At 50.4% G+C, this 107,766-nt stretch overlaps 3 protein-coding genes across 3 annotated transcripts; 1 reads left to right on the forward strand and 2 right to left on the reverse strand.

Moving 5' to 3' along the window:
- Window positions 1-500: 500 nt before the first annotated feature.
- Window positions 501-14,294, forward strand: CLU (clusterin). Its single transcript, XM_036889123.2, has 9 exons — window positions 501-639; window positions 4,021-4,149; window positions 5,389-5,537; window positions 7,043-7,213; window positions 8,670-9,066; window positions 10,129-10,233; window positions 12,744-12,973; window positions 13,657-13,832; window positions 14,078-14,294. The coding sequence occupies exons 2-9, from the start codon at window positions 4,059-4,061 to the stop codon at window positions 14,085-14,087; spliced, it is 1,329 nt and encodes a 442-aa protein (XP_036745018.2). The 5' UTR covers window positions 501-639; window positions 4,021-4,058; the 3' UTR covers window positions 14,088-14,294.
- Window positions 14,295-20,043: 5,749 nt separating this feature from the next.
- LOC118914365 (L-gulonolactone oxidase) lies at window positions 20,044-53,054 on the reverse strand. The gene is made up of 12 exons (XM_057507279.1): window positions 48,259-53,054; window positions 47,270-47,371; window positions 44,430-44,555; window positions 42,401-42,495; window positions 39,085-39,175; window positions 35,671-35,856; window positions 28,777-28,884; window positions 27,950-28,026; window positions 23,816-23,965; window positions 22,759-22,923; window positions 21,360-21,450; window positions 20,044-20,832 (listed from the first exon to the last, which is right to left on the reverse strand). The coding sequence occupies exons 1-12, from the start codon at window positions 48,259-48,261 to the stop codon at window positions 20,704-20,706; spliced, it is 1,323 nt and encodes a 440-aa protein (XP_057363262.1). The 5' UTR covers window positions 48,262-53,054; the 3' UTR covers window positions 20,044-20,703.
- Window positions 53,055-55,089: 2,035 nt separating this feature from the next.
- On the reverse strand, window positions 55,090-106,902 carry EPHX2 (epoxide hydrolase 2). Its single transcript, XM_036888938.2, has 19 exons — window positions 106,704-106,902; window positions 97,050-97,134; window positions 91,536-91,695; window positions 90,087-90,277; window positions 88,842-88,964; window positions 86,986-87,060; window positions 86,381-86,476; window positions 85,791-85,869; window positions 83,175-83,209; window positions 80,844-80,870; window positions 79,443-79,528; window positions 75,039-75,150; window positions 65,974-66,045; window positions 64,165-64,198; window positions 62,236-62,338; window positions 60,550-60,619; window positions 57,381-57,461; window positions 55,686-55,744; window positions 55,090-55,543 (listed from the first exon to the last, which is right to left on the reverse strand). The coding sequence occupies exons 1-19, from the start codon at window positions 106,802-106,804 to the stop codon at window positions 55,465-55,467; spliced, it is 1,668 nt and encodes a 555-aa protein (XP_036744833.2). The 5' UTR covers window positions 106,805-106,902; the 3' UTR covers window positions 55,090-55,464.
- Window positions 106,903-107,766: the final 864 nt, after the last annotated feature.

Below are 107,766 nucleotides of genomic sequence, written 5' to 3' on the forward strand. Positions count from 1 at the left end.
CATTTCTGTGTCGTTCTGACTCCCAGGTATGCCAAGGGACCCCCCCCCACCCGGTCATTGCGATGGTCCAGGGAATGGTCGTTTTGTCCGTGCTACGTTTTCTTCTCCAGCACACTTCTCTCCATCTCACCCTCATCCTCCCTGATGCTTTTTAACTTACGTGGAATGGGCGGAGGGGCGCAGGTGTGCAGTGAAAGATTAGCGTTCAGTAGGGCAGGGGAACTGTTCTCCCTGGAGCCCCGGGGAGAGGGGCGCCCAGCTGTGCACGCTGGCAGGGGTGTCCGCTTGCAGAGGCGCCATCCCCCAGCTCTTAGCCCCCGGGCAGCACCCGGGTACATCCGTCAGGAGCCGCACGGCCTTGACTGGGGGCTCTGCCCCGCGGCCCCCACCCCGAGGCCCCCCCGCCGGGGTCTGGGCTGCCAGCCCCCCCCCCCCACCCGCCCCTCCGCACCCTTTCCCGCGCCGGCTTCCAGAAAGCTCCCGGTGATCCCGCAGCATTCTTTGGGCCTGAGTCATGCAGGTTTGCAGCCAGCCCCCAAGGGGGTGTGTACGAGGCCGAGCTCTATAAATACGGGCGCCTCACCGTGCTCACCAGGCTGCGTAGCCGGGAGGAGCGCACGGCGCGGCCGCTGCTAACCGGTGAGATGTCCCCGCCTCTCCTCTCCGGCGCACGGCCCCACCGGCGCCGAGGGTCGGGCTGGGTGGCCGCCCGGCAAGGAGAGGACATCGCTGGTAGTCACGGGGTTGTCAGAGCTGCGCTTTGGATGGAGTCGGAGGGGCCAGGGAAGGGGGGTGGCCCAGGGCCCTGCACCGGGCAGCCGGGCGGGAGGCCGGATTGCGGGGGGCGCTGCGCCCAGGAGCCTTTGTACTCTTTAGCTCCAACCACAATTCTGTGGGCGTTAATAAGACAGGTGTAACGATCTTCCTTTTGCAAAGATGGGGAAACAGACTTGGAAAGAGGCAGATGCCCATTGCCGACGTCCCAGCCTAGTGAATGGCTGAGCTGGCCTTCTTGCAGCATCTACCCGGTAAACGTGCTGCTGATCTCCAAGGGTGGTTGTTTGCGCGCATGAGTCATCTTGTTTGGTTTGCTCCTGAATTCGCTAGTTCTCTTGGCTACTGTGTTTGTGAGTATGATGTCTGGATATAAGTGTATGTTGTAACCACTGAAATCCTGCGCTTTCTGTTTCCTACTGCACTGCAGTCCATCAGAGAAAGTCACGCGACCTCCATCAGACCTCCGACATCTGATCCAACTCACTCATCCTATAGATGATCATCTGAGGCCTGGAGAGGTTTAGGACCCTCTGCCAAGATAAACAGCAAATAGCTGTCGGCATTGGGATTAGAATAGAAACCTTGACCTTCCAGAATTTCTGGACCTAAAAAAAAAAAAAAAAAGAGGCTTATTATTACTACTTTTTTTAAAGAAAGAGGCTAGGAATCTAAGAGTAAGCAGATACTATAAAAGGGTGCTCATTATAATAGTGGGAAATTACAGACAATTTAAAGGCCCAAACTTGTGGTATGGCAAAATAGAGAACGTTAAAAAAATGTGCTCTTATACAGTCATCGAAATGTGCTTTTAAAGAGTATTTGAAGACAGTGGATGTAAAGGATCTGAGTGTATATAGGTACATAGAAAATAGATGGCAATATACCCCAGTGCTAATATTTACCTCTGTATCTTGTGAATTGCTGGTGAATTATTTTCTCATTTTCCTTTTTGGTTTAGTTTCTACATTTGGGGAGGCAGGTAGGAGCTTGGCTCGGGCTTTAAAAACCCTGCTGCTGACGAGGTTAGTGGCTTGTCCAGTCAGAGCTGTTGGCAGCCAGGTGCCCAGGCCAGGAGATGAGAGGGGAGGAGTCGGTGCAAACGGAGAGCAGTCGGGCCCCGCAGTGGCTGTTCTATTGTTGGCCTTGGACCAGCCGCATGGACGTCACTGGCAAGCTTGTGAGAAAAGCAGAGTCTGAATCAGAGGTAGCATCATATCAAGACCCCCAGCTGATCCGAAGGTGCTTTGAAGTAGCTGATCATTGCGCTGAGGCAAAGCCGCACAGTCAGGGTGGGACCACAGGGGGCCTCTGTGTGCCCGTCAGGTCCTCTGTCCTCCTCCAAGCATGCCATCTTCTGCATCCCCAGTAGATGTTGCCAATGCCCACGCTTGCTCCTCAGTCCAGTTTTGAAGTAGTCAGAATTTATCATGATTGTGGAAGACCCCTGTGTTTACAGAACCCATTCATACCCCTGAGGTCCATGTCAGCGCCACTTTACAGGTGAAGAAACAGGCTCAGAGATTTGAGTGACTTGGTGTCAAGGGAAGGACGCTGGCTGGGGGTTGGGAGGGCTGGGTGCTCATCCCAGGGATGCCCCAGCACGCTGCATGCTTGGGGAGCCCAACCTGACTCTGGGTTTGTCCTCCCCTCTGAGGTGGAGAGGTTGGGCAGGAGGCTGATCTGTTCTCCAGCTCTGGGACTGAAGGCTCCTCGGGGCCCCAGGGCCCCCCGTGGGAGACCTGCTACTGGCTGCTGCCTTTCCAGACTCCTCATCCAGAGCTCTTGCCTTTGGCCTCCCTGCCTCCCTTTCCCCCACCGGACCCCACGCCCCGTCTTCTGGTCTGACCGAACCTATTTCAGAGGCTGCTGTATGGACTTCTCACAAGCACGCAGGGACCTCTCTGGGAGAGTTGCTCCTTCCGGGCTCTATGCCTCTGGCGTGACAAGGCTCTGTCCCTGCTCGAGGCATGTCAGGCCTCAGTGAGCAGCCAGGGCACAGCCCGGGGTGCCTTCTGGCTCAGCCACCCACCCCGCCTGTGGGGAGGCGGTGCTCCTCTCCCACGCTGCTCCTTTGCTCCGTGTGGCTGATTCGGGGACCACAGCTCGGCTGCCTCACTGACGGCTTTTCAGGAGAGGCTGGCTTTATGGCTGTTCCACCAATGCCCAGACGGGCCTGCTGCGCTGAGCGCAGTTTGGGATGTACATAATTTCCGGAAGGGGGACCCCACCTCCTGGCTTTGTTTCGGGAAATGGGTGAGTCAGATAAGCAGCTGGTGGGGTGAGGGTGGGGGGGAGGTCGCAGGGGCGGGCTTTCTGTTTTATGCAACTTTAGCTTCTGGGAAAGGGTCCATTGTGTAAGACTGGGCTGGTCCGGGCTCAGGGCAGCTGGCCGAGTGGTGGCAGGACACGCTGCTGTGGGTTGAGGGAATGGGCCATGTGAAAGGGACCTGGCAGAACAGAGGGGCACGTCCTCCGGAGGGACTTCTCCTGGGGACACATGGGGCCCAGTACGTTGCCTAGCCCCCTCCTCCCTGAAGACCATTGCCTTCCTCTCCTGGCTTTTCTCTTTAGTTATACCCCAACCCATGCAACCTGGCTTCAAGTTTCATGCTAGGGATGGCAAATGGATTGGTTTTCCTGTGCTGATCCAGTGATTGCTGTCACTGCCTCAGTCCCTTGAGAAGCAGTTTTAGATGGTGTTGAGGCTCCGTGAGGAAAAAGGCTGATTGATTGGTAATGCCTGCTGTGGCCAGAATTAGTGAGGCATGCACAGGGGGGCTGTGGGCCCTGGGGATGCCCTCCCCACCTTAGGATGAGAACAGGAGTGATCCAAGAGAGATATTTGCAGGGTTTGTTTGAATAGAGCAGGTGTCATCAGACAGACGCCCTTTCTGGACGCAGACAGCACGCACACCCAGCTCTGGCGTGTTCAGCTGTTATGGGGGATGAGGAGGAAGAGGGCTTGGACCCGAGCCCCGTGGCTCTGACTCCAGATTCGTCATTTCTTCTGAATTAAGCTGCTGTGGTAGGGATCCTCCCTGTCTCGCCACCTCCACTTTGTTTTGAAGGTGTCCAGTGGCAAGTTTGACCCTTTCTCCCAATTTCCCCTGGGAAAAAAACGCAGTGATGCCAGCCGAGGGCAGAGCCTCCGCAGGAGCCAGAGCTGCCGCAGTGGCAGCCTGGGCCGGAAACCAGCGGGCTGGCTGACTGTTACCATGACAGTCTCCTGTTCTCTGCAAACAGAGGCGTGCTAGGATTCCAGAGTTGGAGAAGGAGGCAAGATGAAGGCTCTGCTCCTGCTGGTGGGGCTGCTGCTGACCTGGGAGAACGGACGGACGCTGGGGGACACCACGTCAGGCAAGGAGCTGCAGGGTAAGCCGCCCACGTGCCCCATGCGCACTTCCTCTCTGCAGGCCCCACACGTTGAAGACCACTCACCACCTGCATGGGACCTGATGAGCTCCTCCTGGACCCCTCCCCAGCCTCCTCTCCCGGCCTCCCGGCCTCCCAGCCTGGGGTCTCTGTGATCAGAGTGACTTCTCAGCATTTTCAGGTGTACCCCAAGCCGTTTCTGGCGGCTGCATCCCGCCGCTGTCCCTGTCCCAGGCCTCTCAGCCTGACATCCACACCCTGGTGGAGGTCTGTGAAGCCTGGACACCTCCCATTTTGGAGTTTCCACAGACTTACTACCTGTATCCTGCAGCTTTGCACCTAGAAAACCAATGCTTCGTGTTCAGGAGAGGGGAACAGTCATTCAGCTGAGGGCTTGCCATCTGCCAGAGCCCAGCCGGCGGGCCCTCTTCTGCCAGGCTCTCCTGAGGATTGTCCCCGCTCTGCGTTACTCTTGCCCTGCTCACCAACCAGTTCTCTGGGGCAGTAGTTAAAAAAACAGGCTTTGAGCTCAGACCTGCATGTGAGTCTGTCTCTCCCCCTCCCTAGCTGTACAACTCCGGCCACGCATCCCCCCACTGCGCTACGGTGCAGTGGGGATGGTGCTGGGATAAAGTGTTGAATAAAAGGCACGGGAAGCGTCCGGCTCAGTGCTTGGCCCAGGACAAGCACCAGAGAAGTGTATTTCAGGGACACTGTCTCATTACATTTGTCACACGGTGCTGGGTCTTGATCACAGTCATCTTGAAGAATGGGGCTATTAATTCATCTTTGTTTCCCTGTCACCAGATATTGTACATTTGAACAAAGAAGTTGTTCAAATGTTTGTTTAAACCAGGTTCTGGAAAGGCTTGCATCCAAAATAATAATGTATATTTTGATGCTTAAATGCTTGCACTTCCGAGATTTTTTTTTTTCCTTGGAAATGTCCTTTTGCAGCTGGGCAGGCTTGTTCTCCAGAGCTGGGGTGTGCCCTCTCCATGGTTTGCATTTCTCAGCAGCGGGGTGTAGTGGGTTCTTGTACGCAATGAGACCTGCAAAGGGAACGTGTGTCAGGCAAAGCTGGGGCTCAAGGGTTGCCCGCCAGGGTGCTTCCAGCTTCCACAGCCCCCAGACAAACTGGCCTTTCTGGCCATTCTCGCTAGCTAGCATTCCAGGACTGTATGCCCAGCACTGCCTCTTCCTTTTGTCTCATTCTACCTCCCTGTACTTCTCTTGCAGAAATGTCCATCCAGGGAAGTAAGTACGTTAACAAGGAAATTAAAAATGCCCTCAAGGAGGTGAAACAGATAAAGTCCCTAATAGAACAAACAAATGAAGAGCGCAAGTCACTGCTGGACAGCCTGGAGGAAGCCAAGAAGAAGAAAGAGGTGAGGAGAAGCCGGGTGACCCCGCCCCGCCTTGGCTGGCGGGGAGGGGGCGACCATCACTGCCAGGGCCCTGCTCCATGGCTGTGGCCACCCATAGTCCTTCCAGGGCTGTGTCAGCTGATGCGGGGGATGCTGTTAAGAAATAAGAGAAGGTTTATTTGCTTTTGAAAGCTTCAAAGGAGGGAATCTTGGGTCTGGCTTTGTTACAAGGCTGGCCCAGGGCCTGAGGCCCAGATTCACTTAAACAGATTTTTCTAAACCCTGACTATGTGCAAGCCCCAAGGTGGGCTTTGGATAGGGTCTCCCGTAGGTGAGGAGGCGGATGGCGCCCTGCCCTCAGGAAGTGTCTAGTAGGGGTGATCCCTTTGGGGTTAGGGCAAGCACACACTTTATTGCTCCATGTTACTCTAGAATTCTGGAGTACTTCATACAGACACACCCAAGTTGGGTGCCTTAGCCTGTGCTTAATGATTCAACAAAGCTAAAACATAAAAAACAACAAAGCTAAAATTCAATAAACAACTTATTTAAAAAATCAATAGTTTCCTTAAAGGTATCCTAAAAACCTACTCCCATTGCCACCCTAATGAAAAGGATGCTAAAATGGGGCCATCTGCCACCTTCATGATTCAGAATGCATAGTGAAAGCATTTTAAAGGCCCTGACAAGTTCTGCAGTAAAGAAAGTCAAGTTACTTCATTACTTCATTTAACCCAGTGTTTTCCACATCAAATTGACTGGGGAATCCTGTTTTTTTTTTTTTTAAGAATCAAGCATTTGCATTTTTAATGTGAAAAATTCTTACTATATTTAAAACTTACTAACTTACAACAACCCTTGTAATGCTGTACTTATCTCCCCTTTTTATGTCCCAAAATTCGCTTCTCTTCTAGTTTTGAGAGTGTAGTTGATTCCAGTATTTTTTTTTCTTTTGCCATAAATGAACATTCTAACAAGTATGTATAGGCTTATGGATTTTTCCTTTATTGCAGGAATTCACTGGGATAGGTGCTTATAATGACTGGGTCACATGACATGGAGTATTAGAGTTTTCCTAGTTGTTGGGACTTTGATTTCAAAACTTGCCTATTGCCATGTGTGCCAGCAACCATGGTTGCAATAGAAAAATGAGATTGAGGGAGCCTCTGGAAGCCTTGGAAAATGACATTTAGACATCAGAGCTGAGAATAAAAACCAAGGTGTAAGTGAGGAAAATGCAGGGGTAAAGACTAAGTGCAGTCAGAGAAAGATACCTGCATGCATTCTGATGGCCAGGAAGACTGGAAGAGAGGGATAGCTGGGTCTTGAAGATGAGAGGGCTTAAAGCTAGATGGGAGGGAATTCCATGGAGGCCAATAAGGGAACGGGTGGGCCAGAGCAGGGGTGGAAATGAGCAACTGTGTGAGCAGACGTGGGAAGATGGTGGAAGACCAGGCCCCTCGTGCATGGACAGGGTGAGGCCTGTGGCTGTTGTGTGACTAACCTGGCCTTGTGTGCTCCCGTAGGATGCTCTGAACGATACCAAGGACTCTGAAATGAAGCTGAAGGCATCCCAGGGGGTGTGCAATGACACCATGATGGCCCTCTGGGAGGAGTGCAAGCCCTGCCTGAAGCAGACCTGCATGAAGTTTTACGCACGTGTCTGCAGAAGTGGCTCTGGGCTCGTTGGCCACCAGGTGAGACAGGGAGACACTCCTTGAGACAGCCTAGGCTCTGAGTGGGGAAAGAGCAGACGTGAGTCTCTGAAATACGCATCTTTGTTCTGCACCCAGTTCCAGTGCAAAGGGGGCTTCCCACACCAAAAAATTCTGGCGCCAGCTGGGTGTCCTACAGTTCAACTCAATTCTGACCCTGTCTGCTGGAGATAGTGTCCAGTCCCAAGGTTAAGTGCTCAGTCCTACAAGACTGCCCACCCCCAACTTCAAGTCCAGGGGTTGTTATCTGTGCTTTTGAACCCCTGGCTACAGATTGGTGGCTTCCACAACCCCTTCTTTGGGTTCAATTAATTTGCTAAAGCAGCTCACAGAAATTGTAGAAACATTTTAATTACTAGAACACTAATTTATCATAAAAGGGTGTAATCCAGGAGTGGCTAGGTTGGGGAGACACATGCTTAGGATGAGGGATGGGGAAGGGGTGGGGAGCTTCATTGCTCTTGCCAAGCACACCACTCCTGCATGTCCCTATGTCCCAGAAGCTCCCATTACTAGGCTTGATTGGCTAAATCATTGGCCATTAGTAAATGATTCAACCTCTTGTCTCTCAGCCTCCCCTGGAAATCACAGGGAAGGACTTAGAGTTCCAACACTCTGATGGTGGTTGGTTCCCTTGGCAACAAGCCCCCAATCTTAGGTGCTTTCCAAATGTCAGCTCAGTAACAACAAAAGACATCTTTATTACTCTCATCAGGAAATTCCAGGGGTTTTAAGAACTGTTTGTCAGGAACAAGACAAGACCAAACATGTCTTTTATTAGAAATCACAGTATCAGAATTTAATTTCACATGCCAGATTCAACTGATTAGTTCTGGCTGCATTTGGGCTCAGAGGTGCCATGATCAATTGGTAATGTCTGCCATGAGTGCACAAACTTAGAGTCATAAAAACACCTGTGCCAGGTATTTGCCACCTCTTACAAGACTCTCATCAGCAATAATTAGCTGGACAACGTAACAAATGGCTTTGTGGTCTGGCAGAACCCTGTGTCCCCTTGGGCAGAAGGAATTCAGAATTGTTCACACATTAAAATTGACCTGTCCAGCCCTGCAGGCCTTGTTCTGTTGGGACTCATGCACTTGGAGACCAAAGGCTCATCATTTGGCTCCTGGCTGAGCAGGGGTGGGGAGGGACCCAGCAGTGGTCAAAGGGGAAGGCAGACTAGCTCAAGTGATGGGCCTTGTGAAACTCTTTGTGTCACAGGTCTTCCTAAACTCTCCCGTTGGGGTGGGTGACATGAAAGGGTGTTGGCCTGAGTTCACAGAGACTGGGGAGCCTTGGGTCATGTGCTAGGTGAATCTGAGGACACCAGGGTGCAGTGAGGGGCCATGCCTGGCCCGTCTCCACAGGAGGGAGGGGCAGGAGCCTGGAGCCTTAGCGAGCTTCTGCCAACTGTTCTCTGCTCCGCCTGCCCCAGCTCGAGGAGTTCCTGAACCAGAGCTCCCCCTTCTACTTCTGGGTCAACGGGGACCGCATCGACTCCCTGGTGGAGAATGACCGGCAGCAGACCCACGCGCTGGACCTCATGCAGGACAGCTTCGACCACGCATCCAGGATTATGGACGAGCTTTTCCAGGACAGATTCTTCACCCGGGAGCTCCAGGACACTTACCACTACCCGTTCTTCTTCTCATCCCCAAGGAGGTCTTTCTACTTTAATCCCAAGTCCCGCTTCGCCCGGAGCATAATGCGTTTCCCTGTGTACGAGCCGCCACGCTTCCAGGACATGTTCCAGCCCTTCTTTGACATGATACACCAGGCTCAGCAGGCCATGGATGTCCACCTCCATAGGGAGCCCTACCAGTTCCCAGGAGGTCAGAAAGAGGTCTCATTCTTCCTACAAAGGGATGGGGACCACCCGTTTCTTGGGAAGCCCATTGGATGCTAAGAACCATGCCAGGGGCTTGGTGTGTGTCATCTCATGTCACCCCAGCAAACCTGTGAGGGTGGTATTATCCCCATTTAAGGAGGAGAAAACATGACAGAGAGGTAAAGGAGTGTGTCCAAGGTTTCACAGCCGACCAAGTGGCACCCAGTCAAGTCTCACCCTGTAGGACTTGGACCCCTTTCAGCAACTGGTGGGCATGACTTTGACTCTTTAGAGTATCAGACCCTCTTGTCTTGGGAACTCAGGTGGCTTTATGTGGATGCTGTGCATATATATTGGCAACAAATTATACAATCAGTCCATAGTACAGTTAAGAAGGCTGCTCATGGCTGTAACCTTAGGGCCTGGTAGAATGTGGGCACATAATGAATATTTTTTTTGAATGAATGAAGTCTAGTAGGGATATGAAAAGCCAATACTTTGGGAAGTGATTCCTTCATTGAACCAGTAGATATTTGTTGGTCAACACCATCCCCTAAATGCAACAGTTTGGCACCAGGGTTTCGCTTAAAATGGATTGGAAATCTAGAAGGTTTGAATTGAACAAGCATCTGTGATATATTCGTAGTGGGGGAGCCCTGTGTTAGAAGGAGGCTCAAAGGAGCACCTCATTCCTGCCTTCAAAGGGTTTGCTGATCAAGTAGGGAGAGAAATGAGCCAGATAAAATGCAGAGTGAAACAGGTTAGGATGCCAAAGAAAAGTGCAAATGGTGGAGGGAGTGTGGAACAGAGAGCCCTCATCACGTGGAGAGGGTGGAGGGGGGCGTGCCAGGCTGGGGGTACCTGGGAGGCACCTCCTGTTGCCTCCGTGAGGAGCCCTCATCAGAGGCCTGTGTCTGTAGGCAAACAACTGGTTCTACCTGCCCTGCCCACAGAATCATCTCCAAGGTCCAAACAGTGCGGAAGCGGTCAGAAATCGTGGTGGCTCATGAAGGCACTGCTCTGTATAGTTCCTTAGCCTGACTCCCCCTCCCTCGTGTGTCCCCAGAAGACAATCACAATCGCTCCGTGTGCAAGGAGATCCGCCACAACTCCACGGGATGCCTGAAGATGAAGGACCAGTGCGACAAGTGCCAGGAGATCTTGTCAGTGGGTGAGTCTGGGAGCCCTGGGTCCCTGGTCCCTTCCCGGGGTCAGACAGGTGGCACTTCGAACTGAGCTTCTGCTGCTTGCTAACTGTGGCCCGCTCTGCCTGGGCCCCTCATCTACAAGCGAGGGTTAAGATGTAAGGCTGTCCCTGAAGTGGGGAGATAGTACACAAGGCCAGCACGTGGCCTGCAGGCAGGCAGAGGGAGGGCCCTCTGTGCTTGTTTAAAAGGCCATCAGCCTTTGATTTCCCCTACTTACTCTTTTCCCAATGGCCAAGCACAGTAGATAGATATCCTCATTTTTCCCTGCAGGTGATGAAATTTAAATGGTATGTGTGCTGTCCAACATTCGGTTACTGCATGCCAGGCACTGTTCTAGACACTTTGCAAACATCTACTTATTTTGCTGGTAAGACTCCCAAGTGGGGTCCAGTTACTGGTCTACCTCACAGAGGTGGAGAGTCGGCTGTGGACAGGTCAGGTGACTTCCCAAGGTCACGGACATCTCTGTGTTGGGGAGCTGGATGCTGGGGATGTGCTCTTAACTACAGTTTTGCCTTCTCTCCCCCAGAACACGAGGGCTGCTGGGAGTTTCCCAACAAATGCTCTCTTAGGCCAGCCGGTCCTTGAGGCAAAAGAAATACTGCCCTTCAGCTCTTTCCCTACATTTTATCTGATCTAGTCATTGACTAGTCTCTTAATACTTTGAGGTAACAGCCATAAAGGCATCTAGAGTAGTTCCTGGGCCCCAAGAGTCTGTGCTCAGAAAGAGTCCAGTGTTCCCCTTGTACAGTGGATCGACCTTGTGGCTTTGCTTTCTCAGTATGCTTGGGTTTGCCAGGGCAGGCCTCAGAGTCTAGTTCAATATCCCCAGTCTCATTCCTGTAATTTTAGAAGCCACTGCAAAAGGAATACAAGTGCTGTGAGAGGCTGATGTGTGACATGTTGATTAGGACCCCACGAAGCCTCTTGGGCTTTTCCCATAAAATATCACAGTTAGAAGAGCCGTAATTACCTACTGCCTCCGCAAGATGAGGGCCGGAGGATGAGGTGTGCAGACGCCCAGGCTCGGACTGGCAGCCCATTCACTGATCACAGCTACCTAACAGCCGCCTTCTTTTCTGCACTGAGGAAGACTTACAACCTCCTCTTTAAGGTGCTTGCATCCATATGAGCATGTGCTGCCCACGAACCCTAGGCCAGGGCTTCTCAAACTTGGCACTACTGACATTTTCGGCCAGACCATTCTGCATCGTGGGGGGCCGTGCACTGCAGCGTGGTCCCCAGTTGAGATCCACTGCTTTAGACTATATCTCAGTTCTCAACGGCTTTTCTGATTTTTTAAATTATTCGCTGCTGAGAGAGGTAAGGTTATTATTCATTGTATATCTTTTTCAACCTGGCTTCTTATAAGTTACTCTATTTCTTGCCCCACCTAACATTTTATTCTATTTTAATACAAATGATTACATTTAATACAGATGATTTTAGTATGATCATTTAATTTAAATGATCACCATTCTCAGAGTGCAAAGATCTCCTTTCCCTGACTTGCTTGGGTTTGATAACACCCGCCTTGGGGTATTTTTTGAAAGATTTAGGGAGAGAAAAACAGTAGTTTCTAAAGAGACAGTGGGGAGTTTCCAGCTCTTATCAATCTGACAAGCTGTGGTGGGCAGTCAGGGACCTAAAGGAATGAACACTATCTCCCGTGCTGTCCTGGCGAGCGTGGTGACCAGCCACAGTGGACAGGCAGATAGGCCGGGGCCCCCAGCCTCCAGGCTGCTGTGCTTGAGGCCCAGGGGTCCTGGCTAGCTCTGCTACACATGTGTTCTTGGGGCCAGAATTTCCCACTCTGCAGACGTGCTCAAAAGATAAGCTGGGAGAGTTTTCCAGAGACTCAGTCTCAGGAGAAGCTTAGGAGGTAAAGTCCTGGGTGCAATCCTAGCCTCAGGAATGGTTCGCCCCATGACGCTAGGTGAGTGGTTTATGCTGTGGCCCTCCAGTTCATTACTGGTAATCCTGAAGTCTTAGAGATGATGCATCTCCAAAGCCCTTAGGAGAGGTGTGGTACACAGTGGGTGTCACACAAATGGCTGCTGTAAGTAAAATCCCAGAAAGGGTTCATGGGGTCTAGGGTAGCGAGAGGAGCTCCAGGTTTGAGCATAGACTGAGCTCAGCGCCTCGTAACAGGTGGGCAGCACTGCGCATCCCCAGTTTCCAAGGAGACAGGATCTCGGACCTAAAGATCCATCTGCGATGCCACTAAGCACACTGTTTAGTTCCGCCGCCATCGTTTTCCAGCACAAGGCTTTCTCGGTGAAGGGGACCTGTGAATTTACGTTCTGGAGCAAGTGCTGTATTTTTGTCTGAGTGACAAGAAATGGTTTGCGCATCAGCTGTGAGAATGGTTCGGCTTTGGGGCCTGGCTGTGTGACCTGATTTCCTTTCCTGTTGTCATGCTTTTTAGCTTTCCTTTCACATTTCTGCCTTGTTTTTTCTCGTGTCTGGGCAGACTGTTCGTCCAGCAACCCAGCCCAGGTCCAGCTGCGGCAGGAGCTCAACAACTCCCTGCAGATGGCCGAGCGGTTCTCCAAGCTGTATGACGAGCTGCTGCAGTCCTACCAGGAGAAGATGTTCAACACGTCCTCTCTGCTGAAGCAGCTCAACGAGCAGTTCAGCTGGGTGTCCCAGCTGGCCAACCTCACCCAGGGAGAAGAGCCGTTCCAGCTCCAGGTCACCATGGTGAGTCACGTCCTGAAGCTCGGGCCCCGCCATGTGGTCTGGCGGGGCTGTGGTCCTCCAGTGGGGGTGAAGGTATTACAGGGGCACTTAGGCTTTTGCTGAGGGCCATTTGGCCTATGCAGAAACTTGTCACATGGAAGCCTCATCACCTAGTGGGGCCAATTGCCGTGACCCTGTTTACAGATGAGGAAAGTGAGAGAGCTTCAGCGGCTGGCCCAAGCGAACAGGTGGCTCACCCGGGCATTTCAACCTGTTTGCCCGGCTGTGGGGCCTGTTCTTTTCCCTCGAGGCTGCCCTGCTGCCCGCACCTTTTACGATGGCCCATGAACTGGTGCATCACTCTCCACCAGCGATAGAAAGCTTCCCTCTAGCACTGGGCACTTTTTTTTTCTTCTTTCCCTGATTCCTTTCTACCACAGCCTGGCCAGTGGCTGCCCAAGGAAAACATGGTGGCTTGGAAAACAGTTCTTCCCTGTGGGGCTCCCCTGGGCTGGTCATTTGTGGATGGCATTTATACCTGCAGATAAGGTCTGAGTTAGGGCGTTTCTCCTCACCGAGTTACACAGATGTTGAGATTAGTAAAAAGGAAAGCGGCCAACTCTCCAGATTTGAGGCTGACTTTTGAAAAAATGAGTCTGCTTTGGCCCATGTGCCAGCTCTCCACTCACCTCTTGTCTTTCTAGGTGAGCTCCCACACTTCTGACCCCAGCATCCCCTCTGGCCTCACTAAGGTGATGGTGAAGCTCTTTAATTCCAACCCTATCACTGTGACGGTCCCAGAAGTGGTCCCCAGGAACAATCCTAAATTTATGGAGACCGTGGCAGAGAAAGCTCTGCAGGAGTATCGCCAAAATCACTGGTGAGTCTGTGCCCTGGGTGTGGGCCTTCCAAGCCCATCCGGTCCTGGGATGTCAAGAACGGGCAGAGGACCAAGCCAGGGAGTGATGGCTCCTGCAGCCAGAGCCCCGGCAGGAGCCAGGAAATTATGGGTCGTTTTGATTTTCCCTGTGGATGGTGTTTTTTCTTGGTTGTTAAGAATGTGAATGTTGGTTGTCTGCCTCTTGGTGAATTATCAAGGCCTCACCACCCACCCTTTTTTTTCAGGGAGGAGTGAAATGTGAATGGTAGTTTTCCACCTATGGGGGCGTCTGACTCCAGTTGCCCCAAGATGAGCCACGTGCCCTAGAGGCAGCTCTGCATGCCCCCGAGTGACCAGCCCTGAGGCCATCCTGACCCCCACCCAGCCTTTCTTCCTGCAGGACTCTGCACCCTAATTTCCCCCGCATGCCACTAACTCAATAAAACTGCATCATAATCTGAATGCCCTGGACAGTCCTCTTTCTGTGCTGCGGTTTTCAAGCTCCCACATGCCTTCATGTTGATATAGAAAAAGAAAAAAGAAAAAAAAAAAAGCAATGGCTGATGGTGTAGGAAGAATCATACAGTTGATAATGAGAATAATGTGACAATGAAGTTGCCCCACGAAGGATTTCTTGCTTTCAGGAAGGGAAACGTGTTCTTAATGCCGACTAAAAGAAATTTCTGAGAAGTGAATTCTTATCGTTCCATTATAAGACTGTTGACTATTCTGATTGGGGTGAGGGGATTCTCCTGAGGGGATACATTGAAGATCAGGTAATACTAAGGCATACTGCATACTTTAATACATAATTGATATTTTCTTTATGGAAACTATTAAACCCAAAAGACAAAATAAGGCAATTTTCTATTTAGTTGTAAGAGCTCGGAACCCCTGTGGCACCTTCTTGACTGTGGCATTGTTTGTCCACTGTCAATCCATACAACCTCTCTATCTTTACTTCAATCACAGGAATTTCTCCTCTGCTTGGGTTCTTCCTGATGATGAATACACCACGTTCTGAAACTTGGCTGGGCTGCAGTACCCTGTGCTGCCAGCAGGTGGCCCTAACCATGGTACTTAGCTCAACATTGCCGTTAAGTCTTTCCATTTATGAATATTCTCTCACTATAGAATTCTGTTCATTAAATATACTTCAATTGGAAAAAAAAAACTGGATGCATCCCAGGTTTGTAGCTAAGTCCCACATGTAAATTAAGGGCTTAGAATATTCTAGGTCATAGACCCTTTTCTCTCTCCTTAAATTTGTAAGCATCTCTTCCACACAAAGAACAAACTCTAAGCCTTCGCTTCTGTCCGAAGAAGCTAGTATTTTAGTTTTGCCATCAAGGAAATTTGGAGCAAAGTTAGTAGGATACATTTAATGATAACACATTAATAAGGGTTTTGGGTTCAGAAGGCATTTGCTAAAATGACCATAATTATAACCTATATATTACAGTAATGTCACACATATTATGCTTCAAAAATTATTTTCTGTGTTCCATTATGTTGCTAATTCTGGCAGTCACTACCCAGCTGCTGCTTCTTGTTATGCAACCTGCTTTAAACTGTCCTAGACTCAAAGCCTTAAAAGACAGACTAAAGTTGACTCAGGTTCCCTCCATTCTCTTTCCCCCTTTGCACAGTGGCCTAGTTTGAGCATTCTTGGATATCCTTCCAAACCCCCACAGAAGTTCCCCAAAAAGAGTGAGGCAGGACATGAGCTCACCAAGGTGCAGGCATGAGATGTAGGTGATTCTGTCTGGGGACTGCGGATAATGAGCCCTGGGTTTCTGGCTTCTAGGATTCTTGTGGCAAAGTGGGAGCAGGGCTTGTTCTGAGCAAGAGGGCTTGGCAGATGCCTGGCAAGGGGGTGGTGCCAATCCTGCTGTTAGCCCCTGTGTTGACACTTAACAGCCCTCTGCCAGAAAACTGTAGTAAGATCTAATCTGATGCCTCCAAGGTGAAATGACACTGGACTTGTGCAGTGTGTAGCTTGCGCAACTGTAACCAGCAGCCCTGGGCCAACTGCTCCATATAATCCCACTAGGTTCCCCACAGTTACCCTTAAGGCAGCTTCATTACAAAGGCTTCCAGGAGGAGCCTTCCTTAGAGAAGTGTCACATGGCTGGCAAGGCCTAGATGGGAGAACTCCTAAGCCCTACTTGTGGCCCACAGATGCTAAGCAGGGGACCTCAGATGCCCATCTGCAGTGTTGTCTTTTCCTACATATATATACAAAAGTAGTAGTATAGTACACAGCAGTAATAGTAGGATAACTCCCAGACCCGATTCCAATGTGTGTAAATAAGTGGGAGGGGGCTCTTCCCAGACACCAAGCAGTTCTCGAACACCAGCAGGTTGTTTGAAGACACTGCCTTTCCTAACATGCTGTGTGACATTCGACAACTTCCTTTGTTTCTTTGAGCCTTGGTTTCCTCATCAAGAACTAAATTCTGATGCTCTCTGCCTGGAGACGGCACCAGATTCCCAGGTTAAGGGATCTGTCCTACAAGACTGCCCTCCACCCCACACTCCAGATGCCCGCAAACCCCAGGCGGTTCCTGTGCTTCTGACCCACCAGCTACAGATTGGAGTTTCCCACAACCTCCTCCTTAGGTTTGATTAATTTGCTAGAGCGGCTCACAGAACTCGGAAAAACACTTACATTTACCAATTTAATAAAAGATAACTGTAAAGAATACAAGTTAAGCCAGATGAGGAGACACACAGGGCAAGGTCCCAAATAAAGGAGCTTCTGTCCCCGTGGAGCTTGGGGCCTGGCTTGGGGGCACATGGAGGCATCTGGTTCCCCAAGCTTAGAAGCTTTCTCTGACTGAGAAGCAGGATCCCAGAGAGTGGTAAGCTCTTCTCATGGGTTTTTATGAGGGCTTCATTGCATAGTCATGATTGACTGAATTACTGGCCATTGGCTGATTCCACACCCCCGCCCCCACCCCCTGGGTCAGCCTCTGGGTCCCGCCCACGCAGGTGGCCAGGTTGATCCTGCCAGTTTAGGGTTATCCCCCTGCAGAGACGCTGACAGTAAAGTGAGGGGCAGTCGGTCTGTCTTGGGCCTTTAAATGCCCCACACCTTTGATTTGGGGAGGCTTTCTGGGCAGCAGTGTATCCTTCTGAGCTCACCTGGACCCCCTTCCTTTCTTGGTTCTGAACCTCCAGGCTGGAGGGAAGCAGCCCACAACTCAGCCACAACTCTCCATGTGGGGAGATTTGCAAGTTTCCTTCTGTCTGGAGACCTCTGACCCCACATTCAAATTTGAGAGCCGCTCCTGGCCCGACAGCCCTGAAGCCGTAGGAGGGTTTGGTCTCACCCTGGTGCAGGGAGATCCATCCCTCACCCTTACCTTGTTCCTTCCCAGACACTGTTGGCAGTCAAAGCCCACTCTCAGGGCACCAGGCTCTGGGCCTCAGCATCCACGATTTTCCAGGTCTCCTGAGAGGAGAGTTTGCCTCAGGGACCAAGCTGCTGGGGCTCCCTGGGGCTCCCTGGGGCTCAGGCACTTCGGGCGGCCCTGGGAGAGGGGAAGCCAGCCAGCTGGAGCCTGGAGTGGAATTAACAGCAGGGGAATCGAGGGAGGAGGGAGAAAGTGGGTCCACACTGGCGCTGCCCCAGGAGCCCAATTCATGGCCTCGGGACACACCACTTCCCAACAAAAGGACTCTGCAATGAGGACTTTTTTGGGAGGATGACCTTTAGGCACCAAAAGACCCCAAATCAAAGGAAGAGAAAATTATATTCATCAGAAGCCTAAACCAGAAAGGGCCTCTGGTTTCTCTGATAATTTAGAAAGTCAATTTTCAGAACATTCTCTTGTCCCAGCATTCCAGGAATGGACGTTTTACTGATTCTCAAAGTCTCAGACTTAAACCGTTGTGCTCTATGTCCCTAAATTTCTGTGCTTCTCCCACTGAAGTAGATGTGCGATGCCAGAGGATGACATGGCACTCCTTCCTTAGAGCAGAAATGTCATCAGATTTGGAAAATAAAAGATTCCTCAAAAGATTAAAACACAATTACATAAAGGACTAGAAATGCAAAAACCATAGATTTTAAAAATTAAATTCAAGCTCTTGAAGATATAGGCTGTGAGACATACTTCGGTAGCCTTTCCTAACATGCTGTGTGACATTGGACAACTTCCTTGGCCTCTCTGAGCCTTGGTTTTCTCATCTGTAAAACACGAGAGAGGTTGAACTCTGTGATTTCCAAAGCTTCAGGGTTTAGCTTGCTATACTTTTCATTAATTTCACCCATCAGTGTCTTTCCTTATATACCAGTCAGGGTCCTTTAAAGAAATAGATTCAATTTTTTTTTTTTACTTACTTCAAGAAATTGGCTCAGATGATTTCCCAAGCCTGAAATCTGTGAGGCAGCCCCCTAGGCTGGAAACTGAGTAAGGAGCTCTTGAGGTGGAGTTTATTCTTCTCCCAGAAACCTCAATTTTTGCTTTTAAGGCCTTTTACCTGATTGCACAAGGCCCACCCACATTGTCAAGGATCATTTCTTTCTTTTACTTGAAGTCAAATGTTTGTAGATATTAACCACATGTACATATATCTTCAGAGCCACACCAAATTAAATAACTCGGTCCTTGAATCTATAAGCTGGCATGTAAAACTAGCCACCAAGCCTTACAACACAAACTTTCAAGCAGGGACGTTTCTTGGGGACAGGACCTGTGCAGTCCTCAGGACCCCAAGCCTGGTTTAATGCTCTGCTGTCACCCTCTTGAAATTCCTCATTGTTTTGCTCTGAGGATTGCACAGCTGGTCTTGCAGAGAGGTTCACTCTCTGAACGTGGTCTCCTAGCTGAGCCAGCCTCCCAGAAGAAGGGAGGCCAGGTGGGCTGGCCCGTCTGCATGGCTTAGGTTATGTCCCTGACACTTCATCTTACTCTTCCTGGTATTGTTATTTAACGTCCATGCACATTAATCCTGTTTCTCTAAACTAAAATATTTAACATAAAATTTACCATTTTAGTCATTCTTAAGCATACAGGTCAGTGGCACTAAGTACATCCACATTGTTGTGCAACTATCACCTGACCCCACCCATCTCCAAAGCTTTCATCTTCCCAAACTGAAACTCGGTCCCCATTAAATAATAACTACCTATTCCTTCTTCCCTCAGCCCCTGGCAAACCCCTCTCTATGTCCTGTCTCTGTGAATCTGACTGCTCTAGGGACTCATATTAGTGGAATCACACAATATTTGCCCTTCTGTGAACAGCTGATTTCACTTAGCATAATGTCCCCAAGGTTGTGATCCATGTTGTAGCATGTGTCAAAATTTCCTTCCTTTTTAAGACTGAATAAAATTCCATTGTGTCTCTCTCTCTATATAGATATATGTCTATATATAAATGTCTATATATCTATATTATCTAGTCACCTGTGTATGGACACTTGATTGCATATAATTTTGACTATTGTAAGTAATGCTGCTATGAACATGGGTATATAAATATCTGTTTGAGCCCCTATTTTCATTTCTTCGGGGTGTATACCCAGCACTGGAATTGCTGGATCATGTGGTAGTCCCGTGTTTAATTTTCTGAGGAAACACCACGCCGTTTTCCAGGGTGGTTGCACCATTTTACATTCCCACCAGCAACACACAGCAATCCACTTTCTCAACGTCTGTGACAATACTTGTTATTTTCTGCTTGTTTGCTTTTTTTTAAGGAATAGTGCTGCTAATGGGTATGAAGTGATATCCCATTGTGGTTTTATTTGCATTTCCTTAATGATTGTTGATGTGGAGCATCATTTCATGTGCTTATTGGCCATTTGTATATCTTCTTTGGGGAGATGTGAATTCAAGTCCTTGGTTCATTTTTTGATTGTTTGGTCTTGACTTGACCTGTAGGAGTTCTTTATAGATTATGGATATTAACCTCATAAGATATATGATTAGAATATATACTTCTTGAGGCCAGAAACCTGTCTTAATGTTCTTGTAATTCCCCCAAAGCACTTAGCGCTTAATATTCAATGAATGCTTCATGAAAGAATGGCCACAAAGTGTGGTACGTCAAAGGCAAGTTGAAGCTAAGTTTGCACGAGGAATGTGAAGAGCATTTTGTAGGCAGGCCCCAGACCCACTAGGTCTGGAGGGAAGCCAGGCAATGAGGGAGCCTCCTACTCCCAAAGGATTACCTGGAGATGAAGGGGAGGGAGCAGTGAGTGAATAATTCTTGGTCTTTATTAAAAAGAAGGCAAGGAGAGTCCCACTTGCCAAACATCCCCTGAAGTGGACATGCTGAAAACCAGGCTACGGGAGGTCAAATGGACAGGCAGAAATCTAGAAAGGGCAATCTGAGGGGAGGCGGGCTGTCCCCTGAACATCTGGAAGACCCTCAAGGGTGAGAGAAAGCAGAGCACAGTACACCCAACTTCTGTGCCAAACACATGCTAGTGGGACCCCCTGCCTAGGAGAGCTGGAGAGGGGCCCCAGGGGCTATAGACACCCAGTCAGCAGGCAGAGCCCGGCATGATGGCTGAATCTCTGACCTCCTAAACAAACAAGATTTGGGGGCTTCTCTTTTTCCTGGGGAAACAAGAAGTGGTGATTGGAGGCTCAGGAAAAGGGGGTGCCGTGTGGAGATGTAAATGAAGATTTGGGTGCTCTTTCCTGCATGGGGTGCTGTGAAGATACAAGGTAGGAAAGTCGGAGCCCTGCCCCTATGGGGCTCATTGCCGTGGGGAGGAGGGGCTGGGGGTGCTGCGGCAGACAGCCTGGCAGGAGAGGGCTGTCCCCAGCAGGCCGGGTACCGAGCCTTCAACCCACTGCAGGTGGGCCTGGGGGATGGGAGGGGGTGGGCTGGACTTGTTTTCCATTTCTGCTTCAGTAGAACACCTTCTCCAGATACGTGTTCAGGAACATCCCCGTAGGGTCCAGCTTTTCTCGGATGGCACAGAACTTTGGGAAGGCAGGGTACATTTTCTCAAAGTCCTTTCGGGTACAATTGTGGGCCTGTGGAAGCAACCAGACGCAGCAAGCTTTGTTCCCTGGAGCTGGCACTTCCGTGGGGCTTCAAAGAGGCACCCCTGTGTCTGTGTCCTTGCATGCGTGACACCCCTACCCCTGGGCACATACGTGCACATGCATACATGCACACACACGCACAGGTGTACACACAATGTAGGGACCCAATCCAAAGGGAGCAAGTTCTTGGGAAGTAAAGAAGGAAGGTGTTAAAATAGAGCATTAAATTCCCCATGCCCTTTGCCACCCCACAGTGGAGAGGGCTCCAGCCCCAATTCTACTCCTAGTTAGAAAGTTAAGTCCTGTCACCTCTGAGAGACCCTCAGTCTCCTATCTGTTAAATGGACTCGCTGACTCCTGCCTTATCCTGCTCACAGGGTTTCTACAAGAATCAAGTAAATGAAAGATGAGGAACTCCCTGAAAGCTCAGAGGGAATGACAGTCACGGGGCCGCTGGGACGCGAGTGCAGAGGGAAGCTGGGTCTGGGTGGGGTCGCTCCCACAGCAAATCCTACCTTGGCCCAGTGGGGCCTGCCGCCCACCTTCTTCATGATGGTCTCGTAGGCCAGCCAGTAGTCCAGCCGTGGCACGTCCTTGCCATAGGGCCTGGGGGCACAGGGGTGGGGGAAGGAAGTGAAGCCCTCTCCCACCACAGTAGTCCAGCACTTGGCATGTGGAATGGAGACAAGACGTGGCTCTGCCCACAGGACATGTACAATGACAGCAACCCCAGGGCTTTGCTCATTTCTCATCTCCAGAAAGGTTTGGAAAAAGTTTGCAACCTCTCACATACTTCCAAACTGGCATCTGAAAATTATCATGAATTTAAATGATTTTAAGGATTTGTGTGTATGTGTGTGTATATACACAAATCTTTATATATATAGTATCTTTTTGACAAAGCTTAGTAATTTCGGATTCACCTTATTCAATGTACGGAAGGCACAGTCACAGAAACTAGCTGGACAGTCCTTACCACCAAGTCAGCCTTACCAACAGGAAAAGTCTAAATCAGAACTTTTAAAAATTCATATAGACATATGATGAATCTCTATGGCAACTTGCTCACTTCTGAGTTTGCATTCACAGGTAGGGAAAGGAAGACAGAGATGGCTGGACAGATGAGGTCTGAGCCTTACTTACCACAGGTTGTCCCTCTCTGAAATAAGTTGCCTCCCACCCATTGCACCCTTCACAAACTCTTTTCTGGCTTTCTGGGGTGCCCTCCTAGAATAGTGCATTCTTTCATTGTCCCCTGGACATCCTCTAGGTTTGGGGGCTTTATTTGCTGGAGAAATATACCAGAGGGAGATTCAGGCTGGGTGAGGGTTAGGTTTTTCTTTTGAAAAGTCAGAGAAGGGCTCTTACCAATGAGAGATGGGAAAGAAGAGGCAGAGGAGGTCATCTCAGGCAGGACATTTTAGGGAAGATGCAGTCCCTAAGCCTCATACTGGGGTGTGCTGCATAACTGACTAGGAAAAAGAGAATGTGGACCTGACCACAAGGTCTGGGCACAGCGCCCGGAGCAGCTGATCAGGACGGGCCAGCGCGTCCAGGCAGACACCTTGGTCAGGCACGATCCCCTTTCCTGCTGAGTTTAAACCTGACTTTAGAATCCTTCTCAACACAGCGTTCCAGGCTCAGTAGGCACATGAGCCGGCATATATTTGTCGTTCCATAATATCAGATTCACAAATGATAGCTACTTGTGCTAAGGTTATTTATTAATTAATATATTGTATTAACATAATTCAGGCTAGAAATGGCAGTGGTAGGAACTCCAGGGAGAGAGAGGCTGCTTTCTCCTGCCAGGATCAGAGAAGTCTCGCTGGAGATGCAGCATCTGAACTGGCCACGCAAGATGGGGAAGGAGGGTGGCCTTTCACAGCTGAGGCCCCGCCGTGAGCCGCTCACCTGTACATGATGATGTTCACGTAGCAGCTGTCCCTCTGGAAGCAGGGGCTCAGCAGGATGTCGTCTGCCCGGGCGAAGCGCACCTCCACGGGGTAGTGGGCCACCACCTTGGGCTGGGCCTCCAGCATGGCCTTCAGCTCCATCAGAGCCTCTTTGGTCTTCTCTCTGCACGCAGCACAGAGGGACAGGACCTGGACCTCAGGAAGGGACCCCCCAGGAGCCATCACACAAGGCTCTGCAAAGCCTCCCCACCAAGGGGCCCTCAGCCGTGGCTCCCAGTCCTGAGGAGGACCGTTCCTCGTGGCTGCCCTCAAAGTCCTTGTCAGAGATGCGGAGCCTGGGAATCTGCCCCTGGAGAGCTACTGACGGCTCCTGGTCCAGCCCAGGGACCCCGCCATATCAGGGGCTCCCCTCAGCAATGTGGCCCCAGGTGTCCTACAAGCTGGCCCCCTCTTCTTCAGACAGAGCAAAGTCACTCTGATTCTAATACTTGCACTCATTCTAATATTCCCGCCTGCAGGTCTGATGCCCCAGCTGGGGACACAGGGACAGAGGCATCCCCTAAACGCAGGCACCACCCCCTCCCTTTCCTGGAAGGAGACAAAGACAGGGGACAATTTAGAGAGAAAGCCTGTGGTGTTGGGCTACAGGCCTCACTGAGGTCCGGGCCAGGGTTTCCCCCAATACAGGGTCCTGGCTCCCCACACATCAGGTGCAGGTAGGCTCTGCCATCCAGGAGCTGAATGCAGGGGACAGTCTTCCAGAAAAACAAGAAAACAAGAAGCTGGGCAGGCAGTGCCAGGCCCCAAGCCCAAGCCTGCCATTACTGTCTCATGGCCAGAGAGACGGGGAGACCCAAGGGGATTCTGTGACAGGCCGGATGGCTCACTGCAAGGGCACCCCGAGGGGCCTCAGAGCCTCCGGCTGCCCCTCCCCACCGACTCCAGCAGCAGCTGGCCCGGGAGCCTGGTGGGCAGCCTGTGCTAGGGCCGTGTGGGGACGCGGGGCCGTCTGTGACACTGGCCCCCCCCCGGCAGCCCGGCCGTGCAGCCCCCACCTGGGGATGGCCCAGTCCTGGACATGCTGCTTGAAGCGACACTCGTAGGTGAAGACCCGGTGGCTGAGGTCGCTGCTCTCCTTCTTCCCGGTGAACAGGAGCCAGAAGAAGAAGCGGTTGATCCAGCCCACGAGGCCCGGCAGGAAGGTGCTGGGGGCAGCGCAGAGGGCGCGTGATCACCACGCTATCCAGCAGCTGGTGAGGGCCCGCGAGGGCCAGCCCTGGCCGAGTTCCTCGCCCACCAGGGCCTCACTCTCCGCATCTTCCACTGCTTATGCTCATCTTAGCTTGGAAGCCCCTCCAGGGAACGTGACTACGATTCTAAACCACCCTCTCCACCGCTACGCAGCCGTGCGGTTACGGAGAGCCCGTGCTTGACCCGCTAGTCCCCTGTTAACGACTGGACTGTCTTCGGTGTGTGCCCTTTCTTCATTCTTCATTGTGGTGCAAACACATAACGTAAAATTTACCATCTTACCCATTTTTAAGTGTACATTTCAGCAGCGTTACGTACATTCACATTGTGCACCCCATCTCCGTGGTCCTGCAAAACCGAGACTGTCCCCTTAAACACTAACTACCCCCCGCTCCCCCAGCCCCTAGTAGCCCCCTGTTCCACTTTCTGCCTGTGAGTGTGACAGCTCTAGGGATGTCATTCAAGTGGCGTCGCCCAGTATTCATCCCTTTGTGACTGGCTTCTTCACTTGGCGTAACGCCCTCTGGGTCCATCCATGTTGCAGCCTGTCGGCGTGTCCCCCCTTCCTAAGGCCGAGGAGCGTTCCCCCATGCGCGGGCACCACACTGTGCCTCTCTGCTCACCCACTGGACACTTGGGTTGCTCCACATTTTGACTATTGTGAATGATGTTGCTATGACATGAATGTGCAAACATCCCTTTAAGACTGTGCTTTCTGTTCTTCTAGATATTCACCCAAAAGGGACCCAGGTCCAGGGGCCCACTGCAGGCTGGGGGACAGAGGCCTGCACACTAGCCCAACTCATGGGCTCAGCTCTTGCCGTCTCGGGGCTCTAGTCACCCCTGTGGCAGCTCACGGCTCTCTTGGAGTCACTAAACTCTTGGTAGCAAAGCTCCGCCTGGCTTCGATGCTTTTCTTAGTCTGGTTCCAATGCAAATGGGCTGACTGCTTGGAGACTGTGGGCCTGGAACCCCAGCACGAGGCAGGCCTCTTCCTCTGCACTGCCTCCCCTTCCCTCCCTGCAGGTGGCTTCTGCCCAGAGGATCAGCAGCCACCTTTGCTCCCACAAGCCTGTCCTTCGTGCCATCCCTGCCATCTCACCATCCACCATTAATCCATCCCAGCTGCTTGGAGCATCTTGCGTGATGTTATAGACAACCCCAGGGGACCCAGGCCTTGCCTTCCCCACTTAGAGGGGGCACGAGGGGTCTTCACGTGCCTTTGGGAGAAGGGAGGGCAGCAATGTCTATGGGACACACATCATGCAGACTTACTATTGGATCCTTCCAACAACCCAACTGTTGCGACCAGCTCTACTTTACATATGGGTCAACTGCAGCTCAGGGAGGCTGAGCGATTTCCCCAGGGTAACACAGAAGATAAGTGAAGGGGTGAGGATCAGAGGCCAGGTCCAGCTGAACCCACAGCTCATGCTTCTTGCATGTTCCCACACTGCCCGGGTTTCCCGGATCTAAGATATGGGCGCATGCAGGTGGGCGGGGAGGAGGGTGCTGTCTCTCGCAAGGCAGAGCTCTCCGGTGTCCGAGAGGCCAGTCTGACTGTGGTGGGGCTTCCACTGGCCCTGGAGAACAGGGCTGTTCTGACCAGGGCTGAGCATGAGCCTGGTCCTGGCTCAGCCTCCAGGGACCCGTTCCCGACAGCCTGCCCACCTGTCCTGGTCAGCTGTGGCTGCCACCATCACCCCTCCAGGTGACCACTCCTGACCTCAAGGACGGGGACCAAGCTTTTCATTTGGCATTTTCTACTCCAATATCTGTGCACCTCCTGCAGGTGCCAGGTGTTTAGGACACACAGGGTCCTGCTCTCACAGGTAACAAAGTCTCATTGCAAAACAGCCACTCAGCCACCAGTTCTCCAAGCAGTTATCCGCTTTCGTTCCTGCACTCAGGCACACAGCTCAGGGTGGCCCAGAGCTGTAGGGATGAGGCTGTTTCCAGGGGATGCCATTGCCAAAGCCACACGGGCTGAGCCCCGCGGCGTGGAGCTCTCCTGGAGCGGCCTGCCGGCCTGGCTGGGGTGTGGCAGCTGGGAGTTAGAGCCTGATTTATTCAGGTGCTCCCTGGGCACTGACTCCTCAGACCCAGGCACTCAGAGCTGCCAAGCGGCTGTGATGGACGCTGGAGGGAAAGCCTGACAGGGCAGCTTCCACCCTCACCCCCCGTCCATACTCTGATGGTGCAAAGACCTCTGGGCTGGGCTCCCTCACTGCTTCTTGTCCCTTCCCTGCCCACGGTAAAAATAATAATAGTCCTGGAAACATCCAGTATGTCATACCCTGTGTCTCACTCTCCTGACTCCTGAGTCATCTTCATAGTCTGCTCTCAGCCCCCAAACATGGGGCCCATCTTATGCCATCTGTGGCTCCCCTGCCCCAGAGAAGGGCTGATACTCTGAAGGCAGAGGCCAACCTTCCCCCAGGTGCCTGGATTCAGACCTGTTCTGCCAAAGGTCTTAGCCAGGTCCAGCTCTGACGTGAACACCAGCCGGATCCCCAGGGCCGACTTTCAGTGCCACCTTTGAAGGGCTATTGTGACCTTACAATAGAAAAGTATTTCTTAATAAGAACAAAAGTCCCGAAGATAAAAGAATGGATAGATACATTTAACTAAATTAGAATTAAAAACATTGGTACGCCAAAAAACATGATAAAAGAGAAAGAAGACTCGAACTGGGAGAAGATGTTACAATACTTATAACCAACAAGGACTGGTGCTCAAAATATATGTGGATAAAACCCTACAAAACAGTACGAAAAAAACAACCCAATTTTTAAGAAGGACAAAATACATAAATAGGCACTTCACAAAAGAGAAAGCTGAAGGATTAGTAAGCTGCAAATCTGTGCAACCTCATTGATAATCAGGGAAATAAGAATTGAAAGCCATAATGACATATCACAATGCATATCGTACAAAAGTTTAAAAGCCTGAATTCCAATTCTGGCCAGGTGTGGAGCACAGAGCGCCTAACAGCTTGGGAGAACTACTTTGGGGAATAATTTGATCTGACAAAGCTGAAGATGCTTGTTCTCAGCAACCCAGAAATTCCACTCATGCCGATATACTCAAGCCACAAAAAAGGAGGAACATTTTTTAACGCTCACAGCAATGTCATTTGTAATATCCAAAAAATAATAATAATCCTGTAAACAGCCAAGGTGTCCATCAACAAGAGTGGGGATACATATACTGGTAAATGCATACAGTGGAAAATGAATAATGGCAGCTCTCCGTATCAACATGGAAAAATATCACTATCAAACCTGAATTACCAAATGTATTATTTCAGGACTCATAAAACTACAGTATAAAGAAAAGGAAGAGAATGATAAGCATAAAGTTTGGGGTGGTGGTTACCACACTGGCAGGAGGCATTGCAATCTGAGAATTCCATAAAGAAGACTCCAATTGTACTAATGTTGTTTCATGTCTTAAGATGGTAGTCACTACATGGATGTTTATTCTATTATTCTTTATACTTTAAATATATGTGGCCTATGTTATTTTGTATGTTGGAAATACTTAATAATTTTTATATGATGCCATCCCTTTCTTGGCTGGATACAGTCACCACTCAAGGCCCCATGAAATCTTTCCCTCATTCATAGTTACATGTCCAGCAGCAGACACGGGGCCTGAGCGTGAACACACATTATAGGCTGGGAAGTAGGTAGAAAACAGGGCACAATGAAAAGATTCACATCACCTGTGGGCCAGAGAGTGGGGCCTGGGCATTGCCATTTTTTAAAACACTCCCCAGGGGACCTGAATGTGCAGGCAGGGTTGAAATCCACTGCTCTGGACCCAGGATACAGATCCAATTTACATGCACAGAGGTCGGGGTGGTATTCTTCTGATGGACCACATCCTCAACAGTCTATGGCAGATGCTGAAGAAAAGTACGTTTGCATTCCTACCTGATCCAGAGCAGGAACTCCAGTAAATAGAATCCAATGGCATAGTCCCAAAACCAGTTGGCGGAAGACGAGGGGATCTAAGGAGCAGAATCTGTGATCAGTTCAGGGACAGAGTTGAGCTGCCTTCTGACCTAGGTGTCTAGTGTCCCCTAGAGGGAGAGGTCCCCGCAGTGGCTGTATGTGTGTGGGTAGAGAGTGACCCACCTTCCAGGACCACTGAAAGACTCACTTCTTGGTGACACAGCCAATTCCCATACTCTACCCTCTTTGGGTAGAGTAAGCTTATTTATTTATTGATGTACATGTGCATGTATTTTGCACAAGATAAAAATGTGTGTCTCTCCCTTCTCTTCAGATTCCACAAGCCAGGTGTCCAGTGGTCGCCCTTTGTGAGCCCCATGCCAGCCCTTTACACACATAAGGTGCCAAGACCTTTGCCTGATGTAGCCCATCAAATTCGTCCTAAGTCACGGCTTTGTTTTCTGCTAGGAAGTAGGCTGTTTGCTAAGGACACGGGGAGGGACAAAGCTATTGGTTTCTTCCCCTGAACAGCTGGGGGTGTGGAGGGGAGGCGGGCTGTGTCACATGGCTTCTGAGGGCTAGCCTGCAGCCTAGGGCTCTGTCTTATCCCTGCCCACACCTCGGTCCTCTCCTGCCTTCCAGGCTGCCCCTTGACCTCACCCCTACACGTCCCTGCTCCTCCTGCTTGGTGACGCATTCCCTCTCTGTCCCTCTCCCATCTCACTGGCCACCGGGACAGTAACAAGTGTCAGCCACCCCGGGAGGGCCGCTGGCTGCGGGTGAAGATGGGATGACACCAGAGCTACCTTGTCTGTGTGGTCCTGGTAGATGATGCTGACATTCTCGCTGTGTGGGAACCAGAGGAAGCGGAAGTATTCAGATTTCTTCAGATGGCTGTCCAGGTTGTCAAGAACCTGGCCTCAGCAGAAGGAAAAAAAGGAAAAATCGTGTTTGTCACAGGGCGATGCCTCAGTTCCACCCCATCAAAAGCAAATATTTAAAATTGTCCTGACATTGCCAAATGGCAAGGAATGTATCTTACAATATGCTGGACCTTGGAATGGTCCACTTACATGTTGACCCCCCTAAATAGCCTAGAGGATAAAAATGATGTCATCTGTCTTGGCAGGAACACTTGCTGGCTATATGAGTTTGGGCAAGTTACCTAATATCTCCGTGCCTCAGGTCCTTCATCTGTAACATGGGATTAATAATAGTACCCATGTCAGGATTGTCACAAAGATTAAATGCACTAATGCCCAGAAAGTGCCTAAAACAGCGTCAGAATTCGGGCAAGCACTGCACAGGTGGAAGCAACCACTGCTGCTGTTATTGCTCTTATGCTGTCTCCGTCTCTATCATCACCCCCTCTCAGCCCCATGATGCCTTGCAAATCCTAGGTCCTTAGTAAAACGAACAAGAGTCCTGACCTAATATGTCTCATTATTGCACACATGGAGCTACCTTGGAGTGAACCACATCTCCCTGAAACCCACGGGCCGATACAGGACAGTTCTGAGCCCAAGCATAGACAGATTTTGGATGTGACAGGCAGCTGGGAGGTTGAAGAAGAGCACCAGTCTTGGAGTAAATTCTAGATTCAAGTCCTGGTTCTACAGCTAATGAGCTGCAGCACTTTGGCAGAGCCATGTGCCCTGGGCCCTGGTTTTCCATCAATAACACATGGGTGCTGTGCAGATGAGCAGATGAAATGAGATCATCTGCACCAAAGCTCCTACGCAGGGTGACTGCCACATGGCATGTGCCCAATAAGGGTTTGGGTTCTGAATGTGAGCAATGCCAGCACTGTCTAGGGCACCAGTCCCACTGCCCACTGAGTTCCCAGCTGTGTCTCAGAAAGCACTCTGAGACCCCCAGTAGCATGTGCTTCATCTGCAGAGTGAAGGCAGTCATACTTCCGTCCCTTCCCTCCAGGGCTGGTGTGCGGAGCAAGGGAGACCACGGGTGGGAAAGCACTTTATAAGCTGCGAGCAAGGGAGGGCGGTTGTGCCAGAAAAGAAGAAGAAAGCTTGCTGATCAAATGCACAGTGGGGAACTGGAGCCCAGTGTAGACGAATGGCTGCATCACACTGTGCATCAGTGCAGTGGTCGAAGAGAATGGTGGGCTTGAGGGAGGGTGACCATTTCCACGTCTGACCAGGGGGGAAAGTGAAGCCAGGATGATCCACGAGGCAAAAACCTTTAGAATGTAGGTTAGGAGGGTCTGAGAGCAGTGGAATTTTAGAATTCTGGATCCTTGTCATAAATGTCAGGGACGAGGGCCCCCCAACTCGTTAACCGATCATGATGGGACCTGGGGGGTACGAGGAATGGGTGGGTAACTGCTGCATTCAAGTGCTCCGGCTAGCGTCCTAACTCCCTCCAGGCTGTCAGCCCCCCAACTGTATCGGCAGCTGTGTCCCCAGCCCCTCCTACAATCCACTCCTGCTCCTGCGGCTGAGCCCACGCCCTTCCTAGTACTCACTCCCGCACTGGCCTCATAATTCATCCCTTTCCCATCTCTCCAGACAACATCTACAGGCGAGCATCCCAAAACCCAGCTCAGAAGTCCCCACTGCTTACAGAAGGAAGCCCACACACATCTCAGCTCGGCCTTCAGGGGCCTCCGCACACAGAAATGTCCAGAGCGGGAGCCGCTGGCCACGAGGGGCTGCTCAGCACTGGTGAAGAGTCTGCTCCGAACTGAGATGCGCTGTGATTTAAATGATCCTCGTAAAGCCCATCTCCTTCCATTCTAAGTCGTTTCTACTTATATTGCATCCATCCCAGAATTATACTGCGGTTACGGAGGCACGAATCTGTCTCTGAAACTCGTCAACAGCTCTTACAGGTCAGGGACTATTCATTCATCTTTAATTTTTTTATTCATTCGTCTTTCATTTCATTCAACCCAGATGTTAGCAAAACTTTTCTGAAAGGGCCAGACAATAAATATTTCAGGCTTGGATGTCATATGGTCTCCGTGGCAAGTATTCGACTCTGTTGTAGCATGAAAACCACCATAGAAAATACATGAACTGTGAGCATGGCTGTGTGTTGATAAGACTACAAAAACAGGCAGCGAGCCAGATGTGGTCCCGACCTTCTGCTCCAGAGCTGTCGGCACGGTGCCTCACACACAGTGAATGCCGGAGGGCCTATCACTCCTTATTGAGGAGAAGGGCCTTTCCTGCTGAACAGGCCACACACAGCACAGGTAGGAGGGGATGGGGAAAATCCCAGAAAAGGGTGGATTTGTAATGAATTCTTGATCAGGCGACCTTGGGTTACTTTGTTGAGCCCTACAATGTATTGGTGGTGCTGCGATGCAGAGCTGGTGACAGTGTTCATGAGTGAATCGGGGTGCCCAGCGCCTCTAGCCTGGAAAGCACAGAACTGAGTCCGATTCCAGAATCCGCCCACAGAGCAGGAGTCGTAGGCAGTGTTCCCTTGGACTGAGGTCGGGGAGAGGCGGCCTTGGGCTTTCTCTTCTCTCTCTGGGACTCTCAGGGAAGCAAGGGCAGAGGGTTCACAAGACGGGTCCTGGAGTCCTGACAACAGTGCTTGGGGACAGGTGTGCACAGTGAGGAGTCCAAGCTCAGAGAGGTGGGGGGACTTGTCCCAAGTCCCAGTGGGTCAATGAAGGGCTTCAAACTGGGGGTCTGCCTTGGAGAAGGGCTCCAACCTCTACCCTGCACCCCTCTCTTCCAAAGTCCAGGGCTGGGAGACTCCTGATAGCTATTCTGTAAACACCCACTGGAAGGAAGGGACGGAAAAGGAAAAGAGAGAAACACAGAGGGAAAAATGGTGGAGAAACTGCATCTTCACATTTCGTTTATATGCAAGCAGCGTGTGTCACAGTCCTCTGGCTTCCTGTCCCTCTCCTCCACGCACGCGCCTCCTGTAGCTCAGGACAGGCCAACAGGGAGGGCCGGCTTCCAGGGAACAGGCCACACCCAGACAGGATGGGACACAACATGGGGAGCTGCGTGCATCTCGGGGCAGCCCTATGTAGGGGCAGACACTCCAGACGGCACCGTTTGCAGCCCCAGGGGAGGTGGGACGGATTCCTCGGAACCTGAGTGGCGAGAAACCAGCAGCAGACGTCAATGCCTGAACAAGAGGGTGGACTGTCCCCCTGCTGGAGCTCAAGGAACCTCATGCCTTCTGGAAGTGAGGTCCAATTCTTGCTCCCTTTAGATCAGAGGGAAACCATCCCAGCTGAGCAAGAGGGAGGAGAAATTGCTCTTATGACACTTTCTGACCTTCCCTCCTCTGTGGGCTTGGGGAGCAAGGCCGCACTGTGGTTGTGTCTCCACCCCAGCTCCCACCCCTAAGAGTTCTCAGGCCCTCCGAGGTGCTCTTTAAAGGCTGTTTGGAGCGGAGAGAGCAAAGAAGATTAACTACGGGGCCGTTTATTACAAACACCCCTTGGAGTAAATCATGGGGCTGAAAACTCCACCCACTCTGGGTGGCAGTCCTTGTTTATGGCCGGGGCTGGAGGTGGAGAAGGGTGTCAGCAGGGTGTGATGGTGACGAGGGGCCTCTCAGAGGCCAGCTGCAGCCCTGCGCGGAAGGGCAGCCCCCACCCCTGGGACAGGGAAAGAGCAGGCAGGACACACCGGCTCCCTGTCAGGTGGGAGCAGCCAGGCTGAGCCGGGTCTAGTGGGAGCCATGGGCCTGTTTCCACGGGGTTCAAGCCTCCCCTCCGAATGACGCCCAAGCGCTTGGCCAGACGCACCAAGGGGAGAGAAAGCAACGCAAGCGGCACCCCTCTGTCTCGATGAGGTGCAGGGACAGTTTTGCATCCCAGCACTGCACTGGCTGACAGAATGTCAGCTGACAAGGGCCTCAAGGGTCGTCTAACCCCACCCCCCTTTTTAAAGATGAAGAAACCAGAAAGTTTGAGGGACTTGCTCAAGGTCACACAGAGTGAGCCACACAGCAGGCCTGGGGGCTCTGCCTCCCTGCCCACAGCCCTTTCATCACACCTTGCGGAGCATTTACTGCTGTGGAATTGTGTGTGTGTGTGCATGTTCTCGTGAGCATGTGTGTCTATTCTGCTTTTTAGAGGAGGAGACTGCAATCGCCGTTTCTCATGTGTCATCACAGCCTTTCAAAGTGAAAGACACTGGAAGCTTTGAGAAGAATGTAGCCCATTGCCTAATTTTAAGCCCCAGGGCAGGCTAGCTAGTCTGCTAGTCCAGAAACCCCTGCTCCAAGGCTGTGGACCTTCACTGGCCATGCCAGTGTACATGCTTAACCTCAGAGAGTGGACCAACATAGACCATCTTTGTAACTTCCCCTTGTATGCATTTCTGAAATTTCTTGCCTGTTAAAAACCCTTTAGCTGAGCAGGGCTGGAGTGCCTGGTTCGGAGGCAGTAAGGAGAGAAGCTGGATGGCCTGCACCTGCCCTGCAGCAAGTCAAGGGCCAGGAGAACCGTGAGGGGCAGAGAGCACAGATGGAGGCAGCTGCTAGGGGGGAGAGGCAGGCTGTCCCAGGGTCTGCTGAAGAGAAGAAAGGGGTACCTGGGCTGCCAGGCTGAGCCTGAGAGGGATGCCTGGTTGTACCTCAGTGGGGGTCCCTGTCACAACCTGCTGCATGGCCAGGAGGGAGTGGTCACCCCTCTATGGAGTCAGAGAGGAAAGGACAAGATCACCAGAGGCATGTGGGCTGAAGGAAAATCCGTCTTTGCAGTGAGTGCTCAGAACATTATTCTGTGGTGTTAGGGGTTATTTAGCCCTTGGCCATGAGTCTCAAAGGCTGACCCCACAGTGGGCCATAATCCGCATGCCTGCCATGGGGCAGAATGCAGAATGCTTTTGTAACCCTGCTTGGTGTGAGAAAGGGGCCTTGGTCAGCCCTTTAGGACTGGTCTGCTGGATCGTGGCTGGTTTGAGGTAGGCTCAGGGGGCCCCAAATTGCTCAGAGTCTGGGGTGGCTCCAGGCAGAGTCATGGAGACTGGCCCCACCCTCATGGAGCTCCCTGGCTTAGCAACATTTTGTCACTGCCAAACAATTCCATGAAACGTCCTTGTCCTGAACACGTCCCACTCCTTGGACCACAGAAGATCCTTGGGCCAAGGAAGATCTGCATCAGGCAGATCCTTTGCCTATACTGGCCTGTGCAGGCCCAGCACGGGGACTCAGGGGTCAACACTGCATCCCCTAGGGCTGCGGAAGCACTTTCTCAGCCACCAACTGGGAGTTCTGGGGGATAAATATCCACCAAACATCACTCATTTAAGACTTTTGCTGTGTGGTCTAATGCATTAGAAATTCCAGTGGTAAGGATTTTAGACCAGGTTCTACATAACAATAGTTTCCATATATGACTGTCTAGGTGCCACGGGATGCATGTTTTCATACAGAACTAGGCACTTCGCATGTGTTATCTGATTTAATCCTCAGATTTAGTCCTTTAAGGTGGACATCATTAATTCTCCTTTTAGATGAGGAAACTAAGGCTCAACAAGGTCAAATGGCTGGTGCAAGGTGACAGCTTGGAAGTGGCAGAGTCAGCATTCAACACCAGGTCACTTTGATCCCAGATCCCACCTCAACTGCGTTGGGTCAGTAGTGCTCACATCACTGTCAACTCCACATCTGTGCAGAGGGTCTACTCACATTGACTGATAAGGTGGCTACAGAACTCAAACTCTAAGGCACTTGGAACCATAGATTTGAACCCTACATTTTAATGATTACCAGGAAGAGATCCAGACCTGCTAGGCATTTCAGGACTATTACATGATACCCATCCATCCATCCACCCATCCATTATCCAACCATCCATCCATCCATCATCCACCCATCCATCCATCCATCCATCCATCCATCATCCACCCATCCATCATCCAACCATCCACCCATCCATCCATCCACCCAACCATCCACCCAACCATCCACCCATCCATCCACCCATCCACCCACCCTTCCATCCATCATCCACCATCCACCCATCCATCACCCATCCACCCATCCATCCATCCATCCATCCCCCATCCATCCATCCATCCATCCACCCAACCATTCACCCATCCATCCACCCTTCCATCCATCATCCACCCATTCACCCATCCATCACCCATCCACCCATCCATCCATCCAACCATCCACCCATCCATCCATCCATCCATCCATCCATTCATCCATCCATCACCCATCCATCCATCTAGTCATCCAGCCAGCCAAGCAGCCACCTAATCAACATGGTCTCTCATTTATTCAAAAAACACTGCTGTCAATCAGAAGCCATTCTTTCTGTCCCTCACCATCCGGATAAATCCCCTGCATGGAACCTTAGGCACCAATCAAGACTGACAGTAAGTCCACCCACTTTGCTGTGAAGAAACCATTATAAAGGGAATCCTGAGCATATCCTACCGGTGCAGTTGAGAATCAACACCGCCCAAGGAGCAGTCAGTTGATGCCAGCACCAAGTCTCCTGCAGCAAGTCTGCCTGACCTCCTTTCATGCCACACTCCCTAGCATTTCCTCTGAGCTTCACTGGCCTCCTCAGGAAGGGTTCTGGCCACAGTATTCCTCAGGCCAAGGAAGGGTTTGGCAAGGTCAGCCCACTCCCTCATTCAGGGGTCCAGCAGAGCCACAGGAGGCTGGCTGCGGGGCATGGCCCAAATGCCAACGTCCTCCATTTGTTGTCTGCGGGTCAACAGTGGCGAGCGGGAGACCAGTACCTCTCTCAGGGTCGAGGCGAAGGTGGTCTCCTGCAGGTGGAACTGGGGCACACACTGTAGGGTGATGGTGAGGATGACTCCGAGGCAGCCCAGGTGCACCCGCGCGGCCTGGAACACGTCTGCGTTGCTGGACTCGGAGCACTCCAGAACGGTCCCGTCGGCCGTCAGCAGGGTCAGCGCCACCACCTGGCAGCGGGGGGAGAGCCGCTCTTCAGAACCTGGGAGGTGTGGGGTGCGGGTAGCCGGCAGGGGGCATTTCCTGTGGGCATCAGGTGACGCCCTCACTTCCCTGTTCATCCTTGGAAGTGAGACCAGGTATTGCCTATTCCTGGAAGATCACTGTCACCTGCAGGGGACTTTCCTGCTGGGTCTACAGTCACAGTTTTGGTCTTGGGGGAGAGAGCAACGGGAAACAGGCAAAGGGGGGCTACGTCTGGATGGCATCAGCCCTCAGCTGGGAGGGGGACCATCCGTCGCCTGAGGTCCCACGGGCCCTGGTGGCTTGCCCGCCTGTCCACTGCTCCCTGCTCATCCTGTGGGCTTCACTGCCGATACGCAGTTAACCTTTCAGCCCATGTCTAAGATGAGACGGGGCTCCGGAGGGCCACGAGGGCCTGGGTGCAGGTCCCTTGGGAAGAAAGCAAAGGGTGGGTGTGCATGCACCTGCCTAGGGCCGGCCCTGCTGCCCCGCACACAGCCCAGGCCAGGGTCCCCCATAGCCCCTCTCTGCCCTTGATCCTCCGGGACAGCATCTCAGCCAGGCTGGGGTCCATCCTCTCACCTGGGGGACCTGCTCCCCTCAGGAACTAGATTCACCTACTTGGCCACACCCACCCAGAAACTTCTGGTTTCTGCAAAGAGGAGGGTGCTCAGTTAGAAACATAATTAACTCCGGTATTTTCCCCTTGGTCTCCGTTTCCAAAGGAATCCTCTTTCATTGCCTGTTTAAGTACTTCTCCATGCTCTGCTACCTGCTAATTTGGATGGAAATTGCTTTTGACGCGTGTAGTTGCTGTCTGGGTGCTTGGGGTGAGAGAGCAGACCAGGCTGAACTAATGCTAGTGAACAGCGATGAAGACCAGAGAGGAGGCACTGGCAGAAATGGGGCAGGTGGCCATCCGCGGGAGTGCGGACGTCGGGATGATTTTTATAGAAACCAGATTTTGTCTAAGATCCAGACTGGTGAATGAGAGTTGGCCAGAGAGACACCTCATCAGGGCCCAGCAAGAAATAAAGGTGGGTGCTGGTTCACTAACTGTGGGACCTTGGCAGGTTACTTAACCTGTCTTCTCATCTGGAAAATTAGGGCAATAACTATCTTAGAGAGAGTACGTGAAGCATCCGGCTGAGGGCCTGGTGCACGGTGGGTATTAAAGATGTCAGTTCCCTCCCCGTGCTCCCTGCAGTGGCATGATGTGTTAAATAAAACAGTGGGGTTCCCCCATTGCCTTCTAGCGGCTGGTCCCACTCAGCTGGGCTTCCTAAGAGGAAGGGCCGGTGAAATGCCATGTGCATTTTGATTTGTGGCCATTCAGAATTCTGTGCCATACTCTGCACTTCAGCGTTTTGTAGCAACCAGCTAGACATCAGCCCCAGAGAGGCTAGGACAGTGGCCCGATCTGACCTAGGGATGGTATGGTGCTGACCTTCACCCACAGGGAGGGCTTCTGGGCAGTGAACCTAGCTCTGTGGGGGCAACAGGGTGTCCACAGAGGGCTCCAAATACCTGGGGATCAGGTCCACAAGGACCTGGTGCTGCAACACAGGTGGGGGTGGGAATGAGCAACACGGCACCTTCAGCCTTCCCCTCTCCTGGCTCACCTGCCCCTCAGGATGCCCTCTCCGGCCTGGTGCTGCTCTGTGGCTCTTGTGGCAGAAAAGAGAGGGAGAGAGGGACAAGAGAAACCAAGGGGTGTGTCCGGCGCTCAGGAGAAGCCCACGGAGGCTTTAAGGGAAAGTGCGGATCAGGTTTTCCTCACGGGTCTGAGACACCAAACACAAAACAAAGGGAACCCCTTAGAAACGGCTTTCAGGCTGTTTTCTTTTGATCTCAGAGCTGCTCTGAGGCTGGAGCACATGAGACCCACCCAGCTCCCAGAAACCACGTTCAGACGCTGCCTGCTCAGAACCGCTGCTGGCGGGAGCCACAGCCCTGGGTGGTGGCCTGGGGACACTAAGGAACAGTGCTTTCCAACCCCTGCACTTGCCAAAAGTTCCTGGACCACATAGAGTGTGGGCTCTGGAAAGGTCCTTGTCTCGCATGCCAAACCCATCCCAAACACTTGCTGAGCACTAACTGTGTGCACTCTTCTAGGCGCCCCACATGCAACTCTGTGATCATCCCCACTTTCCAGGTAAGCAAACTGAGGCAGCAGAGGTAGAGACTTGCCCCAGGCCACACAGACGGTAGTGGTGGCTCTGGGTGCAAAACCCAAGCCCCAGTGCTTAGCTGTGATGCTCCAGGGGCCAGAGGCCACATGGCCCATAGTGTAGACGACTCCTGCAGGTGGAGACACGTAGTGAGCTGTAACATGCTGACCCAGCGCGGGGAGCCCTCCCAACCCTGACGCATGAGCAGCCAGCCTCCACGTACACATCCCAGCAGCCTGCATGGTGGCGGCACAGCCTGGCCCTTAGGAAGCCTCTCCTGACACTGGAAGTTGTTACGGAGTCTGCCCTCTGCAGGGCAGCTCCTGACGCAGGCTTGGACCTTTCAATCATGAACTGTCCTTGGGTCAGCCATGTGTGCAGCACACACTACCTCATTTATTCTTCCTGGGTGGAGGATTATTCTCCCCATTACAAATGAAAAGAGGGATGTCCAGGGGAGTTAAATAACCTACCTACATGTGCATACCCAGTGCATTTTCGAGGCAGATTTTGTACTCCAGTCTCAGTGCAAAATCCATGTTCATAACCAGTTTCTCAAACTGGACTCCCATGAAGTGTAAGAAATGCTTTTCAATGAAAGTCCGAAGGTGATCCCAGCCCCACCTGAGAGGTAGCTCCCCCTAGGCAGCTCTGGCTCCTGTCCTAGATGCTCCCAGACTTGCAAACCTGGAAAGGTTCCTTGACCTTCCTGGCTCCCAGCTTGGACCTTTCAATAGGGATGGAACCCCTTGCTCTGCTAGCCCTTTTCCACAGAGTGGCCAGGAGGCTCCTGAGAGGTGTGGGTGCATCAACATGCACGACAGCTCATTTGTCACTTGTGTCTGTTGGGGACCGATGAGGTTTAGAGGAGGGGGTGTTCCCGATGGGCATCTGCCATGTCTCAGTCAGAGGGGGAGACGAGGGGAAGGTGTGAACCACCACTGCCCGTGGAGCATGTGATTCCCCAGGCGCTGGTGAAGAGGAGCCCCACCAGTCCTCCCTCTCCGAGGCAGTCGCGGAGTGTGGCCAAATGGAAGGACTCACCTGGGTGGCCAGGATGCCGTGCTTGATGCCCGTGTTGTGCGTCCCGGACCCAATGACACCAGCTGCCGTCACGTCCGACACAGCTCCCAGGCTGGGCTCAGCAGGAGGGGGTGAGGGGACACACAAGGGACCGGTTAGGCTTCCTGGGGATGGCGGGCTCCCAGGTGGCAGGGGAGGCCCCTCAGAGGAGAACAGTAGGTTCATCGCATCCCAACTTAGCACGACTTAGCTTGGCTGGCCTGCCAGCCCTGCTCCTCTCTCAGCCTCGGTTTCCTCATCTCAGTGGCCTGTCAGACAAGCTGGCAGGGCCCGGGGAGGTCTGCCTGCCTGGCTCTGGCTCCGGGGTTTCTGCAGCACAGAACATCCTTCTCCTCCATCGCCTAGTAGCGACAAGATCTCACCCACCGAGGGCCCAAACGCTACTGCTAGAGCCGGCCTACCAAAGCCTGAGGGTCCTTCTGAGCGGGCCTGGCTCAAGGGGCTCACGTGGACGTCCTGGGAAGGCCTGAGGGGGCAGGTGCCTCCCTGAGCAGTCAGAGAAGGCGACCATGTCACCCACTGCCCAGAAATCTCCAGGGGCTCCTTGGGGTCTCAGGCTAAAGCCCACATCCCTCGGCCCAGCGTCCCAGCCCCCGGAGTGAATCCAAGAGGGCCACGTGCTCACTAGAGGGCCGGATTCCAAAAGGGAGCCGTGCCCTCCAGAGGCCTCTGGGACGGGAATTAGAGAGATGTGCCCGGGTCTCAGGGTTAAGGGAAAAGAGTGGGTCAGGGGTGTAAAAAGCTTCCGTCTCAGGAGCTTTCTCTCAGGTACCCCTGCCCTGGCTTAAGAAGGAAGTCAGTATTGACTGAAGGCCTGCTAGGTGCCAAGGGGATTGAGCTCTACCCGCCAGACAGTCGTTTCATAATAGCCCAGCCAAGCTCAGTGCCCAGCCGAGAAACGGGCTCAGCAAAGTGACGCAGAAGTGGGAAGGCTGGGATCTGAGGCAGCCCTGGCCTCAGCGCAGCGCGAGGTTCCCCGAGGCAGGCGAGCTGGGCTCCCCATGACCTACGGACACCCCCCGGGGCTGGAGGACGGGTGTCCTGCCCTGCCTGCAAGGCCAGGGGGCAGGAATGATCAAATCCAGCCTCACACCTTCCTGCTGAGCTGACGCGGCCAGGGGGCTGCCCAGGAGCACCAGGAGGAGGGGAAAGAAGCCCAAGCCTTTCCCAACCTTCCCTCCCCTCCCCCCACTCTGTGTCGGCTCTTGTCTGTGTTCACAGTAGTCGGTCACTTGGTGGTATCGCCCCTTCTGAAAATGTCACAATGTTAAGAGAGGGTCACAGGCCGCCTGCCCTAGGGAAAGCCCGCAGCATGCGGAGAGCGTGGGGATGCCCCTCACAGCATCATGAAATCTGAGAAACTGAGCACCCTACACGCCCCCAGAGGCGATGGACACGGAATCGCAGTGCTTTTTCCATCTCCATGAACATTACGAGGGCTAGAGAACCATGGAAAGGTACCTGGGCCCACGTTACAAGTGACAGGCTGGATAGAAGCACAGCCCTCAGGGGGAAGGGTCAGGCCTTGGTCCCAGACAGGGTGGCCACGACAAGCCAGGGGGAAGGTCACTCCCCGCCTGTGGAGAGGCCTGGGCAGAGCCAGGAGCCTGAATGAGAGCTAAGGATCGTGGAGCACTGGATCTGAGGGGCGTCTCTAACTCCAGCCGTCCGAGCTCCCCTATTTTATAGAGCCATTTTCCAGATGAGACCTCTGAGGCCCAGGCAGGTCAAGGAACTCCCCCCACAGCTAGGCCCAGGCAGAGCAGGACCCGTGCACGGGCTGTGTCCGGAGCTGGCCCCGCCCCATCCTGCTGCCCCACCTCTTGGGGAGGCGCCTGGGTCCTTCCTCCTCTGTGCGTAAGAGTTTGCAGCTACGATGTCGGCAAGCACCCTGACCATGGTTTCGTTCCCCCAGCCACAGCCACTCTTCAGTCCCCACAGCATCCTCGTGGCTGAGGACCCAGGTGCCCCTGGGATTCACGGAATGGGACATCCTAACTCCCTTTGAGTGGCAGATGAACCTCATGCAGGCGGCCACCTGGGAAGGACTGGTTGCCCGGGAAGGACAGAGACACGCCATGAACGAGGTACACAGATGCTTTGGAGTGCAGAGGCTCATGCCTGTAGTTAACAGGACACGTCTCCTCCTGGTGTCACTAGTCACAGGCACTATCTGTGGACAGACCCCTGCACACCCCGCACCCCCCGCACCCCCCCACACCTTCCCTCTCCTGTCTTTCGTGCATGCTGTTCCCTTTGCCTGAATCCCTTCTCTCCTCTCTTCTTTTGGTAAATACCCGATCATCCTTTAGGATTCAACACAGAGGCCCCCCCCAAGGAAGCACACCCACCCCAGTTCTCTTCTCTGCACACATCCCCCTGCCTGCCCCTCAGAGCCTGGGGTGCCCTGAGCGTTTCTCTGACATTGCATCTATTGCACTATACTTGTCACCTGGTACATCTGTCCTCCCCTTGCTGGGAGCTCCTTACGGGTGGGGTCTGGGTTTTACTTTTTGCCTTTTCTGGGCCCAAACAAGGCCTGCACATGGTAAACACTCCATAAATGTTTGAGTTGCCACGGCCCTTGGAGAGGCAGAAACAGAATGGTCTCCACAGTGAAACAGTGTAATGATGCCTCAGGGCCTGTGATAAGAAGGCTGGGGTGAACGGATCCCTTAGGCTTGACTACCAATCGCTGACTGCCATGGGTACGACTTCCAGCTGTAAAGAGATTGTTAACTCATAGCCAAAACACCTCTGCCACCTGTTTTTAATGGTTGAAATCACACAGTTAGACGTTCACTCATCCAGCTGTGTTTGACTCCTGGTTCAACGGAATTCCCTTGAGCGTTCACTGACACCATGTTTAGATGGAGAGACAAGTGAAGCCACAGAGAGGTATACCAGCAAGTCCTGTGGCTTAATCAGGTCCTCTGAGAGCTTATTTTGCATATCTGTCTGTTTGGATCCATATCGTTTGTTGCAAGTTTATTAAGAAAGACTTGAGCCATCGCTCCCCGCCCCCCATTACAAGACTGTTATTTAACACTCAGCTCATCTCTGGTCTGTTTCTTCTACTCCCACATAACAGCCCCTAGACCCATGGAAGATGGAGAGATAGGTGCCCTATGGGGGAAGGTTAGGAGCCCGGAGAAGAGGGGTGCACCCCGGGAGGAACCCCCCTCCGGCTCCTGCCAGATCCTTGAGTGTCAGCTGAGGGCAGGGCAGGGAACGGCGGGCAGCTCCGGCCCACTCAGGAAGGGGCATTGGCTCTTACTTGGACAAGGCCAGGCCATGCTTATTCAGCTGTGGGTGCAGGTCAGCCAGGAGGATGCCAGCCTCCACAGTCACCTGCTTCTTCTCTGTGTCCACCTGCAAGAGACCAGCATAAGCTGGGGTGAGCTAGGCCATCACCCGGCCCCCACCTGGCAGCCAGGGTTCCTGTGAGTATGAGCATGTCAGTCCCAGCCTGTGGCCGGCTTGAGCCACCCCCTGAGCAGGCAGCCAAAGGTCTACGGGCAGAGCCCTGGAGTGCTGGAGCCTTGCGAATACAGCACTGCCCCTTCCACAGGGAATGCCTTCTAGGGCCCCCAGGGGATGCCTGAAACCAAGCATAGCACCAAATCCTAAGGTACTGGTTTCCTAATCATGCACATCTGTGATGAAGTTGAATTTACAAACTAGTCATACTAAGGGGCTAACAACAACTAATAATAAAATGGAACAACTGTAACAACATCCTCTACTAAAAATTATGTGAATATGGTCTTTCTCTCTCAAAAGCTTATTGCACTGTGCTCACCCATCTTGTGATGATGTGAGATGATAAAATGCTACATGGTGACATGAAATAAGGTGGATGGCACGGGGACTGTGACCTAGTGTTAGGCTACTGCTGACTTTCTGACCGTATGTCAGCACGATCATCTGCTTCCAGATCACAGCTGACTGCGGGTAACTGAAACCGCAGAAAGTGAAACAGCGAATTCGGGAGGGCTACTGCACTCCGTGTGACCCCGTAAGGAGCAGGGAAGAGAAGGGGTGTGCCCAAGGCCAGGGGCAGAGCTGGAACTAGCGCTCAGGTCTCCAGACTGCCACAACTACGCCGTCCCCCACCCCACCTAGCCTGGGAAGGTAGGATTCCGGGCACAGCTGGGCAGTCACCACGGAGGAGGGCCCATTCCCGTTGGAGCCTGACCTTCCTAGAAGGCTCCACCTGCACTCACCCCGGGAGGACTCAGGCAGCCTCGGAACTGGACGGAGGGATGCGATGTCCTGAGATCCCCACAGCAGCCCTGGGAGGTAGGAACAGTCTCTCTCCATTTCACAGGGAGGAGATCAAACCTCAGGGACTTTAAGTCGCTCACCCAAGGTCACATAAGCATCCGCAGTGGAACTAAGCTGAGAACCCGCATCTGCGTGACTCCAAAGAACAAGCTCATTACACTGAACTCTGAGCACAGAGCTCGGCAAAGTCACTTGCTGTGGCCCGGTCTTCACTCGTTAGCACTCACAGTTCGTTACTGCCCTCACGGATGTCTTGGCTGGAATATTTTCTATGAGGTGGAGGCCATCAGCCTGAGCAAATTAAGAAATACAGAGAAACCCAGAACCTCTGCTGGCTGGGTGGAGGGGAGGTCATCTGGCAAGAATGAGAGATCAGGGCAGCCGGTCCTGTCAGTGAGAATGCAAGTCCTCTTAGTGTGCAGCGCACCTGTCTGGCACTCTGACTCCCTGGCAGCCTGGGAGGCTGGCTGAACTGCATGGACAGAATTCCCAGCCCAGCGCTTTTGTCAGACTCCTGAGTCTATGCCCAGCTCAGCTGCTGACAGGCGGTGTGACCCTAGGAAGCCACTCACTCACCCTGTCTGGTCTTCAGTTTCCCCATATGTAGAACTAGTTAAGTGCAAATCCCTCTGAATTTGTCACTGTGAGTCCACCTTTGGGCACCTGAATCTCTGTCCTTGATCTAGAGAAGTGGGGAGGAGGGCCTGGCAGGAACGGGGACTGGGGGAGATGAGAGGGTGGATGGATGGGAGGGCGGTGGGCATCCTCTTCATCTCTCCATTGCCACAAGGTGCACACAGACTAGACGGGAGGCCTGGGAAAGCCCAGAAGGGCCCCCGAGGAGGGGTGACCTTGGACTGGCCGGGAATTTGGGTGTCACTTGGGACTCAGGGGCAGGGAGGGGGGCAGGCCTGCGGGGAAAGGCTGAAGAGTTTCTGCCTGGGGTCTTGGATGGAAGCCGAAGCTGCCCAGCCCAGCGTGGGGGCTAGCAGAGGTGGGGGGCAGAGGGCTCTGAATACCTGGAGGACCCGGTTCATCTTGCCCATGTGGATCATGAAGCCGTCTGTGCAGGCGATGTCCGAGGGCGAGTGGCCGCCGCCCACCACCTTCACCCTCTTGTTCTGCTGCCTGGCCAGGGCCAGCACCTGCCAACACAGTGCCTGCATCAGCCCAGCCTTCTCTTTCTTTCTCCACGAGGCAGAGAGTTCCCAGGGCCTGCAGGGGCGGGCCACCCAGGCCTCCAAGGCCCCTTTCTGACTGGAGGCTGCTGTGAGGGCCTCTCCAGGAGAAGGCCAGAGTGAGCGGCTAAGCAGATGGGGAACCAGGCGCATCCTAAGGGGACGCCCACACTCCCCGCTGCGGCCGGGGGCTTTCCAGCCAGCAAGCCTGATCACCTCCTTCTCCAGGACAGAACCTCTCAAGGGGCACCCCAGGGCCTTCACATTAAGGTCCCCCGCTTCTCACATTGGCCCATGAGGGCCTCAGTGCCTCCCAGGTTGGAATGTGGGCAGCGACCATGGCTTAATTGGGCTTTGCACCCACCATGCCCACCCAAGGCCTGGCTGAGCAGCCAGTCTCTAGTGATCACTGAGTGAATGAAGAGAGAAAAGCATGGTGTCAGTAAAGGAGTCCTCGCCTTGTGCCCTCCTGTCCCTGCTCAAACATCCTCACCTCTGCCCCCACGGAACACTAGTCTTACAGTTTACACCACGAGGGGTTCCATGAGCACTAAGACCGGGAAGTGCTCTGCGGCCCTGGCCTTCCCACCTCCCTGCTCCCCCCACCCGGCACGGGGCACGTTTAAGGCTCCAGGTTCCACAATTAAGAAATCTGTTCCCCACCACCCTCCTCCAGCTCCCTGGACCACACACACTATCTCTGGTTCCCCCTGACCCTACTGGCCCTCCGGGGAAACACGGGCCTGCCGCAGCCTCAACCTGTGAGTGAAGCAGCCCTGTGGGCTGGCCCAGTTTCGGCCCAGCCCGAGCAAACAGCGTTATCAGCCCACCGAGCTCCTCCCAGGCTCGGAATGCAGCCAGTTGCCTCAGAATCTGCGCGCTCCGCTCCATTCAAGGGTGCTCTGCCTTCCCAGGCAGCCCTCTGCCTCCGCCCCGTTGTATCCTCCCCACAGCCCCGCCCCTACGGCTCTCCAGGCCTCCTCCTCCCCGCCCCTCTCTCACAGCGCCCTCTGCTGAACTCCTATTCATGCTCCAGGGCCCAGCTCATGAAGGCCTTCCCTGTACGTAGCCTTTCCTGCATAAGAAGTTGGGGGCTTTGAAGTCAGACCATCAGTGGTGTGAACCTTGGCTCTAACGCTTACAATACAGGGAAGTTACAAAGCTGAGCCTGTTTGCTCCTCTGTAAAATGGGGATAAAATTACTGCCTCTAGGAGGGTTGTGAGGGTTGATGGGATGATGTATATGAAGCACGTGGGGCCTAGTTAGAGGATCACTTCGTGGTGACTCTGTCGTCCCTACTGCTGTCCTCTGAGTACCCTCACACGCACATATGCACACGCACACGCACTCCCTCCTCTGTGCTCTCCTGGTGCCAGTGAACAACCTCTGCATCCTCTGGAGTTAGTTGTATGCACACCTGTCTTAGGTACAAGCCTTTAAGGGTGGAGCTTGGGTCTTGTTCACTCATTCACTCATTCATTCAACAGATATTTATCAGGAACACATCGAGAATACAGTGGAAAACAAGACAAGCACGGTCTTATGTCATCAAGGGGGAGAGCATGACAATGTTCAAGTGAACAAAAGGACCACACGTTAAGACGATGAGATGAAGGAGACAAGAGGCTGAGACCCAGAAGGAACGGGACATGCTTCGGAGAAGGTGGTCTGAGATCCACTGAGGAGGTGAAGTTTACCCTGGGATCTAGAGGATGAAAAGGAGTGAGTCAGGTGAAAGTGAAGGGACAGGCATTAAAGGCAGAAGGAACAGCAAGTGCAGAGGCCCCGAGGTGTGAAAAAAGCTTGGTTTGTCTTGTGGACAAAGGCAGAACCTGGTGGCTGGGGGATAATGAGCCAGGGAGAGGGGACCTTGGGGAGGCCAAGAGAGATGCCCAGCCAACGCATGGCCCCAGCAGGCCTGGTTTTCTCCCACAAACAGTGGAAAGCATCTGAAGGTATTTTAGCAGGGAGGTAACCCAATCCAACTTACATGTTAAGAAAAATTACTTCTGCTGATTGTGGAAATTGCATTCAAGCGAGGTAAACATTGAAGCAGGGAGACCAGGAATGAGGCCACCATGGGTCACAGCAGATGAGGAAGGGATGGTGGACTGGGCCCAGAGAATGGCAAGGGTGCTGGAGAGGAGATGGATTCTGGAAACTTCTGGGGCAAGACTTGCTAGTGTCAGATAAAGGATAAAGAAGGGACAGTAACTCCAACCAGCTGCCCTGCGCACAGGTGGGAAAGACTGCTGCAGAACAGGATGACGGCGGAAAAAGAAAACATAAAACATTGAAAATGCAGTTTAGGGCACATGGGTTTGTGAATTTTCTCACTGTGTGCAACAGTCTGTAAGTCTGAGAGTCTGTGAGTCTGCGTCTGCACTCAGAGAAGAGACCTGAGCTGAAAATGAAAATCTGGCCATCGCTGGTGGCACTGTATTATGTCACAGTGTGGCTCCTGAGTGGACAGAGGCAGGGAAGGAAGGCCTGGAGTCCGGAACTTACCTGACTTTGTGGAGCCCTCTCCTAGCCAGCAGTTCTGGGGTGGGGTGGGGGGTGGGGGTCTTAGCCAGGGATGCCCCAAATCCGAGCCTCCTCTCAGGGCACAGCCTGGTCTATAGGGCCAGATGGAGCTGGAGGTCCAGGGTCTGCGTGCTTTGCTGCGATGGACACTCACCTCTCTGATCTCCTCCACCGATGTGGGCTGATAGTACATCTCCGGGCAACAGCCGTAAGTCTTCGCCCAGTTTTGGAACTTGACTCCTTTGTACCCATGGACCTGGGACAGGACCAAAGCTGGGTCACCACAGATGGGTGGCAGCAGGCTGCCCTGACGCCTCCCCAGTGTCCTGCCACCGTAGAGGTGGGAGCCAGAGGCTGCGGCCCTGAGCCGCTCAGGCCCACTGGGAGATTAAACCCGTGGCGGAAGCCCCTAAGGCGCCCTGCCCTGAGGAGGCTTCCTGTTAGTGCCTCTTGCTCCCTCAGGGCCAGATGGGCAGATCACACTGAGAACCCCACCCGTTCTTAGAAGGGATGAAGTTGGGGTGCAGTCCGAGGAAGCTGGACAGAGGGCTCCTGCCCCAGGCCAGGGCCCATCTCTAGGGAGCCAGGGAAAGGTGTGCTGCGGCTGAGTGGGGTGACCGAGGTTGGGGCCACATGAGCTGGCCCGGTGGCCCTGGAAGGACTTGGAACTGGCCTTCAGCTTCCCCACCAGGCCTTCCTGCAGAGAGCGGGCCCACCCAGATGACTCTGCAGCAGCCCTTCTGGCCTCCGGCCACTGTCAGGAGGCCTGGGGATAAGCCTCCCGTTTGTTGGACACCCGCTGTGTGCCAAACACTGTGCTCAGATCCCCTATGTATTGTGTCTTATTTAGACTTTACAAAAATGCCATGAAATAGGTAAATATATTCCCATTTTCATTGAGGCTCAGAGAGGTGAAGTAACTTCCCCAGACTCACAGAGCACTAAGTGAAAACACCAGAGTCCAACTGAGGCCTTCCTCGGCACCCTGGTGCCTCTCCAGAGCCTCACGGCCAGTTTAGGAGGGTCCCTCATAGCCTCCCCTTGGCCCCAGGCTTGACCCGATTTTGCCCTCCCATGCCTGGCTCATGAGCCCTGCCTGAACACAGCCCTGCTGGGCTCACCGGCCACGCCACGGGGCCCTACCATGGCTGCAGCGGTGTGTCAGAGGCCTTGGCTGACTCTGGCTTCCTCCGGGAATGGCACTGGCACTGGAAACGGAGACACTGCCGCGGGGCGAGCAGGCAGCACAAGACCTTGGAGCTCAGGGCCGACTCCACAGTTGCTGCGCACAGAGGGGCTTGGCCCCGGCAAAGGTGATTGACAGCATTGCCGACAAGCTCCACCCAGACAAACAGTGGCGCAGGCCTGCCCCCGGCCCCCAGGCCCCTTTCAGGCAGCAAGGTTGGAAGGGCAGAGTTTAAGAGATAGCTGCTGTTTCTGGAAGCTGCTTGAGCTCTGACCCCAAGTCTAGGCATTCTGGAGCCAAGGGACCACCCAGCTTTAACCGGGTCCTTAGGAGCGGTCAGAGGAGGCTGTGACATGGGAGGCTTGTGGGGCTCTTAATGTGGGGGCTCCCGCAGTGCCCAGCTTGGAGGGGGCGTGCGTGGCACAGCTGTGCAGCTGAAATCTGCACCCCTGTGCTAGCTCATCAGTCAGACCCGGGGAGGCACACGCCAAGCCACACACTGCTGCAGGAAGACACAGCAGGATGCTGGCGGCTGCAGCATGGGCTGGGGGAGGGCAACAAGTGACACTCGGCCTAGGCAGAGTCTTCCTGCAGAAGTCTTCCCTTCCCCCGGCTTTAGGGCACAGACCTGGGTTGCTCATCCATGCTTTGCTGATTAACCTCTGCAAACCTCACTTCCCTTCTCAATAGAATAGGGCCATGTTTGCCTAATTCCCTGGGTTGCCACCAAAGTTCCAGGAGACATGTGAGAAGCACCAGGACACACTTGGAGCTTGAAATGGTAGCAAGCTCTGCACATCTGTCCCCAGCTGCGGGTCTGCAGGTGGCAGGATCCTTGGGACACAATTGCCCATACACAACCCCCAGCTCTGTGCCTGGCCCAAGGCCAGAGCCCAGTGCACGCTTGTGCAACAAACAAATTAATAAGTCACCGAGCACCTTGGCTTATCAGATCTCTCCAGGCCAAGAGCTGGAGTCTCGTGGGAAGCGTGAGCAACAGCTCTGGAGCTTCGGAGGAAAGGCGGGGTGGTGCAGAGCTGAGGGTCAGATGTGCACATGGGAAGTCCTGAGACAGGGAAGGGGGGTCTGAGTCATACCTGTGTCCCCCAAACCAGGATTTCTACCAAGTCACACCCTGAGACAGATGCACCTGCCACGAGGCGCACGAGCCGTGGCCACGTGCTCCCCACGGGAAATCTCAGCTAGCACCGGGGCTGCAAGCCGAGGAGAGAGGCCTCAGGGGAAAGCAACCCACTGACAGCTGGTCTCTGCCTCCCAGCCTCCGGAGCTGTGGAAGGATGCATCTCTGCCGCGGAAGCCACCCCTTCTGCGGTACTGTTATGGCCACCCCAGCAAATTAATACAAGGTCCGCAAGGTCCTGAGTTTCACATTTCCACTGAGGCCTTTGTGAGAAAGAAGAGTGAGCCTGGGCCTCTCTCCTGGGCCTCTCGCCTGAGCCTGTTCCCCTGGGGCTGCTCCTGATGGCAGAGGCAGGGCCCGGGCCCCCCACGGCTGCCAGCTCCGTGTCCAAGGGAAGACAGCTGGGAGCCGCCTTGGGGCTGAGGCTGGAGTAGGCCCCCCAAGGGGTTGGCTGCGGGTCCCTGCTCCCCATTCATTGTCCAACACCCTGTAAGGGGTCCCGGGGGCTGTGGCCAACACCTGCGCTCAGCCTGAGGGGCAGAGAGGCCCATGGCAGGGAGGGGAGTGTGAGCCACAGACTGGTGTCCTCCCCGATAATTACATTGTTTCCCTCAAGCCCTATCCCCACAACGTCAGAAGTAGGTCCTGCTCCCACCGACGAATGCCCCTTTCAGCTACAGCTGGACTCAAGTTCCCTCCTGTAAATGCATTCTGCTCTGGGACATTCCAGAAGCCAGGCCCCACGGCTGTGTGGGTGGGCCAGGGCTGTGCCCCAGAACTCCCTGGGGTGGCTCCCTTCCCACCCTGGCTGGGCTTCCCAGCGCCTGCAGTCACAGACCAGGTTTCCTTTCTGTACCCCTTGCAACTGCCCTTGACAGAACGCATCCTCCCCCACCTCCCAATCCAGTCACATCAATTATATAAATGGCATTTACTGAAAAAAATGACACGGAAATATAAAATTCAGCAAAAACGGTGTCTTATCATCAGTTAATTCAATGTGCATTGCAATTATCCCCTGGTTGAGGTCGATAGGTTCTTGTTTATCTCTTCTTGTCTGAAGGACAGCTTGTTCAATAGCTGCTGAGCCTTAACTTTTTCAAACATTTGTCAGCAAGGGAAATTAATATTACCGTTTCAATGGTCACCAAAACTTGCTTTTTTATCTTTTCCCCTCCCATATTTGTTAATCAGTGAGAACAATTGGCTCAATATAAAATCTGTACCTGTGAAGGTAGAGCATGGACGTGGGACAAGCATCACGAGTAACTTTTCTTGCCTATGATGAAAAATGCCAAGATGTAAACAGTGTAGTAAGAACAGGAGGGACTCCATCTTCAGGCTAAGATTCCATTTTAAAAATCCAGGGAGTTAGAAAGTAAGATTCCTTACATATTTTATGGTAATCAGCCAACAACTGACCTTATCTTAAAGCAGGGCAAGTAGTCCTAGATGATGTGTTCCCAGTGCTTGAGGGTCACCACTATCTTGGAGAACAGGATCACTGAATTCCCGTGTTAAGTTTATCTTACAGAGTATCTAGAGGACAGACTGTGGATGGTGACAGAACGTCCCTCACAGGAGAGACACCTGGAGACCACATGCTAAGCCTGCCCCCCACCCTCTGTCCTACTCTTGAAAGCCGTGAAAGACAGAATCCCAAGCCTCCAGGTGCGCCTGCCCTCTGAGGCTACCCTCACGCCCCTTTCCCCATGCGTACTTTTTGCCTTGAAGCAAGCCTTCTCCCTGAGCAGCTTGCTGCGTTTTGTCTCTGAGCTCCTGCAATGGCAGATGTCTTGTCGTTTTGCTATTTCATTCAACTTTCTAGACTTAAGTACAAGTCTTCACTCTCTCTGTCCTACTCCAGACAAGCAGGGAGGGGCTGCTGAGAGCTCCGATTTGGGCTTGTAAGTTCCCGTCTCCTGGGGGACCCAGACAGGACTGTGGCTGGAGGATCATGCTCTTCAGTAGCCTGCCCTAAATTCTTCTTTGTTTTGGGAAGTTCTCAGAACATCATCTCATTCCACCCAGTGCTCTGCAGCTCCCCCAAACTTGGGGTGGCAGGGGCTTAGTTCCCATGCCATGCAGATTCAAGAGGGCACTGGATGCCAGGTGACCTGGCTTCAGGAGTTGGCAAGGGGTCTCTCCTATGCCAAGCAGTTCAATGAGCTTCCCTTTCCTCCCTCTGCACCTCCTTGCTCTAGAGAGCTGCCTGCAAAGCAGCTGCCATTTGCTGCTACTCTCGCTCTAATGAATTCCTTCCTTACCTACACTCATCAGACCTGATGGAGAATTCTTCCTCCTTCAGAGTCAAGAACCCTCCCCCGACCACGCTGAGGTTTCACCCAGTGCCCAGGGAGAGACCTCCCCAGACGCAGCTGCCCGGCAACACCTGGGAACTTAGTGCTTCCTTGAAATCTTGTGACCATTTGGAAATGCTTAACAATTTCTGGTCTGCAGACATCACTTCCTTGTCCCACTCAGCCAGCTGATTCTCTTTAAAATGTGATGTAAGGCATAAAATTCATTCTATGCAGAAGGTTAAGTGGATGGCACTGACGAAAACGTCCCCTGCTGCTGGAAGTTCCTTTTCCATCTGAATCCAGGGTAGCTGATGGAGAGCATGGCCAAAATTTCCATCCTCTCAATCTATTCAGATGGCAACAAAGACCACTGTTTGGGGGCTTTCTTTGCAATTTTCTTACTTTGAGCTACATAAATAAAGAACTATGTTTATCATTGGAATTCTGATGCAGACTAAATAGTCACACCTCCTCCCAACGCTGGTGCACCCTGCTCACCCTTTTCCACTAAGGTGGAAAACAAGGATGAACTGCTTAAGAAACATGCGTTAAGTCCTAACCCAGGGCCTTTTAAACTTCAAGTTTATTTTTTAATTTCTTTTGATTAATTTTTAATTACTTTCGATTAATTTTTTAAAAACTAAAAGTGAGCTTTCAATGCATGGAATGGCAGAGAATATTTGCAAATCCTATTATCTTGTAAAGGGTTAACAACCAGAATACATAAAGAACTCTTACAACTCAATAGCCAAAAAAACCCACACACCTGATTTGAAAATGTGCAAAGAATTTAAACAGACGTCTGTCCAAAGAAGATATACAAATGGCCAATAAGCACCTGAAAAGATGCTCAACAGCACTAACGATATGCAAACCAAAACCATATTAAGATACTACTTCATACCCACTAGGATGGCTATTATCAAAAACTCAGAAAATAACAAGCGTCGGTGATGATGTGGAGACACTGAAGCCCTTTGTGCGGCTGGTGGGAACGTAAACTGGTGCAGCCTTTATGGAAAATGGTGTGGTGGTTGCTCAAAAAATTGAACACAGAATTACCATATGATCCAGCCATTCCACTTCCGGGTACATAACCTGATGCACTGAAGGCAGGGACCCACAGAGGTATCTGAATACCCAGGTTCACAGCAGCATTATTCATCAGAATTAGCCAAAAGGTGAAAGCAACCCAAGTGTCAACCGAAGGGCCACTGGGAGATGATTGGATAAACAGAACGTGACACAGACCGACAATGGATATTCACAGCCTTAAAAAGGAAGGAAATTATAATGCATGAACAAAACCGAAAGCTTCTGTGATGACTGCCCTTGCACTGCTCACCATGTAACTTATTCACTATGTAAGAATTTGTTCTCCATCTAAGAATTTGTTCATTATGCATCAGAAGATTGGAGACTGACGAAAATTAGGCTTGGGGTGGATTAATGATTGTGCATTGAGTATTGACCCCCCTATACAGAAATTTATTGTGGTTAACAACTATTTGATCAATAAATATGAGAGATGCCCTCACAAAATATATATATATATAAACACACTTCCAATTGTAAAATAAATAAGTAACCGGGATGTAATGTATAGCATAAGGAATATAGTCAAAATATTGTAACAACTTGGTATGGTGATAGCTGGTACCTAGAATTATCATGTATATAAATGTTGAATCACTGTGTTGTACACCTGAAACTAATGTAATGTAATACTGTTGTCAATTACCCTTCAATAAAGAAAAAAAAAAAAGGAAGGAAATTCTAACACATACACAACATGAATGAAGCCTGAGGAAGGGATGTAAGTCATTTACAAAAAGACAAAGACGGTATAATTCCACTTATATGAGGTCCCTAGAGCAGTCAGATTCAGTTAGTAAAAATGTGGCTTATATGGTCATTGCCCTGGGTCGCATATTTGCCTTTCAAACAAGTCCTTTAATTTCTCAGGTCCAAAAGGAAGGAGGTGATCGTGGTGTGGCTGGACATTCAAATCCCTCCTAGGCCTTGTCCTGGGAGAAAGTAGAAATTTTAAAGCTAATACTTCTGCAGCACTCCCTCCGAGCCCAGCACCAGTCTAGGGCCCTGCATACAGGATCGTTTGATACTTACAACCACCTGGGAGTTCAGTACTATTCATGTCCCCTTCATAGATGGGGAAACTGAGGCACAGGAAACCCCTCCTCAAGGTTACATAGTGGTAAGTGGCAAAGCAGGAATTGAATCCAGGTAGTCTGCCTCCAGATTTAGAGCGGGAAGGTGTTTGGCAGAAGCTCAGCCCAGCCTTTGGAAACAGCATAAGTCGGAATCATGGCAGTGCCCCCAATTAGCCAGATGACCTTGGGCAAACTACCTGAACCTCAGTCCCCCCCGCTGGTTAGATGGGAAGAATAAGAGATGGTACAGGCTCCAGGCACACAGGAGTACTTATAATGAGAGCTGCCAGCAGTTCTAACCTTTCCCTTGACTTCTACGCTCACGCAAGCACACGTACCTTTTTTGCCTGGTGAATTTATACTCATGGTAATGAAAAATTCAGCTTAGAGAGACCACCTTCTCCCCAAGATGTCCCTGAGGAAAGTGCAGAGAGGGCACGTGTATGTGTGTGAGCTGAGCGCCCCATGCTGGGGGCATAGGCAGGAAGGGCATGTGACCTGCCTGGCCCAGGGACTTGGCGGCCGCTGGAGCACTGCAGGCAAAAGGAGCCGCAAGCTCAGGCAGAGGGTCAGGGAGACTCGGTGGGTTGCATGCAGGGACCCGAGCACCATGACACTGGAGGGCAGTTAAGAATCATGGGGCCAGGCTGGGGCCGAGGGGCCAGGCAACGCATGAGCTTTATTCTGGGGGCAGCGGGGAGACCAGTTAGGAGGCTGCTGGGCAGATGATGAGGGCCTGACGCGAGAAGAGTGACCACTGTGTGAGGCACAGTGAGATGTGGTTTCTGCATGTGGCAAGAGGAAGGTAAGGCCAGAGGGAAGGTCTAGATCTGCCCTGGGGCCACTGGCCAGAATTTAGATTTAAATTCATCAAAATTAAACAAAATTAAAAAGTCACTTAATTCTCATTTGCTACGTTTCAAGTACTGAAAATGTGCATATGTACATGAATGTGCTGTGCTAGGGCGGCAGGGAGGCGGGGCGCGTGGGGATACGTGACCAGTGGCTGCTCTGTCCGACAGCATAGAGCTCTTCTAGCACCTCAGAAAGTTCCACCGGCCTGTGCCGGTCCAGGTTCGGGGGCGCCTGCACACTCAAGAGCAGGGGGAAGTGTGTTCATCCAAATGCAATGGTTCTTCGAACACCTTCCACCCCAGAACACAAACAGCAGGGTCAGGTGCCTTAGTTTTATTGAATCAAGGAGTTCCAATCTCTGCTGAAATGCTTCAAAACTAACTGCTGATTTGGCTGCAAAATTATGAATGGGTTGGTCAGAGAAACCACCCCCAGCCACCCCATCCTATCCCCCCAAAACATATAAACCATTCTTAGAGATAAAGTGATGCATTTATACCTGGAGAGTTAATCACATGTGATTTTTCCTGTATCTAAAATTATGCCAAATTTGACTAACTTCAAAGAAAACCACTGTTGGTTACAAACCGCTTCTGAACAATGCTGCTGTTTATGAGAGATGCAGGCGAGGCCCTATCTTAGGTTCAAGATGAGAGGGCTGAACACCCGCTGGGGGCTGGCACACCACACACCCTAGAGCTTCGAGGCCACCAGTGGGTCCTTGGCATCAGTTTCCAGCCACTCAATGAGGATCTGATTCAACTCGGAGGGCCTGGGAAGAAAATAAAAGACAATTCACACCTGTCTGGATCTCACACTAAGGCAGAGGGGATGAGTGAGGAGCTGACCCTTTTGAAAGTGAACAGGGAGTCGTGATCCCTCCACCCAGGACCCCCTACTCCCTGTCTCCTTACTTCTCCATCTGTGTCCAGTGTCCACAATCCTTAATGTGTCCCCTTTTCAGGTGGGGGATCTGGAAGAAAAATCCCACCCAGAAGAGTAAATGGCAGAACGTAAATGTGTTTGGTTCCAGGTTAGTGTAAGAGGTACTGGGGGCCCCTGCCAGGAGCTACCTTCCTTTCCCCCACCCCAAACCTCTCCCCTGGAAACTGGCATTGGTTAAGACAGGAATGACCATTTAAGCTTCTACTATATGCTGGGTAGTCAGCATATGCTGCCTTATTTAACCTGGACCATAATCCTGTGGGGCAATATGAAGGCTCAGAGAGGTGAAGTAACTTGCCCAAGGCCACACAGCACTGCTGATCTAAGACTCAAATATAGGGCTGACTCGTTCTCATCACAACAAACTGCCTCCCTTCGGAATTGTTAAGACTCAGTTGCTTCACTGCCTGGAAAAGGTTTGGTCATTGTTTGGCTCTTGCCACGCAGACGTGACTGCGTCCCCATCCCAGGCTGTCTCCCTCCTCCCTGGTGGTCAGCATGCAGGGCTGTCTGGCCTCCCTTTGGAAACTGAATCCCCCAGCAGATCACAGTAACAAGCAAAGAGGGCTGAGAGGGAGCAGCCGTGTCGCACTGGGCACATGTGGGTTCTTGCCAGACACAAGCCTTGAACCATAACAGGATACAGAAAATGCTGGGGGGAAAAATGTGGCTTTAGTTCCAGGGGCAGGAGCTGCCCCTTCTCAGCACAGTAAACCTCAGTGAGATTGGCCATCAGCTGCAAGGGCTGGGAAGGGCCAGCTAAGAACTTGAACTTCTACAAAAACCTTCAAGGGTTACTTAGGACAGGAAAGGTAAGTCCCCTGCGGGCTGATAGACTCCATCAGCCTTTCCTGCGGCCCCTCCTCAGCTGGCTGCCGGGCGTCCTTGGCAGCCTCCCTCTAAACACACTCTCTCCGTTAGGCCCTGATGATGCAAACACAGCTGCAGCCAAGTGTGAACTCACAGCTCTCAGCACCTAGGGTACATGAGCCAGCCCACAGTCACCCCACCTGCAGGCCTCCACGATCCCTACCAGCCAGAGTGAGCTCCCCACCCACAGGTTGCACACTTGTCACTCCCCCTCCATGGCTCTCATTCCCCTGGGTCTGCACAGCCAGACTGGCCCAGCAGCGTCATCAAAAACTTGCAGCCTCACCAAGCTCCTGCCATTCTGAGACCAGCATGCCGCTCGCCTCTCAGTGCCCTGTGTCCTGCTCCCCTCACTGCCCAGCAAGCCTTGGTCACCCATCAAGGTCAGATGAGCACCTCTGTGCAGCCCTCATTCCCAGGCGTGCCCTCTGCTTCACACCTCTCCTGCACAAGCGCCCACCCACTGGACGGGGAGCTCCTGGGGGGCGGAGCTGCACCTCACTCGTCTTTACATCCCAGATCCTGCACTGTCTCAACGAAAGCCCATGAAATGAATGGATGAATGATGAATGAGTGATTGAATCAATGAGAGCCTGTATCAGTGCAGGGGGACCGAAGCATCAGTCATGATGGCTGCTCCCAACAGGTAACAGAGATGCTACTGACAAAGCCCCTTGCCAGGCAAGTGATTCAACTGAATATCCCCTGGGCCCCCAGCTGCCAACTTTCTTCTGGGACACCGGTGCCCTCTCCCCAGAAGCACCCATGGCTCCAAGGTGGGATCACGCCCTCACCCAGCTCTCCATATGCTTGGACATCTCCGGAGTGAGCACGAAGTCCTTCTCCGCAGTTACCATGAGGGCCGGAATCAGGATCTGGGAGGGGGAACAGGAGACAGCTGGGCCTGGAGGAGGGCACAGGGCTCCCTTCTCGCACAGCACTCCTCGGTAGCTTAGGTCTACCCCCCTGGGGCAAGACCTGCTTCCTGCTCAGGCCATGTGGTTTCCTCCACTAGTAACTCCCGCAGATGCCCTCGCAGCGCCACTGTGGCCTGGGACACCCTGCAGGAAGGAGGCCTCGCCCGCAGTGGAGATCTAAAATGATGGTGAGGTCACAATATACACTGGTCTCTGCCCCCGGTGTCTGGCACAGGGCCCCTGCAACCCTTGTGATTTCCTGCGTGATAAGAGCACCAGGAGTGTCTTTTGTTCTAATGAGCTGACTCCAGGGGGGCTTCTGGATGGGGGCTGGGCCCCAGAAAGACAAGGCTGTGATTGGAGCTTGGAATTTTCAGCCTTCAGAAGGGGGAGAGGGGCTGGAAATGGAGCTAATAATTGATCATGCCTATGTGAGCCCCAATAGTGTGGGGTCTGGTCTGGGGAGCCTGCACATTGGCAAACACATCCACCCTGAGGGGGACACACCCCAGCTCCTTGGAGACAGAAGCTCCTGCAGTAGGGACCCTCCCAGACCTGTGTATCTCTTCACCTGTCCCTTTTATCACGTCCTTTAATAAACTCCTAAACATTAAGTTTCCCTTAGTTCTGTGAGCTGCTCTAGCAAATAAATTGAACTCCTGAGGAGGAGCTCATGGGAACCTCAGATTTATAGTCGACTGGTCAGAAGCCCAGGTTGACAACCTGGACTTGTGATTGTCACTGAAGTGGGGACAGTCCCGTGGGCCTGAGCCCTTAGCTTGTGGGATCTGCCACTATCTCCAGGTAGATAATCGTGTCAGAATGAGTTAAACCGTAGGACACCCGGCTGGTGTTGCAGAGAATTGCTTGGTGAGGGGAAAACTCTCACACTTCTGGTGACCAGAAGTGTCAGAAGTGAAGTGCCTTGTGTGAAAGTAAGGGAATCATGCAGGGGAGAAGAGTTTTTCTAATATAGTTGGAGTTAGCAGAGCAGTGACCACACGAGCTGTGTGTGCGAGTGCGTGTAAGAACGTGTGCGCCGGCCCACTCTGCGTGACTGACGTTCGTGGAGCTAAGTGGGTGGCCCAGGAAGGAGGAAAGATGCCTCCGAATGGAGATCAGTATTCCTTTTCTTTGAATGTACACTTAAAAGGGAAGCCAGTTCTTTTCTGGTGAGTGAAGGGGTCAGCCACAGCTGTTACCAGCAGGGCATCAGAGGCCGCAGACTGGCGTCACCTTTACGGGGCGCTCTGAGATGTAGAGAGCCGCCCCTTACTCTCTTTGTTCTCACTCTACCACGATCATTTCAGGCAGCCTCAGTTGGTCCCTGATGAAGGAATTCACGCAATTTTTTACGTACATGCAGAACCAAGTGGTTGCATTGCATCCCTCCTCCAAGTGATGAAGAATCGGGGAACGTGCGCATGTGATTTTGTTGCTAAAACTAATCCTGGAGCTGCTGTGGGACTGCGTAAACTCTAGAATAGTCCAAGTCAAGATGTAAACTGGATGTGGGGGCCTGAGAGGAGGTGGGAGAAGATCTGGAAGGCGGCCGCAGAAGAAGGGGTTTCCGGCCTTAAGCAGCACGGGGAGTTCACCTGCCCAAAGACTGTCGTCATCATGTCCCCCCATGCCTGGAGAGCTCACCTATCAAACCACTTCTGTAGTTTTTGTCCGTCACAGATTCGAGTGCAGATGAGGACAACGAGCATTAATTGAACTAGTACTATGTGCTAAGCCCCATTCTAAGCATTTCCGATGCAGTAGCTCAGTTTATCCGGGCACAGGCCTAGGAGGCAGCACCGCTCTCATTCTGTACTAGAGAAGCCCCGGGGGAGAACAGTGGTTAAGTGCCTGGCCCAAGGTCACGCAGGGATCAGATCCCAGGCTGACTGGCTGCCCAGCCTGCTCTGAATTACTGCGCCCTGTGTCTACGCCTCAGGACCCAGCCCCGTGAGGTCAGACCCTCATCCGTTTCATTCACCATGGTACCCCCACCGTGGAGCACAGGGCCCGGCCCCTGGAGGGCACTCATTTGAGTGAATCAACCAGATACCCAGGCTACCGAGTGAGCTCAGGAACTCAGAGATGCAATTTCCTCACGTTTTTAATGTTTTGAATGTAAACTGGGGACCCCATTACAGGTTCCCTCTGCTATCAAAAGTAGAGGGTTCCTCTGAAATCTTTTCTGAACTGAAATGGCATAAAGCAAACAAACAATAGTGTGAGTTTACGTGGAAGAACGTCTGCATGTTCCCAGATGCAAAATACATCCCCTCTTCCCCTCTTAGGTTTTTCTGCTACCTTAGGACAGACACATCTTGTTAACAGACCTACAGCATAAACAGGGACAGAACGCAGATGCTCCCAGACACAGCGCAGAGCTCGGGAGGCGTCGCGTGGCTCCCGGGGGGACCATGGGCAGCCGCTCTTGCTCTCTGGGCTGTGTGCTGCCTCTGCAGGGGGCTCATTGCCAAACCAACGCTGAACGCTTCTTCCGGTTTTCGTCTTTCTCATAAAACCAAAACCCTCTCTAGATCTCTTTCAGTTAATGAAAATACCTATAATGTAGGTCTTTGCAAAAGTGAAGTGGCATATTATGAACTTTCAAAAAGTTGGGGGCTACCTGTACTCCCTTTGCAGACCCAGAGATTGGAAATCATTTTCCACCTGGAAAACGTGGAGACTAAGACTCAGACTGACTTGGTCAAGTTGACATGGCCAGAGGCTAAAGCCCCGTGTCTTTGAGAGCCACCCTGGGTCACCTGATGCCCTGACCTGGGGGGGCCCTCCAGCAGGATGCTCCAGTCCCCTGGACGCACCCCTGCCCTGCCCGCAACGCCACCTGCCACCACTCCCAGGGAAGCACCAGCGGATGGGGTCCCAAGAGGGAACCCCTGAGAGGATGCACTTCCAAAACCCTGGAGTTTGGGAAGGACACAGAGGAGGAAGCCAGCAGGCCGGCCTGCCTAGCGGAGCTCTGAGCTGGGCCAGTGGGAAGCTGCAAGGGCCGTGGGGATGGGGAGCCCTCTGAAGTCACACTCACCTTCCGTCCTGAAGCTCTGCAGCCCCACTGCCAGTTCCTTTCTATGTTCCGATACCAGTTGAGGGGGCCTCTGGGGAGAGCAGATAGGGAATAAAAACAGGAGAGCTTTGAGTAGCTGGCTACACTCAACACCCCCTCCCCAGGGCCAGATCTGCATAGAGTCAATCTTCTCAAGAGGAGCAAAGGTTTCTACAGGGGCGCAGAGAACAGAGTGCTGGCTTCACCCTCGCTGCTCAGCACATCTGGCATGCTCTAAGGGGCAAGGTCTAGTGCAGGAATCCTGGGCTCGGCTGAGAGGACGCTCAGCCTGAGGTGGGCTTCTGGGGACACCTGGAAGCCGGCCCTACAGATCTCTCCACCTCTCGCGTTGCTGCGTTAGAGGATGGGAATGGCTTAGCACACTCACTCTCCGATCCACAGGCCGCTCCCCGGCCCAGGAAACCCCCTGGAAAGGGACTTCGGGAGGCCATGCAAAGGCGCCTCTCCAGACAGGTAGGGGTGGCCGCGGGGCAGAACCTGACTGCTTTCCCCATCTTCAGGCAGCGTTGGGGTGATGCCCTTGGGCCTCCAGGCTCCTCCAGGGAGAAGGAGGGCCCCTAGAAACACCCTGGACAAGCCATGCCCTTTTGGGACTTCTAATCTTCACTCCCTGAAATAGCAAATCTGTCCCCAAGTCTGAGACTCTTAAATCATCAGTATGTACAACCCTCAAACAGGCGGACTGCTTTTAAAAAAAAAAAAGGTTTAGGGAAAAGTTGTTTGAGGTTGTGGTAAGGTTGGGCTGAGGCCTGTTTGGGGGCTGCCACAGGACGAGAAAGGCCAGGCCCCCAGGGGCTGTTTCTACACCCCGAGTTTGAGTAAAGGATGGGCTGAGAGGCATGGCGGCCACAGGATGGAATGTGGTCACCCCAGCGGGAGGTCATGGTGCCCTGAAAGAAACCATGGGCTTCAGAGATTTGCTGCTTCAGGGGTAACGGAAAAGGGGCTGAGGAGTGACTCTCTGTGAAGCCAGAGCAGGGGCCCTGACTTCACCACAAACAGACGTGAGGTGCTGACACCTGCCACACGTGGGCGAGCCCGAGGGCACCAGGCCAGGAGGGGCTGCCGGGTTCGAGGGCCATGCTGGGCTCCGCTTAGGTGGGCCGTCCAGACCCGGCGGGTCCAGAGGCTGAAAGCAGACAGGTGATCACTCGGGACTAGGGGGTGGTGGGCACATGGGGGTGACTGCTGAAGGGGACAGACTTCTTTGGGGGAAATGTTGTAAATGTGGTGATGACTGCGTGGCTCCATGAACAGGCTAAACACGGTGGAATACACACGTCCAATGGGCAACCCCTGTGGTATGTGAACTACAGCTCAATACGGTTGTAATAAAAAAAAAGAATAGACCTGAGAGGGTTATAGTCCCTGGAAATGTTATCATTCCTGAGTTTATGTGGGTTTTGGTGATTTTCTGAAGAAAGAACCCAGAGCTGTCATCCTCATCTCACAGGGACTGTGACAGAGAAAAGGTTACAAATATCTGCTCTGCGGAGGCCCGTAGCTCTCTGGGGAACAGGCTGAGCGCTGTCAGGCAGTGAGCCTCCCAGCCCTGGAGGCATTCAAAGGGCTGTGGGGCGGCACATGGGCTCTGCACCCCAAGAGCAGAAGAGATCTCTCTTCAGCGTGGGGGGTGCTGCTTGCTACCTGAAACCAGACTTCTTGAACTGCTGTGTGTAGAACTGGATGTCTCCCTCGGTGACCATGCGGCTGAGGCTGGGCTCTTCTGGGGTTCTCACCAAGAGTCCTCCTGCAAAAGGCCACTCATTTCCCCTCCCGCCCCTGGGCCAGGCAGCCGAGGGCCGACACTGGCGTTCCCAAGTGAGGACAGCCACCTGACTGCCTTCGTGCCTCACCCTAACTTAAAGTGAAGGGCCTTGTGCACCTGTCTAGCTCCAGCCCATCACCTTTCGAGCTCCAAGCCTGTGTTCTCGCTGTCATTCTGGCTGCCAGCAGGATTACACACACAGGCATCAACTTCCAGGACAAACTCCACAACAGTCTCCCTTCTCCCCTTGGAAAATGCACAGAGCAGTTCCAGGATGACGTCCTTTACTGTTTTCCAGTCCCTGCCAGCCCTCCAACTTCCGTCTCCACTAGACTCAAACCGTTTCCAAACAGCTTCCTAGGTATGCCCTCCTTCAGATGCCTCCCGATTCCTCGCATTTTCACAAGCAGGTGCTCCGATTTTCCTCTTAGCCTGGGAGGAAATCCACGACAGGGAGCATGTGTCCTAGTGCCCTCTGCATGCTCACGATCCCTTGCACAGTGTGGCGCCCTGTCTTGTTTTCAGAGGTGTACACTGTGTCCTGGCAGTCTCTAGTCCCCGTGGAAGTGACCTATGACAAGTGACAGCCCAGGGACCACTGCCATTTCATAGAGGTCAGCCCTAAGGGTTATCGACGCTGGTGCTTGAAAAGGGCTGGCTCACCATTTTCAGGCTCTCAGAGCCTTGGAGGGAGAGGAGCTGAGCAAGGCAGGCTTCCATGAGCCCAAGGGGCCTGTGACCCGGGTGCCTCCCTGCAGGCCGCACTCCTGGCTCGCTGCTGCCTCAGCACTTCTGGGAGCCCCCACCTGCCCGTCTCCCTTTATTCCTGCCAACTGCCTCAAGAGACCAGAGGCTCCACAGCGACTCCGCTCCTGCATCTGGATATCTGCCCCCACCTCGCACCAAGTGAGGGCTCCCAGCACTTCAGAACAAAGGAGCGAGTGACTTTGTGAATGAGCAGAGGAAGGCAGGGAGAAGGCGTGCTCAGCCACCCAGAGGAACTCGGCCTTGAGGGTCAGAGGGGATTAACCTCGGCCTGGCCGCCTTGGACAAGTTCCTTAAGTCTTCTGAGACCCATTTTCCTCACTGTGGAACAGAGATAACCAGAGGACTTTTTATGGAGTCATGGGGACTACAAATGATCTGTCTAAAGGGAGCAGGCCAGTGTTTGATACCCATGGTAGCTGCTCAGGCAAGTGGCAGTGGTCACTGTTATTACTAAAAATACAAGCGAACAATGGCACAGCCCCAGCGCTGGGACCACAGTGAGGTCCCGTGGGGCTCGTGCTGGGTGTAGGAGCCACGGGGATGAGCTCCCATCTACTCTTGGCTCCAACTCCTCAATATCCAACCCAGGAGGGAGAACAGGGTGGTCTTCACGTGCAAGAACTGGAAATGACCAGCACACAGAGCAGGGATGGAGGAAAGGCCAGCTTGGGGTCTAGCCCGACTCCACTCTCTGTGCACCAGGTGGCCCTACAGAGGTCAATTTCTATCTTGGGTCTCGGTCTTTGTCAGCAGAGGGTAGAACTGACCCGATGAGTTCTAAGACTCCTCCCAGCTCTTACTGTTTAAGATCTTGGATCCAAAGCTCCCTGGGGGAAAGGAGCCCAGGGCCAGGATGGGCACTGTTCACTAGCAGGGACCTATGTTAAGCAAGTCGTGGTTCAGGGCGGGCAGTCAGATGGGGGCTGCTGCTGCCTCTGCTTCCGCCCACGGCAGTCAGAAGGAAGACTCACCGAGTGTTTAACACTCATTTAACTGCTGTGGCCCGCCTGCCTCCCTTCCCTCCTAAGAAAGTCTCTTACCGATTTCACAGATTTTGCTCGTGGACAGAAAAGTCTATAGGGAGAAAAATTAGAAATGTCATCATGTGTAAAGGAAATAAGCTGGGAGAGGTCATCCAAAAACCCTGTCACACAACAGAACACCTGTGAGTGCCATCAGGCTATACAAACATGCTGAACTCCTGAGGGAGCTACCGGCACATCCTGGGGGGTCAAGACAGAGGCAGCTAATAGCCGAAGCTCCAGCCCACGGCTGCCCCTGGCGCTGGCCTGTCCTGGTAATGTAAGAACTTTAGTGTATCAACACGTGGAAACAAGCCCTATGGCAGGTGGGAAGTTAAAAATGAGATACTCCTCACCCCTCCACAGGAAATCCAGTAAACCTGCAGTCCTTAGAGGTGGACTAGAGCAAATCCACCCATCAGGACTAAGAGATGCCACAGGAGTTGGTTCATTTCAGTTTGGTGCTAAGTGGAAACCAAAACAGCTCCTCTAGGAATTCAGTTACAAGCCTGCCTTCACAAGCATCTGGGCTTGAACTTACCCTGTGTGATCAGGAAATCCTCAAGATATAAAGTAAGCAATGACAAAAAAAGTGAGCTTGGACTGGTAATGCCACCAGCATGCCTGGCAGAAGAGCAAGTGCTGAACCACAAGATGGTCATTTCTTCAATCTAAAGCAGACTGATGCAGACTAAGCTGCTGAAATGAGCTCACAAACCAAAATTAAGAAACACATTCACTGGTGCATGTGCTGTCTCTCTCTCTCTTCCACACATACATTCATACACCAAGGAACCACTATAAGACACAGCAAACAAACAGTAAAATAAGACTGACAATATCAAACAACAGAACCTGCAGAAAGAGAGTGAATGAAAAATAAGTATGCTTAGATTGATTAAAGACATAAAAGAAGGAAAACAAAGAACAGAGCAAGACTCTATTAAAAGAGATCAGAAAGATTTGAAAAAGAACCAAATACAACTTTCATTTTAAAAAAATTCAAAAAATTAAAAAAACAGTTCATTGAAATTTAAAAAAAACCCCAAAGGTGAGTTAAACTGTAGATCAGACCCCACTGAGACAAGGAACAGTGCAGATCTAAGGCCAGATTCTCATAAGCAATGACAGAGCTTCTAAATGAAAGTAATCATCAACCTAGAATTCTATACTCAGATCAATGGTTCTGCAAGACTGAAGGCAAAATAAAGATATTTTCAGGCCAAAACATTATGAGTTTACTACTAACAGACTCTTATTGAAAGAACTATAAAAGAAGGTACTCCAGGGAAAAAGAAATCGAACTCAATAGAAAGGAGTGAGATGCCAACAGCAATCAGCAGAGAGACCAGCAAACATGGGAAGTTTAAACAGAAATGGCCATATGAAACGATGACAGTAACTCTAACACATAAAACGAGAGGGGAGCATACGGTTAAAGTATATAGGCTCCTTTGGTTGTTCAAGAAAAGGGTTAAAGATATCAGTTAATTTGGGATTTTGATAAACAATTATGCACAGGAAAATAGACATGGCACTAATGACATCATTCTAAACTGTCGCTATCATACTCATTCTTGGATCTTAGTTTCTAAGCCCTACTGGTGCTTGACAGTGAGGATGTGACCTTCCCCCTTAATGAGGGGACTGGCAGAGTGAGGACCCCGATCACCATGACTACAGAAGTCAAAGAACACCCCATACCCTGCCACACCCCACTACTCCCCACCCCCATCCTCCCAGGAGAGCCATCGGACAACTTCCCACCTCTGCAGCTCCTGGTTCCCCCAGACCCAGACCCTCCTGCCCTCTGCGCCCACCCCTCACCTCATCATTTGCTCTGAAGAAGGTTTTGAAAGTCCGATTCAGATTCTGTTCCAATTCCGCCTCAGCCACTCCCTAAAACAATTCAGAAAGCAAAATGAAGGACTCTGCAGAAATCTTGGAAGCTGCATCCCTCCCCAATCTGGTTGAGATCAAGAAGCCCCCAAACTCTGTCCCTGCCAGCTCAGGTTTCATTAGAAGTGTACTTTTTTGAATTTTCACATTAAAACACACTTTTAAAAAAGAAGTTCCAAATAAAATACAAGATACTAACAGTGGTCCCCCTGGGGAGGGGGTGGGTTTATGGAGGTTGCTTTCTGGTATGTTTTTCAAAATTCCTACAGTGAGAATGTCTTACTTATAATAATCCCTTTAGGGGGATTGGGAAGGGCTAGACAGAATAGGCTGGTGGCTGGAGGTGGTGAGACAAAACGGGTTCCAAGGATTCCAGGAAGCCAAGTGAAAAGGCCAGAAACTGTTGCATTCATGTATCTCACTTTGCTGCTGTAACTCCAAACCAAATCCTTTGATTTGGACCTAAATTATTACAGACCATAAGACTGCCCAGGGATTGTCTCCCAAAGGATAGGTTAGGGAGGTTTCCTTTGTTCAAGTGCCTGAACACACGCCCTCTGTGGTGACAAGCTCCCAGGTCTTTCTGCCTCATGGGAACATTGCCACATTCAATGCCTAGTCTATGCGAGGTTCTTCGGCTTCTGTACAATTGCACAGTTCTCTGACCTGAAGTTGCTTCAGCAGATCCACGACTAGTGGCCTCTTCTCTAGCAGTGCACGGAGAGACGCTAACGCACAAGACAGAAGTCCCAAGGGTGGGGCGAGGGCTGGGTGTGGACCTCAGAGGTGCCCGTGTCACTGATCCATCCAGGGCGGCGGGGAAGAGGTTCTTTCTGGGAACTCAGGTCCTTGATGCCCCATCCACCCAGCCTCCTCCCTTCTTACCGAAACCCCCACCCAGGGGCATTTCCCGACACTAAGAACAGTGGGGCGCAGGGAGCAAGGCGCTTTAAGAGCTGTTAGTTTTTAGGACATAAAAGTACATTTTAATGCAACCTTTCTTTTCTGGAAATTGAAAGCCCTTGGACCTGAATGCTGCTACAGGAACCCTGCAAAGAAAGATGCCTGTCCCTGCGGCAGGGATCTACGGGGCAGCTGCTCAGAAATAGTAAAGATCCTTTCCCAACACCGAGGGAACCAGGGCTGTGGGAGGAAGTTGAGAAAGAGTACGGCAGTGTGTCTTAGGCTGTTCATGCTGCTAGAGCAGAATTTTGTATTATATGACGCAAATTCCATAGCTTAAAAACACACACACTTATTTCTCAGTCTGGAGCCTAGAAGCCTGAGACTAAGGCACCAGTGACTGTCTTCTGGGCCGTTTCTCACTGGGTCCTCACATGGCAGAAGGGGTGAGGGAGCCCTCTGGGGTGTCCTTATAAGGGCACTGATCCCCTCCATGTGGGTACCACCCTCATGACCTCATCATCCCCCAAGGACCCACCTCAAATACCATCACTGTGGGGATTAGGATTCCAATAAGAATTTGGGGGGATACATTCAGCCTAAGCACAGTGCCAATCTACTTTTCTCTCCTTTCCAACTGTTCCCCTGATAAATCCAGCTTAACTGGATTGCAGGATATTTTCCAAATGGGCCCCTGACTTCCCTACGTCTCTGGTTTGACAAATTAACTTCTGCCGAAAACCCCTACTTCCCGTAGTCTGGCCTTTAAGAAGCCTGTTCTGAACACTCCCTTCTCCGCGAAGTCCTGCCTTCTCCCAACACAAGAAACTACTCTTCCTGGGTCCCACAGGGCCTGCAGTGTGCCCTCCTCAGGCCACCCTAAGAACAGGGAAGCACCCATTTGCCTTAAACTCAGGAGCTTCTGTGCCTGGTATGGACAGCACAGGGACTGAACGATGTTTACCCTTTCCTCCTCCTGATGTCCCCAGGGAGGTCGGGCCTCTACACCAAGTCTACAAAGCATTCTAGAGGCCAGCAGGCCTCAGTGCTTGCACATCACATCGAGAGGTCCCTTCCTAGCGCACTCAGTTTGTTCTGCACGCTGCGCGTCATATCCCAAGGGCTCTGCATCTAGGAGCACTGCAGGAAGGGAAACATTTCCCACCAGGCAGTGGGGATCTGCCATGTGAGATTTTCTGATGAAAGCGATGCTGGCATGTTAATTACAACCCCCTCACATTTGTAATATTCCACTGAGATGCAGAATCGATTGTGGCCTTGTACTATGTGATGAATGCCAAGGCAGGAAATAGCTGCAGAAGGAAATATATTTCAAGGGATCAACTGATGAAAGCCCTGGTCAGCCTTTCTCATCACCAGGGGTCATCACTCTTATTTATTGAGAATAGTCCTCATCGCAGAAAACAGTTGCTGTTCGTGAGCTCAGAGATGCACTCCAGTGTGCGGAGGAATTTCCACAGGTCCAGAGGTCTGGATAGGACTTTGGGCCTCAAATTGTCCTTTGAAGGGCAAATGGGTGACAGAAGGGTCAATAAAAAAAATCAAAGGCAGCAAAAAGGTAAATACGTCTGTCTGCCCACATGACAGTCCACCAGGTCAACAGGAAGAATGAGGACAAAGGTGAGGGCCACAGAGGGGAGAAGAGAAGAATTATATTCACCAGCAAGGTCCTGGCACCTCCAGCTTGAGCTGGGGCTGAGCAGTGATGTACAGAACAAAGCCGGATGGTGGAATGTGCTCTGCCATTACCCAAAAGCCATCACCTGAGCAGGCAAACCGAAGCCAGCTCTAGGTTCTAAAAGAAGCTTCTAGAACAAAGTCTTTGGAATCTACGAACCCTGGGACTTTGTCTGAGAACTCTGAGGTTTAAGGAGAAAGATTTTCTAAGAGCCAACTTTGACACAGAAAGCAACCTTGGAGAAATCATCAGAATCTCTTGGCCTCTCTGACAACCACCTTCCTCTTCTCTCCCTCTTTATTTTAAACAGGAAGTCACAGAAACTCAATGCCAGAGGAAACTTCTCATTCTGTTCTTGGTTTCCATGGCTTCCAGATCAATATCTCTAACTTTGCCCTTGTTCCTGAAACGTATTTCCACCTGCCTGATAGATGTGTCCTGTGGATAACTTGTCTCACTCTTCAATGTGACCACTAAAATTAACTTCAAACATCAATCCAAGAAATGTTCTTGATGGAGTATATTTTTTATTCATACCCTGTGTTGTCACACTCCACCACAGTAGGTTGAATAGTGGCCCCCAAGTTCAAGACCAAATGCCCAATTCCTGTGAATGTGCCCTCATTTGGAAACAGGATCTCTGCAGATGGAATTTAATCCGGTCTCGAGGTTAGTGAGGGAGCAACAAACCAGGGTGCGCCAAGGGTTTCTGACAACACCAGAAACTCAGAGAGAGGCGTGGAACGGATTCGCCCTCCGCGCCCGCAGAAGGAACCAGTCCTGCCCACACCTTGATTTGGGGCTTCAGCGTCCCGAACTGTGAGACAATAAATATCTACTGCTGTAAGCCACCAAGCTGGTGGTAATCTGTGAAGGTGGCCCTAGGCAAATAATCCACCACCTCAAGAACTCTGATCAGAGGGTGGACGATCAGGGGAAGGTACAAGATCTACATAACCTCCGGGTTCTAAACCGGTCCCCAGAGGGGAGGCGGCAGGGAGACAGGCAAAATGGGTGCAAGGGATCAAGAGGTACAAACTTCCGGTTATAAAATAAGTCAGTCATGGGGATGAAAGCACAGCATAGGGAATATAGTCAATAGTGTAACAGTTTTGTATGGTGACAGATGGTAACTACACTCATTGTGGTGAGCATTTCCTAAGGTACAGAAATGTCGAATCACTGTGTTGTACATCTGAAACTGGTGCACTATTGTATGTCAACTAAATGTCAATGAAAAAAGGAATGTTTAGGAAAAAAACCCAACCCCTCCAGGTCAGGGGGACCACGCACCCCCAAGAGCAACAGGGTGGCAGGTGCTGACCAGAGGGCTGGGGTCTGGAGCTTCCCGGACCTGAACGCTGGCCTCTCTCGGCGCCCCACCCCTGGGTTTACTCCCCCTGTCGGAGGAGCCCCAGAAAGGCCGGATACAACGAAGGCCAGGTTTGGTCTAGACTTTTCACCGGGAGTGCAGTTCTCACCCGACGCATGCGCAGGGCGTCTCTGCAGCGAGGTGGGGGAGGGGGCCCGGGAGGCCACCTTCTGGGCTCAGACTCCTCGCAGGCATCCTGCCTCTTCCCCATCCTACTAGAACTTCGCCTCTTTAATCTTCCCTTTTGTTCTTTCCTAGAGGTGGAGTAGGTCCGCCTCAAGAGAGACATCGAACGGGCTGTATTGTTTCCTTGCTGGTGAAGAGCAGACAGTGGAGGCAGCCGCTTCGGTCCAGGCAGCTGCACAACGCCTCCACCCCCTGCAGCGAAGACCAGACGCCTGCTGAGAAGAGCCGCCCTCTAATCAGTGGGTGGGCAGCACCTCGGCCTGGTTCTACCCTGACAAGTACTTGAATGTCCCTGAAACTCTGGGCCAGAGTTCTCTCAAAATAGGCCAGAAAACATGGCTGGGGGGTTGTCCCTGAGGTCGAGGAAGATAGGGATGGACAGAGGCATCTGCAATCTGGGCAAAAAGAGAAAACTGCTTAGTACTGTCTGCTGTCCAGCCAGACAGGCAGGAGAGGCAGGAGGGCCTCAGAGGGGCGGCGACTACATGAGGCCCTGGGCCCTTCCCCTGCACCCTGCCCTTGCTCTTCCCAGCAGCGCAGGGCTGGTTAGCCATCCTATCAGGGGAGAAGCCGCGGGAAGACGTGCCTCGTTCACAGAGAGCTGGATTGTGCACGGCCAAGCGGAGCGAGAGTTGTGGACTGCAAATCCTCGGTATTTATTGTTCTCACTATAGCACAATGCTAACCACTTAAAACAAAAGTAAAATGCCAAGAGTGTCTTCCATGAAGGCAGAAAAACTAAAACCATGATAGCTGAAGCTTGGTGAATAAGGTGGCACACAGTGGTGGCACTTTCTTTTAAAGTGTTATTATTTAGCTGTGAGAAACAATCAAAATAAAGTCCCTCAGTAGGGGATTGGTTAAATAAATGACGGTCCATCTGTATTTTATAAAGCATCAAGCAGCCATTAAAAAGAATGAAGTAAATCTGTATGGACTGGCAGGAAAACCTGTCCAAGATCTATTAAGTGAGAAAGCGACACAAGTGCACTTATATTAGAAATTATATATGCACTCATGTACACATATGCACACACACACACACACACACACACCACACACACCATACATGGGTGCATTCTACACACTCTCCCCTAAAGAAATGAAAATACATACACAGTTGACTGTTGAATAACTTGGGAGTTAGGGGCAGTGATCCCCCAATGCAGGTGAAAATCTGTGTATAATTTTGACTCCTCAGAACTGAAGTACTAATAGCCTACTGTTGACCAGAAGCCTTACCAATGACATAAACAGTTGAATGACACACGTTTTGTAAGTTATGTGTATTATATACCCTATTCTTACAATAAAGCAACCTACAGAAGTTTAACTGTTGCAAAAGTTCAAAAAATTTTCCCACATATTTATTGCAAAAAATCCACATATAAGTGGACCCGCACAGTTCCAATCCGTGTTGTTCAGGGTTCAATGGTACACTGCTAAAATCTAAAGCGAGACCGGTGTCAGGAGACAGAAGAGGGCATGTGCTAACCATGTCTGATTTACGGGGCAGAGGGGCTACAACATAACCCCAGGAAAAAGAGGGGAACAGGTCGTGCTGAGGTTACCCCACGGACCCTGTGTCTGTGTGCCCAGGGCTACCTCTCCCGCCTCCCTTTCTTCCTATACAAATGCAAGGCCTATTATCCCTCCCCTGAGAAGGAAGGAAAAACACCACTTTTAATTGTAGTTTCCACCAGACTTGGCAAATTCGCAAGACAAGATAGTAAACACGTTGGCTAAGGTAGTTCAAAGAGCCAGAGAACTAATCTGAACCGGGGTTTATCTCAGCTCACCCTGTCATGCTCAGCAAACAGGGGCAAGCGGTGGGATGGAGGGGCACCCTGGGCACTGGCCAGAGCCCTCCGGAGGCTGGCTGAGCAAGGCGCCAGCCTGCAGGCTCACGATGGCCCTCCTGGTGGGACAGCAGAGGGGCTCAGGGTTGGGAGCAGAGAAGCAGGAAGGAGGGGCACCCAGCACCCACCCTGAATTAAAGAGTCCCTCGACATGCTACGCTTTATCTACTGGCCTGGATTCAGCCTAGGCTCAAAGCTATTAACCTGTTAAAAACCATCCAAGCAGGCCATCCTTTTTCAGATGAGGAAACTGATGGCCAAAGACAGAAGGGATGTGGCCTGTTTCTGAGCTGGTTAACAGCCTTGCTGGCAGGACCCCTGTGAACGGTTTCTCCTTCAGACCCAGCTTGGTGCCTGTCCTGACCAGGCTCGGCTGCTGGCTTCACCCCAAACCCAGTTCCTGGATGCCTTTCAGTAGACAGATCACTAATTTGAGTATCTGACATTTCCCTGCCAAGAGGCTTTGTTCCTAAGAACAAAACCACCCCCCTAACTCTTCATGCAGATTTTAAGCCCAGCTGCTGTCACGGAACAATAGAGATCCTGATTTTTCCGTGATGACTGTAACGGCCTTGGAAACCAGAACTGCAGCACTGGGGCTGTAATTAGTGAGCATGTTTCCCCGGGGGGTCCCTTTAGGGCTCATCCTCGTTTGTTCCCCACCCCCTCACCCCACCTGGAAGTGCAGGGATCACAGAATAAAGTCCAAGTTCCCTCCGAGCATGGCTTAGGAGAGGCATGTGGGCTTTGAAATTAAACAAGGCTAGGTCAGCCTCCTGACCCAGTTGCATACTGGTCTTGGCCAGTTAGCAAAGACCTCAGAACCTCTGCTTGCTCAGCTGGGAAGATGGGTAGAGACTGCCACAGGGTTTGAACAGAACCAGCACCTGGTGGTGGGGAGAGAAACCAAGCTGGTTCTGGTTCTGGTTGAGTGGCAGCTGCTTTGGCCTTTGGGAACTAGGGAGGGAACAGAGTTCCAGGCAAGACTGGGAAACTGGTGTTTGGGTGCCTCTTATCTCTTAACTGACCCTTTCTCAAGCTCTGGCTCTACTTGGCACCTGCCCCAAGTGCCCAACCCGTCCCCCTTCCCTCTGTGTGCGCAGAGTTCACTGGCGGGGGCATGCCCCCTGTGGCCCTTCCATCAAATGCCCATGCACTTCACAAACGGGCTCAGATGGAGCAAACACCCTGGAAAGAGAGACAGGCAGTCCGCCCCACCTTAGGCTGGGATGCTGACTTCAGTGTAGCTGGGAGAATTTTCCTGGGGCCATCCATGCCTGGCTGAGGAGCCCACAGTCATTCTCTACCACTTCTGACTTAACTGCAAACTCGGGCTGACTTTCCAGGCCTTGCATGAGGGTTCTTACCTCCCTCAGACCCACTTGTCCAGGTCTCATTCCAAACAGGTCAGTTTCTCCCAGTCCCCACCCTCCTGCTTCCCTCAGAGGGGCTACCGTCCTTTTTCCCTTTACCCACCTGTTACGGGCTCAAGTGTGTCGCCCAAATTCCTGTGAAGTCCTAACCCCTAGCATCTCAGAATGTAATGGTGTCTAGAGATGAATTCTTTAAAGAGGTAATTAAGATGAGGTCATTAGGATGGGCCCTAACTTACTATGTGTCCTTAGAAGAAGAGGAAATTGGACACAGACACCCACACGCACAGAGGAAATGCCATGTGAGGACACAGCGAGAAGGGGCCATGCACAAACCAAGGAGAGAGGTCTTAGGAGAAGCCGGCCATGTAGACACCTTGACCTTGGACCTCTGGCCTCCAGAACTGTGAGGGTGCATTTTGTTTTGGCCTCTCTTCTTTGCTGTGGCAGCCCTCGCTGACTATTACCATTGACATCATACCCATCCTTCAAGATCAAGCCTACTTCAAACTAAAGGCATTTGATTCACTTCAGGCCAAAGGCTGCCAGCCGCCTCCCACACACCGGGCGCCTCCGAGACGACGTGCGTCTTTTCACAATGTTGCTGCTGGCTTCTGGTGCCCAATTGTCACTATTGATTGAGCCCAGTTATTGTCTGAATCCAAAAGTTCCTTCTCCAAGGCATCATCTTACCAATTAAAATTGTTTTTAGAGAAGAGTTACTCGCCGAAGAGAAACTGGGCTGGTGGGGACGCTTGTCGGGAGCAGCATCCCCTACGACCAGCAGAGGGGCCAGGGCCGGGCAGGACATGCGGAAGGAGTTCTTCGCCCCTCATTCATGAATCTGATCATTTTCTCTCTTTGGAGTGTTAGGGAACTTTGAGCCTCCTTGGACTTATCCAGGTGTGGCTGGACACCGGGGTCCAGGGTTCACACAGAGGTAAGCAGTAGATGCCCCCACAGAGGGCAGCTGCAGCGGCACCCAGGCCAGAGGATGCTCACGGACTCACGGCTCAGTGAACCCCCGTGAAAGGTGACACCCCATTGCTCATATCAGCCAAGCTCCAGGGCACATGTTTGAAAGGCATCTTGGGCTTTATGGCACATGCGGTGACGCCTAAGAACCCCCAAAGCTCTGAAAGCACACTGAGGGCGGGGCGGGGCCACATGCTCTGGGGCTCCCTGTGATCCAAACCTCACTCCTCAGCCAGCACAGGTCCCAGGCCCCGGGGAGGCCAGAAGGTGTCACCAACAAGATTGGGTTTCAGCAGCCCCTCTCCCAGAGGACTACCAGGGGACAGATCCGACCGGGGCTCAGCACCCCACTCCACGATTTCAGAGAAACAGAACCCAGTTTGCTGTCACCTCACTCCTGCCCCCTGCCCCCCCAAACACACACACACACAGATGGGGCATCACCTGGAAAGGACAGCAGGGCTCTGGGGTCAGGTTCATCTGAGCCCATTTGTAAAACCATTCCTGACCAATGGCACAGAATACCAAAGGGGACAGAGATAAACCCAGCCAACGGGGAAGAGAGAGAAAGGGGAAAGAAGAGTGAAAGTTTGCTGGCGTCGCGGCCCCCAGGGCCCTGGACTTACAGGTTTTTGGAAGTAGAGCTGGTAATCAAAAACAGGGTTGGCCTTGATCATCTCCAGCGGGGACACTTCGGGATTTGCAGGCATGAAGGGCGTATTCAGACTGGCCACTGCCCTGTGGAAAGAAGGGGCAGTAAGACAAGGACCCTGTAAGACAGTCTCCAAGAACTAGAAAGGGCCTTACATGCCAAAACTAGAGCTCAGAGCAGGAAGAAACAAGCACAAGATCTCACACCAGCAGTGTGTCGGAGAATGGGATCAGCCCGCGGATTTCCTGACTCCCAGCCCAGTGGTCTTTTCCCACTGAACTGCAGTGTTTCTCACCTACTTACCTTAGACACACACACACACACACACACACACACACACACACACACACACACACACACACACACACAGATTTCATGCAGTATAGAAACCTTGGTTAAACCATATAGACACTACAGTCTTTACCTAGTTTTTTAATTTTTCCATCCTTCCTTCACTCATTGTGTCTCCTCTGTTTTGAGCATAATTTCATGCTATTCACCAGGTGAGGGGAAAAAAGAAAGTCAATATTCAGGGAGCTTATTGTAACTTAATAAGGGAGGCTAGACAAATACATTGCAGTGACTACATTACAAGACAGAACGTGCTATGAGCCATGAGAAGAGCACAGTATACCAGGAGTTCAAGAAGATGGAGAATTTCTGGGTGTGGGCATCATGGAAGACCTTATGGACAAGACGGCATTTGAACTTGGATTTTGATGGTGGAGGAGGGTAGGAAGGGGAAGCAGTATCTGTAAGGGTCAGAGACATCATGAGGTAGCAGGAGCAAATTCCAGAAGGGGGCAGAGCTTGAGGCTGAGTCTGACGAAGAAAGGAGTCCGTGTGGCCAGAGGCCAAGCATTTAATGGGGCCTCTTGGGCAGCAAAGCCAGAGAAGCAACGGGAGCCTGGACATGAAGGGACATGAGTCTGGGCTTGATGCTGCAGAGAACCCAGAACACCAAGAGGGCTTCTGAGGAGACTCAAGAGTGGGTTGGAGTTGCAGTCGCCAAGCGATCTGTGGAGCAGCCATCTATCACACGGCTGCAGAGGGAACCCAGAAGCAGGGAGACGGGCCGGCAAAGGCCTGCATTCATCACCCCAAGCGAACAGGAAGGCAGCAACAGAAGAAAGAGAGGCGCTGGATGTGAGAGGCCGCATGAAGGCTGAGCAGACAGAAGTGAACCAGGCCCACAGTTGGTTGGCTTGTCAGGAAGGCATTCTGTACCTCACTCCTGCTCTATGGAAACTTTTTTCCAGAAGAGAAACAGAGGAGAGTATTTGGGGAGATATACAATAGGAGGAATGGGATAATTAGGGCAAATAAAATAACCAGGGAAAGGGGTGGTGATGTTTAGCCAACTAATGGAGACATGATACATAAGTCGTGTGTATAATTTAAAATTTTCTAGCAGCCAAATTAAAACAAGTAAAAAGAAACATGTGAGGTTAATCTAAAATATGATTTAATATTTAATGTTAATTGGTATGACTGTTAATATAAAATTTAGCATTAATCTAAATATTTTGATATTAAACATAATATACCTAAAATATTAATAATTTCAATGTGTAAGCAATATAAAAATTATGAATATTTTACATTCTCTTTTTGGAACTAAGTCTTTGAAATCTGGAAGGTATTTTCCACTTACAGTAATCCCAGTTTGAAGTGGCCACATTCCCATGCTTAGACAGTACAGGTTAGAGTATAAAATGTTACACCAAAAAACTAAAAATAGGAATATCATGTGATCCAGTTAATTCCACTTCTAGGAATTTATCTGAGGAAAACAAAATCCCTGATTCGAAAAGATGTATGTGCCTGTTTATTGCTGCATTATTTACAATAGCCAAGATATGGAAGCAACCAAAACGTCCATAAATAGATGAATGGATAATGAAGATGTGGTACATGTTCACATTGGAATATTATTCAGCCATAAAAAAGAAAAGAAATCCTGCCATTTGTTACAACATGGATGGACCTATAGGGTATCATGTTAAGTTAAATAAGCCAGGTGGAGAAAGACAAATACCATATGATTTCACTTATTTGTGGAACCTGAGAACAAAATAGCAGTAGACTCACAGACACCGAGAAGCGACTGGTGGTTGCCATGGGGGAGGGGCTGGGGTAGGTGGCTAGAGAGGGTGGGGAAGAAAAAGGGGGCACAAAAGTTCCCAATCATAATGTAAGTTGGTCATGGGGACGGTAGTACAGCCTGGAGAATACAGCCAGTGATTCTGTAACATCGTCCTATGTTGACAGATAGCAACCACACTAGCGGAGGTGAGGATTTAATAATATGGTAGCTGTTGAACCACTGTGTTGTATATTTGAAACCAATATAAGATTGTGTATCAGTATACCTCAATAAGAGAAATTTTAAGAAAAGCTATACTAGCATCTTATTACGCTGATGGACAGAGACTGCAATGGAGTACAGGGGGGGCCTTGATTACATGGGTGAATGTATAACCATCATGTTGCTCATGTGAAACCTTCATAAGATTGTATATCGTGATACCTTAATAAAAAGATTAAATAAATAAATAAAAAGAAAAGCTATACTGATGGCTATAGGTTTCTCATGTTACCATACTAAACTTATTTTAAACATTGCTTAAATCACAAGTCATAAGATTCTAGCTTTTACTAAATATTCTAATCAGAATAGTTTTCTTCTTAATCACCTTGACATATAGCCTTGCTCCATACATAAAACAATTACCATCACTAAATGAAATAGCATACAAATGCTGTTACCAACTGCATTAAGATTAGAGGAAGCTAAACCACAGCCTCATTTTGGAGGAGAATCTCCAAGTGACTGGCAAAGAAAGGATATAAAAGGGTCTTCTTGACCAAACAGGTGAGTAGGTGCTGACATCAAATAGGTCCCTACAGCTTATCTCAGTAGAACACCAAAACTAAGGACTCAAAGAAATATTCACATTAAAGATGGGCTTTTTCCCCCCCTTTCATTCATTATTTGGCTAGAAAGGCACAGATCAACATTGTCAACATATTCTTAAGAAACAGATTTTCCCAGATCCAGATATGCAGTGTCCCATCATAAACAGCCCTGGAAGAGGGTCTCGGCTTCCTCCCACCGTCCCAATGCAGTAACAGGGCTGCTCTTGATGAGAGCAGATGTAAAAGGGGCAACTAATACCAAACTAACAGACATGGTGCAAACAGAACGATGAGGAGACGAACAGGAAACCAGAGCATGCTCATATGTCTTAGGTCTGATGTCATTCTGAGCACAACTTCACTCGGCTCATGTTAAATATTTTTAAATTGTCATAGCAGAGAGAGACTAAGTTTAATAAAAAAAGGTGTTTATCTCCTTCAAGGGAGGAACCACATACTTGTCACTCTATTTCCTTTTGTTACTGTCAAGAAGCATCTAATACAGTCTGTAGAGTAACTTATTGTGAATCCAATTGTTAAGCACTAATTATTTCAACCTTGACAGAGAGAAAAGCTAAAGAGATCAGGAGAACAAGAGTGAGAAAAATTTTTAAACATTTTAGGAAATGTTTGATTCTTTTTAGTCTTGGATACCATCCTACCGCTCGTGCTGCAGTTGAGCTGAACAAAGATCCCCCGTGTTTTTGTTCTTATAAACTCAGCCGAATAAAAAGTAACTTTGAGTAGTTAGAGAAAGAGAAGGCTGCTTGGATGATGTTTATTTGGTTTGCTGAGATCCCAGGCTGATATGGAAAGTCAGACAGGCTCTAATCGCAGTTGCCAGCTCAAATGGGGAGCGGCCACAAAGACCACCTGACCCTGTGCTCAAAACCCATCCTCTGAAAGCTCCTGCTGGTGCCCTGAAATGCCAGTCTAAGAATGACTATGAGGGATGTGATGGTGACCGTGAAATGTCATTCAAACCCGACAACTCCACAGCATTTTGCGGGGTGTATAGTTGGGTAGGAGCTGATGCCATTACCACTTTTTGGTTGAGGAAACCCAGGCCTATGTGTCACACAGCCAGTTCAGGGCAAAACCTAAAACCACATTTTCTGACTCCCAGTCCAGGGCTGAAGTGTCTCCTGGCACTCAGTTCCATGGATCCAACACCCCTGTTGCCTTGTAAGCCCTCCAGGTCGACCACCCCTCCTGCACTCCCACTGGCTACTCAGGCCCAGAATGAATTGTCCCATTACCAGTAATGGGGACAGGCCTCGCTTCCTCGGATATTAGCTCGATAAGCCCCCCTTGTTATATCTCAATGGGCACTAATAAGCTAAGGTGTCAGCTTCCCAACAACCTATTTGTTTTCAAGTTTACTGGGGTACAGGACTGGAAAGTCATAAGGGGAGTCACATCCAGGCTTACCCAAATTTTCACACCCATGGCTGATTACCTCACTCTCTCAGGGTAGAAGAGGGCCATGTTCCACACCAGCATGCCTCCCCAGTCGTGGCCAATGAACACAGCTTGAGGGATGCCCTAGCAAGGGACAAAGAAGGGAGCCGAATGTGGGCAGGCTTCTGGGATGTTTCCGAGAGCCCGAGGTCCCGGGCTCCCCAGGGCCCAGGCCTCAGCCGGCACCATTTCTTTCACCTCGTCCACTGACTGCGCAGAGGGATTCCGACCGCCCACCCTCTGCACGCGTCCCTTCCCAGCACACCGGCCCCATACGCCCTCTAAACACACGGCGGGCCTCTTGCACTTTCCTAGAAGACTGGCCACTGGCCGTGAATTCCCTTTCCCCGTCTACCTTCCCTCAAATCAAAATGTGTTTCACTGCTTCTCCCCTTTTGTTGTGAAGTCAGCCTGACTTACCACCTGGGTGCTGTGTCCTTCTTTCCCTGAGGGATTATGATTCTACTCTCTGCTCTTTCGGGGTCTTCCCTCCCTTAACTCCCCACTGAGACCTCAAAAGCCAGGCTCACAGTGGTTAGGTGGCCAGCCCCAGTCTGCACAGATGGCAAGCGATGGCATCACAGCCCAGGTCTCCCCGGCTTAACAGTGGGCTCTCTCCTCTGCCCGACCCTGCTGGCCCCGTGCAGCCACACTGGGGCCTTTCGGACCCTCCCAAGCCTCAGCCCACCTTGGAAAGCAGCGCCTTCACTCAGCGCCCTGCCGTACTCGGTCCCTTGCTGCCTAGCTTCTCACAGTGTCTCTACCAGTTGCCTCCCTAATGACCTTCTTAAGTCCCTACAGCCCGGCTTCTTTCCTGCTACCCTGAGTCACTGAAACCTCCCTCTTAAGGGCTATTAATCACTAATTGTAGCCTTTTTTCCCCCTTGTTCTCATTCTTCCTACAGTTCCGACTTTTCCATTGAATTTCTGCCCTTGGCTGCTGCGACACTATGCTCTCCACACTCTTTCTGACGTCACCGACTCTCCTGCCTCGTCTACCTCTTCCATGAAAGTATCTCACTGTTGAGCCACCAGCCTGTCATCGGGGAACTGTCTACGCTAATGGCTTCAGCCACCCCTCCCGGCAGCACATGAGCACGTCGCCGGCAGCTGGCCCGGCCCCCTTCCTCGGTGTCCCGGTAATGCCTGGGCCAGGGACAGACCCCTAACTCAGCTGGTCAGCAACCACACACTCTGTCAACGATCAAAATAAAAGGTATTCTCAGCCAGTTGGCAATCTTCTAGACAGAAGGTCGCTACAGAGTCAAAGTGTGCCTTTCCCTGCCCTGGCCACTCCCTCGCCCGGAGTCTCTAGCAGCTGACACCGTCCAAGGGCCCAGGGTTAACAGCGCAGGCCCAAACCATTCTCCAAAGAGATCTCCTCCAAAGAATGACTCACCAGCTTATCCAGGAAGGTCACCATCTCCTAAGAAAGAAAACACACGGAATCAGAAATTGCAACCTCCCACCTCAGGTGCTTCAAGGTTAGATGACTGGGTCTGCCTTAGCTTCCGGCTGAACTGTCTCTCCAGAATTCGTATGTTGAAGCCCTAACACCTGGCATTTTGGAATGTGACTGTTACTGAAGAAAGGGTAATTAAAGAGCTGATTATATTGAAATGAAGTCATACGGGTGGGCCCCTCATCCAATCTGAGGGGAGTCCTTGTAAGAACAGATCTGTATACAGGCACGTACAGAGCAAAGAACACACGAAGACACAGGGACACGAAGCCATCCGCAAGCCTCAGGTGGCACCAGGCTGACACCCTCTCTCTTCCAGATGGTGAGAGAATAACTCCCTGCTGTATAAGCCACCTGGCCTGTGATGTTTTGTTACGGCAGCCCGAGCTGACTCATACACACACCAACACGGATTCTAGCTTAGGGCTTCCCAGAAACCCCAAAACATGTCTAACCGAGTGGGAAGCACACACGAGGCTCTCAGTGAGGACCTGAGAACCAACAACCGTGTGTGGTGAGAGCGAGTCCTCGGGCCTGGGGCTCTCCCTGGGGGCATGTGCAGCCACAGTGACTGCGGCAGGCTGCTTTCAGCAATGTTGTGCTGCTTACAGGCCAACGTGGGAGCAAGGTCAGTAATTCCAGGGCAGCCTGAACCCTGCACTGCACCCAGAGCCACCCACAATTTCATTTCTAACAAAAAGTAGCCACAGTGCCCTGCAAGATCCCTGGTCCGGGAAAAGTCACTTCCAGAAAGAAGGGCCCAGGTCCACAGACATAGTCAGGCGCCCACGCACATAACCATCTGCTGGAATGTCTGCTAAGTGTGCTCTGCTGTGCAAGCCAGGCAAGAAGACTGGACTGTTCCCAGGGCACGTCACTGCCTGCTCCCCCAGCCAGGAAGCGGCTGCCTCTCTACTCCTTCCCTCCCGAGTATGTCCATCACAACACGCAACCTGCTGCGCTCTCACATTGAACGTCCAGGCTCCCGGTTCAAACACACTGAGAGCCTGCTCAAGGCCAGATGCTGCCTAAGCTCTGTGGACACAGCAAGGAACTAACCAGACAGAGCCCCTGCTTGTAGGGAGCTTTAACTTAAGAAGAACAAGGAGCATAGAGGACAGAAGATGCTTTAGATTTTCCTGTGCTTTTCCCCCAACTACAGGGGTTCCTGTCTCCTCAGAACTCTCTGCAAGTTTCTGCTGGGAAGCATGGGGCCTCTGCCAGGAAAATACCCATGGGCGCGTCTGCCCCAAGTCCCGTGTGCACTTTCAGGAGTTCACGGGCCCCTGAGGGCCCGTACGCAGTAGAGGAAGCATCCCTGGTGAGGCATGCAGGCCATTCCTCTCACTTTCCAACTGACCACAGACAGGCTGCAGGTTAGTTCAGCGCTACTGCACATGTCACAAACTGAGACGCACACTCAGGCCAGAGGCCCCCGGCCAGCAGGGCCCTGCTCTCACAGGGTCACTGGCAAGCTCTTGGCAGGATTCCGGGGGAGATATGAGCAAGATTGGGGAAGTGGCAGAGGGGAAGTGGCAAAGACTCGGAGACGGAGGCCAGCGAGACACTAAGTTCTCACCCGTGCTCCCCGTATGAGATGCCAGGGCTGGCAGGGCCTGGAAGGGGGCAGCTCCAAGCAGGGCGGCGACCTCTTGGTGGAGGTTTTTTGTAAGTTTAGCACAATCAGCACATTGCCCGCTTTCTGGCCAACCTGGGGCTGTTTCTTCCCCAGCCTTTGCTTATGCTCTAGGGCTGATGGAGATCTGGGTTACAAACCCTCCTACAATCTCTGCAGACTCCCCCTACAAGCTCTTAGATGAGGCTCCTGCTCCCCTCTGGTGCCCGTCCCAAAACAGAAATGCCATTATACCCACCAATCCACACACTAGCTCCTGAGGTCTGGCTAACATTTTTACCAAATAAAGTGATTTCTAAGCTTCTCCAAATAGAAAGATGGCACAGCGGAAGGGCAAGGGGACGGGCATGGGAGCTGCTGCACGGCTCACATCTATTAGCCTTGGGCAATTACCTCGCCTCCCCAGGACTCAGTTTGTTCTTCCATCAAATGCTGAGAACAAGACTTCACAAACAGTAAATGTCGGCTATCACTTTGAAATAACACCTTAACTTACAGTAAGAATTTATACCCAGATGCTGTGAAATGCTACTTTCTTAGGATTTAAGTGAATACCCACACTTTCGTCTCATATCAGTGAAAACATCAGAATGAAAAAGATGTTACGGATGTTACCCAAAGACCCTTCTTACCTTGCATAATATTTCCATGGAATATTCTTCTATTTCTGCAATTAAAAATACAAGAAATACATTTAATTCGCATGATTAAAAATTACCAATAAATGAAAAGGACCCCTTTGCCAAAAAAGGACTAGCTTAGTAAATTTTTAGATTGATGTAGCCCACTTGTTTATTTCTGTTTTTGTTGCTTGGCTTTTCGTGTCATAGCCAAGAAATCACTGCCAAGACCAAAGACATGAAGTTTTCCTTATAGTTGCAGATCTTACATTTAAGTATTTAAACTATTTTGAGTTGATTTTTGTGTGTGGTCTAAGATAAGGGCCCAGTTTCATTCTTTGGCACGTGGATATCGTTTTCCTAACAGTATTTGTTGAAGAGACCATCTTCCCCCCATTATATGTTCTTGGCATCCTTGTCAAAGATCATTTGACCTTATCTGTGGATTTATTTCTGTCTTCTCTATTCTGTTCCATTGGTCTATGTGTATGTCTTTGTGCTGGTACCATACTGTTTTGATTACTATAGTTGTGTAATATATTTTGAAATCAGGAAGTGGAAGCCCTCCAGCTCTGCTCCTTTTCAAGATTGATTTGACTACTTGAGGTCTTTTGGGGATCAATGTGAATTACAGAATTTTTTTTTCCATTTTTATAAAAAGTGCCACTGGGGTTCTGCATGAATATGTAGATTGTTTTAGGTAGTATGGACATTTTAACAACAATAGCAATTCCAGAAAGCAAAAAAAAGGAAAGAAAAACCCAAGAAAGCAAAAGAAAAAATTATCAAAGAAGTAACTCAAGAAAATTTCTAAGAACTGAAAGATAAATGAACCCAGCAAAGTAGATGAAAAGAAAACCCATATCATAGTACAATATAAAACTTTAGACCACAACAGATAAAGTCCTAAAAGATAAGGAAAAATAAATGGCCACATAGAAATGGTCCAGTGGATCAGAATGGCATGGGATTTCTCAGTAAGGGAAGCTAGAAAGTAGTGGGACAAAGGCTTAAAAATTAAAGGAAAATAATGTTACTTAAAATCTATTGCCAAATGATTCAAAATTTATAAACAAATGATCTGAAATATATGTGTATGCATTTGAAATCATTACACTTGGCTTTAGAATCCATGTTATGTATAATATTCAACAACTGTTAACATGTAAACTGCTTTTCTAAAAAAAAAAAGTTATAATTGGCATATAATTGTAAGTCTCAGTGTGTCCAGGGCAGTTTCAACTTATGTGTGTTATCATTAAAAGTGTCTCTTACTTTTAATAGTGTTTCATTTGAAAGACAAATTATATTAGTGAGTTATGCCTAAAGGATTCAGGGGAAATTATAGCATAGATGAATGAAAATAAACATTTTCATAATGAAATTCAAAAAAAGAAACCCTTGGATTCCTTTCCTGGATGTTTGGCCTGACGTCTTTCCTTTTGTCTGAAGGCTTTCCTATATTTCAGGCAGCAAGTGGCTGCTGAGCAGACACCAGGACAACTGGGGAACAATCACAGGACACGTCCGCCAGACCAGGTTGGTGGCCATCTGAGTGGCCATAACAGCTGCCTTCAAACTCAGCACGACAGGCTTGAAATGAACATGAGGGAGGAAGTTAAGAAAAGGGTGGTGAGTAGCTGGTGAGGCTCACTCAGCCACCACCACTAGTACTCGGAGGGCCCAGGGGTTCTGTGCACGCCTGGCTGCTTCACGCTCCTGCCAGCTCAGGTTCTTAACAATCTGGGGCTGAGGACCTTTTGAAACTGACAAAACAATGGACTCCCCTGAGGAAAGTGCTCATAAACCCTGACATGGTCTCAGGATATCACAGGCCCCCAAAACCCATCCTCGAATAGATTCCTGCTGGGACGCATAGAAGCTGGGTAAGGAATCTAGCCTATGAATCATCATTTGATAAAGCAATTCCACTTTTGGGTACATAATCCCAAGAACTGGAAGGAAGGACTCAAGCAGGTATTTGCACACTATGTGCACAGCAGCATTATTCACATTAGCCAAAAGGTGGAGGCAACCCCAGTGCTTATGACGGATGAATGGATAAACAGTGTGGTCTGGCCATACAAGGGGATGTTTGTTACTCAGCTTTAAGAAGGAAGGGACTTCTGTCACATGCCATAACGTGGATGAACCTTGAGGACATTACGCTAAGGGAGATAAGAGAGTCACAAGGATAAATACTGCTTATATCAAAGGTACCATTTATTTGAGGAATGAGAGCAGTCAATCACAGCAACAAAGAGCAGAAGAGGGGTGTCGGAGGGTGGAGACAGGGGGTGGGGAGTTAGTGTTTAGTGCAGACAGAGTTTCAGTTCTGCAAGATGAAAAAAGTTCTGTGGATGGATGGCAGGTCCTACACCCTACAACCCACTGGCCAGCTCCAGAGCACAGGCGGCAGGGTTCCTGTGATTGCTCAAGCATAGGGAGCAGAGACAGCTGGGGTGCGAAGTGCACAGACAGAGGAGGCTGCAGGAAAGGGAGGGGCTAAGTCAGGCCCCCCTTGAAAAGCTGCCTGCTAGGACCGGGTTGTGGGAGACAGTGCCGCTGGAAAGCTCAGCCAGTCAAAGGTAGGACCCACACAGCACAGCTGAGAGTCGGCTCACCCACCCGGAGGGGCAGACGACTCTCCGTAGCCTTTCATGTCCACAGCCAGCACCCGGAAGCCTGCGTGGGCCAGAGCAGGGATCTAGGAAACAAACGCGCAGGCAACTCCGGTGTGCTCTCGTCAGTCTTGGTAACTGTCTCTTTGCTTCCTTCTATCCCCTGTTCTTATAAATGGCTCAATTCCAAGCACCACATTGTGCCCCTGGCATCCTCACCATGGGGTGGGAATGAACCCACCTGGATAGGGCTGCCATGGACGGTTGGAGGGTTTGTGCACTGTACTTAATGCTATGCCTAAGAGAACACCCTTCCCAGCAAGGACCTTGCAGACTTCCATTTTTATTGCAAAGATTTCCTGCAGGGGGCTTGAAGCGTCTTGAAGAAGTCTGCCCTCTTCTAATCGGCAAAGGTGGCATCTGGACTAGCATAGCTCTGAGGTCTGACATTTCTGGGGTGTCACAGTCACACTATGGAGACAATGCTCCACTGTGAGCTTTCAGCCTCTTCATGACAGTCCAGGCTGGGCCACACCATCCGGGCTTTGGCCTCCTGTCACCCTGATGATGGTGGGCCTCCCTCGCAGTTTCCCTTACCTGGTACCTCCAAGAGAACCAGCTCTCAGGAAATCCATGGCAGAGGCACACGGCGGGGCCAGAGCCCTGCTCCACAAAATGCAGGTGCAGCCCAGGCTGTAGGGAGAGGTGAGTGGGGAGGGAGCGCAGCGCCCAGCCGGGAGGACCTGGGCACCTCTCAGCATATGGCCAGATCTCACACAACCCGGCTTTCTGAGCCCAAGACCCCAGTGCTGGAGGAAGGTATCGAGACACAACGGCCAAGCGTGCAATAAAAACAGGCAGATTTCACTGTAACATAGGAAGTCTGAAAAGAGTTTAATGTTGGGAAAAGAACAAAAGCAAAACAACTTTGCCTCCTTCTGTTGGGAGTTTCTGGTGCTGTCTGACATGCTTCCACATTTTAAACTGGGGGCTCAAAGTGCGCGGAGCACCCTGGGAACCGCTTTGCACACCCTGACGCATGGTCCCTGTCTTCTACTCATTTCTGAGGAGAGAGACGTGTGGGAGATACTATTTCCCCAAGAACAGTGGAGGCCCAAAGACTGTGAGAGTTAAACGTCCCTGCAGACCATCTCAGGAGGCCTGGTTAGAGTGCTCGGTGGGCGGAGGGGACGTTCACTTACCTTTGTGGGCACGTACCCATGGCTCATGTCCCCTGGATCGCACGGGGCCGGCAGAGGGGCCGCAGATGTGAGAAGCTGCAGGTAGGAGAGGCACAGTGAGCCAGGCGGCTGCAGCTCCCCGCCACAGGAAGTTCTGGGTGAGGTCACAAAACCCCGGAGCGCTGGCAGCAGGAAGGAGCTCCCAGGGCACCCGGGCTCAGGATGGACACGGCAGGAGCACAAAGTTCACAGAGCAGCCATCCCATCATCGTGTTCAAGTCAGCCGCAGTCAGGCTCTCTGCGCCTCTGTATTAGTCTGCAGAGCTGCCAGAACAGTTCCACAGACTGGGTGGCTGTTTTCTCATAGAAGCTGGAAGCCCAAGGCCAGGGTGAGGCCTCCCTCCTCGGCATGCAGAAGGCCGTCTTCCCCGTGTGTCGTGCGGCCCTCCCTGTGTGTGTCTGTGTCCTGATCTCCTGCTCTTGGAGGGATGCCACTCATATCACACTAGAGCCCACCACGTGATCTCATTTTCCCTTTGTCACTTCTGTAAGGGCCCCATCTCCAAAACCAGTCACACTCTGAGGTCCTAGGGGTTAAGGCTTCAACACAGGAATCTGGGGACACAAATCAGCTGTTAATAGCCTTCTGGTTGCAGGCCCCAGTTCTGTCCTCTGGAGCCCCACGGGGTCAGATAAGCCATCTTTGCATGACATGTAGGTGGAGAGGAAATTCACGAACAAAGGGTTGTTAAGGGGTTTCTGTAACCTCCTGGCATTGGCTTCCTTGAGACAGAAATGACAATGGGCAGGGTGCTCAGTAAACGCGTGTGTGAGCCCCATCAAATTCATCTTAAAGCCATGAGCCCCAGGACCTTGGAATGTGACTGCATTTGGAAGTAGAGTCTTCAAAGTGTGATTAAGGTTAAATGTGGTCATTAGAGTGGATCCATTAGAGTCACAATCCAATCTGATCAGTGTCCTTAGAAGGAGATTAGGACACATGCAGAGGGAGGGCCAGGTGAGGCCACAGTGGGAAGGTGGCCATCGACAAGCCAAGGAGTGAGGCCTCGGGAGAAACCAGCCCTGCCCACGCCTTCATCCTGGACTTCCAGCCTCTCAGCAACACTGTTGCCCCAGCCACTCGCCTGGGCTCCTCTGCGGCAGCCCTAGGAAACCAATACAGCTCCCTCCGAGAGAACGGTTGTCCAGGGGCTCAGTCAAGCACCTGGACCCCCACCCCTTCCTCCCTGCTACGCCGACACCAGGAAAGCACTGCGTCACTGCCAAGGTTGGCATAACTCCCAGACTCAGGAGGAACAAGGACCTTAGGGAAGCTCAGATGAACAAAAAGTGCCTCAGCTCCGGCAGGCAGGCTAATCCCCACGCAGCTCTGGGGTGTCAGTAAGAAGTCCCAGCCTCCCGTGTGAGGGCCAGGGTCTGCCTGGGAGCTGTCTCCAACTGCCAGAGGTGCACCTGCCAACTCCACCTGAGTGCCAGCAGTACGGCCAGGCAGGCAGGTAGGGATGCGCTGCTATGCCCACTGGGGCAGACCTGGCAGGGGCATTCTCAGTATTCACTCCAAAAAGCAACATCAGGTGACTTTAAAAGCCCCACTCTTGTCTCCCCACCCTGTTCCCTCCACTGTGACCAGAACAGATTCTTGCTCTCAGAGCATTGTTTCTCTGTTCAGGACTGCAGAGAAAGAAGATCTCCCAGGACATCATGCTGATACGGCACGCGGGGTAATGGACTGCCCCCCGCAGTCAGTGCCTGGGAGCTGCACTGGGGCGGTGGACGCCCCATCACCGCTTCTCCTCCCATGGGGTTTGTCTCCCAAAGATGCCGAACAGGAAACCTGACGGTGCAGACGCAGTTACCTGCATTCCGGTCACTCTCTCCAGCTCTCTCAGAGCCCTGTCGGGGTCACGGGCGAGGATGGTGACCATTCCCAAGTCACGCGCCGGCTGCAGATTAGCCCCGATGTCATCCAAGAAAACAACCTGAATCCAAACAGCACGGGTACAAGCGTCACGCGGGCCCAAGCGCAGCTCATGCAGGAGGGACACCACCAGAGAATCACAACGAAATGGGGACAGAGATTGTGTTCTGATGATGAAATTAAGGGTTACTTCTCTCCATGCAATGGTTTACTCTTAAAATGAAAAACAATTAACCTGAGCATCACAGATAAACATGTCCCCACACACCTACTGGTTTCAGCTGGAATCCTGAAACTGTGAGAAGGTTTAGGAAGGATATAAACTTTTCAGGATGACATTAAAATTCATCTTGGAAAATCAACATGCATGAGTAGGCAAAAAAAAAAAAGATGACTGTAAAAGAACTGTAATAAGGGCAGATAATAAAATTATGAAGCTACAGAGGATAAAAAAGAAAAAGTTTGGCACTAGAAAGGAAATAGACACATCAATGAAATAGAAGACAGTTGAAAAACAGCCCTAAATACAAATGACAGGAGAGGAGAGAGGAAGGGTCTCGGAAGGAGACTGGAGCCGGGGCAGGGTTCCTGGTGATGGAGGTTGGGTTGCACCTGATCAGCTTGTGGGTGGGGTGGGGCCGAGAAGAAAGGGTCAGAAACAGCAGGGAAAGGAATTTAATCTTGGACCTTTCTGAAGATGAGAGAGAGTAAGGGGAATACAAAGACTACAGTGTTTCAGAACAGGTAGTCCAGGGACGGCACGAAGACAGAATTCAGGAGTGCCTAGAAAGAGACCGCACCACACCGGAGCCCGTTCCTACTCGCCCCTTCGTGGCGTGATCCTGATTAGCCTTGGGGGTCTTGGGAAAGTCTCCCGAGTCTACACTTCTTTACAGGTAAACCAAGACCGCTGGCCTAGCAGCTTTTATTTGATAATACCTGTTTTGACTAAGGTGCTGTAAGACCCACAGAGAGGGCCAGATGCCCACTCAATAGAACTTTCTAGACTGAAGGAAGGCATGAAAGCCCTTCAGAAGTCCTGGCCTGGGAGAGGCAGAACCTGCCACTAGATTAAGAACTGCCCTGCCAGGCCCCATATGCTCCCACTTGCTTACTTCTCCTCAATTTTTCTTGACTACAATATCTCTAGAACATTCTCTACTGAAAGGAAGTATCTACATACCTCATTGGGGCTGGCCTTCAAGGTGTCTAACAGGAACGTATAGATCTCAGGCTCTGGCTTAGCCATTCCGATCCTGCATGACTCGATCAGGAAGTCAAAATGCGGCCTCAGTTCACACAGCAGCTGGGCCAGGCAAGCCCTGTGGGTGCTGTCATCCAGCCAGTTGTTGGTCAGGATGCAGGTGGTATATCCTGAGTGAGAAGTCACCAGTAAGTGGACCAGCCACAGAATTATGCTCTGAGCAGCTCAGGGTACCCCCCAGGGAGCCCCAAATATGGGGCCAAGTGGGGTTCTGCTCACTTACATTGCTCCTAATGCCTAGCTTCTAAACTGACAAAATGGAAAACCATCATATTTACCCACAAGCACCTCCTGTGACAGAAACACGAGAGTGAGCTGTGTATATTACACGCTTTCAGAAGCCTGGATGGAGACACTACATCCCTTAATTCCTTGGAATTGTAGAGCAAGAGGTTGTGATAATCATTTGATCAGAGAGTTCTGACATCTATCAGCTCACCTGCTCCTTGCCACCTGAGGGTAGGAAGGGCCGATCTTACTATACCAGCTCTGCAGATGAGCAAACAGAAGGGCAGACAAATCAGAGCTGCCCAGAGCAGCACAGCACAGGCAGAGCCGAGCTAGGCCCAGCACCCTGCCTTTGCAGTGGCTGCCACTCCAGTATGCGTCCCAGCTGCGTTACCGCAGACCCTGCTCGACTGTATTTCAAAGCCCCTGCCTTGGCTGTTGGACGCTGCACTCCCATCTCCAAACTACAGCAATGTAAACAGAGAGAGCATGCTCCCCTGGCTTCCTCTGCCTAACCAGGAGGTGCTAGGAACAAGCCACAGATGACTCAAGGGCGAAACTCTTTCCACGGAACATGAGTGAGAAACGTGGGCACAGAACGGCTCAGCCACGACCAGGTAAGTCTCCTGGGAAGTGGATGGAATGAGTTAAAATACGCCTGTGAAGCAGAGCCGGGCTCTGACCCTAAACAAATGCCTACTGAATGAACGTGATTATGTGTCCTAGACCCTGTGACGCCAGCTGACTTCATGTCAGCCAGCTCACAGCTCAGCTACTCTGGTATCAGGAGGGTAAGAAAAATCACAGTTGCTTAAAAGGCCTTGTTTTTTAATTACTGTGACAAAGAGCTGGGTCATTCAGGTCATTACTCGTGTCGCTGGAGGGAAAGAATTTTGCTCACGAGGTAGTCTCTGGCACAAATTGCTTTACTAAATAAAATTCTTTCATTTTTCCAGCTATTCTGATAGTGCTGTTTTTCGTCAGTGGATAAAACTTACTTGGAGGCTTATGTTTTAAGAATGGCTTTTCCTCAAGGCTCAGGAGATTTGTGATCTCAAAACACATTTAGATGTATTCTGACCCAACCCTCCAAAGCTTCTGGTATCACTGACTTAGACAACGGCCAGAATGGATCCTTACCCTTCTTCTTGAGAGCAAGAGCTGCCTGAAGCATGGGGTGGCTGATCTTTCTTGCTGAAACTGCTTTGCCAAAGATCTGATTTAGACAGAAATTCTCAGGGAGGCGGATTCCAGAGTCCTGGGAGCATTTCCTGCAGTCTTCTTCCTGGAGCGGCACCCACTGTAAAAGTGAATGGAGGAGGGGCTCTGTCAACTGGTACAACCACGTGGAAAAGCTCTGGGTGGCATGTGCTACATCTGCACACATGCATGCCCTGTGATCCTGCAACTGCACTCCTGGACATATACCCAGTGGAAACACCTACATATGTTCACCAAAAAACAAGTACAAAAACGTTCATAGCAGCACTATTCCTAGGAGCCCCAAGCTGGAAACTACCCCAGTGCCCCTGTCATGGGATGAATTGTGTCCCTCCAAAACTCATGTTGAGGTCTTAATCCCCAGGACCTCAAAATGTGACTGTCCTTGGAGATAGGGTCTTGAAGGAGATAAATAAGGGAAGATGAGGTCATAGGTGGCCCTAATCCAGTATGACCGCTGTCCTCATAGGAGCAGGGGATTAGGACATAGACACACACAGAGGAAAGACTCTGAAGACACATGGAGGAGGTGGCCGTCTGCAGGCCCAGGAGAGAGGTTTCACAAGAAACCAACCTTACCGACATCCTACTTGGCTTCCAGCCTCCGGAACTGGGACAAAAGAAATTTCTGTTGTAGAAGCCACCCAGACTGTGGTGTTTCGTTAAGGCAGCCCTAGCAAACTGATATACCCGTTAATAGCAGAATGGATTGTGATATATTCACCCAATATCATAGCAGCACTATTTCTATGAGTCCCAAACTGAAAACTAACCCAAATACCCATCAGTAGCAGAATGATAGAGAGCCCAGTAGTAAACCCATGCATATGTGGGCAAGTAATTTACCACAAAAGAGCCAATTTATACAATGGAGAAAGGATGGTCTCTTCAATAAATGATGTCGGGAAAACTGGACAACTATGTGCAAAAGAATGACACTTGACCAGTCTCACTCAAATGGATTAAAGACTTGAATGTAAGACCTTGGAACCATAAAACTGCTAGAAGAAAACGTAGGTGGTCAGCTCCTTGGTATCAGTCTTGGTGATAATTTTTTGAATCTGATGACAAAAGCAAAAGCAACAAAAGGAAAAATAAACAAGTGGAACGGCATTAAACTAAAAGGCTTCTGCACAGCATGCAAAGGCGACCTACTGAATGGGAAAACATATTTGCAGAACATCTATCTGATAAGGGGTTAATATTCAAACTATGTAAGGAAATCCTACAATTCAATAGCAAAAATGCAAACAATACAATTAAAAAATGAGCAGATCTAAACAGACATTTTTCCAAAGAAGACATACAGATGGCCAACAGGTACACGAGAAGATGCTCCACATCGCGAATCATCAGGGAAATGCTATCAAAACCACACTGAGCTATCACCTCACACATGTTAGGGTGGCTATTATCAGAAAGACAAGAAATACCAAGTGTTGTGAGGATGTGGAGAAAAAGGAACTGTCAGCATTGTCTCTCCAAGATTTAAAAATGAAACCATATGATCCAGCAATCCCCCTTCTGGATATATATCCAAATAAAACAAAAAGCCTAGCTTGCAAAGGTATCTGCACCACCATGTTCACTGCAGCATTATTTATAATAGCCAATATATAGAAGTAACCCAAGTACCCATCAGTGGATGAATGGGTAAAGAAGATGTGGTACATATATACACATACATATCAGAATACTACTCAGCTATGAAAAAGGATGAAATCTTGCCATTTGCAATAATATGGATGGACCTCGAGGCATTATGCTAAGTGAAATAAGTCAGAGAAAGACAAATATTATATGAGCTCTCATATATGAAATCTAAATAAAGAGAAGAGAAAGAAGAGGGGAGGGGAGAAGAAAAAGAGAAAAGAAAAGGAGAAAAAGCCAAGCTCATAGATAGAGTCCAGATTGGTGGTTGCCAGAGGCAGGTTGTAGGCTGGGCTGGGGAAGTCATGGGGGAGAAAAGTGGAAAAGGAGGTCAAAAGATAAAAAGAAAAAAAGTATACAAATGCCAAAATTGATGTAAGATGAAATATAAAATGTGACTAGACCAAAACCATGAATGATACTGGAAAACTTATGAAAGAATTCACCTTGCCATAAAAATAATAAAAATCCTCGAACCCCAGACTGTTAAATAAAAAATCAATAAATAAAATTAAGAGAGAGCATTACATAAGCAGATGTGCATTTAGGAAGATCATCCTAGAAACAGTGAAGGTCACGGATGGGATTGGAGGAAGGGAGAATGATTGGAAGAGATTTTTCATAAGTTCCCACCGCCACAAATCTTCACCACTGGCATCTGTGGCCAAGAACTCTGCCTTCCCTTCTGCTGCCAAAGATGAACGGTCTGTGGCTCTTACGCAACCTCTACTCCTCCACGGGGCACTGGAATCCATCCCTTTAGGCTTGCAAGGACACGGCTCCAGCAAGTCTCCCCTCTTTATTTCCCCTCTGCCTCCCGGCTCATTGCCATCCGCACACAATAGCACTCTGTTACCATAAAGAAACCTCTTTCTTGACTGTATCACCTCCCACTCCGCGAGCTCCACGTTGCACCAAAGCTTCACAGTCTTCAAACCCTTTCCTCTCATTCTTTCTCGAACAAACTCTAATTGGGCTTTTGCCTCCATATTCCGCAGAGATTCCTCTTGTCCAGGTTACCAATGAGCCCCACGTGTGTTGCCATGTCTAAGGGGCCCTCGCCAGGCCTCGTTTGACTGGACCTGTCAGCTGCACTTGACATGGGTAGCCACCCCCTTCCCCTGAAACTGGCTGCTTCTTGGTTTTCAGAACTCCACATGCTCCTGATTTCACTCGTATTGATGGAGATTGCTTCTCCGTCTCTTATTGTTGGGTCTTCCTGGTCAAACTGACCTTTAACTTTAGAGTACCTCTTCTCCATTTATACTCCCTTCCTCCATGATGGTATTGAGCCCAGGGGTGTTAAAATACCATCTACATGCTGTAAATATATATATTTATTTAGTCTCCACCTCTTTCTTGAGCTCTGGGTTGTATATGCAGCTGCCTGTTCTACACTCTATTTGGATATCAATAAGCATCTCCAGGTAATACATTTCCCAGCTGAGCACCTGATTTCCCAGCCCCCACAGCATCGTGTCCCTATTCTAAGTAGCCGCAACTCCTACTTCCAGTTCGCTCTGGCCAAGAGCCCCTGAGTCATCATCCTTAACGCCTGTCTCATGTCTCATGCCGCACAGTCAATCCATCAGGAAAACCAGTTGGATGTACCATCAGAATACTCCCAGAATTTGACCACTTTTTACCACTTTCACGAATATTACCTTAGTCTAGGCCACAACCACCCTTCACCTGGATTTTCCAGTAGCTTCCTTAAGGGGTCTCTATAATGAGCCTCGCCCTCTAAGTCTATTCACACAGCAGCCAGAGTAAGGTTTTAAAAATGTAAGTCAGATAAGGTTACTTCGTGCTCAAAATCTCCCAGTACCTCGCCATGTCACTCAGGGTAGGGAAAAAAGCAGAACGGATAAGCAGACTGGAGCATATTCACGCAATGGCGTGTCACACAGCATTGGGAATAAAACTATCCACACCTGTGACACCCGTGGTGCCCACAAATGTTATGTTGAGGAAAAGACACCAGGCACAAAAGGGTTCATCTGTGTGATTCATTTACATAAAGTACAAAAAGGCCAAAGGGATCTATACAGTTGGAACCTCCCTTGGAGGGGTAGGGTCTAGAAGGGGCGTAAGTGGGGCGGCCACGGTGCCGATAATGTTTTATGTCTTGATCTGCGTGCTGGTGACGTGGGTGTATTCAGCTTGTGAAAAGTCATCAAGCTGTACACTTTGTGTAGTTTTCTGTTTGCATAGGGTACATAAAAGAAAAGTTAAAAGATGACCTGCATTCTCAAGATAAGACTTTTTAAAAGACAAATTGAACCTAAGTAGCCTCTTCGTAGTACATTTTGGTTTTTCAGGCCTCTTCCTCTAACCATTTGAGTGCCCTGGAAGCTACACACAGACTGAAGAAGTCTGAATGGGTGCTGTGTTTTCATAGCAATTATTAGAAATTCACTGCAAAATCCCTATGTTCATTGACAATCTGCAGAACTGCCCCTCTTCCTTAGCATTACTGCAGCTTTGTTATGGATTCAAGCTTCAGTTCTGTTTCCTCCCAACAGTATCATTAGTTTTCATTTACCAGTTGTCATAATGTGTGCACACACGTGTGTGTGTGAGTGTGTGTGTGACAGAGAGAGAGAGAGTTTTAAAGAAATTACTATGTATTGAGCACTTACTGTAGGTCGGGGCCTGTGTGAAGCCCTTTTCAGGCATCATAACAGCCTGTGAAATGGGTAGTATTATAGTTCGCATTTCATAGACGGTAAAACTGAAACTTGCTAGGGTCACACAGTCTATAAGTGGGCGTTGGGAGTCAAACCCTAATATCTGACTCTGAAGCCACCCATTGTTATTAATTAATGATCCACCCCTCCCAGTGGCCCTGTCTGAAAACAGCTACTCTAAGGATGACTACCTTCAAAAAACAAAGAGAAAGTAACAAGGGTTGGTGAGGCTGTGGGAAAACTGGAACCCTTTGTGCGCCACTGGTGGGAATGTGAACTGGTGCAGCCACTGTGGAAAAGAGTATGGACGTTCCTTAAAAACTAAACACAGAACTACCATATGACCCGACAATTTCACTTCTGGATAGACACCCAGAAGAACTGAGAGCAAGGTCTTCAACAGATATTGATTGTGTAGCAAGCTCACAGCAGCATTATTCCTACCAAAGGTGCAGCAACTCGAGCGTCCATCGGCAGAGGCCTGGATCAACAGGGTGTGGCATCGCCACACACAGCGGAGTATTACTCAGCCTTACAAAGGAAGGAAATTCTGACACAGGCTACAGCATGGATGGACCTCGAAGACATTATGCTAAGTGAAGTAGGTTAGTCACAAAAGGATGAATATTCCATCATTCCATGTACCTAGAGTAGCTCAATACATAGAGACAGCAAGTTTAGTTTTGCAAGCTAAAGAGTTCTGGCAATGGAAGGTGGTCACACAATGAGAGTATATTTAACACTACTCAACTATACACTTAAAAATGATCAAGATGGTGAATTTTATGTTATATGCATATAATTTAAGGGGAAAAAAAGGCTACTTTGGCTGTTGTAAGAACTGAGCACAGACCTTTGAAGCCTTGCAAATTTCCCAATCACTAGAAGGGGCGTGTCCTCCTGGCAGGTCCAGAGAAACAGCAAACCGGTGTCTCTGGGCCTTCGGTCTCATCTTGTGGGTTAAGTATTTATAAGAGGTAAATGGGTGAAGCAGACATAGCTCCGACTGCAGAGGGCTTAACGGTCAGTGCAGGAGATTAGGCATGGACGCACAGAATGCTTTCTCAGTGGGGTCCACGAGGCATCCCCTTACCTGGGAAAATGTGATCTCTCCCCTCATGAGGCGGGCACTGGAACCATCTGGGCCTCCCTTCTTGAAAGCTTCATGCAGAAAGCCCCTGGAAGACACACAAGAACAAAAGCATCATGAGTGTTCTGATGACTTCATCACGGCGGCCCACACGGACAGACACTATGATATCCGTGGACATTCTATCCAAGGCATTACCCATGGCATTCTGCCATGGAACGGGGAAATGCAAAGTTCAAGTTGGGATCTTTGCCTGAAAGGAGCAATCCAGCTGGGGGTACAAGGCCATAAACTAAATGATAAACATACTCACAGGGGAAGTGGCTTATGGGGACTACCCAGCAGAGACGCTCCACCTGGAGGTACTTTGAGCATTGCCACTAAGGGACAAAATCAAGGTTGGCATGTGGCTGTTACTATCTTCAGCTCATCTGCACATGGCATTGCTTTATTAGCTCATATTTTTCAAAAGGAATGCAGTCTTTTTCTTCTAGTTTTGATTCTGCATATACGGTTTCTATTTTACCTTAACCTCATCTAATTTTTAAAGTGTTCTCACGTTATGAGCTGAGATGTGCCTGCCACTTCCAAATTCACACGTTGAAGTCCGAATCCTCAGGACTTCAGGATGGGACTGTATTTGGATATAGGGTGATTAAGTTAAAGAGGTGATTAAGTCAAATGAAGTCGTTAAGATGGGCCCTGATCTAGTATGACTGCGGTCCTGCCGAGGACATCAGCACGGACATGAACAGAGAGAAGACCACGGAGAGAGGCTTCAGAGGAAGGCAACCCTGCTGACACCTTGATCTTGGACTTCCAGCCTCTGGGACGGTGGCTGAAGCCACCCGGTCTATGGTACTTCGTTAAGGCAGCCCTAGCAAATCAACACGCCTCGGTTCACAGTCACGCCTTCTCCATGGCCTGGAGGAGGAGCAGACACACAGGTGGGTACCAGCTAATTCGCTTCTCACTTCCCAATATTACTAAATAAAAGATCCCATTCCACTTTCTTGGTAATTTCCCATCCCGAGGGGTGGGGCAGCTACCCTCACATGGCTGGGAGACACCAGGCATGTGTGTGGCAGGTAACACTCCTCTGTTGCCCCGCTCCCCTGGCCTATTTCTGTAACCACATCACCACATCTATTCCACTGAGTCCAGACGCTGATTTACCATCCTCAGTGCCATGCTCCAGGCAAACGACTGCAATGCGCTGGCCCTGGCAAGCCAGTTAGAAGCATTTACCATTCCTACGTGAGGGGGCACGTATCTCCAATCTGGAGTTTTGTTTCTGTTAACAGTCAACTATCTTGAATCCAACTAACCCTCTTGCTGGTAATAGCGATCAAGTTCGGGTGAAATGTAAAAGATATATTCCTTCCATTTGTAGCCTTCTCAACTTTCTAGTAACAGCAATGGCTTTGCCACAATTATTTTCCATTAGACTATAATTACATACCAACAAATTCTCAGGTATGATTGAATGGTTTGTAGTAAATTTATAGAGTTGGGCAAACATCACCATATTCTAGTTTTAGAACATTTCCATCACCTCAGAAATAGCCCTCTTGTTTTCCACAGCTGCCAACCAGTTTGAAGAAGTGATACTTAGTTCAACTCCAATCTTTAATTGGGCACCTAAGGCCTGCAAGGCACTGTGCTAGGCGCTGGGATTCCATCCTGAAGGGGCTCACGGGAGAACAAGGGAGGCAACATATGAACAATTAACTGTAACACACTGCATGGGAGAGATGGGAAAGCAAAGGGAAAATTATTTTTTCTGCCTGGAAAATGGGGATTGATAAAAGAAGAGGAATCTAGGGAAGAATATAGCTATAGAGGGAGGAGACACCAATGTATCTTTAAAACAAAAGCAGCCAGTATAGCAATAAAAAAAAAGAACGGAAGGAAATCAGTTTGAGATAAAAAGAACATTGTTGGATTAGAAACACGAATTCCAAATTTAAAGGGTACTTAATAAAGGCAGTGAACAGTGAAATGGCTATTACACAAAATGAAATTAGTGAATCAAGGATGCAATAAATTTTCCAGGGAACAAACAGAAAAATAATGAAGCAACTAAAATTAGCAGTCCAGTGCCTTAACCACTCGGCCACCTCGTCCCTTAAGCAACAAAATAAATAAGCAAAAAGATAAGACTTATGGAAACTAAAAAGTCCTTCAATAAACAAACAATAATAATTCCAGAAGGAAATATCAGAGATGTAATAGTCAAAGGAAAATGGGAGAAAATCTGTCTGGACTAAAGAAAGATTTGAGTCCTTAGGTGAAAAGCATTTCCTAAGTCCAGGAAAAATTAATGAAAAAACCACTAGAGGCATATCCTGGAGGAGTATCTTAATTCCTAGGATAAAAAAGTGTAACAAACAACCTTTTGTGTAGAAAACCACAGATTATACACAAAAGAAAAACAATTAAGACTGACACCAGCCTTCTAGTCTGCAACTTTAAACATCATATATGTGTGTGGCAGAAACCTCTATGTACAGGGCTTACTTATTCACTTTCTCAGTGATGTCTTTGGTGAATGGAAAAATCTTAATTTTAATACCTAATTTACCTTTATTTTTGGCTTATGATTAGAGCTTTTTGTGTTCTTTTAAGAAATCTTTGCTAACCTAAAGTTCATAGAGATATTCTGATTTTTTCTAGAAGCTGGATTATTTTAGCTTTCACATTTAGGTCTATGATCAACTTCAAAATAATATTTGTATATGGTGTGAGGTAGGGGTGAAGTCCCCCTCCCAATATGGCCATCATTTATTGGAAAAAAAAAATCTCCACATTAACTTTTAGTGGTGTCATTGTTGAAAACTCAAGTGACCACACATGTTGAGGTCTCTTTCTGGACTTCCAATTATGTTGTTGATGTGTATTATTACAGTTCGATTTGAAAGAATACACATAAGGCAAGGTCTGGGAGGGTGCACAGAGGGTCTGTGTCCTTTCCCCATGAAAGCAGGGAACCTCACCTTCCCAGCAAATCAGTGGGTCCACCAGCCAGGAAGCTCCACTGAGCTTCGGGGTCCCGAGATTTTATTGGGGTTTCATTGAATAATCAAATCATCTACCACCTGACTGAACTCACTCTCCAGCTTCCTCCCCCAACCCAGGGGTCCAGCTGGCACACCTGAAGCTCTGAAGCCCCTCTGAGCATCCCCTCCGTGGCATAACAGTGGCACCCTAGAAATGTCAAGGGTGTTCAGAAGCTCTGTTCTAAAAGCCCAGGGCAACATCAGACAATTCTTCATTATACCACAGAGATACCAATAAATACACATGCTGATTATGTTCATAGCATCTGTACAGGCACATTAAAAAAAAAACCACAATCACAAAGAGAGTAGAAACAAATATATATCCTTACAAAGACTTTTGGGTAGGGGGTGGGAGTGGGGTTAGAAAACCAGCCCAACTAAAGACAGGAAAGACAGGACAAACATAAGAAGAGAGGGTAAGGAGAAAACATGAAACACAATCATCACAGTAGAAATCAAAAGTTCCTAGGAATCAAGAAGAAAGTGACAATCTGATACAAAAATGGGTAAATAGTATAAAGTGGTAAATACCAACAGAAGAAACACAAATAGCCGATTAAAGTGAGTGGTGAAGAGAAAAATGTAAACTGAGAAGACGGTATTTTTCATCCACCAACCTGGCAAATGTTTAAAAGGGCCGCCTCCAAGGAGGGGCTGGGGCTGGCCTTCTCACGCACTGTCAGGGCAGATGGAACTTCCTTGGAGTTTTGTTTCTGTTAACAGTCAACTATCTTGAATCCAACTCACCCTCTTGCTGGTAATAGCGATCAACTTCGGTGAAATTGATCTATCAACATCTATCAATATTTTAAATGTAAATACATTCCAGCTGGTGACTCTTTCAGAAAACTGCCCTACAGAAAACTGCAGTGACACGGTAACAGTGACAACTTAAAATAACTGCATGTCCACCACCAGGGAAATATTTAAATAAATTACAGTACATCCATATTGCGGAATACTATGGAGTGGTTAGAAAAAGGAAAGGTAGATATATGTAAATGGACCCAGAAAGATGTCCAACTACTAAGTGAAGTGATTAAAATTTAGTAAATTAAGTAAAAAAAGTTAAGATTTAAAACAGTACGCGTACTATGATCTTATCATTTATTTATTTTAGTCTGTCTCTACCAATCTACCTACCTACCCATCTATGCATAAATGTGTCTGCAAAAAAAAAGTAAACATGTGACAAGCTGACAATCCCTTATCTGAAACCTCAGAACCAGATGAGTTTCAAAACTCAGAATTTTTCAGATTGCGAAGGTAAAATGGGGGATATACCATATATTAAGAAACACCTCTGGGAGTGACTTGGGTAGCCCCTTTAATCAAACTCATTAATATTTCTATAGTGAAATGTGTGCCTACTTATAACAGCAGGATAGATAATGATAAATAACCTCATGCTTGTTCAGATCAGATTTGCTACCAAATGAAGTCAGGTCAGATTTTGTAGTCACATGAAGTCAGATCAGGTTTGACTGCCAAAGAATTATGAAACAAACTGTGTGGATGTGTTTTCCTATGTGCATATATATAACAATAACAATATTATACACAGCAGTAATAGTAGTATAACTCCACTCGTGTTCCTGGACCCTATTCCAATGTGTGTAAGTGTGTGAGAGGGGGGAGTGAGAACTCAACTCAGTTCTGCTGCTATCTGCCCGGAACCAGCTCTGCCCTGCTACAAACTTGCCCTTTACCCCTGACTCCAGATGCCGGTAGCAAGTCCCAAGCTGTTACCTGGCTCACAGAACTCAGGAAAACACGTTTACCAGTACAGGGTACAAGTTAACACCAGATGGAGAGAGACATAGGGCAAGGTCCCAAATAAAGCAGCTTCTGTCCTGGTGGAGCCTGGGGCCTGGCTGGGTGGCACGTGCAGGAGGTCCAGGTTCCCAAGCATAGAAAAGCAGGATCCAACTGGACGAGCAGGCAGAGCAGAGATACGCTCTTCTCAGAGGTTTTGTGAGGGCTTCATTGCATTAGTCATGACTGACTAAATTATTGGCCATTGGCTGATTCAGCCTCCAGCCCCTTGAGGGGGTGGGAGTCCAAAACCATTAACATGACAAAACACCCCTTTCATCTTTAAGACTGCACTGTTTTCAGGAACAGGTGGGTGAAGACCAAATGGACCTGGGAAATACATAATACATATTTGGTCATCTGAATGATCAAAAATGTATAATAATGACTCATTATATTGTACAAAGAAACAAATGAACAAAAACCTTGGCTTTGGATAAATGTCTAAGTATCAACCACAATTACACCTGGGATGGGGGAGGAAAAAGGAAAGGTGAACAGGGGCTGACATTTCCTACTCGACATATTCTGTTCAAGAGTTTCAGAGGAAGGATATACCTGTGTGTTGTGTAATTAAAACCCATATGTAAAATGAAAAATAGGAAAGATGCTTCAGCAACTACTTGACTGCCCAGAGGTGCAAAATGCAACCGCAGATTTGGGGACGGCCCCAGAAGTTCCTGGAAGCATTCAATAAACATTTCCTGAGACAGTACACAGGATATGAATAAGAGGTCCTGGTTCTCAAATATTCTTCTTTGTGTAGTTGTTGATCACTTGTTTCTCTTGCTCAAAAACAACTTCCTGAGCATTGCATATGACAAGCACCTCAGGTTCTCGAGTGTATGTTTTTGAAAGAAACTGACACTTTAACCACCCCTACTTCAGTCCAGGGGCACCAGGCAGACCCTCCTTTTAATGGGGAAAGGGATTAAATAAAGTACGTGACTGTCTACCCACCAGATCTGGATCTCAGGGAACCAACCTGGCTCCTCCAGATCATGTCTGCCTCTGTCGCCAAGGTAACTGCCATCTGCAGCCCCCTAACCCTCAGAGAAGCCTGGTCTAGGGGCCCACAAACCACAGTGAGCGCCAGCCTCTTTCCTCTTCCCAGTGTACCTGATCCATCACCCCAACCTTCAGCTACCTTGAGGTAGGGCACCGATTATTTTGCTCCCTGTCCATGTCATCTCAAAGCCCCTCAAAGTGACCAGCCTTCAAAGTGGGTACACGCTCAGCCTGTGGGACTTCCATGTCCCACAACAACACAGTCCCAAACCACTTCCCCACTTCTCTCCCTCTGAGTCCCCTCCTGCCTGGCTGCACTGGAATCTTGCGTGTTCTTATCCCCATCCCATGCCTTCCACTCCTGGCTTTTGCTTACACTGTTCCCTTCACCTGGAAAGTTCTCCCCATCAACCTCCTACGGCTCTTTTCAGGGTCTGCCTCCATTTAGGCTTCCTGATTCTCCTGCTCAGACCCCATGGCTCTCTCCTTCGAATCACCTGAGAACTTTGTACCTCTTAGAGCACAGCCTTCATCTTTGAACTATCAGCAGCTGTCCGAACTTCATACCAGATGCCAACCATGTTGAAATGCAAGGCTGGTCCTTCAGACTCACCTTCTCAATTAACACCTGCACGGCTGGTTCACAACTCCATAGGCTAACAAGTTCAAGGTGAAGGACTCTGACTTCCCGGAGTCAGCTAGCTTTGCTAGGCCTCTTTTATGGCTACTGGAAATAATCCCTACCATGGTCACAGAGGGAGTGTGTGAGTGAATACAAGGCTAGATAAATGGAATACATCCAACGCATCACCCTGCACATGCATGAGACTTTTGTAAATAAAGAAACGTTACCGGGAACACAGCTGCCCATCCACCTTTCATGTTATCTAATTTAGTCCTCACAGAAATTTCTAGGGTTAGGTATTTTCTTAATTTAAGACTAAGACTGAAGTCCTAAATGTGCTAAGACTAGGACTAGTTAAGTAAAGTCACCCAGCAGTATTGGAACTGAGACTTTTCAGGTGTGTGGCTCAGCAATGCTCTTTATAAGGACCCCACGTTTGTAAACTTGTACCTTGTGACTTGAATCACACAGTCATGTTCCCCACCACATCGGTAAGGCCACAGGGACAAATACACCTCGTAGCTTACTCTCTTTTTATGTCTTTTTTTTTTTAAATGAAATGTATGAGTCAAGAGAAAGTAAAGCAACACTATGGTTAAAAGGCCTTCTAGGAAATAAGCTCACGAGTCCTTCCTCAGCTTCCGCCTCCGGCAAATGAGCTGGACTGACAAGCCTCGATCTGGGGGGATCCACTGTCAATACTACCCTCAAATCCTAATTATCCACAATGTGGTTATTCAGATTGTCAACAGGTAGCCGCCTTATTTTTGTTTATTGGCAACAAGTACCTACTGATGTATTTACTACTGATGTTGACATATTGATATCAATTTACTATTGACAAACTTAGTGTCAAAGGTGAAATAAAATGGGGTCACTTATATCAAGGGGTTTTATAAATGAAGCTGGCTAGCCATGAAGGGGGTAGACTTATGCATATCCTTACTGGGGGCACCATGAACTTTTAAACTGGGCCAAACTACAAAAATGCAAAACTCCTGCAACTTGCTACATTCTGAGATTTTTGCTTACTGACCTTAGCAAATAGGTTATGTTCAGATAAGATTAGTTTTCTGTTGCTAACACCAAGCAACATTCTTTGTAAACAACATACCAAGCATTCTTTATTTCATTTTTAAAAATCCATGACTTTTTGCTCCCTAAAAAATGGGATGCTATTTGGGTTGCTACACAAATCTGTGTACCCCAAATTGTAATTTTTTTGATTCCAAATAAACTTGCTTAATTATTGCCTCCTGACAATTTTAGGTTGACATTATTATTGAGGTTTACTCATGCCCCACAGATGGACGCCTTTCCCAGAACAATGGCCAAGGGAGGTGGGAAGTCATAATGAACCAGACAGCAGAGAATCCTAGACTGGAAGGCAGAAAAATTGGTTTCACAGTCGCCTACGTCTAATTATGCGTGATCAAGTTAATCCCCTTGCTAACCCTGTTTTCACATCTGAACAAATGAGAGTTGCTCTAGATTCTGAGCTCCTTTATGGCCTGGCACGCTTGCAGACACCTGTCTGTTATAATTTACATAGTATAACAGGTTAAAAAACCCCCGTTGACCTCTGGTATCTTATAAATTCTAGAATTCCTTAAACGGGGCATGTGGTGCATTAATTTGATAGAATTTCAAATCTACTTGCTTATCACAAAGACAAAAAATGAAGTTCTTTTTAGGAGTAGAGTTGTTTTGATGCAAGAGGGAAGTGAAGCTGTAGCAGGATGTCATCAGGTGGTCTGCAGTCACTGACAGGCACCCAGTTGCCCAGCTGCTGAAGGGTTCCCCGAGGGCTTATCCGTGACAACATGAAGAAGCAGGGACAGCAAGGGGACATTTAGACTATGAATACTGAGTTCGTGGAGATATTCAGATGTTTGGTTGGGCAAGGCGACCCCTGACTGATCTAAAGAGCTCTCCAAGGACCTTGGGGCAGTTTCTCCAGCTGGAGGAAAGAGGACTCTTACTAGCAGCGCTGAAAATCCTGCAGGAGCCCTGCCAGGGAGATCCTCCCACCAGTCAACACCAGAATCCTTGTTTCCTAGCAACCATCTCTAGCAACAGGGGACTTTTACTTTTGCAGAGTACCAACTCATAAAGGTAGACCGCAACTAAATTTGGACTTGATTCCTTTCATTTCCCCTTGCCTGGAACAAAAATCGAATTAATCTATCATTGATGTGGAGTATATTATTTTATTGCCTTAGTAAGAGACATTATCCTGTATGCCACTAGCTTGCGCAATTCCTGCCGTGAACCCGAGTTCAATAAACTGCTGGCAAAGACAAACTCAAGTCTCTGAGCATTAATTTGCTATGAAACAACACAGGGCCGAATTCTCAAAGCTTCCAACCTACTCATTATTCTTGCCGGTAGTTTGTGATTTACTCTTCCTTGGGTGTTGTCAGGGTGATATTTATTTCTTTTTAACTGTTTAGTATGCTTTCCTTTCTTCCTTCTATTAAGAGAAACACATGTTCATTAGTAGAAAAAAATGGAAAATACAAGAAGGTAGAAAAATGAAGTAACTAATTCATAATCCCACCTGGGATTCATCCCAGCGATATTTTGGGATATTTCTTCCAGACATTTTTCTACACGTAGCTTTTCTTGCCCCTTATGGTTGATACCATGCTATGTAAATAGTTTTACATTCTGGTGGGGTTTTTTTTTTTTCACTTATTATAACAGATTATTTTCTGATGAAATCTCACTCTGAATGTCACCTTTATTGGTGACGCTTTCTGGTTTACCGTTTCCCAGCGATTAGGCTTTGGGGCTGTTTCTTTAGTTTGCTATTACGTATATATGAGTAAAGTTGAAACGCACAGAACCTTTTTCTCTTGTAAACCTCAGCGCCTTTTAAGAACCATTCCAGTACAAAAGGGAAGCACAGAATTCAGCGAGTAACTCCTCTCACTTTAGGAAAAAGCTTTCAATACAGAGGGCAGTTTCAGAGTCCTTTTAGAGATTTAATTGCTTGGTATTAAAAGACAATGGATGTACTTACATACCCGGGGGTTTCAGGGCCCGGTAAGGGCTCTAACCCTCCGCAGGGCGCTCCCCCGGGCAACCTGGACGTGCGCAGGGACCCCGGCCCCCCCCGCGCAGCCCCAGCCCGGGGCCCCTTACCCTGGCAGCGCCAGCTCCTTCTCGGCGCGGCCCAAGTGGCCCAAGACCGAGGGCAGCGCCAGGACCCCGTCCAGGCCGAACACGGCCGCACGCAGCGCCATGGCGCCCCGCGCCTCGGCCTCCCACCCGGGAGAAGAGTCCCCGCAGGCTCGGGCGCCGGAGTGGAATCCGGGCGGCGGGGTCCCCGCGCGGCGAGCCCGACCCCGCCCCCTGCCCGGGGCTGGCTCCGCCCCTGCCCTGAGCGGGCCCGGCTCCCCTGGCCTCGCCCTCTGTCCCCTGACCCGCCCCGCCCCCTGCCCGGGCCGGGGCCACGCCCCCTGCCCTGGCCCCGCCGAGTCGCGCCCCACAGGGCTGTCCTGGTGTCCGGGCATCCTCTGCTTCCCGGCTCATCTCCACCGCCTCCGGCCCCGGGACCGGGGCTGGGATCCCGCCGAGGCTTGACCGCCTTGGGCCAAGTACCCCCGCGCTCCCACGGCGACTGACGGAAGAGGCGGACCCAGGTCCTGGGACATGCTGACCACGTGGGGCGAACTTGCCAGGCTTTTCCCTGAGAGAAGGGAGGCCTGAGAAAGGGGCTCAGCCCCTGCGGTAGCCAGCTGACTGGCGCAGAGGCAGCAGCTTCTGGCGCAGTGGGGGTGTTTCCAGGAACCTGGCCTGGAGCTCACTCTTCCATTCCTTACAAAGGTTGTGTAGGTTCACAAAAGACCCTGAACAGCCAAAGCAATCCTGAGAAGGAAGAACAAAGCTGGGGGGATTATGCTCCCTAACTTCAAGTTCTACAAAGCCGCAGTAATCAAAACAATTTGGTGCTGGCACAAGAACAAACCCAAATTAAAACCGCAATGAGATATCACCTCACACCAGTTAGGGTGGCCAACATTCAAAAGACAAGGAACAACAAATGATGGCGAGGATGCGGAGAAAGGGGAACCCTCCTACACTGCTGGTGGGAATGTAAATTAGTTCAACCATTGTGGAAAGCAGTATGGAGGTTCCTCAAGAAACTAAAAATAGAAATACCATTTGACCCGGGAATTCCATTCCTAGGAATTTACCCCAAGAA

This window comes from Manis pentadactyla, chromosome 1 (assembly GCF_030020395.1).
Source record: "Manis pentadactyla isolate mManPen7 chromosome 1, mManPen7.hap1, whole genome shotgun sequence".
NCBI lineage: Eukaryota > Metazoa > Chordata > Mammalia > Pholidota > Manidae > Manis > Manis pentadactyla.

Bases quoted from the DNA above. Each gene is read 5' to 3' on its own strand.
- CLU (XM_036889123.2), top strand. From the start codon at position 4,059: ATGAAGGCTCTGCTCCTGCTGGTGGGGCTGCTGCTGACCTGGGAGAAC. The intron at 5,538-7,042 runs GTGAGGAGAAGC...GTGCTCCCGTAG, and splicing joins AAGCCAAGAAGAAGAAAGAG to GATGCTCTGAACGATACCAA. The intron at 7,214-8,669 runs GTGAGACAGGGA...CGCCTGCCCCAG, and splicing joins CTGGGCTCGTTGGCCACCAG to CTCGAGGAGTTCCTGAACCA.
- LOC118914365 (XM_057507279.1), bottom strand. The intron at 42,496-44,429 runs GTATTCAGAGCC...GGTCTCTTGCAG, and splicing joins AGATGAACCGGGTCCTCCAG to GTGGACACAGAGAAGAAGCA. The intron at 21,451-22,758 runs GTGAGCGGCTCA...CTGTGCCCCCAG, and splicing joins GTGAACATCATCATGTACAG to GCCCTATGGCAAGGACGTGC.
- EPHX2 (XM_036888938.2), bottom strand. From the start codon at position 106,804: ATGGCGCTGCGTGCGGCCGTGTTCGGCCTGGACGGGGTCCTGGCGCTG. The intron at 91,696-97,049 runs GTAAGGGGATGC...TCACTTTTACAG, and splicing joins GAGAGATCACATTTTCCCAG to TGGGTGCCGCTCCAGGAAGA. The intron at 83,210-85,790 runs GTGGGTGAGCCG...TTTTAATTGCAG, and splicing joins AGAGTCGTCTGCCCCTCCGG to AAATAGAAGAATATTCCATG.